The 144179-nt window shown below is 47.2% G+C and overlaps 3 protein-coding genes across 6 annotated transcripts; 1 reads left to right on the top strand and 2 right to left on the bottom strand.

Annotated features, from left to right (window-relative positions):
- Nucleotides 1-31455: 31455 nt before the first annotated feature.
- On the top strand, nt 31456-93407 carry slc2a5 (solute carrier family 2 member 5). 4 transcript variants are annotated; one of them, XM_070860505.1, is made up of 14 exons: nt 31456-31625; nt 36776-37050; nt 42379-42517; nt 52690-52788; nt 59650-59810; nt 61490-61614; nt 66705-66857; nt 68182-68307; nt 69815-70002; nt 71974-72084; nt 72197-72298; nt 76121-76196; nt 91011-91138; nt 91914-93407. In XM_070860505.1, exons 3-14 carry the CDS (start codon nt 42473-42475, stop codon nt 92142-92144), a joined length of 1545 nt encoding a protein of 514 aa, XP_070716606.1. In that variant the 5' UTR covers nt 31456-31625; nt 36776-37050; nt 42379-42472; the 3' UTR covers nt 92145-93407. The 4 variants fall into 4 exon arrangements, with proteins under 4 accessions (XP_070716606.1, XP_070716605.1, XP_070716607.1 ...); XM_070860504.1 differs by lacking the exon at nt 36776-37050; XM_070860506.1 differs by lacking the exon at nt 42379-42517.
- Nucleotides 93408-102729: 9322 nt separating this feature from the next.
- LOC139229083 (C-reactive protein-like) lies at nt 102730-109038 on the bottom strand. Its single transcript, XM_070860739.1, has 2 exons — nt 109035-109038; nt 102730-103346 (listed from the first exon to the last, which is right to left on the bottom strand). The coding sequence occupies exons 1-2, from the start codon at nt 109036-109038 to the stop codon at nt 102730-102732; spliced, it is 621 nt and encodes a 206-aa protein (XP_070716840.1).
- A 180-nt stretch (nt 109039-109218) lies between these two features.
- On the bottom strand, nt 109219-143965 carry LOC139229082 (carbonic anhydrase 6-like). Its single transcript, XM_070860738.1, has 9 exons — nt 143869-143965; nt 142924-143106; nt 138113-138261; nt 127960-128055; nt 121543-121609; nt 120036-120193; nt 116031-116154; nt 115836-115928; nt 109219-109229 (listed from the first exon to the last, which is right to left on the bottom strand). The coding sequence occupies exons 1-9, from the start codon at nt 143963-143965 to the stop codon at nt 109219-109221; spliced, it is 978 nt and encodes a 325-aa protein (XP_070716839.1).
- Nucleotides 143966-144179: the final 214 nt, after the last annotated feature.

Raw genomic sequence — 144179 nt, 5'->3', positions numbered from 1 at the left:
CTGCTTAACTAGTCTTAACTATCCCTGCCTGGTCTGGGTCTATTAAGCCGAGCTATTACATTGGGTCTCATCACCATAGGCGGTCTCTCGAACGAGAATGACTTGCTTCCACGAGAGTTCACAGATGTTTCAATGAAGGACCTGATATTCCAGTCCTGAACTCCAGTTGAGGGGGTGGAAGATGCCTGTACGTGGATTTTTTTAACGTGTGGTGACCGTTGCACACCAGCCACTACACGGGCTTGACAGAGCTCGGCCTTTATCCAGTGGCAAGGATTAACAAGGACGACTGGAGACCAGCTCTGCTGCACGGACCTAGTGCGCACACATATCGCAGTGTGGGCTGACCCGTGCTGCCCCTGGGCCCTCGGCTCTTCTGGGCCCCGTACCCTCATTCACCGCACCTCCGGCACGATGTTCCAGGGCCCTGCGCTCCAGTTCTATTTGTAGCCCCGACCTGCGGTGGTATTCTCAAACAGGTCGGGGCGGCCCACAATGTTGGGTCTGCAGCACGGAAACAGGCCATTCAGCCCAACATGAGCTTCCTCTCACCCCTCTTCATCTAACCCTATCTACATACACTTCTATTCCCTTCTCCCCCATGTGCTTATCAAGCTTTCCCCTATGTTGTTTGTCTCCACTACTCCCTGTGGTAGCACGTTCCACATTCTCACCACTCTTTGGGTAAAGAAGTTTTTCCTGAATTCCCTATTGGATTTATTAGTGACTATCTTCTATTTATGGCCTCTGGTTTTAGTCTCCCCCACATTTGCTCCACATCTATCAAACACTTTCATTAACTTAAAAATCTCCAACAGGTCAGCCCTCAGCCTTCTCTGTTCCAGAGAAAAGAGACCCAGCCTTTTCTTGATACTTATAACCTCTTAGTTCTGATAACATCCTTGTGAATCTTTTTTGCACCTTCTCCATTGCCTCTATATTCTTTTTATAATAGAGACCAGAATGGTGTACAGAGCTCCGAGTGTGGTCTAACCAAGGTTCTATACAAGTTTAACATGACTTCCCAGCTTTTCAATTCTACCCCCCGAGAAATGAACCCCAGTGTTTTGTTTGTTTTTTATGGGCTCTGTGTTGGTGTCTAGTGTTGATGGTTCTTTGCGTTGGTGTGCCAGTGCAGTGTGCTGCATTTTTAAGCTATCTTTCAGACTTATGTTTTCAAACATTCATATTAAGGTTCTGCCAGCGGCAACATTAATGTAAATGCCACTGGGTTGGAGGATGTAGAATCCCCGCTTGGCTCCCAATCATTTTCTGGGTGGCTCTGTACCTCCCAAGCGTCCAGAGGGCACCAACAGGAAAGTGAAGGATGTATTGTCCCAGGTTATTTACCTTTTCAAAATCTTATATATCAGGGACCTTGTCCAACAGCTCTGTGACCTTAACAGGCACATACTCGGGTTCCTCTGGGCAGCTGTATGGCCACAAATACATCTCATCTGACGAGAACCCCCTATGATTACGAAAGCCATGTTTCGAAATGGGTAACGTGTGTGAAGTTTTCCAAAAGCAAAATACTGCGGATGCTGGAGTCTGAAATAAAAACAAAAAATGCTGGAAATCTCAGCAGGTCAGACAGCATCTGTGGAGAGAGAAACAGAGTTAACGTTTCAGGTCGATGACCCTTCGTCAGAACTGGCAAAAGTTTGAGATGTAACAGATTCTTAAGGAAATGCAGGGGCACTGAAAGGGGGAGGGGAGGAAAGAACAAAAGGGAAGGTCTGTAATAGGGTGGAAGGCAGGAGAGATTAGAGAGACAAAAGGGATGATGAGAGGGGAGCGACCTATAAAAGGCCCAGCGGGAGATCGAGAGCCAGCGGCAGTTGGTGAGAGGGGAGCGGCCTATAAAAGGCCCAGCGGGAGATCGAGAGCCAGCGGCAGTGGGTGAGAGGTGGGAGCAGTGTCGGAGCGGCCTATAAAAGGCGTACCGGTGCAGCTACAGCGGGAGAGAAAGCAAAATAGAAGTAGAAAGGAATCAAAAAGTGACGTCACAGCCAATGGGGTAAGTGATTGGCTGGTGATTGGTGAGTAGCTTTTCTTTTTATTTTTTATATCAGTAAGTGAACTTTAGCATTGTTACTACCAATTTAAGGGTATCTAAGGGTTAAGACATGGCAGGAGAGCTCGGTCACGTGATATGCTCCTCCTGTACCATGTGGGAACTCGGGGACACTTCCGGTGTCCCTGGGCGCTACGTGTGTGGGAAATGTATCCGCCTCGAGCTCTTGATGGTCCACGTTGCGGAATTGGAGCTGAGGGTGGATTCACTCTGGAGCATCCACGATGCTGAGAATGACGTGAGTATCACGTGTAGTGAGTTGGTCTTACCGCAGGAGAAGGGTCCACAGCCAGATAGGGAATGGAAGACCAGCAGGAAGAACAGTGCAAGAAAGATAGTGCAGGGGTACCCTGTGGTCGTCCCCCTGCAGGGCGGATGCGCTGCTTTGGGTACTGTTCGGGGGATGACTCATCGGGGGAGGGCAGCAGCAGCCAAGTTCATGGCACTGTGGCTGGCTCTGCTGCACAGGAGGGCAGGGAAAAGAGTGGGAGCGCGGTAGTGATAGGGGATTCGATGGTGAGGGGAATAGATAGGCGTTTCTGCGGCCGCAACCGAGACTCCAGGATGGTATGTTGCCTCCCTGGTGCAAGGGTCAAGGATGTCTCGGAGCGGGTGCAGGACATTCTGAAATGGGAGGGGGAACAGCCAGTTGTCGTGGTGCATGTTGGTGCCAACGACGTGGGTGAAGAAAGGGATGAGGTCCTGCGAAAAGAATTTGGGGAGCTGGGAGCTGGATTGGAGGGTAGGACCTCGAGGGTAGTGGTCTCGGGATTGCTGCCGGTGCCACGTGCTGGTCAGAGTGGGAATCGCAGGATAGCACAGATGAATAAGTGGCTTGAGCAGTGGTGCGGCAGGGAGGGATTCAAATTCCTGGGGCATTGGAACCGGTTCTGGGGGAAGTGGGACCAGTACAAACCGGACGGTCTGCACCTGGGCAGGACCGGAGCCAATGTCCTAGGGGGAGTGTTTGCTGGTGTTGTTCGGGAGGAGTTGGGCTGGTGTTGCGGGGGGATGGGAGCCTGTGCAGGGAGACAGAGGGAGACAGGGATGAGGCAGGAGCAAAAGACAGAAAGGAGATGAGGAAAGGTGGAGGGCAGAGAAACCCAAGGCAAAGAACAAAAGGGGCCACTGTACAGCAAAATTCTAAAAGGACAAAGGGTGTTGAAAGAGCAGGCCTGAAGGCTTTGTGTCTTAATGCAAGGAGTATCCGCAATGGGGTGGATGAATTAACTGTGCAAATAGATGTTAACAAATATGGTGTGATTGGAATTGCGGAGACGTGGCTCCAGGGTGATCAGGGCTGGGAACTCAACATCCAGGGGTATTCAACATTCAGGAAGGATGGAATAAAGGGAGGGGGGCAGGAGGGGTAGCATTGCTGGTTAAAGAGGAGATTAATGCAATAGTTAGGAAAGACATTAGCTTGGATGATGTGGAATCTATATGGGTAGAGCTGCGGAACACTAAAGGGCAGGGGGCGTTGGTGGGAGTTGTGTACGGACCTCCAGGCAGTGGTGGTGATGTTGGGGAGGGCATCAAACAGGAAATTAGGAGTGCATGCAATAAAGGTGCAGCAGTTATAATGGGTGACTTTAATATGCACATAGATTGGGCTGGCCAAACTGGAGGCAATGCTGTGGAGGAGGATTTCCTGGAGTGCATAAGGGATGGTTTTCTAGACCAATATGTCGAGGAACCAATTAGGGGGGAGGCCATCTTAGACTGGGTGTTGTGTAATGAGAGAGGATTAATTAACAATCTCATTGTGCGAGGCCCCTTGGGGAAGAGTGACCATAGTGTGGTGAAATTCTGCATTAGGATGGAGAATGTAACAGTTAGTTCAGAGACCATGGTCCGGAACTTAGGGAAGGGTAGCTTTGGGGGTGTGAGGCGTGGATTGGCTGGGATGGATTGGCGAATGGTACTTGGGGGGTTGGCTGTGGATGGGCAATGGCAGACATTTAGGGACCGCATGGATGAATTACAGCAGTTGTACATTCCTGTCTGGCGTAAAAATAAAAAAGGGAAGGTGGCTCAACCGTGGCTATCTAGGGAAATCAGGGATAGTATTAAAGCCAAGGAAGTGGCATACAAATTGGCCAGAAATAGCAACGAACCTGGGGACTGGGAGAAATTTGGAACTCAGCAGAGGAGGACAAAGGGTTTGATTAGGGCAGGGAAGGTGGAGTGCGGGAGGAAGCTTGCAGGGAACGTTGAGGCGGATTGCAGGGGTTTCTATGGATATGTGGGGAGAGGAAGGTTGGTGGGGACAGACGTGGGTCCCCTGCAGTCAGAGTCAGGGGAAGTCGTGGCGGGGAGCGGGGAAATGGCAGACCAGTTGAACGGGTACTTTGGTTCGGTATTCACTGGGGAGGACACAAACAACCTTCCGGATATAAAAGGGGTCAGAGGGTCTGGTAGGGAGGAGGAGCTGAGGGAAATCCTTATTGGTCGGGAAGTTGTGTTGGGGAAATTGATGGGGTTGGGGGCCGGTGAATCCCCAGGGCCTGATGGACTGCATCCCAGAGTGCTTGGGGAGGTGGCCTTGAAAATAGCGGATGCATTGACAGTCATTTTCCAACATTCCATTGACTCTGGATCAGTTCCTATCGAGTGGAGGGTAGCCAATGTAACCCCACTTTTAAAAAAAGGAGGGGGAGAGAAAGCAGGGAATTATAGACCGGTCAGCCTGACCTCGGTAGTGGGTAAAATGATGGAATCAATTGTTAAGGATGTCATAGCAGCGCATTTGGAAAATGGTGACATGATGGGTCCAGGTCAGCATGGATTTGTGAGGGGGAGATCATGCTTGACAGGTCTTCTGGAATTTTTTGAGGATGTTTCCACTAGGGTGGACAGGGGGGAACCAGTTGATGTGGTGTATTTGGACTTTCAGAAGGCTTTCGACAAGGTCCCACACAGGAGATTAATGTGCAAAGTTAAAGCACATGGGATTGGGGGTGGTGTGCTGACGTGGATTGAGAACTGGTTGTCAGACAGGAAGCGAAGAGTGGGAGTAAATTGGTACTTTTCGGAGTGGCGGGCAGTGACTAGTGGGGTGCCGCGGGGTTCTGTGCTGGGGCCCCAGCTGTTTACATTGTACATTAATGATTTAGACGAGGGGATTGAATGTGGTATCTCCAGGTTTGCGGATGACACTGGGTTGGGTGGCGGTGTGAGCTGTGGGGAGGATGCTGTGAGGCTGCGGGGTGACTTGGATAGGTTGGGTGGGTGGGCAAATGCGTGGCAGATGAAGTGTAATGTGGATGGATGTGAGGTTGTCCACTTTGGTGGTGGAAACAGAGAGACAGACTATTGTCTGAATGGTGACAGATTGGGAGGGGGAAGGGTGCGGCGAGACCTGGGTGTCATGGTGCATCGGTCATTGAAGGTTGGCATGCAGGTGCAGCAGGCGGTTGGGAGGGCGGGTGGCATGTTGGCCTTCATGGCGGGGGGATTTGGGTGCGGGGGCAGGGAGGTGTTGCTGTAGTTGTGCAGGGCCTTGGTGAGGCCATACCTGGAGTATTGTGTACAGTTTTGGTCTCCTGGCTTGAGGAGGGACGTTCTTGCTGTTGAGGGAGTGCAGCGAAGATTCACCGGACTCATTCCCGGGATGGTGGGACTGACCTATCAAGAAAGACTGGATCGACTGGGTTTGTATTCACTGGAGTTCGGAGGAGTGAGAGGGGACCTCATAGAAACGTTTAGGGTTCTGACGGGTTTGGACAGGTTGGATGCAGGAAGAATGTTCCCAATGTTGGGGAGGTCCAGAACCAGGGGTCACAGTCTAAGGATAAGGGGTAAGCCATTTAGGACCGAGATGAGGAGAAACTTCTTCACCCAGAGAATGGTGAACCTGTGGAATTCTCTACCACAGAAAGTAGTTGAGGCCAATTCACTAAATATATTCAAAAGGGAGTTAGATGAAGTCCTTACTACTCGGGGGATCAAGGGGTATGGCGAGAAAGCAGGAAGGGGGTACTGAAGTTTCATGTTCAGTCATGAACTCATTGAATGGCGGTGCAGGCTAGAAGGGCTGAATGGCCTGCTCCTGCACCTATTTTCTATGTTTCTAAGTTTCTATGAGGCAAATCATAGTATCATAGAATCATAGAAATTTACAGCTCAGAAGGAGACCATCTCGGCCCAGCTATCCAGCCTAATCCCACTTTCCAGCTCTTGGTCCGTAGCTCTGTAGGTTACAACACTTTAAGTGCGCATCCAAGTACTTTTTAAATGTGGTGAGGCTTTCTGCCTCTACCATTCTTTCAGGCAGTGAGTTCCAGACCCTCACCACCCTCTGGGTGAAGAAATTTCCCCTCAAATCTCCTCCAAACCTCCTCCCAGTTACTTTAAGCCAATGTCCCCTGGTTGTTGACCCCTCTGCCAAGGGAAACAGGTCCTTCCTATCCACTCTATCCAGGCCCCTCATAATGTTATACATCTCAATCAGGTCTCCCCTCAGTCTCCTCTGTTCCAAAGAAAACAGACCCAGCATCTCCAATCTTTTCTCATAGCCAAAATCCTCCAGTCCAGGCAACATTCTTGTAAATCTCCTCTGTACCCTTTCCAGTGCAATCACATCTTTCCTGTAATGTGGTGACCAGAACTGCACGCAGTACTCTAGCTGCGGCCTAACCAGTGTTTTATACAGTTCAAGCATGACCTCCTTGCTCTTGTATTCCATGCCTCGACTAATAAAGGCAAGTATTCCATATGCCTTCTGAACCACCTTATCTACTTGGCTTGCTACCTTCAGGGATCTGTGGACCTGCACTACAAGGTCCCTTTGTTCCTCTACACTTTTCAGTGTCGTACCATTTGATGTACGATGGTAATGGCACAAGTTAGGAAACAAAAGATGTGTCTAGATAGGGTGTGAATGGTAGAATAATTACCAGCTGCCATTGGAAACGGAAAAAAATAAAAATAAAAATAGAAAAGTTTTCCAGATGCTTTTGAAATCAAGCTCAATAACAAAATGGAAGAGACCAATCATGCTGCTCTCCCTTTTGTTTAATATTAAAACAATACCTACAGTCAACTAAAGATAAATATGTACAATGACACTGTTATATACTCTTGTTAATATACTGTTAAATGTCACTTGCAGAGGGGTTTGTATTTTGGGATTTGTTATTCCAATATAAATCGTAAAGAACAGCTCCGCAGGTCGGGTTATATAAGAGCTGGAGCATACCACTACAACTTCCAGCGTGAGCTGCTCCAAGTTTGAGGCGGGCGACTGGGTAATCATCAAAACCCAGGTCGCCGTTTGACGTGGGCAGGAACATCGGCGGGGCCCAGGTACAGCGGAGGAGTGGGAAGGTCGGGGCGGATGAGCGGCAAGAGATCGTGGCGGAGGAGCGGTGTGAGATCGCAGCGGAGGTGAGGCGAATATTTGTGGCGGAGGAGCGGCGAGAGATCGTGGCAGAGGTGCGGCAAATGAAGGTACGGGGCCCAGAAGAGGCGAGGGCCCAGGGACAGCACAGGCCAGCCCACACTGCGATATGTGTGCGCACTAGGTCCATGCAGCCGAGCAGGTCTCCAGTCGTCTTGGTTTACCCTTGCCACTGGATAAAGGCCTAGCTTTGCCAAGCCGGTGTGGTGGCTGGTGTGCAACGGTCATCACAAGTTAAAAAATCCACACACAGGCATCTTCCACCCTTTCAATTGGAGTTCAGGACTAGAATATCGGGTCCTTCATTGAAACATCTGTGAACTCATGTGGAAGCAAGTCATCCTCGTTCGAGGGACCACCTATGATGATGATACTCTTCTGTGCATACCATGTTAAAAATATACATCGCTGCTTCACCCATATCCACTGTTTTTCTCCTTTTTAAGAAATTACTTGTATCTTGACTATTAAACGTGTTTGGATTTGTAGTTTGTTTATTCGTATAATGATTGGCCTCTTGAAATAAAGTCAACTCTATGAGAGGAGCCGTGCATGTGTTGCTGGGATGACTTGGTTGCTTCTCCTGATGGAGCCACTAGAGGGAGTATCCCACCATTGCAGCTACTGCAATCACCCTGCAGCAACATCCCACCAGCAGAGACAGTGTCAGGGTGACTGAGCTTCTCCCTGGAAACATCAGTCGTCGCTGAAGGAGAGGGGGGAGGCCAGCTGACCCGGTCGCTGTTGAGGTGGAGGTCGCCTGTCGCCGAGGAAGCCCAGACTCAAAGCCTCCCTGATAAAGTGCAACATCCCCACCGATACCTGGGAGTCCCTGGCCAAAGCGCGCTAAGTGGAGGAGGGCGCTGAGCACCTCGAGTCTCGTCGCCGAGAGCATGCAGAAAGCAAGCGTGCGGCAAACCAGCCCCACCCACCCTTTCCTCAATGTCTGTCTGTCCCACCTGTGACTGAGACTGTGGTTCTCGTATTGGACTGTACAGCCACCTAAAACCTCATGTTAAGAGTGGATGCAAGTCTTCCTCGATTCTGAGGGACTGCCTATGATGATGATGATGGGAAACAGCAAGCTGTCACAAACTTAGGAAGAAAAACTGAGCTAATGGTGCCCGCTCAGGAATTTAGAGGTGGAAATAGCCCTGCATCTGAGCCCACACAGGGTGCAATGTTGGACAACCCCGTGCAACTGTTTTATATCGACAATAAAAGAAAGAAAGACTTGCATTTATATAGCGCCTTTCATGACCACCGGACATCTCAAAGCGCTTTACAGTTAATGAAGTACTTTTGGAGTGTAGTCACTGTTGTAATGTGGGAAAGGCAGCATTAAAGGCAACAGGGCCCAATAAGTTCACAACCCCAAGTCATCATCATCATCATTGGCAGTCCCTCGAAATCGAGGAAGACTTGCTTCCACTCTAAAAATAAGTTCTCAGGTGAGTGAACAGTCCAATACGGGAATTACAGTCTCAGTCACAGGTGGGACAGACAGTGGTTGAAGGAAAGGGTGGGTGGACTGGTTGCCGCACGCTCCTTCCGCTGCCTGCGCTTGGTTCCTGCACGCTCTCAGCGACGAGACTCGAGGTGCTCAGCGCCCTCCCGGATGCTCTTCCTCCACTTAGGGCGGTCTTGGGCCAGGGATTCCCAGGTGTCAGTGGGGATGTTGCACTTTATCAGGAAGGCTTTGAGGGTGTCCTTGAAACGTTTCCTCTGCCCACCTGGGGCTCGCCTGCCATGTAGGAGTTCCGAGTAGAGTGCTTGCTTTGGGAGTCTTGTGTCGGGCCTTTCACAGACTGACGCCAAATAGTGAACAGCGGGCAAATGATAGATCTTTGCCTTGTGACATCGCACAAGGAATTCACAGTAAACAGTTGCGTAGAAAAGAATGCGAGTTTGCACAACCTGTTCTACTTGTTGAAGCTCTGTAAGTTGACTGGGTCGTAATGTAAATGAGGTTGTTATTTCAGCACAAATTTTTTTTAAATGCTTTGAAAACAACAAATAATGAGATGCAGGTGAAATCACAACAGCAAGAACTTTGCCTTTATGAAGCATTTAGACATGCAGTTGTGAATAATAATACCTGTGGGAACATTAAACTCTACAAAGGAAATCCTCTTTCAAACACTAATATGTTTGTCATCACCTATCTTGAACATTAGTATTTATTCCTCGATAATGAGGCATTCATGTTGTAGCAGCGCATGCATTAGGCAGAGGAATAGGCAGGTCTGTGTGTCTTGGTGCTGTCACAGACTTTATCGGGCAGGAAGTGGAGTTGGAGAAGACTGAGATCAAAGGAGACAAGGTTCTTCACCCAAAGCTTGCCTGTGATCTTATTTTTGAAGTTGTTGAACTTTTGTTTTTCTTTGTACCTCCCCTGTCCCTCATCAGCAAAACCTGGTGCGATAGTCTCAATTTGTACACATCCTCACTTTACTGGCTATAAAGGGTTGTATTCCCTGGAATTAAGGGGCGATTTGATCAAAGTTTTCAGGATATTAAGGGGAATATAAAGGGTAGATAGAGAGAAACTATTCCCGCTGGTTGGGGAGTCTCGGACTAGGGGGCATAGTCTAAAAATTAGAGCAAGACCTTTCAGAAGTGAAATTAGGAAACACTTCTACACACAAAGGGTGGTAGAAGTTTAGAACTCTCTTCCGCAAACAGCAAATGATACTCGATCAATTGTTAATTTTCAATCTGGGATTGGTAGATTTTTGTTAGCCAAAGGTACTCAGGGATATATGGAGTGGGTATATGGAGTTAGGTCGCAGATCAGCCAAGGTCTCATTGAATGGCAGAACAGGCTGAGAGGCTCAATGGTCTACTCCTGTTCCTATATAACTTGCGTTTACACAGGACTTTATCAGCCATAAATAATGAATAAGCCTGCTGTTTAGAGTAACTTACAAAGGTGCAGAGGAAGGCAACCCAGCGGGTGGGTCTATTCTCTTCTTGCCCCTAGACCCTGGGTATGACTCCGCGCTCAGGATTAGATGAAAACTCTTGTCGGTACAGATTCTGAGTGAAATCTGTTTGAGCCTTAAAAAAAGATCCAACGAACACAGGTTCACTGCTCAAGATAGCTCGTAATTAGGGATCAATATACAATGTCGTTCAGTGAGGTCTCAAGGGCCGCTGGTGGTGGAAATGGAAGAAAATATCACACTGCCCCTGTTAGACCACATCTGGAGTAATGTGAGCAGTTCTGGGAGAAAGAAAGGGAAGGGAAGGAAGGAAGGAAGGAAGGGAGGAAGGAAGGAATTGGATTTATATAGCGTCTTTCACGACTACCGGAAGTCTCAAAGTGTTTTACAGCCAATGAAGTATTTTTGGAAGTGTAGTCACTGTTGTAATGCAGCAGCCAGTTTGCACACAGCAAGCTCTCACAAATATCAATGTGATCATGACCAGATAATCTGTTTTTTTGTTATGTCGATTGAGGGAAAATATTGGCCAGGACACCGGGGATAACTCCCCTGCTCTTCTCTGATATAGTGCAATGGGATCATTTACAGCCACTTGAGAGGGCAGATGGGATCTCAGTTTAACGTGTCATCTAAAAGACGCCACCTCCGACAGTGCAGCGCTCCCTCAGCACTGCACTGGGAGTGTCAGCCTAACCAAAGGCGTTAAGGGATATGGGGCAAAGGCGTTAAGGGATATGGAGTTAGATCACAGATCAGCCATGATCTCATTGAATGGCGGAACAGGCTGAGAGGCTAAATGGCCTACTCCCACTCCTATGTTCCACTGGTGCAGTAAGAAGTGGAGAGAAGGGAGCCTGACTTTGTATCTGCCAATGTTAGGCCTGACCTTCGACCCTTGTTTCATTGTCATATACTTACTAATCACTGGCTGGAGAGCACCATGTTGGACCTGGACTTTACCTAGCAATTTGAAGTTTGTGCATAAACCACCCCTATCTGTTCTGGGGCAGCACAGTCACCTCTCGGTCAGGTACAGTGGGTAGGGGAGGTCTAAAAGAGTAGGAAGATAACTTTTAAAAAATTAAATGGATCCCATCACAAGACCGAGTTGACTGCCCAATGTTTGGGCTGTGCCATTTGTGGAGGGCAGTCTTGTCTCCTGCTTTATATGCTGCTCTCCTCCAGGGAGAGGTGGGATTGGGTGGAAGCTTGAGACCACAGTTAGATTTATCGAGGGAGTGGGGAGGGGGAAGCGGTGGCGGGTGAGCACAAGCCAACTCTACCCTTGAGGAAAGGAGGGGTATCAGAGTGGAACTTAACCAGACTTGTTCTTCTTTATCTGCTACTTCAGCAGAGCTCTTGGACACAAGGTGAGGCGTGAGGGAGGAGCAACCAGGACCCCCTCAACAACAACAATAATGTGTATTTATATAGCGCCTTTAACATAGTGAAACGTCCCAAGGCGCTTCACAGGAGTGCTATGAGATTAAAAAATTGACATCGAGTCGCATAAGTAGTGCAGGAGTTTTCTGATCATCGACATCCACTACATTTCCGCCCCGCCCCTTCCCCACCTCCTGCATGAAAATCTTGTAGGAGGGAGTAATGTATGCACACTGTGAGGATGCTCACAGATTGGCCAAAGACATATGTTTTAAGGACCGTCCTGAAGTAGGAAAGAGAGGTAGAACGGCGGAGAGGTTTAGGCAAGGAGTTCCAGAGCTTGGGGCCCAGGCAACAGAAAGCACGGCCAACGATGGTTGAGTGATTATAATCAGGGATGCTCAGGAGGGCAGAATTAGAGGAGCGCAGACATCTCGGGGGGTTGTGGGGCTGGCAAAGATTACAGAGATAGGGAGGGGGCGAGGCCATGGAGGGGTTTGAAAATAAGGATGAGAATTTTGAAATTGAGGCATCGATCGAGTGAGATCTGAGCGGAGGCAAAGGATTTACAAAATGGTGAGAGAGGGAGAAAGGCAGGCAGGCAATGGTTTTCAGGAAATGTGATAAATATTTCAGAGTCAACGTTAAATAGATATATTGCACTAATGATGCAAACAATCCAGGCACTGTAACTAATTTTGATTTAACTTACAATTCATCCATTGTCGGAGATTAGCAATTGCATCATGTCAGCAACCTAAGCAGTACAGAAACCAAGTCAATGAATACATAAACAAAAGTTTATGGGGCAGTATGCTTTAATTTGTCATTGAGGGTTCAGAGTCATAAACAACAACAAAAACAACTTGCATTCATATAATGCCTTTAAAGTAGTAAAAATCCCAAGGCGCTTCACAGGAGTGTTATAAAACAAAATTTGACACCAAGCCACACAAGGAGAAATTACGGCAGATGATCAAAAAGCTTGGTCAAACAGAGAGGTTTTAAGGAGCGTCTTAAAGGAGGGTAGAGAGGTAGCGAGGCGGAGAGGTTTAGGGAGGGAATTCCAGAGCTTAGGGCCCAGGCAACAGAAGGTACGGCCACCAATGGTTGAGCGATTATAATCAGGGATGCTCACGAGAGAAGAATTAGAGGAGCACAGACATCTAGGGGGGTTGTAGAGCTGGAGGAGATTATAGAGATAGGGAGGGGCGAGGCCATGGAGGGATTTGAAAACAAAACTGAAAATGTTTAAATCAAGGCATTGCTTAACCAGGAGCCAATGTAGGTCAGTGAGCACAGGGGTGATGGGTGAGCGGGACTTGGTGTGAGTTAGGATACAGGATGCCGAGTTTTGGATGACCTCAAGTTTACGTAGGATGGAATATGCAAGGCCAGCCAGGACTGTGTTGGCATAGTCAAGTCTAGAGGTAACAAAAGCATGGATCAGGGTTTTAGCAGCAGATGAGCTGAGGCAGGGGCGGAGACGGGCGATGTTATGGAGGTGGAAATAGCCGGTTTTAGTGATGGTGCAGATATGTGGTCGGAAGCTAATTTCAGGGTCAAATATGACACCAAGGTTGCGAACAGTCTGGTTCAGCCTCAGATAGTAGCTAGGGAGAGGGATGGTATTGTTTCCTAATAATGAACTGAAGATGCGAACTTGTTAAACTTGGAGTTATATCAATTAACAGACTGGAGTTTTCTGATCATCGACGTCCACTACATTTCCGCCCTGCCCCCTCCCCACCTCCTGCATGAAAATCTTGTAGGAGGGAGTAATGTATGCACACTGTGAGGATGCTCACAGGTTGTAGAGCTTTTGATGGAGGGGAGCGGGCAGGTCGGAGGGCCTCCTCATAGGACTGCTCCTGGGCATGGCCAAGGTGGCCATCAACCGGTCCAGGCAGCGAGCGGTCGAGGGGGTCGTTCAGCCCGACTGCCTGTCTCTCTTCTGTGGTTACATCCAAGCCAAGGTGTCCCTGGAGATGGAGCACGTGGTGTCCACCGGTACGCTTGCGTCCTTCTGCGAGAGGTGGGCGCCGGAGGGACTGGAGTGCATCATTTCAACAGGGAACAGAATTTTAATCTTATTTGATTTGAAAAAGGTTCCCTTTAATTTTTTATTAATTTGTGGTTTTTGGTGCCCTTGATTGAACTATACTTTAAAATAGTTGTAGAGCTTTTGAGTTGGGAGTGACTTAGCCAGTGACGTGATGCTCACAAGACTCAATAAAACCCCAGCCAGTTGGGTTCGGGGATCTATGATGAGGCAGGTGGTTGTGAGCCTGGTGGATGAACTGGTAATGTGCAGTGTGATTGTTAAACCTTCTGCTAATAAACCAACTAGTTCTTAATAGCAATGTGTTGCTATGAATTCTTAAGCAAAGAACCCATGAAGCAAATACATTACAGATAAAAAGAAAAATAACACAAATACTGGAAATAGGCAGCCGATTCTTCAGGATCTGAACAGAGAAAAGACGGATTAACAATTTGGGATACCCACCACCAAAAGGGAGTCCATCCAGACTGTGATCTACAAAGATAGGTTTTCAGGCCTCAATGGGGGAGGGCCCTTTCTCTCCATCGGAAGACATGGAGGGTCTTTCAGCGCTGCTACCCCAAGCCTACCATCACCTGCCATCAGGTGGTCCTGGGCTTCGGCGATAACTGGGGCAGACTGGAGGCAAATAAGCCAGGAGGCCTCACCCCCAAACACCCCCACCCACCCCATTGCCAGGAGGCAGTCCTGTGGGGGCAGGGAGAGAGAAATCCGGGTCAGGGTGAGGCCTCACCACCTCACATTTCCCACCATTTCTATCGCGATTGAAAATCCAGTTCCCTCGGTCAGAACTGTTGAAGAAAAATGAACGGAGATATTCTTTACAAACTTGCTGCGTATTACCAACACTCGGGGTTCTTCTGGCTATATAAACCTTGAGAGCGAGGCTTTCACGGTTCCTGTCACTTGAGTTCTTCTCCGAGACTAATGTTTTGTAATCCCATCTCTCGATATAATTAAATTAACATCTGAAATATAGCAGAACTGCTGAGTCATGATCGCGGCTGTACTCTTGGCTGAGAAAACAGGCACTGTGCTTTCTTGCAGTCTGCCTTCATTCTCCAGACAATGTGCAATACAAGGACATGCACGAGAGGCTTGCTGTTATGTCTGTCACTGCGTATGACCAGACGCTGGAGGGGAGGGAGGCAGGACGGGCTGGTTTTGGGGCACTGTTAAGAGAAATAAAGCAGGATCACCAAGGTTAAGGGTGCAGGGATCCGGGGAGGAACAGAAGGGAAAATGGGAGACAAGTCACTCTGGACCATTGACACTTGTCTTAACGGCACGATTATAGGGCCCGGTATTGATGGCCTTATCGCCCACTGCCGCCGAGTTTTGCCTCCCTTGTTTCCTCTGTCTCCCAGTTACCGCTTGGGCTGGAGCGGGTGGGAGGGGAGTACTGCTGGGAACCACCCGCTGACGTCCTCTGGCGGCCAAGTAGTGCAAGTGGCCTCCCGCCCGCCAAGATGCTAGATTGGTTCTGGACCGCCGCGTGGAGGCTGTTCTCACCTCGAGGGTAGGTATGAAGAACAGGAAACAAAAGGTTAGTGAACATAATTTTTAAAACATTTTCACAGCGACTTATCTGGATGGGGACACTTGAAGGTGTTCCGTTGTTTTTTTTGTTCTTTTGTAATGCCTTTTATTTCCAGCTCTTCCACCCTCCGTGGGCCCGACTCCATCTTCAGCGGCACTTGGGTGGCAAGAGCCTTTGCCACCGAGATTGAGAGCTCCCGCCCACTGCTGCCCAGATTGACGGCGTCAGCCGTTATTTTGCCGCCGGTCGGTACCGCCACCTGTTTTAGAGGAATCTTCCTGGCAAAGTACCGCCCGGTCTCTCGGCAGCCATCGGCACTTGGGCGAGCCTTGGCTTTCATCAATTTTGGGCCCTTGGAGTGCTACTGACAGTCCTGAAAGACAGTCACCATCAAGGCTAGAGGATGCTCTGCAGAGTCTGCAGTTCAAAGTACCTATCAGCTAAAGGTTCAGAAAGTTAATACAATTCCTATTAGTTCTCCCACTGGGTCAACTGGTTAAGCCAGTGAGCTGTTGCTGTTTGCGTACCTTCACACCCTTCCCTCGGAGAACAGTGTGAAGTAGTGGAAGGTTTCACGGGCTAATTCACAGTCTGACAGGCTGCGATGTGAATGTTCCTTCCATGGCCATAACCATCTTCAAACCAGCCGATAAGTTAGCCTGATACAGCAGGCGGCTTTTTTAGGCTCCTACAACCCATACAATGAGGGCGGCAGGTGGGGTGGTTGAGGCGGCAGTGAAGGCGGGCACAGCGGTACGCACATCCACTGGATGCAAGTATTCTGCTGGATGTCAACCCAGAATTCAGAGACAGAACTTCGGTCTCCACTCACACAAGAAGGTGAGAAATAGGAGCAGGAGTAGGCCATTCGGCCCTTCGACCCTGTTCCGCCATTCAATAAGATCATGGCTGATCTTCTACCTCAACTCCACTTTCTCGCCCAATCCCCATATCTCTTCATACCCCTAGAGCCAAAAAATCTATCGCTCTCAGCCTATCGTCTCCTAAATCCGTGGCCATCTTTCCCGGAACTCCATGTTTGAATCTCTTCAATTCGGTTCCGCCCCTGCCACAGAACAGAAAAGGCTCTCATCAAAGTCACAAGTGACATCCTTTATGACTATGACAAAGGTCAACTATCCCTCCTTGTCCTTCTCGACATGTCTGCAGCCTTTGACATGGTTGGCCACTCCATCCTCCTCCAACGCCTCTCCACCACCGTCCAGCTGAGTGGGATTGGGTCTGTGATGGATCCGTTGGTAAGGATCACGTCCTGCATGTCGTCGTGGAGCAGGCGAAGGATGTTGACAAACTTTTGGGGGCATCCGAAACGGAGCATCCGGACCACGTCCAGACCGGGTTCAAACAGGGCTGCGTCATCGCTCCAACCCTCTTCTCAATCTTCCTCGCTGTCATGCTCCACCTATCAGTCAACAAGCTCCCCGCTGGAGTGGAACTAAATTACAGAACCAGTGGGAAGCTGTTTAACCTACGCCACCTCCAGGCCAGGTCCGAGATCACCCTAACCTCTGTCGTTGAGCTACAGTACGTGGACGACGCCTGCGTCTGCGCACATTCTGAGGCTGAACTCCAAGATATAGTCGACCTATTTACTGAGGCATACGAAAGCATGGGCCTTACGCTAAACATCAGTAAGACAAAGGTCCTCCACCAGCCCGTCCTCGCCGCACAGCACTGCCCCCAGTTATCAAGATCCACGGCACGGCCCTCGACAACATGGACCATTTTCCATACCTCGGGAGCCTCTTATCAACAAAAGTAGACATTGATGAGGAGATTCAACACCGCCCCTAGTGCGCCAGTGCAGCCTTCAGCCACCTGAGGAAAAGAGTGTTCGAAGACCATGTCCTCAACTCTACCACCAAAGTCATGGTCTACAGGGCTGTAGTAATACCCGCCCTCCTGTATGGCTTAGAGGCATGGACCATGTACAGTAGACACCTTAAGTCGCTGGAGATATATCACCACCGATGTCTCCACAAGATCTTACAAATCCCCTGGGAGGACAGGTGCACCAACATCAGTGTCCTCGCCCAGGCCAACATCCCCAGCATTGAAGCTCTGACCACACTCGATCAGCTCCGCTGGGCAGGCCACATAGTTTGCATGCCAGACATGAGACTCCCAAAGCAAGTGCTTAATGCGGAGCTCCTTCATGGCAAACGAGCCAAAGGTGGGCAGCGGAAACGTTACAAGGACACCCTCAAAACCTCACTGATAAAGTGCGACATCCCCACTGACACCTGGGAGTCCCTGGCCACAGACCGCTTTAAGTGGAGGAAGTGCATCCAGAAGGGCGCTGAGCACTTCGAGTCTCAACGTCGAGAGCATGCAGAAATCAAGCGCAGGCAGCGGAAAGAGCGTGCGGCAAACCAGTCCCACCCAGCCCTTCCATCAACGACTATCTGTCCCACCTGTGACAGAGTCTGTGGCTCTCGTATTGGACTGTTCAGCCACCAAAGAACTCACTTCAGGAGTGGAAGCAAGTCTTTCTCGATTCCAAGGGACTGCCTATGATGCTGGGTGGGACTGCACTCGCCTGGTTCCATTCTTATCTATCTAATCGTAGCCAGACAATCACCTGCAACGGCTTCTCTTCCCACCTCTGCATCGTTACCTCTGGTGTCCCCCAAGGATCTATCCTTGGCCCCCTCCTATTTCTCATCTACATGTTGCCCCTTGGTGACATTTCCCGAAAACATGTTTCCACATGTATGCTGATGAAACCCAGCTCCACCTCACCAACACTTCTCTCGACCCCTCCACAGTCTCTAAATTATCCAACTGCTTGTCTGACATCCAGTGCTGGATGAGCAGAAATTTTCTCCAATTAAATATTGGGAAGACTGAAGCCATTGATTTTGGTACCCGCCACAAACTCCGTACCCTAACATCCCTCTCCCGAGCATTTGTCTGAGGCTGAACCAGACTGTTCGTAACCTAGGTGTTATATTTGACCCTGAAATGAGCTTCCGGCCACATATCCACGACATAACTAAAACCGCCTGTTTCCACCTCCATAACATCGCTCGTCTCCGCCCTTGCCTCATCTCATCTGCTGCTGAAACCCTCATTCATGCCTTTGTTACCTCTAGTCGTGACTACTCCAACGAATTCCTGGCTGGACTTGCACATGCTACCCTACCTAAACTTGAGGTCATCCAAAACTCGGCAGCCCATGTCCTAACTCGCATTAAGTCCCGTTCACCCATCACCCCTGTGCTCGCTCACCTACATTGGCTCCCGGTTAAGCAACGCCTCGATTTCAAAATTCTCATCCTTGTTTACAAATCCCTCCATGGCCTCGCCCCTCCCTCTCTCTGTAATCTCCTTCAGCCCCACAACCCCCCGAGATGTCTGCGTTCCTCTAATTCTGCACTTTTGAGCATCCTTGATTATAATCGCTCAACCATTGGTGGCCGTGCCTTCAGCTGCCTGGGCCCCAAGCTCTGGAATTCCTTCCCTAAATCTCTACGCCTCTCTTTCCTCTTTAAGATGCTCCTTTAAACCTACCTCTTTGACCAAGCTGGGAAATGCGGCAGCCAATTCACACACAGCAAGCTCCCACAAACAGCAATGTGATAATGACCAGATAGTCTGTTATTGTTACGTTGATTGAGGGATAAATATTGGCCAGGACACTGGGGATAACTCCCCTGCTCTTCTTCGAAATAGTGCCATGGGATCTATTATGTCCACCTGAGAGGGCAGACGGGGCCTCGGTTTATCGTCTCATCCGAAAGACGACACATCCGACAGTGCAGCACTCCCTCAGCAATGCACTGGGAGTGTCAGCCTAGATTTATGTGCTCGATTTCCTGGTTGTAGCCCTAAGCAAGTCAGGCACCCAGCATCTTATTTTTCTACATTATTCATTTTCATCCATTGGTGACCGTGCCTTCAGTTGCCTGGGCCCCAAGCTCTGGAATTCCCTCATCGTGGCAAGGCCGGCATTTATTGCCCATCCCTTACTTGCCCTGAGAATGCAGTGGTGGGCCTTGTTCTTGAACTGCTGCAGGTAGTGGTTTGCTAGGCCATCTCAGAAGGCAGTTAAGCTTCAACTGCGTTGGAGTGGGCTAAGAGTCAGATATAGACCAGGCCGAGTAAGGACAGCAGGTTTCCTTTCCTGAAGGTCATTAGTGAACAACCTTAAGTTCACTTTTATTGATACAGGTTGAACCTCCTTTATCCGGCACCCTCAGGACCTGGCCAATGCCGAATAAGGGATTTTGCCGGATGAGGGGAGGTCACATGTTTGCAACCCACTCCCTGCCTCACGCCACTTCATGGCCCACGGGCCTGCTGACACCTCTGTGCTCACACACACAGTTCACACTGGGCTCTACTGAGCACAATGGATTAGACAGGGTAAGAGTGAATCTTCCTGATTGATTTGTCCCTGTGCCAGTGCGGGGAGACTCCAGGAACGATTCCGGGAATGGGACCAGCAGCAACTGGAGTTCGTGCTGGAGCAGCGCTCCCTCATCCCCTTCCCCACCGAACCTTACGCCAGCCCTGGGCACAGTGCAGGGGGACAGTGCTGATCGACACCTCACACATCCACTGCTGGCCAAGGAGCCAGCACCATGCAAAAGGAAGGTGAGTCAACGGAGTCGGCGGGTCCAAGGTGTCAGCGGGCCCCGAGGTGTCAGCTCCGAAGTTGGGTAAATTTATTGTGGATCTGTTGAGATTGAAATGTGCCGTGCAAGTGTAAATGGGCAAGTTTTTTTTTACATTGATATTTTTCGAGGATTTTCACCGGCCACGTTGTGCGCATGCGCCACCCGGTGGCCGGGAATGGTGCCGGACGAGGGGTGGTTCCAGATAAGGGACGTTCAACCTGTAACAGCTTTTTATTTGCAGATTGATTTTTAACTGAATTTAAATTGCCATGGCGAGACTTGAATTTATGTTCTCTGGATTATTCATCCAGCAACGTAACCATGACACCGCCGTGCCCGGGTTTTTCCATCCCGACATGTGGCTTGCAATGCTCCACGGTGTGCACCAAAGCAGCTTGCAAAGGCACATAGTGTGTCAGCAGTGGCTCAGTGAGTAGCACTCTTGATCTGTAGTCAGAAGGTTGAGGGTTCAAGTCCCACTCCAAGGACCGAAATTCAAAAATCTAGGCTGACACTCCAGTGCAGTGCTGCACTGTTGGAGGTGTCGTCTTTCGGAAGAGATGTTCAACCAATCTTCTCCCTCGGGTGGATGCAAAAGATCCTATGGCACTATTTCGATAGAAGAGCAGGGGAGTTATCCCTGGTGTCCTGGACAATATTTAGCCCTCAATCAACATCATTAAAAAAGATGATCTGGTCATTATCACATTGCTGTTTGGGGGAGCTTGCTGTGCGCAAATTGGCTGCCGCGTTTCCCATGTTACAACAATGACTACACTTCAAAAAAGTACTTCAGTGGCTGTACAGCTCTATGGGAAGTCTGGTGGTTGTGAAAGGCGCTATATAAATGCAAGTCTTTCTTTTACTCCGAATAAAGTTGGAATAGACAATGCAGACAGATGTCTTCCTGAAAATACTATATTGTGAATGTGGGAGTCATGCAATATGCAGCTTACAGTCTTCAGTCCTATTTTTTAATCTCTAAATCACTGGTCCTGTCGTGTATCTTGCATTTGAGAATGCTTCGACCGCACTGTCTGGTGCCAGTGCTGAAGGAAAGAACCGATTTATGGAAAATACTTCAAAGCAATTAGACTGACTGGTGCAGAATTGAATCCTTTGCCCCCTAATAGAAAAGAAAAGCACAGGCTCCCATCAGAGTGAAAGTCTTTGTGGTGAGACAAAGTCTCTGTGTGAGGACCAAGGAATAAAGTTTTTATGTGTATGAATAAATGATGCTGATCGCTAATGCAACAAAATAATGATGTCAATAAATTATTTGTGGGTAGTTGCGTTTCTAGTACGTGCTGGGAATCAGTAAATCAGCTGGCATTTTGTTGAAGAGAGTTCGAGTGCCCGTCTCTGGTCCTTTCTGTGTTTCAAACAGTTGCTTCGCACAATATTGTCCAATGTGCACACGCAGAGTGCTGCAGGGGCTGAACCTGGACCTGGCCGGGACACATAGCAGGAGGAATCGCTTTGGCCACCCATTATACAACACGTTCTATCGAAGTCAATTGAACGGAAGGACTGGCGGGGCGTATAAAGGGCGACCGATGCGATAACGACTGTAATGCGTACGCACCCTTGTCCAGTTTCAGCCCCAAAGTTTTGGAGGCTAGCGCTTCCAAATGGCGACATTCACGTGCGGCTCCTGATTGCACTCACAATACATTCCCATGTGTGTTATTTTTTAACACAGGCGCACCATCTTGCCCTCCGGAGGAGGCGGGGGCATACGGAATGCTTGCCTTTATTGGCCGAGGCACAGAATATAAGAGCAGGGAGGTTATGCTTAAATTATATAATACTTTGGTTAGGCCACAGCAGGAGTACTGCGTGCAGTTCTGGTCGCTGTATTATAGAAGAACGTGATTGCACTAGAGAGGGTGCAGAGATTTACTAAGATGCTGCCTGGAATGGAGAATCTTAGTTATGAGGACAGATTGGATAGGCTGGGTTTGTTCTCATTGGAACAAAGAAGGTTGAGAGGAGACCTCATTGAGGTGTGCAAAATATTGAGGGGCCTGTACATAGTGGATAGTAAGGGTCTATTTCCATTGGTGGACGGGTCTATTACGAGGGGGCATAGTTTTAAGATGGTTGGTGGAAGGTCTAGAGGGGATTTGAGGGGGGGCTTCTTTACGCAGAGGGTTGTGGGGATCTGGAACGCGCTGCCTGGAAGAGTGGTGGATGCAGAAACCTTCACTGCTTTTAAGAGATGGTTGGATGGGCACTTAAAGTGCAGTAACCTGCAGGGTTACGGACCTAGAGCTGATAATTGGGATTAGACTGGATGACCTTTTGTTGGACGGTGCAGATATAATGGTAAGTACTGTAGGGAATAGAATACGGCCAGGGTGATCTCCTGGACTGGTTTCGATCGCCTGAATGGGTCGGAGAGGAATTTTCCCAGATTTTTTCTCCCAAAATTGGCCTGGGTTTTTATCTGGTTCTTGCCTCACCCAGGAGATCACATCGCTCCGGTTGGGGTGGAGTGTAGAATGTTTCAGTATGAGGGGTGTCGCAGTTGTGTGAGGGGGACTGGTTGGGCTGGGTGCTCTTTCCCTTTATGTCATTGTTCATTGTGTTATATATGTGGACTTGTATTTACTCTGTACAGCCACCAGAGGGCTCATCCCCTGGAGTCCCAAGGAATCCCATAATCCCTTGGGGGCACAGGTATTTAAGGAGGCTTCACAGGTTGGAGAGGCACTCTGGAGACCTGCAATAAAAGACTAAGGTCACACTTTACTTTGAGCTCACAGTGTTTAGTCTGACTCTTTCTCCATACACAACAACTGGCGACGAGATACAGATAGCCAAAGATGCAGAGAACAGTGGGCATCCTAGAGAAATTTTCGGAGGGAAATGATTGGGAAACTTTTGTGGAGCGACTCAACCAATACTTCGTGGCCAACGAGCTAGATGAGGAAGAGAGTGCTGCCAAATGAAGGGCGATACTCCTCACCGTCTGTGGGGCACCAAGGTATGGTCTCATGAAGAATCTGCTCACTCCAGCGAAACCCACGGAGAAATCATACGACGATTTGTGCACACTGGTCTGAGAGCATTTGAACTCGAAGGAAAGCATTCTGATGGCGAGGTATCGGTTCTACACCTACAAAAGGTCTGAAGGCCAGGGAGTGGCGAGTTATGTCGCTGAGCTAAGATGCCTTGCAGGACATTGCGAATTTGAAGGACATTTGGAGCACATGCTCAGAGACTTTTTCGTACTTGGCATTGGCCACAAAACCATACTTCGCAAACTTTTGACTGTAGAGACCCCAACCTTGAGTAAGGCCAAAGCGATAGCCCAGGTGTTCATTGTCACCAGTAACAATACGAAGCAAATCTCTCAGCACACAAGTGCTGCTACAACTACTGTGAACAAAGTGATGTTGTTTTCAAATCGTAATGTACAGGACAGGTCATACATACCTGCAGCTGCCTACTAAGAGCATTAACGCAGTTTTCTGTGCCTGGCCTGTGGCGGCTGGCGTAGTTTTATGTAGACAACGTGAGCGGCCATCTCTGGATGTGGGCCGATGCGTTGGTATTTATCCCTTTACTCTTGGAAAACATGGATATAAGTGGCTTATGGTCAGTTTCCAATTCAAACAGGTATTGATGCATTTTCTTTACCCCATAGACACACGCTAACGCTTCTTTTTCAATCATGCTGTAGGCTCTCTCAGCCTTAGACAGACTCCTGGATGCATAAGCAACCGGTTGCTTGTGTCCTGCGTGTGTCCTGTGTTCTTTCTTCGGCTCCCGGCCAGCCATTGACGCCGCTGCTATCTCATGGCCGAATGGCCTCAAGTCCGTCCGGGTGCTGCATCTTCGCGGGGAATGAAGGCCTGTCTCAAGCACCGCAGCTCAGCTCGAAGGCTGCTTCCCACCTACCGCTGCCGTCGAGACACTGACGCCACACCCCTGCCTGTCTCCAACATGAAAGGCCTGCCTGAAGCACAGCAGCTCAAATGCTGCTGCTGTTTCACACAGGTTGGAAGATGGTTTATTTAATATTTTCTTTGCTTATATATTTTTATTCAGGTTTGATTTATTTGTATAATATTTGTATAAGTATAACTAAGGATTGATTGTAGAATTTAATGACTTCCCTTCCCTCCCCTCCCCCCCCACCTTGTTCCCAATGCCTAATTTGTAACCTACGCCTGATTTTCTAAAGTGTCGACAAGGTTTTTTCAAGCGTACAAAAATCTTCACTTACTCCATTCTAAGTTAGTTTGGAGTAAGTTTTCACTGACGAAACTTTGAAAACAGTCCTGTGCAATAAGTTTTTAAGTCGGTTCACGGACTCCCAGGCCACCTGCATTTTCTGCGGCCTGGCGGAGTCCATGTTCCATGTGTCTGTACAGTGTGTGAGGTTGCAGCCTCTCTGCCACTATTTGAAGGGGCTGCCCCCTGATTTCTGTCTTCAGTCCCTCGCTCCTGATCTTTGGGTGCCTGGTGCGGGGGGTGGGGGAGCAGACAGATCGGAGGGCCTTCTCGAGGGACTGTTCCTGGGCCTGGCCACGGTGGACATTAACCGGTCCAGGAAGTGGGCGGTCGAGGAGGTCGTTCAGCCCGACTGCCTGCCTCTCTTCCGCGGCTATGTTCGTGCCAGGGTGTCCGTGGAGTTGGAAAATGTGGATTGGAGTGCATCATCATCTCCGGGAACAGAATTTTAATTTGATTTATCAAGGTTCCTTTAAAAGTTCTTTGTTCATTCACAGGTTTTAATGGTGGTGCCCCTTTAACAAGAGGGCACATGGTTGAAATCAATTGGCTAATCGCCGGTATTTAACAGAGTTGTGAGTTAGAAGCTGATTAAGCAGTTGTAGATTGCTTGAGTCTGCAAAGATATATCGGCAAACAGTGAGGAATTTTTTGTTTGTGGAGGAGGAGGAAGAGGAGGAGGAGGAGGAGGAATGATAAAGGTGGAATGATAAAAGTGGAATGATAAAGGTGGAATGATAAAGGTAGCACAAGTGTCAGTGAGTGAGGTAAGTGATGTCAGCGCATAAGTTTATTTCTGTTAAGTTATTTTAAAAGAAGTTAGTTAATGGTCAAATAAATTTAGGCATGTCAGGGCAGCTCAGTCCAGCAGAATGCACATCCTGTGGGAACTTCAGGATGTTTCCCGTGTCCTGGACAACCACGCTTGCAGGAAGTGTCGTTGGCTGGAGGAGCTCGAGCACCGGGTTTCAGGGTTTGTGCAGCAGCTGGCGTCACTACGGGTGCATCCACGAGGTGGAAAGCGACATGTATTGCACGTTTCAGGAGTTGGTCACCCTGCAGCTCAGGAGTGCGCAGGCAGAGAGGGAATGGGTGACTGTCAGGCAGGAGGACCAGGCAGGTAGAGCAGGAGTCCCCTGAGTGCATCATGCTCTCCAACCAGTATTTGATTCTGACTACTGGTGAGGGTGATGGTCCTCTGGGGAGTACAGCCAGAGTCAAGTCTGTGCAAAGTGCTGCAGTACAGAGAGACCTGGGGGTTCTTGTGCATGAAACACAAAAAGTTAGTATGCAGGTACAGCAAGTAATCAGGAAGGCAAATGGAATGTTGGCCTTTATTGCAAGGAGGATAGAGTATAAAAGCAGAGAAGTCCTGCTACAACTGAACAGGGTATTGGTGAAGCCATAGCTGGGGTACTGCGTACAGTTTTGGTCTCCATATTTAAGGAAGGATATACTTGCATTGGAGGCTGTTCAGAGAAGGTTCACTAGGTTAATTCCGGAGATGAGGGGGTTGACTTATGAGGATAGGTTGGGCCTATACACATTGGAGTTCAGAAGAATGAGAGGTGATCTTATTGAAACATATAAGATAATGAGGGGGCTTGACAAGGTAGATGCAGGGAGGATGTTTTCACATAGGGGAAACTAAAATGAGGGGACATAGTCTTAGAATAAGGAGCCGCTCATTTAAAACTGAGATGAGGAGGAATTTCCTCTGAGGGTTGTAAATCTATGGAATTCTCTGCCCCAGATGGCTTACTCCTGCTCCTATTTCTTATGTTCTTCTGTTCTTATGTTCATAACACCACGGGTGTCTCAGCTGTATGGGGAAGGGAAGGGAGGAAGAAGAGTGGAAAAGCAATAGTGGTAGATGATTCAATAGTTAGGAGAACAGACAGGCTGTTCTGTGGTGCAGACGAGACTCCAGGATGGTATGTTGCCTCCCTGGTGCCAGGGTTAAGGATCACTGAGCGGCTGCAGAACATTCTGAGGGGGGAGTGTGTACAGCCATAGGTCGTGGTCCACATTGGTACCAACCACATAGGTAGAAAGAGGGAAAAGGGCCTGCAGGCAGATTTTAGGGAGCGAGGAAAGAGGTTTAAAAAGCAGGACCTCAAGCATGCTAAAAAGCAGAAGCAGCATGCTATAGACAAGGCTATGCAATCCTCCAACCAACGGATTAGATCAAAGCTCTGTAGTCCTGCCAGGTCCAGTCATGAATGGTGGTGGACCATTGAACAACTAATGGGGGGAGGAGGATGAATATCCCCATGAATATCCCCATCCTCAATGATGGTGGAGACCAACATGTGAGTGCAAAACACAAGGCTGAAGCCATCTTCAGCCAAAAGTGCCGAGTGGATGATCCATATTGCCCTCCTCCTGATGTCCCCACCATCTCAGAAGCCAGTCTTCAGCCAATTCGACACTCCACGTGATATCAAGAAATGGCTGAGCGCACTGGATACAACAAAGGCTCCCTGCTCCTATACTCAAATCCCCTAGCTATGAAGGCCAACATGCCATTTGCCGCCTTCACCACCTGCTGTACCTGTATGTCAACTTTCAATGACTAATGTACCATGACACCCAGGTCTCGTAGCACCTCCCCTTTTCCTAATCTGCCGCCACTCAGATAATATTCTGCCTTCCTGTTTTTGCCACCAAAGTGGATAACCTCACATTTATCCACATTGTACTGCATCTGCTATGCATTTGCCCACTCACCTAAACCTAACCTGTCCAAGTCACCCAGCAGCCTCTTAGCATCCTCCTCACAGCTCACATCGCCACCCAGCTTAGTGTCATCTGCAAACTTGGAGATATTACACTCCATTCCTTCATCTAAATCATTGATGTATAGTGTAACTAGCTGGGGACCAAGCACTGAGCCCTGCGGCACCCCACTAGTCACTGCCTGCCATTCTGAAAAGGATCCGTTGATCCCGACTCTCTGCTTCCTGTCTATCCACGTCAATACATTACCCCCAGTACCATGTGCTTTAATTTTGCACACTAATCTCTTGTGTGGGACCTTGTCAAAAGCCTTTTGAAAGACCAAATACACCACATCCACTGGTTCTCCCCTGTCCACTCTACTAGTTACATCCTCAAAAAATTCTAGAAGATTTGACAAGCATGATTTCCCTTTCATAAATCCATGCTGACTTAGACCGATCCTGTCACTGCTTTCCAAATGCGCTGTTATTTCATCTTTAATAATTGATTCCAACATTTTCCCCACCACTGATGTCAGGCTAACCGGTCTATAATTCCCTGTTTTCTCTCTCCCTCCTTTCTTAAAAAGTGGTGTTACTTTAGCTACCCTCCAGTCCATAGGAACTGATTCAGAGTCGAAAGACTGCTGGAAAATGATCACCAATGCATCCACTATTTCTAGGGCCACTTACTTAAGTACTCTGGGATGCAGACTATCAGGCCCTGGAGATTTCAATCCCATCAATTTCCCTAACACAATTTCCTGACTAATATGGATTTCCTTCAGTTCCTCCTTCCCCCTAGACCCTCGGTCTCCTAGTATTTCCGGAAGGTGTCTTCCTTCGTGAACACAGAACCAAAATATTTGTTCAATCGGTCTGCCATTTCTTTGTTCCCCATTATAAATTCACCTGATTCTGACTGCAAGGGACCTACGTTTGTCTTCATTAAGCTTTTTCTCTTCACATATCTATAGAAGCTTTTGCAGTCAGTTTTTTATGTTCCCAGCAAGCTTCCCCTCATTCTCTATTTTCCCCTTCTTAATTAAACTCTTTGTCCTCCTCTGTGGAATTCTAAATTTCTCCCAGTCCTCAGGTTTGCTGCTTTAGCTGGCCAATTTATATGCCTCTTCATTGGATTTAACACTATCGTTATTTTCCCTTGTTAGCCACGGTTGAGCCACCTTCCCCGTTTTATTTTTACTCCAGACCGGGATGTGCAATTGTTGAAGTTCATCCATGTGATCTTTAAATGTTTGCTATTGCTTATCCACTGTCAGCCCTTTTATGTATCGTCGCCAGTCTATTCTAGCCAATTTACATCTCATACCATCGAAGTTACCTTTCCCTAAGTTCAGGACCCTAGTCTCTGAATTAACTGTGTCACTCTCCAGCTTAATAAAGAATTCTACCATATTATGGTCACTCTTCCACAAGGGGCCTCGTACAACAAGATTGCTAATTAGTCCTTTCTCATTACACATCACCCAGTCTAGGATGGCCAGCCCTCTAGTTGGTTCCTCAACATATAGGTCTAGAAAATCATCCCTAATACACTCCAGGAAATCCTTCTCCACCCAATCTATATGTAGTTTAAAGTCGCCCATTATAACTGCTGTACCCTTATTGCATGCATCCCTAATTTCTTGTTTGATGCTGTCCCCAACCTACTGTTTGGTGGTCTGTATACAACTCCCACTAGTGTTTTCTGCCCTTTGGTATTCCGCAGCTCTACCCATACAGATTCCACATCATCTAAGCTAATGTCCTTCTTTACTATTGCGTTAATTTCCTCTTTAATCAGCAACGCTACCCCACCTCCTTTTCCTGTCTATCCTTCCTGAATATTGAATACCCCTGGATGTTGAGTTCCCAGCCTTGGTCACCCTGGAGCCATGTCTCCGTAATGTCAATTATATCATATTCGTTAATAGCTGCCTGCGCAATTAATTCGTCCACCTTATTACGAATACTCCTCGCATTGAGGCACAGAGCCTTCAGCCTTGTCTTTTTAATACACTTTGCCCCTTTAGAATTTTGCTGTAATGTGGCCCTTTTTTTGATTTTTGCCTTGGGTTTCTCTGCCCTCCACTTTTACTTTTCTTCTTTCTATCTTTTGCTTCTGCCCCCATTCTACTTCCCTCTGTCTCCCTGCATAGGTTCCCATTCCCCTGTCATATTAGTTTAACCCCTCCCCAACAGCACTAGCAAATACTCCCCCGAGGACATTGGTTCTGGTCCTGCCCAGGTGCAGACCGTCCGGTTTGTACTGGTCCCACCTCCCCCAGAACCGGCTCCAATGTCCCAAGAATTTGAATCCCTCCCTCTTGCACCATTCCTCAATCCTGAGATTACTACCTTTGAGGTCCTACTTTTTAATTTAACTCCCTAAATTCAGCTTCTAGGACCTCATCCCGCTTTTTACCTATATCGTGCCAGGCAATGACCATCTCCAACAAGCAAGAGGCTAACCACCGCAACTTGACATTCAACGGCATTACCATCACCGAATCCCTCACCATCAACATCCTGAGGTTCACCATTGACCAGAAACTTAACTGGACCAGCCATATAAATACTGTGGTTGTAAGAGCAGAGGCTGGGTATTCTGCAGCGAGTGTCTCATCTCCTGACTCCCCAAAGTCTTTCCACCATCTACAAGGTACAAGTCAACATAGGTGGTCCCTCGAACGAGGATGACTTGCTTCCACACCAAAAGGGATGAGTTCATAGATGTTTCAATGGAGGACCCAATATTCCAGTCCTGAATTCCAGGGGTGGAAGATACCTGTGCGTGAATTTTTTTACTGTGTGTTGGCCGTTGCACATCAGCCACCACATGGGCTTGACAGAGCTGGGTCTTTATCCAGTGGCAAGGGTAAACCAGGATGACTGGAGACCTGCTCTGCTGCACGGACTGAGTGCGCACACATATCGCAGTGTGGGCTGGCCCGTGCTGTCCTTAGGCTCTCGGCTCATCTCGGCCCCACAACCTCATTTGCTGCACCTCCGCTACGATCATTCGCCGCTCCTCCGCCATGTATTCGTGTACCGAGAGCCTGCCGCAGCTCCTAGACAGGATGAATGCATCATGCAAACTTTCAGCAAATCCTGCATTAATATGGAGGATTCTTCGCATGTTGTCACACAATCTGGACAATTAAAGAGTGGTTGCCCTTTCTGTTCAAGAAGTTGAGTGGGTTAACCATAGGAATTCACAAAGCAATATGGATGGCTCCTACTGCTTGCTGCACTTTGGGAGACTAAGTGATGCAATAAAACTGGATGGCCCTATCTTACTGCTACCTTTTTGTGATGCCAAATTGGATGAATTTCCCAGCTCTCTGGGAGGGGAGAGTGTCAATTACAAATACACGCCTTGATGGCACCGTGGCTGATATTACACTGGACCCCCTGGCTGCCTGAAATGCGACAGTGGCAGAAACTTTGAATGCAGTTGTGACCTTCCTCCTTCATGCAGTAGCTGGCACAGTTCCCCTATTACCTCTATGGTGATGCGCATTTTCTAATTGACCTCCCCACTAAGGTCTTCATAGGATCTGTGTGACCTGTAAATCCCTTGGGGAGGGTAATATCTTGAAGAGTGCATCCTCCTCATTCTGCCTCCCCTTCTTTCCCCCACTGTCTCCTACTGTTTCACTTCCTCCACTACAATGACAAAGGGTATTGGGAATCCTATACATGGTCCTCAGAACCCCTCACTGTGGGCGAGGGAAAAAATATCCGAGGGGTTTCATAGTCCCACATTCAGTCAAAGGCCAGTCCAGCACTATCGAGATCAAATGCCAGTAATTCATAGTCAAAGTTTCTGCACTCTTTAGGCTCAAACGTTCCTGACTTCCAGCAGACTCAGTTGACCCTGATCACAGGTACACCTTGTATACCCTGTTCTAATTTACCCCTGGTGCATTGTGAGCTTACTTTGTGGCATTTCAATAGACCAATGCCAGTGCCCCTTATTTACAAACATTTAAAATAGCTCTGTGGGGACTTGGTAGGCCGGTGCTTTCCCTCTCATTTCCCACCGTTTCCCTCACATGTCCCTCTGTTTTCCCTCTCATTAACCAGTGTTTTCCTTCACATTTCCTGGTATTTCCCCACATTTCCCCTTCACGTTTCTCGGTCACTTCCCTCACATTTCCTGGTATTTCCCCACATTTCCCCATCACATTTCTCGGTCACTTCCCTCACGTTTCCTGGTATTTCCCCACATTTCCCCATCACATTTCTCGGTCACTTCCCTCACGTTTCCCGGTGTTTTCCCACATTTCCCGGTTTTGTTTCACTCGTATTCCCGCTGCCGCCGTGGACCGTTATTTTGGCCCCTCCCCCCCTCCCCCGCATGTCAATCATCCCCGCCCCATGTGACCGACCTGGACCAATCCCCTTGCCAGGACTTGGCGGGAGATCGGGAGCGCTGCGGCTTTGCGTCAGCTTCCAATGCAGTCCGCTGCCCCCGAAACATCCCTCGGCCCCGGTTAGCCCGGCTCTGGGCTGACATTTCCGGGAGCCCGGAGTCACCCGGTGCAAAATCCCTGCGGTTACAGGACGGACACACTCCGGCTCCCGGCATCTTCACAGTTGGGTGAGTGCGAGAGCGGGCGCTGTATAAACAGAGACAGGACTCAGGTGTGGGGGATAACACATCGTGTATATTCATTATACACACACAAAATCACCAACAGCGTGGCTGTGCTGCAGGGCAAAGTTGCAGCACAAGAAATCATTAAAGGCACAAGTCAGGAGTCTGTTGGCATGCGCTCTACTTGACTGGATGAGTTGCAGCTCCAACAACACTCGAAGCTTGACACTATCCAGGACAAAGCAGCCCTCCATCTACCACTTCAAACCCTCCACCACCGTGGCTGCAGTGTCTACCACTGACAAAATGCACCGCGGCAACTCGCCAAGGCTTCTTCGACTGCACCTCCCAAACCAGCAACCTCTATGGTTGTGTCTGTAAGCACTCTAGTAATGACGCCACGAGGTAAGGTATTGCACTTGAACTGTTGTGACCTTAGTCCATTTATTGCAGCTCCTGAGTGAGGATACAGTAAGGTGGGCTCCCTTTTATACTTGGTTACCTGCAGTGTGCGGGTGACCCCTAGGTCTCTACCAGTTGCACCCTCTGGTGGTACAGGCATAGTGTATACAGTGTGAAGATGCATTCAGTGGTCTTATGTAACTGTACATTGAGTGTACAGGGTATATACATACACAACATCACCGAGCAGGACAAGGACAGCAGATGCATGGAAACACCATCATCTGCAAGTTCTCTAAATCACACACCATTCTGACGAAACCTACAACTCCCTCCCTAACAGCACTGTGGGAGCACCTTCACCACAGGGACTGCAGCGGTTCAAGAAAGCGGCTCACCACCACCTTCTCGAGGGTAATTAGGGACGGGCAATAAATGCTGGCCTTGCCAGAGACGCCCACATCCCAGCAACAACTAATAAAAAATTTTAATCCCTACCTGTGAGAAGAAATTTTAATTTACTTTAATTCTTCTTGGTGTTTATTTTAAATTTGTGCCCTCTTGTTACTGTCTCACTGACAATGTCTCGCTTTTTAACCCTTTCTAATCTTGACCTCCATCAGCTCACCCCTTAACTTCCTCAGCTCTAGTGAGAGAAATGTATTGTGTAGGGAGGAGCAGGAGGGCTTGGTAGATGTTTGACTGGAGTGTTAAGCGTTAAAAGAATAAATAAATCCGTAGTTCTCTCAGCTACAGATCTATGCAGGTAAATGATTTACCAAGGAGAATTTAATCAGCAGATTAGAACAAGATTGCAATGCAAGCATTTTTCTCCCAGTATTATGAGGCTTGGCATTGAACTGATTAAAGCTGTATTGCTGTACAATGGTCACGCATGTCTGACTGCTCCTTAACCCTCCATGCAGTGTCGGTATTTGATCTAGTTGATGGTGGATCCATACTGGAGAAGGTGAGCTTTAAGGACCACATACAGGGACGGATTATTCCTACTCAGAACTCCTATATGGCAAGCGAGCCCGAGGTGGGCAGAGGAAACGTTTCAAGGACACCCTCAAAGCCTCCTTCATGAAGTGCAACATCCCCACCGACACCTGGGAGTCCCTGGCCCAAGACCTCTCTAAGTGAAGGAAGAGCATCTGGAAGGGCGCTGAGCACCTCGGGTCTCGTCGCTGAGAGCATGCAGAAAACAAGCGCAGGCAGTGGAAGGAGCGTGCGGCAAACCAGACTCCCCACCCACCCTTTCCTTCAACGACTGTCTGTCCCACCTGTGACAGAGATTGTAATTCCCATATTGGACTGTTCAGTCACCTGAGAACTCACTTTTGGAGTGGAACCAAATCTTCCTCGATTTCGAGGGACTGCCTGTGAATGAAAAAGGGGGAGGGGGCAGATGAGTCAGTCGCCCGTGGCCTAAGCCTAGAGTGGGGCCCATGTAGGGTCGGTTTAAGGGTAAGGGTAAACAGCATTGACATAAGTGACGTAGCAAGAGCGGAGCTAAGCCGCGAGGGCTCAGGCGCATGTTGTTCTCCACGATGTAAACAGACTCTGGTACACTCATAATAAAGGATGAAACTGAGTACTGTATACAATGAGCAAGTGTGACCTTAGCTCCTTTAATAAGACTCCAGAGCACAGGTACCTCGTGGGTGGCCTGCTTATATACTGTGCTCCCAAGAGATGCTGGGATCCCGAGGAACTCCAACAGGTAGGCCCTCTGGTGGTAGTGTAATACAGATTACAAGGGGTTAAATACATAACAGACTCTAGATGCCCTTTTTCTTGAGATGCATTCTACACACACATCGGGGGTGTACAAAAGGAAAGAACACCAGCTTCGCGAGTAGCAAAGGAGACGAGCAGTAGCTAAACTGCTTAAAATAGATACATTTTTCCAACTAAAAATCAGATCATGTAGACGAAGGCCAAGACAACGCTGTGCAGTCAACTTTAACAACAAAACCACCAGTGGCCGAGTTGGAGCTCCAAGTCCAAAAGTTGAAGATGATCCAAATCAACTGGTGCATACTGAGCTGAAAGAGACGCCACTTACGAGTGACATTGGGCTGTGGGGAGACAATATCTCAGAACACATGCAAAGCCATTGGATTGCAAAAGGTAATGAGGACTGCCGAAACTGTAACCCATTGCACATTGCTAACGCCCAAAATAAAAAAAGTGGAAACTAACGGGTTTTAAAATGGACGATATTCCAGTGATCACGGAAAAAATGATATAATCGCTAACGCTGGAAATACCGTCCATTTTGGTGTGATCTGAATACCAATACACAAACTTCCAAAACTCTGGCGTGATTCATGCCAAGGAAGGATGTCGCTCACACTGCTCGAAGTCCTTCACACATGTGCACCCACTAACAGCAGAACATGTGGAGCGAACGTGTTATTCACCTTCAAACGTTAGAGTATACTGCTTTGCTTGCAAGGCCACAGCATGAACATGGCCGGGACCCGAGGCATCCTAAATCTGTCCTTGACCACACAGACGGAGGAATGGGTCCACATTGCCACCGCTGCAACGTATAGCTCAGAGGACCCCTTTGTGAGCACGCCTCACAGTTTTACGTCAATCAGTAAATGATGTAGCTGTTCAATGATCCAATAAAAATTATATTAGTGACCAGTTTCCCTCCCCACACAACAACAGCTTGTGCCTTTAACATAGTGAAATGTCTCGAACACCCGCACCTCTGAGTCAGAAGATTGTGGGTTCAAGTCCCACTCCAGATCTTGAGAACAAAAACTTAATGCAATACTGAGGGAGCGCTACACTGTCGGACGTGCCGTCTTTCAGATGCGACGTTAAAACCGACTTCATAGAATCATAATGTTATGTATGCATATTAATGTTGTACTGTAACATTAGACCTGAATGTACCTTCACTCTGTATATACCATACCTGTACACCAGAGGGTGCTGCTGCTGGAGACCTAAGGGTCACCTGCACAGTGCAGGTTACCAAGTATAAAAGGGAGTTCACCTCTTGGTGTACTCACTCTAGGAGCTGCAATAAAAGACAAAGGTCACTACATACCCCTGCCTCGTGGCGTCATTTAGAGAGTGCTTGTATACACAATAGGTTAAACCACAAAGAGGCCGTTCGGTCCGTCAAACCCATGCTGGCTCTCTGCAAGAGCACTTCAGCTAGTCCCACTGCCACTGCCCTCTCTCCGACTTGAACAAATGCTGCTGATTCCGGATTGATAACAGGTGCAATGTCACCGAGCTGGGAACAAACTCTTCTGCTTGCTCTCAGGTTACAGCTAAAAATACAACTGTGCTTCCACTAACAGCTCTGGGTTCATTGCGCCAAGGTGAAAGTGAAACTGCACTTTCCTTTGTTGGACAAAGTTTGTTCCTTCATATGTTTGCATGGTTGAATCCATTTCACAAGGAGGTTAGTTGAGCACCGAGCCCTTGTGGCAAGATCAATAAACGTAAGCACACCCAGCAGCGCTGGCAGGGACCATGTGTCAGGAGATCGGGAGTGCACAGCCCGTAGTTTAATATCCATTAAAATTACATTCAAATGAATGGATGAAAGAAACATTCATGATTTCTTGCCGCGCGCTTCCTGTCGGCACTGCTTTCTGTTGAGAGTGTGGGAATAAGAAATAGGAGCAGGAGTAGGCCATACGGCCCCTCGAGCCTGCTCCGCCATTTAATACGATCATGGCTGATCCGATCATGGACTCAGGTCCACTTCCCTGTCCACTCCCCCTAAACCATTATTCCCTTATCGGTTAAGAAACTGTATCTCTGTCTTAAATTTATTCAATGACCCAGCTTCCACAGCTCTCTGAGGCTGCGAATTCCACAGATTTACAACCTTCAGAGAAGAAATTCCTCCTCATCTCTGTTTTAAATGGGTGGCCCCTTATTCTAAGATTATGCAGGATTATCTGTTTAATGCATTCCATTGCTTGACATACACCGGTCAATACCTCCCATTGTAGGAGAGGAATATCATGTGACGATGCCCTCCTCAGATGCCGACCCGGGACTCGGGATGGATGTGTCCTTGGGCAAGGGTGCACAGAGGTTCACAGAACCTCCACGGGCGGAGCAGGACCCCAGGAATTTCCATAATGACACATAAGAATTAGGAGCAGGAGTAGGCCATTCGGCCCCTCGAGCCTGCTCCACCATTCAATGAGATCATGGCTGATCTTCAACCTCAACTCCACTTTCCTGCCCGATCCCCATAATCCCTTAATTTCCCTGGAGTCCAAAAATCTATCGATGTCAGCCTTGAATATACTCAATGACTGAGCATCCACAGCCCTCTGGGGCAGAGAATTCCAAAGATTCACCACCCTCTGAGTGAAGAAGTTTCTCCTCATCTCAGTCCTAAATGGCCGCCCCCTTATCCCGAGACTGTGACCCCTAGTTCTAGACTCTCCAGACCGTGGAAACTACCAGCGCACAGTTATTATTTGAGAACCCGTTTTGTACCCCTCAGATGGAATACCAGACAGTCCATGCCCACAATTTTCAGAGATACGCTCACTGCGAGGAAATAGGGTTGGCTTCCGGCAAGGGAGCGAGACGTATGTCACAGGCAAAATGGGCCTCCTTCAGAACTGACATTTCTGTTGCTCGCCAATTAAATCTTTTTGGGATGCAGGAGTTGATTTTTTTTTTTAAAACAAGACAAAAGAACATTTATTTCAGCGGTTTGTTTCACTCGGAATATTTGCACTACTTCACAGATCGAAATCAAAAGCCCTTCTGATTCCCATCAACCGACACCAGTGCTTGCTGGGGCGCAATCGAAGAAATTAAAAAAGAAACTAGTTCAGAAAAGGCTAACTTTTTCAAGCCGAAGCTCATCCCAAACATCAACATCTGAAGTTAAATTAAACATTAAGAACATCGCCTCATCCAGTGGTTGAACAAGTTTGTTCAAAAGTTAAAGTATGATGTTACACCATAGGATCATTTGTACACTGGTAGATGAATAACCTGAACACAGTTGGTAAACAGGGTACGTCAGCCAATGAGTTGCTCAGTCACCGCGGAATTACAAAGCCACTTTAACCAGGTCAACCCTATACATGAAAGTGCGGATAACCACGAATGCCCTTGTACGTGGTTCAGGCACAGTGTAAGGAGGGGAAGGGCATTCTGTAATCATATGAAAGTTATGGGTCTTAAATATATTTTTTAAGTCACAAAATACTATTTAAGTGTTCGCTTGGCTCAGTGGTAGTATTCTTGTTGAGAACATTGTGGGTTCCAGCCAAAATTGCAAAGTGCCGGAGTACAGCGGGACCTGGGGGTCCTGGTGCATGAAACACAAAAGGTTAGTATGCGGGTACAGCAAGTGATCAGGAAGGACAATGGAATTTTAGAACATAAGAATTAGGAACAGGAGTAGGACATCTAGCCCCTCGCCATTCAACAAGATCATGGCTGAACCGGCCGTGGACTCAGCTCCACTTACCCGCCCGCTCCCCGTAACCCTTAATTCGCTTATTGGTTAAAAATCTTATCTATCTGTGATTTGAATACATTCAATGAGCTAGCCTCAACTGCTTCCTTGGGCAGAGAATTCCACAGATTCACAACCCTCTGGGAGAAGAAATTCCTTCTCAACTCGGTTTTAAATTGGCTCCCCCTATTTTGAGGCTGTGCCCCCTAGTTCTAGTCTCCCCGACCAGTGGAAACAACCTCTCTGCCTCTATCTTGTCTGTCCCTTTCATTATTTTAAATGTTTCTACAAGATCACCCCTCATCCTTCTGAACTCCAACGAGTAAAGACCCAGTCTACTCAATCTATCATCATAAGGTAACCCGCTCATCTCCGGAATCAGCCTAGTGAATCGTCTCTGTAACCCCTCCAAAGCTAGTATATCCTTCCTTAAGTAAGGTGACCAAAACTGCACGCAGTACTCCAGGTGCGGCCTCACTAATACCCTATACAGTTGCAGCAGGACCTCCCTGCTTTTGTACTCCATCCCTATCGCAATGAAGGCCAACATTCCATTCGCCTTCCTGATTAGCTGCTGCACCTGCAAACTAACTTTTTGGGATTCATGCACAAGGACCCCCAGGTCCCTCTGCACCTCAGCATGTTGTAATTTCTCCCCATTCAAATAATATTCCCTTTTACTGTTTTTTTTTCCCAAGGTGGATGACCTCACATTTTCCGACATTGTATTCCATCTGCCAAACCTTAGCCCATTCGTTTAACCTATCTAAATCTCTTTGCAGCCTCTCTGTGTCCTCTACACAACCCGCTTTCCCACTAATCTTTGTGTCATCTGCAAATTTTGTTACACTACACTCTGTCCCCTCTTCCAGGTCATCTATGTATATTGTAAACAGTTGTGGCCCCAGCACCGATCCCTGTGGCACACCACTAACCACCGATTTCCAACCTGAAAAGGACCCATTTATCCCGACTCTCTGCTTTCTGTTAGCCAGCCAATTCTCTATCCATGCTAATACATTTCCTCTGACTCCGCGTATCTTTATCTTCTGCAGTAACCTTTTGTGTGGCATCTTATCGAATGCCTTTTGGAAATCTAAATACACCACATCCATCGGTACACCTCTATCCACCATGCTCGTTATATCCTCAAAGAATTCCAGTAAATTAGTTAAACATGATTTCCCTTCATGAATCCATGTTGCGTCTGCTTGATTGCACTATTCCTATCTAGATGTCCCGCTATTTCTTCCTTAATGATAGCTTCAAGCATTTTCCCCACTACAGATGTTAAACTAACCTATAGTTACCTGCCTTTTGTCTGCCCCCTTTTTTAAACAGAGGCGTTACATTAGTTGTTTTCCAATCCGCTGGTACCTCCCCAGAGTCCAGAGAATTTTGATAGATTATAACGAATGCATCTGCTATAACTTCCGCCATCTCTTTTAGTACCCTGGGATGCATTTCATCGGGACCAGGGGACCTATCTAACTTGAGTCCCATTAGCCTGTCCAGCACTACTCCCCTAGTGATAGTGATTATCTCAAGGTCCTCCCTTCCCACATTCCCGTGACCAGCAATTTTTGGCATGGTTTTTGTGTCTTCCACTGTGAAGACCAAAGCAAAATAATTGTTTAAGGTCTCAGCCATTTCCACATTTCCCATTATTAAAGTCCCCTTCTCATCTTTTAAGGGACCAACATTTACTTTAGTCACTCTTTTCCGTTTTATATATCGGTAAAAGCTTTTACTATCTGTTTTTATGTTTTGCGCAAGTTTACTTTCATAATCTATCTTTCCTTTCTTTATTGCTTTCTTAGTCATTATTTGCTGTCCAAAATTTTCCCAATCTTCTAGTTTCCCACTAACCTTGGCCACCTTATACGCATTGGTTTTTAATTTGATACTCTCCCTTATTTCCTTGGTTATCCACGGCTGGTTATCCCTTCTCTTACCGCCCTTCTTTTTCACTGGAATATATTTTTGTTGAGCACTATGAAAGAGCTCCTTCAAAGTCCTCCACTGTTCCTCAATTGTGCCACCGTTTACTCTGTGTTTCCAGTCTACTTTAGCCAACTCTGCCCTCATCCCACTGTAGTCCCCTTTGTTTAAGCATAGTACGCTCGTTTGAGACACTACTTCCTCACCCTCAATCTGTATTACAAATTCAACCATACTGTGATTGCTCATTCCGAGAGGATCTTTTACTAGGAGATCGTTTATTATTCCTGTCTCATTACACAGGACCAGATCTAAGATAGCTTGCTCCCTTGTAGGTTCTGTAACATACTGTTCTAAGAAACAATCCCGTATGCATTCTATGAATTCCTCCTCAAGGCTACCCCGTGCGATTTGATTTGACCAATCGATATGTAGGTTAAAATCCCCCATGATTACTGCCGTTCCTTTTTCACATGTCTCCATTATTCCCTTGATTATTGCCCGCCTCACCATGAAGTTATTATTTGGGGGCCTATAAACTACGCCCACCAGTGACTTTTTCCCCTTACTATCTCTAATCTCCACCCACAATGATTCAACATTTTGTTCATTAGAGCCAATATCGTCTCTCACAACTGCCCTGATATCATCCTTTATTAACAGAGCTACCCCACCTCCTTTTCCTTCTTGTCTATCTTTCCGAATTGTCAGATACCCCTGTATGTTTAAATCCCAGTCTTGGTGCCCCTGCAACCACGTTTCTGTAATGGCCACCAAATCATACCCATTTGTAATGATTTGTGCCGTCAACTCATTTACTTTATTTCGAATGCTGCGTGCGTTTAGGTAGAGTGTTTTACTACTAGTTTTTAAACCATGATTTTTAGTTTTGACCCCTCCTGCAGCCCCTTTATATTCATACATATTGTCCCTTCCTGTCACCTTGTGGTTTACACTTACCCCAGTGCTACTCTGCTCTGTTGCCTCCTGTCTTTTGCATTCTTTCTTGGGGTCCTGTTCATCTGAGTTCTCACCCACTCTAACTAGCTCAGAGCCCTCTCCTGGGTTCCGAATATTCCTTGCATTGAGGCACTGAGCTTTCATGCTTGCCTTTTTATTACACTTTGACCCTTTAGAATTTTGCTGTACAGTGGCCCTTTTGGTTTTTTGCCTTGGGTTTCTCTGCCCTCCACTTTTACTTAACTCCTTTCTGTCTTTTGCTTTTGTCTCCATTTTGTTTCCCTCTGTCTCCCTGCATTGGTTCCCATCCCCTTGCCATATTAGTTTAACTCCTCCCTAATAGCACTAGCAAACACTCCCCCGAGGATATTGGTTCCGGTCCTGCCCAGGTGCAGACCGTCCGGTTTGTACTGGTCCCATCTCCCCCAGAACCGGTTCCAATGCCCCAGGAATTTGAATCCCTCCCTGCTGCACCACTGCTCAAGCCATGTATTCATCTGAGCTATCCTGCGATTCCTACTCTGACTAGCTCGTGGCACTGGTAGCAATCCTGAGATTACTACTTTTGAGGTCCTATGTTTTAATTTAGCTCCTAGCTCCTTAAATTCGTCTCGTAGGGCCTCATCCCTTTTTTTTTTACCTATATCGTTGGTACCAATGTGCACCACGACAACTGGCTGTTCACCCTCCCTTTTCAGTATGTCCTGCACCCGCTCCGAGACATCCTTGACCCTTGCACCAGGGAGGCAACATACCATCCTGGAGTCTCGGTTGCGGCCGCAGAAACGCCTATCTATTCCCCTTACGATTGAATCCCCTATTACTATTGCTCTCCCACTCTTTTGCCTTTATTGCAAAGGGGATAGAGTATAAAAGTAAGGAAGTCTTGCTACAGTTGTACAGGGTATTGGTGAGGCCACACCTGGAATACTGCGTGCAGTTTTGGTTTCCATATTTAAGAAAGAATATATTTGCATTGGAGGCAGTTCAGAGAAGGTTCACTAGATTGGCTCCGGAGATGAGGGGGTTGACTTATGAGGAAATGTTGAGTAGGTTGGGCCTCTACTCATTGGAATTCAGAAGAATGAGAGGTGATCTTATCGACACGTATAAGATTATGAGGGGGCTTGACAAGGTGGTTGCAGAGAGGATGTTTCCACTGATAGGGGAGACTATAACTAGAGGGCATGATCTTAGAATAAGAGGCTACCGATTTAAAATGGAGATGAGGAGAAATTTCTTCTCTCAGGGTTGTAAATCTGTGGAATTCACTGCCTCAGAGAGCTGTGGAAGCTGGGACATTGAATAAATTTAAGACAGAAATAGACAGTTTCTTAAACGATAAGGGAATAAGAGGTTATGGGGAGCGGGCAGGGAAGTGGACCTGAGTCCATGATCGGATCAGCCATGATCGTATTAAATGGCGGAGCAGGCTCGAGGGGCCAAATGACTTATTTCTGCCCCATCTCCTATTTCTTATGTTCTTGTGAGACGAGAAACAAGGTCCCATCTGCCTGTTCACGTGGAATTAAAAGATCCCACGGCACAATGGAGAAGAGTAGGGAGTTCTCCAGGTGTCCAGGGCAACATTTAGCCCTCAGTCAACACCACCAACAGCAGATTAACTGCTCATTTATATCATTTACTTGCGTTTCAAAAATTGGCGGTTACATTTGCTTGCATAACAGTGACTGCACTTCAAAAGTAATTGACTGACTGAAGCGTTTAAGATGCCTCAAGGACAGGGAAAGTGCTGTAAAAATGTTCTTTATTTCTTATAAAGCGTTCTTGTATCATCAATTATTTACTAGTTCTGTAGTATTGTGAATGTTTCAAAGTTCAGGATGTTCATTTATCTTTGTGCAAAAAAGTGTAAATTTTGGTCCAAGAAGGAGGAGCTTATACCCTGTGTTTGTTGTTAAATCTGGTGTCCACCAAATGACTGGAATGGAACCAATTATTCATATCAATTGGTAATAGTGCCGTCTTCCTGATAACACGACCAAAGTGCAAGGTATCAACACACAAGGCATTTCAGATCAGGATTTCTGTCCTACTACATAATCAAGGAATCATGGAAGATCAACTGGCCTCAGAACAGTCTAGCAAAAGAAAAGGGGTGAGTTTCAGTTTTCCTTGGTCATTTTCTATGGGCTCAATTTTCCCGGGTCATTTGTGCCATTTTTTTCTGGTGTGTTTATTTTTTTTCAAAGTTTCCCCCTGCGATCTCCACCAGTGTAACTGAATTAGTTACGATTTTTCGAGATGAGTTTTTTTTTTGAAGTAATAGGGGGCTGTTCCCTCATGTCTGCGCTGTTTTTCATAATTTTTCGCAGTTTGGCCAAAAATGTTTCCTCCTTGGTTGGCATATCTGGCCACTCCCGAAAAACCTTCTGGTGAGTTAGCAGAAAGCAGCGCACATTGACAAATCGGTGCTGAAAGACGCCATTGTTTTTAATCGAAGATTTTGGAGTGAGTCAAGGACACTCTAAAAATCAGTAATAAAGTTCAACTTTTTTTTACCTATCAATGTAGTAAATGGAAGTTTTTTTGATTTCAGAAGTTTTCATTTTTTTTTACTCACATGCCACCACACTTTGGCCGGCAGAATCGACCCCGCACCTGGACACAGGCGCTTGGGGCACGGCTGGAAAACAAGCCCAGGGGGGAGAGAGGGTGGTGCCGACCGATCGGAAGGCTTATGCACCGAGCCCGGGGAGTGAGGTGCCGATCGGAAGGCTTCTGAAGACTGCAATGAGTTTGGGGGGGAGGAGGGGGGTGGGGAGAGAAGGAGGTGCCGATCGGAAGGCTTATGCACACTGAGCCCAGGGAGGGAGGTTCTGATTGGAAGCCTTCTGCACTGAGCCCAGGGAGCGAGGTGCCGATTGGAAGGTTTCTGAAGACTACAATGAGTTTGAGGGAGGAGGGTGGGGGGGGGGGGAGAGAGAAGGGGAGAAGTCACAAGACTGCAATTAGTTGGTGGGAGAGAGGAGAAGTTTTAATAATCGAAGAAATAATGGAAATGATTCAGTTTTAATGTACAATATATTTTATTCAAAAGTTTAACAGTTTGTACTTAAGTTAATTTTCATAAAAATTCTTCTTGTATCAAACTTTAAAGTTTTCAGTTATGATCACTTACAAACTTTAAGATTAAGATAACTTAAAAACTTTAAGATCATTTACTAATAAATGTGTAAATTTACATAACTTACAAAGAACTTTTAATTTGAGAACAACAGTTACAACAGTGACAATAACAACAACAACAGCAGCAGCAAAGAAAGGCTGCACCCATCTCTCCTCCACCTTATTCTAAGACCGCCCGCTGCGCTTGTTCTTGGTGGCGCAGTGTTTCTGGGGTTGGTACCAAGCTTATTCTTTCTAAGATCTCGGGTACTGCGCACCTGTTGAGGAGGGGGCGACAGCATCAGGCGGCAATGTGGAGGGCCCAGGTGGCAATGTGGAGGGCCCGGCTTGGGGCTCTTCAGAGGCTGGTGTGGGAGTGGCAGTTGATTCTGTCAAGGGCGCAGGGTCTGGGCGTGTTCCCTTATTGCAGCAGCTAACTCCAACATGCCGTCCCTCGTGCGCCCAGACAGTGTCTCGATGACCTGCAACATTCCCTCCCTCATGTTGAGCAAAATTGTCTCAACGACCTGTGACATTCCCTCCCTGATGTTCCCTGACAGCACATCACCTACCTGTGACATTCCCTCCCTCATGGTCACTGACATCGTTCCCATTGCTCGTGAGATTGCTGTTGTGTGTCTGTAAAGCATGCACTCCCATGTTCCGCCACCAGGGAGTGCATCCCCTGAAGTCCCAAGGGATCCCAGCATCTCTTGGGAACATTGTATATAAGCCGGCCCCTAAGGCCTGCTCCTCACCCTGGAGTGTCTTAATAAAGACTGAGGTCACTGATACTTTAACCTCCCTGCGTGCAGTCTCATCTGTGTCAGGAACACAATAACTGGCGACGAGTATACGAATCCAACGCAAAGATGCAGCAAACTGTGGGCATCCTGGAGAAGTTCGCAAAGGGTGAGGACTGGGAAGCCTATGTCGAACGGCTGGACCAGTACTTTGTAGCCAATGAGCTGGACGGAGAAGGAAGCGCTGCAAAAAGGAGAGCGGTCCTCCTCACGGTCTGCGGGGCACCGACCTACAGCCTCATGAAGAATCTTCTGGCTCCAGTGAAACCCACAGATAAGTCATATGAGGAGCTGTGTACACTGGTTCAGGAGCATCTTAACCCGAGGGAGAGTGTGCTGATGGCGAGGTATCGGTTCTACACGTGCCAGCGATCTGAAGGTCTGGAAGTGGCAAGCTATGTCGCCGAGCTAAGGCGAATTTACAGGACAATGTGAGTTTGATGGCTACCTGGAGCAAATGCTCAGAGACTTTTTTGTACTGGGCATTGGCCACGAGACCATCCTGCCAGCACTCAAACCATTACACTGGAATGTCCCAACAGCACTCAAACCATTAGTCACGGAAGGGGCTGTCACCGCAATGAGCGGCACCTCCTCCAAAGTCAGTAAAACAGTGGGAGCTTCATCCAGCTCCATCCCCCCCCCTCCCCCTCACCCCCATTCTCTTGGCCTGGAGGGTGGGATTGGTAGATGTTCTTCTCTTCAGGCTGGTCCTCATCTGAATTTTCTTCTGCATCATCAGGGTCAGCCTCAAGTTCTGCAAAATATAACAGAACACAGACAAATGGTTAGCAGCAGAGGAGGGGCAGGGTGGGTGGCATGAGTAGGCTCACACAGCACAGGCAGCAGGCTGACTTGAAGGACCACGATGAATGATAGCACATTGTATCAACCAAAACGTAGCTGACAGAGACATCCCCAGGAACCGAAGCATAGCTAGCCCGTGCAGTACATAACATTTAGCAAAGCCAGATTGTGGAATTTGCAGGACTCACCCTCTGCCTCGCGTGTGGGCCCTGCTTGTGCAGTGGTGGTTGCTTTTCTCCAGGCAGGACCCATCAAAGCAGCGACCCTCTCTTCCAAGTGAGTCAGTGGCTGCAGATTTGAGTTCGAGTTCTTCTCCTGTTCGAGTTCTTTCCCTTTTGTTGTGTGCCACTTTTCTCTGCAAAGATGAAAACATAACTTTTTAGATAGGATGCCTTTCTGCTGGGTGTGACATATACACTGGTCACATTTACAATTGCAAATGTATTGAATAAATGAAAATATTACTTAGATTAACTACTTGACCACTGCACTCAATTGAAGTCAGAGGCTTCCTTCGTACGAACGCCTCTGTCCCGAAAAAAATCTAGCGCACAGGGACCTGTCCTCGAGGTACGTAAGTCCAAGCTGGAGACAAGTGGGCCTGGACAACCAATCACAATGCAGTATTCTCATTGATAATAATGGGAACTCCGTTTCTTCGAGTTCCCATTACTATCAATGAGAAAAGCTCCTTAAACACCCAAACACAACATATTAAATAAATAAAACACCTCACATATTTAAAATTAATTAAAATTAAAGTTAATTAAATGTTTTTAAAAATATATTTTTTTTTGAATTTTTTTTAATGTGGTTTAAAGTAAACTTACCTTAATGGACAGGGTTTTAATGTAAAAATGTGTTTCAAAGTTTAATTTTTATATGTTTTAAAACTCTTACGCTGGTAAAAGTAAGCTTTGCACCTGCTTTTACCAGGTGTAAGAGTTTGATGGACATTTGCTGGGCAGGAGTTGGACAGATCGCCCAATCTCTCCCGCGCGGATGTCCTTCCTGCGGGGATGCGTTCGATGTGTCAAAACAAATCTTAACCGATCGGAAAAGCTGGTTTTTGGTACATGCACATCGTGCCCCAAAAACCGGTGCTTGCGAGGCCCTGCCTGGTCCGTGCGCACTCCGTACGCACCCAGTGAGGCCAGGATTTTAGCCCCAATATCTTGACTGTAGGGGTTTGAATATAAGAACATTGTATTTAAACCAGTTCAGGAATAGGAAAGAGACTGACAAAATGGATCCAGGCAAGTTGTTCGATCAGCCTTTTTATGAATGGTGTTATTAATCCTGGTTAAGCAACACCTTGATTATAAAACTCTACTCCTTGTTTTCAAATCCCTCCATTGCCTCGTCCCTCCCTATCTCTGTAACCTCCTCCAGCCCTACAACCCACCTAGATGTCTGTGCTCCTCTAATTTTGGTCTCTTGAGCATCCCTGATTATAATCGCTCAACCATTGGTGGCTATGCCTTCAGCTGCGTAAGCTCTAAGCTCTGGAATTCCCTCCTAAACCTCTCCGCCTCTCTTTCCTCCTTCAGGACACTTCTTAAAACCTACCTCTTAGCTGCCCTAATTTCTCCTTTGTGCTTGGTGTCATAATACTCTCCACTTCTCTACCTCTCGTTCCTCCTTCAAAACACTCCTTCAAAACATAGGGTGTCATGTATGTAACCATCATATAACTGTAACCTTCATGTAACTGTAACCTTCATGTAACCACTGCACACTATATATATTCTAGAAATGCACATCTTGACCACAAGGAGTGAACTTGTGGGAGACACCCCTCACCTGGGCATTCAGGTATTTAAAGGGAGGTCCCATACAGGGTCAGCATTTCTTGGTCCTGGGAATAAAGGTTAAGGTCAGGTAGTGACTGTGTTTGCAGTACATGTCTCGTGTTATTTTGTAGCAAGGTGCAGGGACACCACATTTGGCGACGAGAAACGGGAATCACCGAACCACGAGGATGGCCACCAGTAGCACAGAGGAACGTTACTGTGTGGGTGAGGACTGGGATGATTTCGTGGAGAGACTCCAGCAGAGCTTTGTCACGAAGGACTGGCTGGGAGCGGTAGCGGCCGACAAGCGGATGGCGCATCTACTGACTAGCTGCGGACCAAAGACATATGCGCTGATGAAAGACCTGCTCCCACCCCAGAAGCCGGTGGACAAGTCCTTTGAAGAGCTCAGCCAGCTGATAAGTGAGCATCTCAAACCAGCGAGTAGCGTACACATGGCCCGTCACCGGTTCTATACACACCGGCGTCGGGAGGGACAAAACATCTCGGACTTCGTTGCGGACCTGCGGCACTTGGCCAGCCTCTGTAAGTTCACAGACGCCTGCATTGGGGAGATGTTAAGGGATTTCTTCATTGAGGGCATTAGTCATGCTGGGATTTTCAGGAAACTCATAGAGACCAAGGACTTGACTTTAAAAAGGGCAGCGTTGATAGCTCAGACCTTCATGGCAGGGGAAGAGGAGACCAAGCTAATTTACGCGCGCAGCCCTGGTTCCAACGTGGTGATGGACCAGGGAGTTAACATTGTGAATGCGGCTCAGGACCCCGCAGGCAGGCAAGGGCATTTCAAAACCGCGCAGGCAGCAACAGACTCTAGGGTGGGCCCGCAACAGGGACAATGGAAAGGGGATCGGCAATTCACACCATCACGAGGAACAATGCGTCCCATGATGGGACCATTGACACCCACCATCAGAATGCTTAGAAACAACCAAAGGGACAATCAGAGAGGAATGTCTGGTAACAGTCCTTTTGTTAACAACAATCTCAGCTCATGCTGGAGGTGCGGGGGTAGACATACTAAAAAAGCTGCAGGTTCCAGCAATTTATCTGTAGAAATTGTAATGTCAGTGGACATTTGGTCAGAATGTGCAGAAAGGCTGTAGCGAGGCTAATCTACGAGACAGAGGAACCAGTCGAGGGGTCTGCAATGCAGGATGATGCTTGGGGCAAAACCATGGATGCTGAGGTTCAGCGGGTTCATGTGGCTGACGTCCACAGCTCATACACTAAAACGCCACCCATGATGATGATAGATTGAGTAGACTGGGTCTTTACTCGTTGGAGTTCAGAAGGATAAGGGGTGATCTTATAGAAACATTTAAAATAATAAAAGGGATAGACAAGATAGAGGCGGAGAGGTTGTTTCCACTGGTCGGGGAGACTAGAACTAGGGGGCACAGCCTCAAAATACGGGGGAGCCAATTGAAAACAGAGTTGAGAAGGAATTTCTTCTCCCAGAGAGTTGTGAATCTGTGGAATTCTCTGCCCAAGGAAGCAGTTAAGGCTAGCTCATTGAATGTATTCAAGTCACAAATAGATTTTTAACCAATAAGGGAATTAAGGGTTACGGGGAGCAGGCGGGTTAGTGGAGCTGAGTCCACGGCCAGATCAGCCATGATCTTATTGAATGGCGGAGCAGGCTCGAGGGGCTAGATGGCCTACTCCTGTTCCTAATTCTTATGTTCTTATGTTCTTATGATGAAAGTTTTATTGAATGGCATGGAGCTGGACACAGGAGTCAGCCAGTCACTTATGAGCGCCCAACAATTTGAGAGACTATGGCCACACAAGAGCTAGCAGGCTCAAACTGGAACGCATTGACACGCAGCTGCGGACGTACACCAAAGAGATCATCCCAGTGCTAGGCAGTGCAAACTTGGTGGTAACACATAATGGATCACAGAACCGGCTGCCACTCTGGATTGTCCCGGGAAATGGCCCCGCACTTTTGGGGAGGAACTGGCTAGCTGAGATGAACTGGAAATGGGGGGATGTGCACGCCATTTCATCTGTGGAGCGAAGTTCATGCTCACAGGCCCTACAAAAATTCAGGCCACTGTTTCAACGCGGTGTCGGAACTTTCAAGGGCACCAAAGTAGTGATAGGCATCACCCCAGACGCCAGACCACAATGCACCACAAAGCCAGAGCAGTGCTGTATGTGATGCGTGAGAAAATTGAAAGTGAATTGGACAGGCTGCTCAGAGAGGGCATAATTTCGCCCGTGGAATTCAGTGACTGGGTAAGCTCCATCGTTCCTGTCCTTAAAGCGGATGGCTCGGTCAGGATTTGTGGCGACTACAAGGCCACCATCAACCGAGTGTCACCGCAGGACCAATACCCGCTCCCGAGAGCGATGGACCTTTTTGCCACGCTGGCAGGTGGCAAGCTGTTCACTAAATTGGACCTCACTTCGGCCTACATGACTCAGGAACTAGCTGAAGAATCCAAGCTTCTGACCACCATCACGACGCACAAGGGGGTTATTTATCTACAACAGGTGTCCGTTTGGCATTCGTTCGACGGCTGCTATCTTTCAGAGGAACATGGAAAGCTTGCTCAAATCCATTCCTGGAACAATCGTATTCCAAGATGACATCCTAATAACGGGTTGAGACACCGAGGAACACCTCCGCAACCTGGAGGAGGTGCTACGCCGACTGGACCAGGTAGGCTTGCGGCTGAAAAAGGCCAAGTGTGTGTTTTTGGCCCCAGAGGTCAAGTTTTTGGGCAGGAGGGTTGCCACAGACGGGATCCGGCCCACCGAATCTAAAACGGAGGTGATCCGTCGTGCGCCCAGGCCCGGCAACACATCGGAGTTGCAATCATGCCTGGGACTTTTGAACTATTTCGGGAACTTTCTGCCGAACTTAAGCACATTGTTGGAGCCGTTACACGTGCTCCTGCGCAAAGGTTGTGAATGGTTTTGGGGGGACTGTCAAGAACGGGCTTTCAATAGGGCGAGGAACCTGCTTTGTTCTAATAAGCTGTTGACCTTGTACGACCCCTGTAAAAAACTGGTTTTAATGTGTGATGCATCATCCTACGGGGTTGGGTGCGTGTTGCAGCAGGGCAATGATGAAGGCCAATTCCAACCGGTGGCTTATGCCTCCAGGTCGCTCTTCCAGGCAGAGCGTGGATACGACATGGTCAAAAAGGAAGCACTCGCTTGTGTTTATGGGGTGAGAAAGATGCACCAGTACCTTTTCGGTAGACGGTTCGAGTTAGAAACGGACCACAAGCCATTAACATCCCTGTTGTCCGACAGCAAGGCTGTCAATGCCAATACGTCAGCTCGCATACAGCGATGGTCTCTCACGCTGGCTGCGTATGACTACACCATACAGCACCGGCCAGTCACCGAAAATTGCGCTGATGTGCTCAGCAGGCTCCCACTGGCCACCACGGGGGGGGGGCGTTGGAGCAAAGCACTGAGATGGTCATGGCCGTTGAGGCTTTTGACACCGCAGGCTCCCCTATCACAGCCTGCCAGATCAAAATCTGGACCAACAGAGACCCCCTTCTGTCTATGCTAAAGAAATGTGTTCTGACTGGGGATTGGGCGCCTGCACACGGGGCGTGCCCCGAGGAGGTCAGACCGTTACACAGATGGATGGATGAGCTCTCCATCCAAGCCGACTGCCTGCTATGGGGCAGCCAGGTAGTCATGCCCCAGAAAGGAAGGGAAGCATTCATCAGGGAACTCCACAGCGAGTACCCTGGCATCGTGCTAATGAAGGCCATTGCCCGGTCACATGTATGGTGACCGGGAATTGACTCAGACCTGGAACACTGGGTTCACAGGTGCACGACGTGCGCCCATCTGGGCAATGCCCCCAGGGAGGCCCCACTCAGCCCGTGACCTTGGCCCACCAAGCCATGGTCACGTATTCACGTAGCCTACGCGGGCCCGTTCATGGGAAAAATGTTCCTGATTGTTGTCGATGCATACTCAAAATGGATCGAGTGCATCATATTAAACTCGTGCACGACATCCATCACCGTGGAGAGTCTGCGTACAGTTTTCGCAACCCACCGCTTGCCAGACATTCTGGTCAGCGACAATGGCCCATGCTTCATCAGCCATGAATTCCAGGAGTTTATGTCGGGTAATGGTATCAAACACGTCGGGATAGCGCCGTTCAAGCCGGCTTCCAATGGCCAGGCGGAACGTGCGGTCCAAGTCATAAAACAAGGCATGCGCCGTATCCAAGGACCCTCCCTTCAGTACCGCCTATCGTGCCTCCTGCTGGCCTATAGGTCCCGCCCGCACTCGCTCACGGGAGTCCCGCCAGCTGAACTCCTCATGAAACGCACGCTTAAAATGCGACTATCCCTCATTCATCCAGCCCTGGCAGACATTGTTGAGGGAAAGCGCCAGTCCCAAACCGAGTGCCATGATCGAAACTCAAGGGGAAGGTGTATAGAAATGGATGACCTGGTATTTGTTCTTAACCATGCTTTGGGACCCAAGTGGCTTGACGGCACCATAATTGGCAAAGAGGAGAATAGGGTCATAGTGGTCAGACTCAACAATGGGCAGATTTGCCGCAAACATTTGGACCAAGTAAAGAAAAGGTTCAGCATAGACACTGAGGAACCTGAGGAAGAGCATGAGATGTCACCCACACCACTGCCAGTGGACGAGCAACAAGGGACATTTACCAGCATGCACAGTCCCTGCGGCCAGCCCGGACAGGCCGGAACCACCTCAGGTGACAGAGACGCATGCCTAGGCTCAGCAACCAGAGCCCCAACTGCGGCACTCCACGAGAGCGTATCGACCACCTGAAAGACTTGACCTTTGACACAAAAAGACGTAAGGGGGGAGGTGATGTCATGTATGTAACCATCATACAACTATAACCTTCATGTAACTGTTACTTTCATGTAACCACTGCACACTGTACATATATCCTAGAAATGCACACCTTGACCACAGGAGGTGAACTTGTGGGAGAAACTCCTCACCTGGGCATTCAGGTATTTAAAGGGAGGTCCCATGCAGGGTCAGCACTTCTTGGTCCTGGGAATAAAGGTTAAGGTCACATAGTGACTGTGTCTGCAGTACATGCCTCGTATGATTTTGTAGCAAGGTGCAGGGACACCACACAGGGCTCCCAAAACAAGTGCTTTACTCGGAACTCCTTCACAGCAAATGAGCCAAAGGTGAGCAGAGGAAACGTTACAGGGACACCCTCAAAGCCTCCCTGATAAAGTGCAACATCCCCACTGACACCTGGGAGTCCCTGGCCAAAGACCGCCCTAAGTGGAGGAAGTGCATCCGGGAGAGCGCTGAGCACCTCGAGTCTCATCGCCGAGAGCATGCAGAAACCCAGCGCAGGCAGCGGAAAGAGCGTGCGGCAAACCTGTCCCACCCACCCTTTCCCTCAACGACTATCTGCCCCACCTGTGACAGGGACTGTGGTTCTCATATTGGACTGTCCAGCCACCTAAGGACTCATTTTAAGAGTGGAAGCAAGTCTTCCTCAATTCCGAGGGACTGCCTATGATGATGAAAACATACCTTTTTGACCAAGCTTTTGGTCACCTGCCCTAATTTCTCCTTATGCGGCTCGGTGTCAAATTGGGTTTGATAATGCTCAAGTGAAGCACCTTGGGATGGTTTACGATATTAACGGAGCTATATAAATACAAGTTGTTGTTGTTGTTGTACTATTCTGTCGCAAAATTCGGCCTTTAAAGAGTTGATGTGGTGATCTTATTTTTCCCTAGCGTTTGACCGGCACCCTGGCCTTCGCTACTCTGGTATCTGCCTTCGGGTCGTCCTTCCAATACGGCTACAATGTTGCTGTTATCAACTCTCCGGCTGTGGTAGGTTATTAAAATATTTATATTTTTCATTATTCCTTCCGAGACTGCGCAAATGGACTTCAGTGAGCAAGAAAATTAGAGATAAAACCTGTCACCAGTGAGTGTTCAGACAGCTCACAGAGCTGGCAATTTGTGCAGTGAAGCAAACAACCTGTGTGTAAACAATAGGAGAGTTAAAGAAATATCCCTGGGATTTAAAAAAAATCTAATTCAATCGATTTAGTTGGTTATATTCAAGGCTGATGTTCAATTGAATATTGGTAAGACCAAAGCTGAACTACAACATTGTATATCCCTCTGTGGCATAAGAATAAAAAGGAGCTTGCTGTGCGCACATTGGCTGCCGCGTTTCCACGAGTGATCATGGAGCGACGTGATCGGGGTCCAGGAGAGGCGTGAGTTCGAGTCCCAGAAGAGGTGAGGGCCCAGGGGCAGCACGGACCAGCCCACACTGCGATGTGTGTGCACATTAGGTCCGTGCAGCAGAGCTGGTCTCCAGTTGTCTTGGTCAATCCTTGCCACTGGACCAAGACCTAGCTCTGTCAAGCGCGTGTGGTGGCTGGTGTGCAACGGAAACCACACGTTAAAAAAAATCCACGCACATGCATCTTCCACCCTTCAACATGTAGTTCGGGACCTGGAATATTAGGTCCTTCATTGAAACACATGTGAATTCATCCCTTTTTGGCGTGGAATCAAGTCATCCTCGATATGAGGGACCACCTATGATGATGAAGAATAAAAAAGGGAAGGTGGCTCAACCGTGGCTAACGAGGGAAATTAAGGAAAGTGCTAAATCCAAGGAAGAGGCATATAAATTGGCCAGAAAAAGCAGCAAACCTGAGGATTGGGAGAAATTTAGAATTCAGCAGAGGAGGACTAAGGGTTTAATTAGGAGGGGGAAAATAGAGTATGAGAGTAAGCTTGCAGGGAACACTGACTGCAAAAGCTTCTATAGATATGTGAAGAGAAAAAGATTAATGAAGACTAATGTAGGTCCCTTGCAGTCAGAATCAGATGAATTCATAATGGTGAACAAGGAAATGGCAGACAAATTGAACAAATACTTTAAGGAAGACACGGATAACCTCCCGAAAATACTAGGGGACCGAGGGTCTAGCGAGAAGGGAGAACTGAGGGAAATCCTTATCAGTCAGGAAATGGTGTTAGGGAAATTGAAGGGACTGATGGCCGATAAATCCCCAGGGCCTGATAGTCTGCACCCCAGAGTACTTGAGGAAGTGGCCCTAGAAATAGTAGATGCATTGGTGGTCATTTTCCAACATTCCATGGACTCTGAATCAGTTCCTATGGATTGGAGGGAAGCTAATGTAACCCCACTTTTTAAAAAAGGAAGGAGAGAGAAAACAGGGAATTATAGATCGGTTAGCCTGACATCAGTGGTGGGGAAAATGCTGGAATCAATTATTAAAGATGTAATAGCAACGCATCTGGAAAGCAGTGACAAGATCTATCCAAGTCAGCATGGATTTATGAAAGGGAAATCATGCTTGACAAATCTTCTAGAGTTTTTTGAGGATGTAACTAGTAGAGTAGATTAGGGAGAACCAGTGGATGTGGTGTATTTGGACTTTCAAAAGGCTTTTGACAAGGTCCCACACAAGAGATTAGTGTGCAAAATTAAGGCACATGGTATTGGGGGTAATGTATTGACGTGGATAGAGAACTGGTTGGCAGACAGGAAGCAAAGAGTAGGAATAAACAGGTCCTTTCAGAATGGCAGACTGTGACCAGTGGGGTGTCGCAGGGTTCAGTGCTGGGACCCCAGCTATTTACAATATACATTAATGATTTAGATGAAGGAATTGAATGTAATATCTCCAAGTTTGCAGATGATGCTAAGCTGGGTGGCAGTGCAAGCTGCGAGGAGGATGCTAAGAGGCAGTAGGGGGACTTGGACAGGTTAGGTGAATGGGCAAATGCATGGCAGATGCAGTATAATGTCGATAAATGTGAGGTAATCCACTTTGGTGGCAAAAACAGGAAGGCAGATTATTATCTGAATGGTGACAGACTAGGAAAAGGGGAAGTGCAAAGAGACCTGGGTGTCATGGTACATCAGTCATTAAAGATAGGCATGCAGGTACAGCAGGCAGTAAAGAAAGCAAATGGCATGCTGGCCTTCATAGCAAGGGGATTTGAGTATAGGAGCAGGAAGGTCTTACTGCAGTTGTACACGGCCTTGATGAGACCACACCTTGAGTATTGTGTGCAGTTTTGGTCTCCTACTGAGGAAGATCGTGCTTGCTACTGAGGGAGTGCAGCGAAGGTTCACCAGACTGATTCCCGGGATGGCAGGACTGACATGAGGAAAGTCTGGATCGGCTAGGCTTATACTGACTGGAATTTAGAAGAATGAGAGGGGATTTCATAGAAACTTATAAAATTCTGACGGGACTGGACAGGTTAGATGCAGGTAGAATGTTCCCGATGTTGGGGAAGTCCAGAACCAGGGGTCACAATCTAAAGATAAGGGGTAAGCCATATAGGACCGAGATGAGGAGAAACTTTTTCACCCAGAGAGTTGTGAACCTGTGGAATTCTCTGCCACAGAAAGTTGTTGAGTCCAGTTCGTTGGACATATTCAAAAGGGAGTTAGATGTGGCCCTTACGGCTAAAGGGATCAGCGGGTATGGAGAGAAGGCAGAGGTGGGGTACTGAGGTTGCATGATCAGCCATAATCATATTGAATGGCGGTGCAGACTCGAAGGGCTGAATGGCCTGCTCCTGCACCTATTTTCTATGTTTCTAATCCATTGCCTTTGGTCTCTGCCACAAACTCCGTTCCCTAGCCACCGACTCCATCCCTCTCCCGAGCATCAGTCTGAGGCTGAACCAGACTGTGTGCAGACTTGGCGCCTTATTTGACCCTGAGCTGAGCTTCCAAATACATATCCGCGGCATAACTAAAACCGCCTATTTCCACCTCCGTAACATCGCCCGTCTCCGCCCCTGCCTCAGCTCATCTGCTGCTGAAGCCCTCATCCATGTCTCTGTTACCTCTAGACTTGACTATTCCAATGCACTCCTTGCTGGCCTCCCATATGCTACCTGCCTGTGTCCTAACTCGTACCAAGTCCCGCTCACCCATCAGCTCTGTACTCGCTAACCTACATTGGCTCCCAGTTAAGCAACGCAAAACGGTGATAATTTTCATTGTGGAATTCAGCTAGACATCAACAGATTTGACAGGCAGACTTTATAGCCATGCCAAACCTGTGAAGGCCAGGGACACAGATTAAAACCCACCATAAGTTTCCACTTGCAGGATGCTCCAATTCTGATCATTTTTGCTTTGAATAAGGCCAAATCTTGCTTGGACGACTGCACCATTTTCTATCAAGCCTTTAGTGCTTTCCTTTCTAATAAATGCACCATTTTATAGTGCACCCCGTCTCAATTTTTTGCTGTTTTGAGGAAGGCCAAAATTTATTCGACAAACACATTGTTATTAATGGGGCTATAAAGTCACACGGATCAATCTCCCAAATGGATGCATTCATTTAATTACAAACTGGGGGAGTTGGAGAGTAGATGGAAGCCAAAAGACCTTGCCTGACCCAGTTCAGTAGTGTCAGCCATGGTTCAGTGGGCAGCACTCTCGCCTCTGAGTCAGAAGGTCGTGGGTTCAAGTCCCACTCCAGGAACTTGAGCACAAAAATCCAGGCTGACGCTCCAGTGCAGTGCTGAGGAGGTGCCGTCTTTCGGATGAGACATTAAACCGAGGCCCCGTCTGACCTCTCAGGTGGATGTAAAAGATCCCATGGCACTATTTCGAAGGAGAACAGGGGAGTTATCCCCGGTGCCCTGGCCAATATTTATCCCTCAATCAACATAACAAAAAATGGATGATCATTATCACATTACTGTTTGTGGGAGCTTGCTGTGCACAAGTTAGCTGCCGTGTTTCCTACATTACAACAGTGACTACACTCCAAAAAGTGCTTCATTAGCTGTAAAACGCTTTGGGATGGCCGGTGGTTGTGAAAGGCGCTATATAAATGCAAGTCTTTTTTTCCTTCAGCTGGTATCTGCTGCTTCTGTCTAACAACAACACGTAGATCAAATGTTTGCCTCAGCATAATCCAGTGTGAAATATTCAATTCACTCAAGAATAGGTAAAATAACTGAACTGCAAAATACTATTCATCACTCAACCATACATTTTCTAAGCAGCCCACTTCTCAATTCACAGTACAGGCTGTGTTAATGCAAACAATATCATAAAAATCACTGAACTACATAATGAGACTTCCAGGCAGTAAAACAACCTCTTGCTAAGGTCATCTATTTCAGTTCCGACACACCTTCTACGATATTTCGGTAACGCTACATCATTATAACAAGGGGTAATGACAACAAACATTTTATACGTGTATTAAATATCGAGTGCTGATGTTCAGCTTTCAAGATGAATTACGTATAGAGGAGGTGTTGAAACAGAGAAATGTTCAATTATAAAATATGATTCCCTTTTAATGATGGGGAAGTCCAGAACCAGGGGTCACAGTCTAAGGATAAGGGGTAAGCCATTTAGGACCGAGATGAGGAGAAACTTCTTTACCCAGAGAGTGGTGAACCTGTGGAATTCTCTACCACAGAAAGTTGTTGAGGCCAATTCACTAAATATATTCAAAAAGGAGTTAGATGAAGTCCTTACTACTAGGGGGATCAAGGGGTATGGCGAGAAAGCAGGAATGGGGTACTGAAGTTGCATGTTCAGCCATGAACTCATTGAATGGCGGTGTAGGCTAGAAGGGCCGAATGGCCTACTCCTGCACCTATTTTCTATGTTTCTATGTTTCTATGAGGGCCCTAAGCAGAATGACACCCTGTAAATAGTATCGGGACTAGTCTGTGATACATTCTTACGACGTCACTAAGAAACACACACTCCAACACAGAAAACCTGTCATCGTGTGACCTTGTCACGTGATCCTTTTCTCACTTACACCAGTAGTTGCATTACCACATTGGTCCATGAGGGGGGAGCTCGATTACACAGTCTTGCTTGTGAGTTTGCAGGTTGTGGATTTAAAGCTCACTCCAGGATTTGAGCATATAATCTGCACCAACATCTCTGTGCAGTACTGGGGGAATGCTCGATTATTGGATGTGCCACTTTTTCGATGAGACAGTGAAACCATGGCCCTATCTAGCTGTTCAGGTAGATGTAAAAAAAAATGCCATGGCACTATTTGTAGAGAGCAGGGAGTTTTCCCAATATCCTGGTTGTAATGTATTTGTTTCATGGGTTCTTTGTTTAAGAATTTATGGCTACACATTTATTAGCAAAGGTTTAACAATCAAACTGAACATGACCGGTTCACCCACCAGGCTCACAACTGCATGCCTCATCGTGGAGAAGCTGAGTTCAATTAACCAGGGTTTTACTGAGTCTTGTGAACATCACGTGACTGGCTAAGTCCATCAGCGCAACAGCTCCACAACTCTTTTGTGGGGGGTGGGGGGGGGAACAAAATAAACATGAGATCAAGTGCCCCCTGATCTGGACCAATTGGAGTAGCAGTGAGTGGCCCGGTGTCACCTGACAGAAATCAGCCCCACAACTCTTTGGGGCAAACATAAACATTAAATCACGTGCCCCCCACCCCGATCTGGGGGACACTCCAAACATTTCCAACATTTTTGTTTTTGTTTTTTTGGGGGGGTTTTTTTGTATTTTTGTAGGTTTTTTTTGGTTTTTTTGGGGACATTAAAACCATATATTTTACAAGTGCCCCCTATAAAAGGGGAGGGAGACACTAAAAATCCGGCAATTAAAGCAAATTAAACTTTAAAACATATAAAATCAAATTAAAATTTGGTTGCCGGGGGTAACGATGCACTCCAGTCCCTCCGGCGCCCACCTCTCGCGGAAGGCCGCAAGCGTACCGGTGGACACTGCATGCTCCATCTCCAGGGATACCCTGGCGCGGATGTACGCGCGGAAGAGAAGCAGGCAGTCGGGCTGAACGACCCCCTCGACCACCCGCTGCCTGGACCGGCTGATGGCACCCTTGGCCGTGCCCAGGAGCAGTTCTACGAGGAGGCCCTCGGACCTACCCGCTCCCCTCCGCACAGGGTGCCCAAAGATCAGGAGTGTGGGACTGAAGTGCAACCAGAAATTGAGGAGCAGCCCCTTTAAATAATGAAACGGGCTGCAACCTCGCACACTCCATAAAAACATGGAACACGGACTCTTCCAGACCGCAGAAATTGCAGGCAGCCTGGGAGCCCATGAACCGGCTTAAAAATTTGTTGCACGGGACTGCTCCGTGCACCACCCTCCAGGCCAAGTCCCCGATGAATAGTGGGAGGACTCCCGTGTAGAGTGCACTCCATCGGGGACCCCCGCCTCCTCCGGACGGCACGATGCAACAGCTCCACAAGCCTGTGAGCATGCTCATAGGTGCATACATTACACCGGCTAGTAGTCATCCCTCAACTATCACCCCCAAAAAAACGATTACGCAGTTATTTCATTGACTACTCTTTGTGGAACTTTGCTGTGCGCAAATTGGCTGCTGCAGTTCCTTGTATAACAACACTTCAAAAGTAATTCATTGGCTGCAAAGAGTTTTGAGACTTCCTAAAGGAACTAAATAAATGCAAATTCTTTCTTTCCTGAGCATGATGTAAAGTGCAACAGGCGCTTATCGTTATTGTCAAAATGTCACGATGATAAAGCCGATGCCTCCAGTTCCTCTTTACGCCAAAAGAAAATCTATTCCTCAATTGAAATCCAATGTAACCAACGTTGGCAACTCAGTCCTGCGATGATGACGCTGAATGCTCTGAACATTGTTGGTGTTTTGACGATTCTTTTATGTCTTCCAGTACATGCGGCAGTTCTACAACCAGTCGTATTTTGATCGATATGAGAGCTACATGAACAATAGCTTCCAGACTTTGCTGTGGTCTCTCACCGTCTCCATGTATCCACTCGGAGGATTTTTGGGGTCGCTGATGGTCGCCCCATTGGTAAATAAACTGGGCAGGTGAGCATAAGAAATAGTAGCAGGTCATACGGCCCCTTGTGCCTGCTCCGCCATTTAATACGATCGTGGCTGATTCGATCATGGATTCAGGTCCACTTCCCTTCCCGCTCCCCATAACCCCTTATTCCCTTATTGGTTAAGAAACTGTCGATCTCTGTCTTGAATTTATTCAATGACCCAGCATCCACAGCTCTCTCGGGCAACAGCAGATCAGACGACCAAACATGGAATACAGGCTGCCTCACAGTGTTTACAAGGCAGTCATCTGACTGAAGGTTTCAGGTGACAGCATAACCACACTGAGTGTAGCCTCAGCAGTCGCTCACTGTCATGTGTGCCCTGAATGATATTAGAGCCCTGAAGTCACTTCACGTTGCTATTATATTTTTAGTGTTGGAGCCCTACCTCCAACACATGCTCTGTCCAAGAGCTGCTCCTTGTTTGGAGCATGGGATCGGTGAATTTAACTCCAGGCATGAACTTCGTTGAATAGTCTTTCATTCAGCGACAACTCATCATCTTTGGCAGTCCCTCGAAATCGACGAAGAGTTGCTTCCACTCTAAAAATGAGTCCCTAGGTGACTGAACAGTCCAATACAAGAACCAGTCTCTGTCACAGCTGGGACAAACAGTCGTTGAGGGAAAGGGAGGGTGGGACTGGTTTGCTGCACGCTCTTTCCGCTGCGTGCGCTTGGTTTCTGCATGCTCTCGTCAATGAGTGATAACTAACGCTCCTGTGTCACTGATATGCGAGGACTTCAACACTGACATTTTAACGGTGAGGAAATGATCACAACAGATTTTGAAGAGATAATGAGCAGCCAATCATCAGGGAATAATAATGATTTGGGACCAAGATGCACCATTCAGTGCAATACTGAGCCACACAGATAAGAAGGCCGCAGTGTCAGTCTCCAGATCTGAGTCAAGACTGAAGGTGACCTCCTCCAATTGGCCTCTGCGTCATGGGACTAAGACGGGGAATGATCAGTCCGGGTTCCTTCCCATTCTTGATTACTGCCCCGTGGCACCCGCGCCTCGCTTGGCTGTGATGCACCCCATAATCAAACTGTGGCTAGACCCACACATGAAGAAAGATCACTTGATCAAAGTATTGAGGGCCACCAGCACCCATTGCACCCTAGCTCAGAAAGAATCAGGGGGCGAAATTCCCCTGCTGTGCGCCTCTCGTTGACGCCTCCAGAGGGCGCAGACGGGATACAAAAGTGTTTCTGCCAGGCAGGAGGGGTGGGGCGGGGGGGGGGAAACGCTACCGGCTCCCGTGAAATTGTGCAGGAGTGAGCGGAGGCGCGAAACCAGTAGCGCCCCAGTGATTATGTCTTCGTCGTGCATGGCGACCCGTTTTCGCCCCGCGGCAGAAATTGGGCAGCGCCCCGTGAGGCTGCCGGGGACATGCCTCGCAAAGGTCACCACCCCCAAACGGGGCACTCCAGAATTTTGCCCCTTCGGTGTCTTCAGAAGAGAGGAGAAAATTCGGAAATAAGTTATTCTAAACTTTGTGTTTTTTTAATAAAGTGCATGTGGCTTTAGAAATGCGTGTTACATGGAAAGCAATATTATGCCAAGTTGCGGCATCCTTTGGACTTTGCACTATTAAGGTAGTTTACATAACACCTCTTCATATCTTAACACAATTTATTTTCCCTAATTTTTTTCAGGAAGGGCACTCTGTTGTTTAATAATATATTTTCCATCGTGCCAGCGATACTGATGGGAACAAGTCAAGCATCAAAATCATTCGAAATAATAATTGTTGGGAGAATCATTATTGGAATTTGTGCAGGTAAGTAAGGCTACCCAGAGCGAATTAAGCCCCGTGCGGTAACTCCCACACCACCTTGAGGCAGCTTGTATTTAATTAGTCCACAATAAGCTGATATATTTCATACGAACAATAACGGACAGGTAAAGACTCTCTGGTCCACCCAGCCTGTCCCACGCAGTTGCGATACCTTGTGTATCACAATATATACACTCCATCCCACCCGGCACCGTGTGATCTCCTGGGAGAGGCAACAAAGCTCGATAAATCCCCAGGCTAATTTGGGGAAAATTAAGTTGGGGAATGCGTCTTGGACCCATCGACGTGATCGAAACTAGTCCAGGAGATCACTCTGGCCCTGAGTTCCCTGCAGTACCTACTTTCTGTAAGAGGCGATCTCCGCCCCAGCCAGAAACAGGTCCGGCTCTCGTTTAAAGGAATTCAGCGAATCAGCGTTCACTGCACGAGATGTTCCAGAGGCCCGCTGTTCTCTGGGAAAAGAACCATCTCCTGACATCTAACCCAGATCTGGCCTTACACAGCTTACATTTGTGATCCCTGGTACTCCCTAGCATGTTTAATTGAAACAAACTGTTAACTGTCAAATTGCTTAAGAACAACTAGTCTTCAATATGCCAAGACATGGCTGTGATTCTGTGATATTAATTCCTCAGTACGTGACCTGTGCCAGTACAGATATGAATATTAATGGAGTTCAGTTTTATCTGGTGATGTATTGTTTAACACTGGGTGACTTAGTGTCTCCCCACACTGGGTGAATGTGTCTCCCCCCACACTGGGTAAATATCTGGTTCCCCCCACACTGGGTGAATATCTGCCCCCCCCCCCCCCACACTGTGAATATCTGTCTCCCCCCACCCCCACACTGGGTGAATATCTATCTCCCCCCCAACACTCTGAATATCTGTCTCCCCCCTCCCCCCCACACTGGGTGAATATCTGTCTTCCCCCCCCCCCCCCCACACTGTGAATATCTGTCTCCCCCCACACTGGGTGAATATCTCCCTCCTCCCCCCCCCCCACACTGTGAATATCTGTCTTCCCCCCACAATGGGTGAATATCTGTCTCCCCCCACACTGGGTAAATATCTGTCGTCCCCCCACACTGGGTGAATATCTGTCTCCCCCCACACTGAGTGAATATCTGTGTCTCCCCCCACACTGGGTGAATGTGTCTCCCCCCCACATTAGGTGAATATCTGTCTCCTGCACAAAGGGAATTTGGTTTTCGACACCAGTACAGCAGCCTGCCCACAAACATCAGCTTTATTGAATTCAATTTCACAGCATTTAAACTCACAAGTGCTGGGTAATTACTTGCTCCATAACCACGACACAACACTGCCCAGAGCTAATGGGAACAGTATGGCTCTTGTTGGCTCCAATGTTTCCCCAGTGTCGAGTGCCCGTTAGTAGGGACCTATTGGGGTTTGGCACACAGGGCATGTTTTACAGAACTACCAACCCATCAATCGATTTCTCCTTTCTAAAGCAGTGCTTGTAGACATTGAGGATAAAACAAGGCGGTGGCTGCTTTTGTCCAAAGCACAGCATTGTTTATCAGGGTCTTGCTCACATCGGACAGACAGGATTCCTGCACTCCAACCTTGCTCCGCAGTATTTGGTGAAGCCAGCAACTCAATGGCCCAGAATTTGCGGTCCTGATGAAGGTGTGGGGGGAGACAGATATTCTCCCAGTGTGGGGGGCAGGCACAGATATTCACCCAGTGTGATGGGAGACAGATATTCACCCAGTGTGGGGGGCAGGCACAGATATTCACCCAGTGTGAGGGGAGACAGATATTCACCCAATGTTGGGGGGAGACACAGATATTCACCCAGTGTGGGGGGAGACAGATATTCACAGTGTGGGGGGGGGCGGACAGATATTCAGTGTCATTTCGCCTCTGAAACTGACCGCAACTTCAGCATTTAGCGCCTGCACAGCCTAACACGGAAATCCTGAAGTTACGGTCTGTCATTCACTGCTCCTGCACAGGCTTTGCTGTGCCTTCCCCTCCTCCGTCACCCCCCCTCCTCCGTCACCACCCCCCCCCCCACCTCCTCCGTCACCATCCCCCTCCTCCGTCACCACCGCTCCCCCGTCACCACCGCTCCCCCGTTACCATCCCCCTCCCCCGTCATTCCCCCCCGCCGTCACCACCCCCCCATCACCGCCGTCTCCCCCTCCCCCATCATCACCCCACCCTCCCCCTCCTCCGTCCCCACCCCACCCTCCCCCTCCCCCGTCACCACCACACAGCCCCCCTCCCCGTCACCATCCCACCACCCCCCCTCCCCCATCAACCTCACCCCCTCCCCCGTAACCATCCTACCCTCCTCCTCCCCCGTCACCCCCATCACCACCCGATCACCACTGTCACCACACCCCTCCCCCGTCACCACCCTCCCCCATCTCCACCGTCTCCCTCTCCCCCTCCCCCATCACCGCAACCCCCCCCCCCCACCCCAACAGAAATCTCTCAAATCAGGCAAACTGACAAAAAGTTCGGCTCTTCCGCAGTAAGTACGCTGTTCAATTCCCCACTAAAAGTTGGACCCTGTTGGTTTAGGTGCAACTGGGGATTTAGCAGCGTATTGATTGCTTAACAAAGGTTAAGGCCTTGAAAAACTTATTTTAATTTTCTGCAGTGTCAAATTTATCCACTTTAACAAAAATTAAAATTTTTAGGGTATTTAAAAAATATTTATTAAAAAAAAAAGTTTGTCCATCGTTATTTTATCCATGTGAGAGCCCCAATCTTTGTTTTGCTCTCTCTCTTAACAGTTTTCAAAAGTTAGAATTTTAAGAGCTTACCCACTTCCTGGTTTGCTGCATGGCAAGCGAGCCTCAGGTGGGCAGAGGAAACTGTTTTATATATGCAAACCTGTAAATACCTTAGTTAACCACCAGAGGGCTCATCCCCTGGAGTCCCAAAGGATCCCACAATCCCTTGGGAGCACCTGTACTTAAGGAGGCCTCACAGGCTGGAGAGGCACTCTGGAGAACTGCAATAAAAGACTACGGTCGCACTTTACTTTGAGCTCTCAGTATCTGGTCAGACTCTTTATTCATACACTACAGAAACGTTTCAAGGACACCCTCAAAGCCTCCTTGATAAAGTGCAACATCCCCACCGACACCTGGGAGTCCCTGGCCAAAGATCGCCCTAAGTGGAGGAAGAGCATCCGGGAGAGCGCCGAGCACCTCGAGTCTCGTCGCCGAGAGCATGCAGAAAACAAGCGCAGGCAGCGGAAGGAGCGTGCGGCAAACCAGACTCCCCACCCACCCTTTCCTTCAACCGCTGTCTGTCCCACCTGTGACAGAGACTGTTATTCCCATATTGGACTGTTCAGTCACCTGAGAACTCACTTTTGGAGTGGAAGCAAGTCTTCCTCGATTTTAGGGACTGCCTCTGATGGTGGTTCACTGTCTGTGAGAATTCTGCGTTTTGATTGGCCGCTGAGACAGCTTGTTGTCGCCACGGCAGCTTGCGCTCAGGGATTCCCCCACTGTACTCTGCATATTTGAACCACGCGTTGGAAAACTCCGAACTTCTCGACACAGATCACGAGATCTTTGTGGGCAGCTCGCTCCAGGGCCAGCAACGACTGGCTTTGCTTCACCGCTGACCGCAGACTGCGGGCCAATGTAAATGGCCTTCATTTCCTTCAACAAACTTACTGTTGTCCACACTCCTCTTGCGACATCGAAGAACAATGGCTGGCAGGGCCTGATGGGCCTCGGGCAAACTGACCCAAATGGGCCGATAGTTATGTGTTGGGCTGGGTATGACTGTGATAGCTGGTCTGACTTGAAACAAATAAAACAAATTACTACAGTGGACTTATACCATAATATATTGTATATTATATATCAACATATATTTTATATATTAAATACATAATAATAACTTTTATTTATAAAGCGCCTTTAACGTAGCCCCAAGACGCTTCACAGCAGTGTTACAGACAAACAGATAAATTTGACACCGAGCCACAGAAGAAATTAAGGCAGATGATCAAAAGCTTGTTGAAAGAGGTAGGTTTTAACGAGCATCTTAAAGGAGGAAGGAGAGGTAGAGAAGTTTCGGGAGGGAGTTCCAGAGCTTAGGGCCCAAACAGCTGAAGGCACGGCCACCAATGGTTGAGCAGTTATAATGAGGGATGTTCAAGAGGCCAGAATTTGAGGAGCACAGACATCTTGTGGGATCGTGGGGCTGAAAAAGATTACAGAGATAGGGAGGGGCGAGGTCATGGAGGGATATGCAAACAAGGATGCGAATTTTGAAATCGAGGCGCTGTATAACTGGGAGCCAATCAAATGTAGGTCAGAAAGCACAGGGGTGATGGGTGAGCGGGACTTGGTGCTAGTTAGTACACAGACTGCTGCGTTTTGGATGACTTCAATTATATAATAACACAGTTAAATAATACAGATAAATAGTAAAGACAAAAGCAAAATACTGCAGATGCTGCAATCTGAAATAAAAACAGAAAATGCTGGAAATCTCAGTGGGTCAGGCAGCATCTGTGGAGAAGAAGCAGAGTTAATGTTTCAGTTCAAATCCGACCAAAAACATCCACAGATGCTGCCTGACTTGCTGAGATTTCCAGAATTTTCTGTAAATAGTAAAGATCTTGTCTCTGCAAAAATAGGTATGTGCACATTAGGCCAATAAACAATATTTTCCTCGGCCTTGTTTTTCCCCTCTTATTGTCTATTCTATTTAGCCTATTTGGGAGGCCTTATATTTTTTTCCCTACATTTATTCGGTGGGCCTGTGTTCTATGGTGGGCCTGGGGCTGCAGCCACTGCACCCCCCCCCCACCCCTACATCTGCCTCTTCTGCAAAACTGCCTAAAACCAGTCGGTGGGTACTTGCACATTTAAATTTGGCTTTTACTGCAGCAAAAGGAGATTTTTTTAAAATCCTGCAGTGGGGGAATTTGCGACTAGTATTACCCACTCCCGCCCAGCACCAGGAAATCCAGGACACTGTTGCCAAACTCAGGTCATTCATTCATTTAAAAAAAATAGGAACTGTGCTTAATTACAAATCGATGACTGTTCCTGCTCTTCCATCTAGGCCTCTCATCCAACGTGGTCCCCATGTACCTGGGCGAACTTTCACCTAAGAACCTCCGAGGTGCCATCGGTGTGATGCCTCAGCTATTCATTACAATCGGAATCCTGATTGCCCAGATATTTGGAATAAGAAGCATTCTTGCCAATGAAAGAGGTACTCATCTCCTGGTTATATTCGTCTCGGGCACAATGGGGTAAATGCAAACAAAAAAAAAGTGTCTGCTGTTGTTATTGTTCTTGTTGAGGTCATGAAAGGCACTATAAAGATAGAAAGACTTGCATTTATATAGCGCCTTTATCTAACACTGGACGTCCCAAAGTGCTTTACAGCCAATGAAATACTTTTGAAGTGTAGTCACTGTTGTAATGTGGGAAACGCGGCAGCCAATTTGTGCACAGCAAGTTCCCACAAACAGCCATGTGATTATGGGCAGATAATCTGTTTATTTTTAGTGATGTTGATTTGAGGGATAAATAATGGCTCAGGACACCGGGAATAACTCCCCTGCTCTTCTTCAAAATAGGGATCTTTTACGTCCACCTGAGAGGGCAGACGGGGCCTCGGTTTAACGTCTCATCCAAAAGATGGCACCTCCGACAATGCAGCACTCCCTCAGCACTGCATTGGGAGTGTCAGCCTATGTTTTTGTGCTCAAGCACCTGGAATGGGACTTGAACCCACAACCCACTGACTCCAGAGAGAGTGCAACCAACTTAAACAGGCAAAGGTCCTTGGGACCGAAATTCACCACCGCTGGAAACGGGTCGCACCTACCGTTTTTCCTGTGTTTTCACCGCTGCGGTGGCCTCTTGCGCAAAATTCAGCTTTGTCTTTTCCGAGCTGGGCGGAAGTCAGTCATAATGGGGGCGGAGTCTCCACCGCTGTCCGTCATCAGCCTGGCGCTGATGACATCATGATGGGTGTGCATCACCACGTCGCTCTCCTTCATTTAAAGGGGAGAGCCACTGCGAGCTCTGCCATTATTTTAGTTAGGTGCTCTGGGCCACCAGGGAGGGTCTCGGATGGGCCAGCGGCCTGGCACCCAAGAGAGGGGGTGCCAGCTTGCCTGTTGGCGGCCCGGCCAAGCCCGGGAGCATAATTGCCGGGCCGACCTGGCAGTCGGCTGACAAAAAAAATAAGATGGCGTCCGCAGCAGTGCGCCCTCACCTTAAATGGCGGCTACACCGCTATTTTGCACACAGTGCACCGACAGAAGAAACGGTTAGGTGAATTTTGCTTGCGGGGCGGGAAATCTGCGGTGCCCACTTTGATGACGCACTTAGGAGGGGTCGGCAGCAACAGGGCGGAACTGGGGATCGCCGGAAAAAGCACCATGAGAATTTCGCGAGCAGCGGTCATTCGACTAAAATTTGGCGGCCATTCGACTCCCCTGCGTGGGCGCTGCTTTCCGGCGGTAACGGGACTTGTCGGGAGGCTGGATTTCGGCCCTTATCTTCTCTTTTTTTGTTCTTTTTAGGTTGGCCGTTACTTTTGGGACTGACTGGAATCCCTGCCATTGTGGAGCTAATTCTGTTACCCTTTTCCCCTGAAAGTCCCAGATACATGCTGATCCAAAAAGGCAATGAAGTGGGAGCAAGAGCAGGTAACTGCGTAAAATAAGGCCAAACGGCACTGATTTTGGTTCAAGGCTGCCGTCATACTGCCACTTGCTGTGAGAGATCATGGCTGAGATGTGACAAGAGTTGGGCAGCGAGAGATCGTGACGGAGGTGCGGCAAATAAGGGTGCGGGGCCCAGCAGAGCCGAGGGCCCAGGGACAGCACGGGCCAGCCCACACTGCGATATGTGTGCGCACCAGTTCTGTGCAGCCGAGCAGGTCTCCAGTCGTCCTGGTTAACCCTTGCCACTGGATAAAGGCCGACCTCTGTCAAGCCCGTGTGGTGGCTGATGTGCAACGGTCACCACACGTTAAAAAAATCCACGCACAGGCATCTTCCACCCCTTCAATTGGAGGAGTTCTGGACTGGAACATCGGGTCCTTCATTGAAACATCCATGAACTCAACCTTTTTGGTGTGGAAGCAAGTCATCCTCGTTCGAGGGCTCACCTATGATGATGATGACTTACATGTTGATGTGAGATGGATTTGCTCGGTCGCTGATGTGGAAGTGGCTGCACAACTCCGGCATTACAAGTCTGATCTGACTTCACATGCACTAAAGCCAAGCAGTGTCCGACCTCCTGCAATGGGCTTCTTCCGACCCAATTGGGCTTGACACTGTGGGCAGGGTAGCTCCTGTGTAGTGTGAAGCCAGCTTTAAATGGTACCCAACAGGGGGCTAATGATCTCCTGCTCACTCCATAAACTCGCTGCAACATCTTTCCAATATTGCTGAAAGTCAAATGATCCCATTCACACTCCGACATTAAGAAATAGATGAAGGGGAGCAGAGCCCTGATTGTGTAAGCATGCAGGCACAGAGCTGTTCCCTGATTGGCAGAGTGCGACTCGCATCCTGCACTATAACTCACATGACAGTTGTGTTTGTCACTCAACAGCAACAACCTGTATTTATATAGCGCCTTTAACGTAGTAAAATGTTCCAAGGCACTTCATAAACTAGAGGTGATCCAAAACTCGGCAGCCATGATGTCTTGCGCATCCACAATACGTCCACTCCGCTACCAACGTTCCCCTGAAGCTGTGGGCCACACAGCCACGCAGCGGTCTGGAGGTCCCACGCAGGCTGGCCACCGGCTTCTGTGTGGAAAAAACGCGCATGCGTGGAAATTTGAATGGGCCACGCACCAAAAATAATGAGAGGGAATATTACTCCCCGCCCCACCCGAAATCCATGTCATCTCAGAGCGAGAGAGAGGCAAAAAAAAAACATATATAAGCCCAGGACAATTAGCGGCAAAGAAATCTGGAAAATACCTCTCTGACTCTTGCCCCCCGATCCCTACCCTAGGCATTCGAAACTAGTCCAGGAGACCACTCTGAGCCCGATTAATGTCCTCCTGTATGGGGTGCTATCCGCCCCAGACTGAAACAAGTCCATCCTCGCTTGAAGGAAACCTCGAAATATAATAGAAAGTAACTAAAACGCGATGTTATAAATAGTGGAGCTCAAATGTATTGTGTTCAAGCTTTAAGGCGGCTCAGAGGCTGGGACGACGTGGATGACGAAATAGAGGAGATGCGTTTGGAAGACCAATCCGAGAAAGCAGAAGGTCGTCAGTCTGTGCGCAATCTCTGCTCATTCAGATCGCTGCGCTGGCAGCTCATATCCATCGTTGTTCTGAATATGGGACAGCAGCTATCTGGAGTCAATGCAGTAAGTAATGAAACCAAAGTACTTATCAACACATGTAGTGGATAAAGAAAAGAACTAGCATTTATATAACAACATCTTGGATTTACGTAGCGCCTTTAACGTCTAAGGCTGCCCACTTGAGCTTCCCTGATTATAATTGCTCAACCATTGGTGGCCGTGCCTTCTGTTGCCAAGGCCCAAACTCTGGAACTCCCGCCCTAAACCTCTCTACCTCTCTTTCGTCCTTTAAGACACTCCTTAAAACATACCTCTTTGACCAAGCTTTTGGTCACCTACTCTACTCGGAACTCCTTCATGGCAAACGAGCCAAGGGTGGGCAGAGGAAACTTTACAAGTACACCCTCAAAGCCTCCCTGATAAAATCCCCACCGATACCTGGGAGTCCCTGACCAAAGACCGCTCTAAGTGGAGGAAGTGCATCCGGGAGGGCGCTGAGCGCCTCGAGTCTCATCGCCGAGTGCATGCAGAAAACAAGCGCAGGCAAACCTGTCCCACCCTCCCTTACCCTCAACGACTATCTGTCCCACCTGTAACAGAGACTGTGGTTCTCGTATTGGACTGTTCAGCCACCTAAGGACTCATTCTAAGAGTAGAAGCAAGTCTTCCTCGATTCCAATGACTCTAATTTCTACTTATGCGGCTCGGTGTCAAATTTTTTATCTCATAATACTCCTGTGAGGCGCCTTGGGACATTTCACGACGTTAAAAGCGCTATATAAATACAAGTCCTTGTTGTTGTCATAGTAAAACCTCCCATGGTGCTTCATGGGAGCGTTATCAAACAAAATTTGACTCCGAGCCACATGAGGAGATACTCGCACAGATGAGCAAAAGCTTGGTCAAAGAGGTTGGTTTTAAGGAGCGTCTTAAAGGAGGAGAGAGAGGTAGAGAGGTGGAGAGGTTCAGGGAGGAAGTTCCAGAGCTGAAAGCAAGGCCACTGATGGTTGAACGATTAAAATCAGGGATGCGCTAGATTTTCCAATTGAGGTTATTTTGACGCTGGTGTTAAATCGTGCATTTTAAACAGGTTGCTGGTGGTGGTACAATAATGCCGATTAGAGAGGTTAGGTCTGGGTGAAAGGTAGGTGGTCCTCTTGCCTCCGGTATCTCACTCATGTGGTCTTTCTTCATGTTTGAGCCTAGAAAGTGAGTGTCAGCAGGTATTTCATTTGTGAGATGCATCACAGTGGACCCCAATCCTGTGTTGAACCGACGTCAACACACACACATTTCCTTCAGGGGTTAGGGGTAGGGTCACCCATAACAATCAGGTACAGGAACCCTGACTGGTTCCCCCTCTGTGTCAGTGTCAGCCGTGGCTCAGTAGGTAGCACACTCGCCTTTGAGTCAGAAGGTTATGGGTTCAAGTCCCACTCCAGGGATTTGTGCACATAAATCTAGGCTGACACCCGAGTGCATTGCTGAGGGAGTGCTGCACTGTTGGAGGTGCTGTCGTTTGGATAAGACATTAAACCAAAGCTCCATCTGCTCTCTCGGGTGGACGTCAAAGATCCCATGGCACTATTTCGAAGAAGAGCAGAGGAGTTATCCCTGGTGTCCTGGGCCAATACTTATCCCTCAATCAACATCACTAAATCAGATTATAAGTCATTATCACATTGCTGTTTGTGGAAGCTTGCTGTGTGCAAATTGGTTGCCGTGGTTCCCACATTATAATAGTGACTACACTCCAAAAGTACTTCATTGGTTGTGAAGTGCTTTTGTGGTCGTGAAAGGCACTATATAAATGCAAGTCTTTCTTTCTTCTTTCTCTATCCAGCAGAGGAATGCAAAGCTTTTGTAAATGAGATTAAAATGTGCATTGCTATCTGAGATTACATGAAGATCTTGAATATAAATTCTGCATTAGTAACTTGTAAAGGAAAATTGGCAACAGTTGATAGCCTAATAACACTGTAAAATCTGCATTAGTAATCGCTCTTTTTCCACTATCAATATTTCCATTTACAGATATATTATTATGCAGACAGCATCTATCGAACAGCAGGGGTAAAGGAAAATGACATTCAGTATGTCACTGTTGGCACGGGAGCAGTCAATGTCTTCATGACCATAGCAGCAGTAAGTCCGAATAAGGCTCTCATATAATCACTCTTTGCCAGACGTTATTAGAGTTGGATATGACTGCAGTACATTCACCAGACTAAGCTCCGACTGTCTTTGTGTTCCGCAGGTTTCTATAGTGGAATCCACAGGGCGCAGGATACTTCTCCTGGTGGGATTTGCGATTTGCTGCACTGCCTGTGCGGTCCTAACAATGTGCCTGAACCTACAGGTTTGTTGAAAGGCTCATCCTCTGTGGATGCCGACAGGGTTTAAAAATATATACCATGTCGCAAATAAAAGAAAAAGACTTGCATTTATGTAGCGCCTTTTCATGACCACCAGTCGCCCCAAAGTGCTTTACAGCCAATGAAGTAATTTTTGAAGTGCAGTCGCTGTTGTAATGTGGGAAATGCCAATTTTGCGCACAGCAAGCTCCCACAAACAGCAATGTGACAATGTCCAGATCATCTAGTTTCGTTACGTCAATTGAAGGACAAATATTGGCCAGCACACTGGGGAGAACTCCCCTGCTCTTCTTCGAAATAGTGCCATGGGATCTTTTACATCCATCTGAGAGAGCATATGGGGGCCTCGGTTTAACGTCTCATCTGAAAGATAGCACCTTCGACAGTGCAGCAGTCCTTCAGTACTACACTGGAGTGTCAGCCTAGATTTTAGTACTCAAGTCTCTGGAATGGGACTTGAACCCACAACCTTCAGAGACGAGAGTGCTACTGACTGAGCCACTGGCTGTTAACGTTCAGAATGAGGGGTCGCTGTTGACGTGCCACAAGGGAGCCATTGACTTCGAACTTAAGCTGTGCAATATAAGCAGACCAGTGCATTATGCAGGTAAAATTCTTTTAACAGAGGCATCGATCAATTTATTTAAACGGCAACACTGATGCTGAAATAGTGAACAAAGTAATTTCATACACAGGTGATAAGTGTTCATTCCCTGATATCACACCATAATTCAAAAACCTTTGTGAATTTCTGTCTCCGTTTGTGTCCTCATTTTATTTTTTTTAAGTGTTATAGCTTGTCATGGTTATAGTTGTGAAGGTGAGTTTATTTCCCATTGAAAGTAATGGGACCTTAAGCACATGTGCCTGATGTCTTCCTCAATCATTCTCAAAGTGCTAATGTCCCAGCTGTAATTGGCTCCCACTGTTTGCTCAACAACAACAACTTGCTTTTATATAGCACCTTCAACGTAGTAAAACGTCCCAATACACTTCACAGTAGTGTTATCAAACAAAATTTGACACCAAAGCCACGTATGGAGATATTAGGACAGGTGAAGTAGGTTTTAAGGAGCGTCTTAAAGGAGGAAAGAGGTAGAGAGGTGGAGAGGTTTAGGGAGGGAGTTCCAGAGCTTGGGGCCTTGGCAAAAGAAGGTACGGCCGCCGATGGTTGAGCAATTGAAATCGAGGATGCTCAAGATGGCAGAATTAGAAGAGCGCAGACATCTCGGGGGGGGTTGTGGGTCTGGAGGAGATTACAGAGATGGGGAGGGGTGGAGGAGGCCAGAGAGGGATTTGAAAACTAGGATGAGAATTTTAAATCGAGGCATTGCTTAATGTAGGTCAGCGAGCACAGGGGTGATGGGTGATCGAGATTGTGTGCCAGTTAGGAGACGGGCAGCAGGGTTTTGGATGACCTCAAGTTTACGGCCACAAGCACTGGGATAAAGCACAATCGGGTTATTCATAATGCATCTTATACTATGAGAGTGATCATTTATTCATATCGTCTGAACATATCCCACTCATTTATTTATAACATGAGTTTGATATTAACTTACTTGATTTCTTGTTGCATTGCTCATTGATGCTTTTTAAAAAAAAAAAATCAAGTACATCAATAATCCTCGCACCCATCGCAGTTACATCAATCAATCAATCAACCCTCTGCCTTACTCAAGTGGCCATTCTTCATGTTTGAACCGATGGTGAGTTTTGTTTTAACCACAAATCAATCGAAGAAGCAGAACTCCACCCCTCTCAGACTGATCTCCATTCCATCCCACTCTGCCCACCCCCCCCAGGGTCGCGCCCCACTCCCCTGCCAGCAAGCGCGATCCCACCAGTGAGAGAGAGCCTCTCAGCAGTCCATGCCACAGGGATGCTGCTGAAGTACTCGAATAGGTGTTGAAGGGGCAGGACATCGGGCCAAGGCTTCCACTGAAGGATTAGACCCAGGCCTACAGCACGTAAATGCCTGGGGCTGACTAAAGACAGAGGAAGCTACCTCGGGGCCCTCTTAGTCCACGGGGAAGGGAGAGAAAGCCTCAAAACCTTTACTGATGCATTTTGGGGCCTACTGCCACCTTCCGCACGGCGACCCCAGGCAGCAACGGTAAACGGGCGATAACAGCTACAGCTTCAGGGGACGCATACCCGGCGGGCCGCTACCGGGGAGAAACTTAGAGGGGAGATGGCCAGCTGCTGCCGAAAAAAAACCTCCCGCTTCGCTTCCTGCTCCGGTGCCACTTTGGTCGGTGGTCCAGGACGCCGGGTACCTTGTATACAGAGTATGCAGCTTGGGCCCTGCCCTTTAATTCAGCGAAGAGCCTCTCGTATGTGGCAGTGACACACGGCCCACTGCGTAGCGCTGCTGGGCCATGCGCCCCCCGCTCTCGCGGTAACCCTAATTTATCGCGAGGGGCAAGAATTTTGAGACCCGAGCTTTACTGATTCCTGGCTTTACAAAGAATGGTCAGATCTGAGCAATCGATTAATTTTGTTCCGTTAAGTTCATCAATTTACCTGAGCTGTCAAAGGTTATAGTAAAATTGAGTTGAAGTGGATCTCTGGTAAGTATATCTGAGTCTTCACGCATAAAGAAAGATTTGCATTTATATAGCGCCTTTCACGACCGCAGGACGCCTAAAGCGCTTTACAGCCAATGAAGTTTTTCTTTTAAGTGTATTGTAGGAACTGAAACTGAATATTTTTTACCCACATATCTTTATGAATCATATCACCTGTCAGCAGCTCGAATACTGCCACTGCTGGCATTTGACACTTGTGGTCCATCTCGTGCAGCGTATCCACAATTCCACACCAGTCAGCCTCTGGCCAGGATATCGGGGACGAATGGCACAGCACAGAGCAGATAGTCCAAGATATATGGGGTGGAAAGAGGAGAGGAATTGCGCGCGGATAGATGGAGTTAAAATACAGATCAGCCATGATCTCATTGAATAGCGGCATAGTTTCTGTTTCCTTTTTGATATTTTTGCTTTTCTTTTTTACGATATCACTACACGTAGCAACCTGGGCAATTGTTCCCTCAGAGTAGGTCACATGGGAGAAAATAGACGAAGCCTGACAAAGTAAAGGAAGAAACCGTTAACTTTAGCTTTGGAGTGGAGTTTTGAAAGGTAACGATTCTACCACCGGTAACTGGACTGACGTGTTGTCTGAAGGGGTCTCCCATTTCCCCTTACGCCCTTCCCCTACCCTCTACTTCCTCCAATCAGCTGCTTCTTTCCTGATTAAGTTGGGCAAACCTGCCTCAGAGTGTGAATGGTATAGGGCCTGGGATTAGCATTTGGATCTCCTCATTGGTGATCCGACCCTCCAAGCAATATAGCTATCAGCACACCCAACGTTTTTCATCTTAGACTCATAGAATGATACAGCACAGAAGGAGGCCATTCGGTCCATCGTGCCTGTGCCTCTTTGGTAGAGCTATCCAATGAATCCATCGCCCTTGCTCTTTCCCCATTGCCCTATATTTTTTTTCCTTGAAGTAATTATCCAATTCTCTTTCGAATGTTACCACCACCCTTTTAGGCAGCGCGTTCCAGATCACAAAAAATTTCCTCATGTCTCCTCTGGTTCTTTCGCCTTAAATCTGTGACCTCTGATTACTGACCCCTCTGCCAGTGGAAACAGTTTTTCCGTAGTGACCTTATCAAAATCATTCATGATATTTTGTTCGATGAATCTGTTTGGAAGCAAGGATGCAATTAGAATGCATAAAAATGAAGAAAGATGTAAAGACCCATTAAAAGGAATAAATATATGTTCTCTCCTCTCAGGATAACATTGACTGGATGCCTTATCTAAGCATAACCTGCATAATCGTTTATGTTATCGGCCATGCAATAGGACCCAGTAAGTACAACCCTCCATTTATTTACTCCGTTTGGTTTTACACATTTCATAAAGGAATGATACAGTTACAACCATTTTAAATAGAACTTAAAGCCGAGTGCCCCCTTATCAAAGGGAACCTAGAACAGCCAAATTAACAAATAAAACTTTACAGTGAACTTAAACCAATCAAATTAAAATTTGGCTGCCGGGGGTGATCACTCCAGTCCCTCCAGCGCCCACTTCTCGTGGAAGGCCGTAAGTGTACCGGTGGAGACCATGTGCACCATCTCCAGGGATAAGAGTCTTTAATACTCTTATGAATGACTCCACGAGGTCTAGTATAGTACTTGAGCTGTTGTGACCTTAGTCCCATTTATTGTAACTCCAGAGTGAGGCACAAGCACAGTGGGCAGCCTTTTATACTGGGCCCTGCACACCTATGCAGGTGACCCTCAGGTCACCCACCGCAGCGCCCTCTGGTGGCACACCTTATGTGACGATACAGTTAGTATACATGGTCTACATACATGACACCTGGTGCAAATGTAGCCGCGGAATAGAGACAGGCAGTCGGGCTGAACGACCCCCTCGACCGCCTGCTGGCCTGGACCGGCTGATGGCCACCTTGGCCAGGCCCAGGAACAGTCCTACGAGGAGGCCCTCTGACCTGCCCGCTCCTCTCCGCACCGGGTGCCCAAAGATCAGGAGCATGAGATTGAAGTGCAACCAAAAATCAAGGAGCAGCCCCTTCAAATAATGGAATGATACAGTTACAGAATGTGAAAATCACTGCAACCTCGGTACAATCTGTATTCTGGTGAGTTCATCCTGCATCAATGTGTTTTATTTGCTGTCACATTGACTTTGATGTGATATGGTTGCATTTTAAAGTGGATTTTATATGTAACTTACACTGAATTGCTATACCAGAGTTTATGGACTAACACTGACCCTGTGATTGATTACCAAGCTTCACAGAAAAATACACGACAGCAATGCCATGAAAAAGCAAAAACTTGCATTTACATAGTGCCGTCTCACATCGCATGTCCTCAGGATATCCCCATGTACTTGCAACCAATCAATTAATTCAAATAAAATACAGTCACTGTTGCTAAGTAGCAGCCAATCGGAAACTGCTACAAACAGCAAATGGATGATCTGTTAACCTGTTTTGGGGAGCAGAAGGAATGTTGACCATAAGAACATAAGAACTAGGAGCAGGAGTCGGCCATTGGGCCCCTCGAGCCTGCTCCGCCATTCAATACGATCATGGCTGATCTGATCATGGACTCAGCTCCACTTCCCTGTCCGTTCCCCATAACCCTTGACTCCCTTATCGTTCAAAAATTTGTCTAGCTCTACCTTAAATATATTCAATGACCCAGCCTCCACAGCTCTCTGGGGTAGAGAATTCCACAGATTCCCGACCCTCTGAGAGAAGAAATTCTTCTCATCTCCGTTTTAAATGGGTGACTCCTTATTCTGAAACTATGGCCCCTAGTTCTAGACTCCCCCATGAGGGGAAACATCCTCTCTGCATCTACCCTGTCCAGCCCCCTCAGAATCTTATAGAATTGCACCGTCTGAACAGGCAGCGTCACAGTTTAAAGCCACATGCTAAAGCCAGTGATCCTACATTTCTTCAGTTCTGTCGCCCAACTGATGCCTTATTCGGGTTGGTGGGGGCGGAAATAAGGCTTGGACCCGGCCTGGGTCACTCTCCCCCTTTTAACATGCTGTAGTTTTTTGGGAGGGGTGGCGGGTAGAATTGCCACCAGTTCTATCCCCTGCCCCCACCGCCGACCCCCCCCCCCCCCCCCCCCCCACCCCCAGCATACCGTATCTCTGCATGCAACAGAAGTACAACACTGCCTGGGGGCAGAAGTTCAACACAGATAATTGTGAGGTGTTACATTTGGTAGAAAGAATATGAAGGTCACTTATTACTTTGAGGATGCGAGTCTCGGTGGGGTAGAGGAACAAAGGGACCTCTCTGTACAAAAAACGCAAATCGCTAAACATTGCGACACAGGTTAGCAAGGCTATTAAAAAAAGCAAACCAAGCACTAGTGTTTATTTCCAGAGGAATAGAATTTAAAAGTAGTGAAATTATGCTAAACCTGTATCGAACCTTGGTTCGACCGAGGAGGCTCGAGTGGAGCATAAACGCCGGCATGGACGGGTTGGGCCAAATGGCTTGTTTCTGTGCCGTATCATCCAATGTAATCCTATGTAAGTGGAACCCACTAAGTTTGGAATGGCCATTTTCCTGACAGTAACCAGTCGCATAGTGATCAGCTGCCCTGGGCTTTTCTGGAATAAGGGAGAAGATTGTGAAGAGCAGATCCCTCTTCCTTCAGATCTTCTGGCTCTCTCCCATAGTGGCCTCCCTTTGATGACTATTTCCTACCCTGCTGCACCCACCCACCGCGAGCCCCAGCTCTGCTGTTCATGGCACGGCTGTCTGCCCACTTTATGAAAATACCTCGAATCCTTGGAATTTCAATGAGGAACCTGGGACAGTGGACGCAAGTCCCACCTACCACGGTAATGACAGGATCGTAGATTTTCAGCACTAGCATCTCCAACAAGTGGCACTCCCTCAGCACCACACTGATTGTGTGCTTAATGGCATGCTTTGTGACTGTGACAAAGGTAAACTATCCCTCCTCTCCTTCTCGACCTGTCTGCATCTTTTGACACGGGTTGCCCACTCCATCCTCCTCCAATGCCTCTCCACCATCGTCCAGCTGGGTGGGACAGCACGCGCCTGGTTCCATTCTTATCTACCTAATCGTAGCCAGAAAATCACCTGTAATGGCTTCTCTTCCCACTCCCGCATCATTACTTCTGGTGTTCCCCAAGGATCTATCTTTGACCCCCTCCTATTTCTCATCTACATGCTGCCCCTTGGTGACATCATCCGAAAACACTGCGTCAGTTTTCATATGTACGTTGATGACACCCAGCTCTACCTCACCACCACTTCTCTCGACCCCTCCATGGTCTCATAATTGTCAAAACGGCGCAGAAATTTTCTCCAATTAAATATTGGGAAGACTGAAACCAGTGTCTTTGATCCCCACCACAAACTGCGTTCTCTAGCCACCGACTCTATTCCTCTCCCGAGCATCTGTCTGAGGCTGAACCAGACTGTTTGCAACCTTAGTGTCATATTTGACCCTGAAATGAGCTTCCAGCCACATATCCGCGGCATAACTAAAACAGCCTATTTCAGCCTCCATAACATTTCCTGTCTCCGCCCCTGCCTCAGCTCATCTGCTGCTGAAACCCTCATCCATGCCTTTGTCACCTGTAGACTTGACTATTCTAACGCACTCCTGGCTTGCCTCCCACATTCAACCCGATGTAAACTTGAGGTCATCCAAAACTCAGCGGTCCGTGTTCTAACTCACACCAAGACCCGCTCACCCATCACCCCCTGTGCTCACTGACCTACATTGGTTCCTGGTTACGCTTCACCTCGATTTCAAAATTCTGATCCTTGTTTACAAATCCCTCCATGGCCTCGCCCCTCCCTATCTCTGTAATCTCCTCCAGCCTCGCAAACCTCTGAGATATCTGCGCTCCTCAAATTCTGCCCTCTTGAGCATCCCTGATTATAATCGCTCAACCATTGGTTGCCGTGCCTTCAGCTGCCTGGAACTCCCTCCCTAAATCTCCCCACCTCTCTACCTCTTTTTCCTCCTTTATGATGCTCCTTAAAACCTACCTCTTTGACCAAGCTTTTGGTCACCTGCCCTAATTTCTTCTTATGTGGCTCAGTATCAAAAGTATTTGTTTTGTCTTATAATGCTCCTGTGAAGCGCCTTGGGGCGTTTTACTACGTTAAAGGTGCTATATAAATACAATTTGTTGTTGTTAAATCCTGGTTTAGGGCTTGAATCAATGACCTTCTGTGCAGAGTTAAGAGTGCTGGCACCATATTGTGGAATTGTGTTGGACAACTGTTAAATTGGGTTCCACATTAAAGCTTAAAATAAAAATGTATTTGGCGAACTAGCCTTTTACATAATGAAAGTATTGATATTATTTCACAATTTCCCTCTGTAAATAACAATCCCAAGGCTGAACAGCTTTTAGAACTCACGGGCCTGACTGGACATGTGCTTGTCACTTGTGTGTTTTGTGGTTTACTCATTGTCTAAATACGGCATGACATTGTTAGCATGTGAAATACCCTTTCTAACGTATAAAAGGGACATTGGAATCTGTGGTGGGAAATCCGAGCCGCAGCCAGATATTAAATCATAGAAATAAAAATAGTAAATGCCGGAGAACATGCAACAGATCAGGCAGCATCTGTGGAGAGCGAAACAGAGTTAGTGTTTCAGGTGGATGAACTTTCAGCAGCACTGGAGAATGTTCCAGAGGAACAGTTTTTAAGCAAGCGCGGAACCAGGGAAGAGGAGACCGGGTAAAGAACAAAAGGGAAAGGTCTGTGATAGGGTGGAGGGCAGGGCATTAAATGACAAAAAGAATGATGGTGCAAGGCAAAAGGAAATGGTGTTGGGGCAAATACAGAGACAAAAGATGGTTCCAGAGGAGGTGTATATAGTTACATGGTCCATGTCTCTGAACCATACAGGAGGGCGGGTATTACTACAGCCCTGTAGATCATGAGCTTAGTGGCAGTTTTGAGGGCCTGGTCTTCAAACACTCTTCTTCAGGCGGCCGAAGGCTGCACTGGCACACAGGAGGCGGTGTTGAATCTCGTCGTCAATGTCTGCTCTTGCTGATAAGAGGCTCCCGAGATATGGGAAATGGTCCATGTTGGCCAGGGCCATGCCGTGGATCTTGATGACTGGGGGGCAGTGCTGTGTGGCGAGGACAGACTGGTGGAGGACTTTGTCTTACGGATGTTTAGCGTAAGTCGCTGGAGAAATACCACCAACGATGCCTCCGCAAGATCCTACAAATCCTCTGGGAGGACAGACGCACCAACATTAGCGTCCTCAACCAAGCTAACATCTCCAGCATTGAAACACTGATCACACTTGATCAGCTCCGCTGGGCAGGTCACATCGTTGGCATGCCAGACACAAGACTCCCAAAGCAAGCGCTCTACTCGGAACTCCTTCACGGCAAACAAGCCAAAGGTGGGCAGAGGAAACGTTACAAGGACACCCTCAAAGCCTCCCTGATAAAGTGCAACATCCCCACTGACACCTGGGAGTCCCTGGCCAAAGACTGCCCTAAATGGAGGAAGTGCATCCGGGAGGGCGCTGAGCACCTCGAGTCTCATCGCCGAGAGCATGCAGAAATCAAGTGCAGGCAGCAGAAAGAACGTGTGGCAAACCTGTCCCACCCACCCTTTCCCTCAATGACGATCTGTCCCACCTGTGACAGGGACTGTGGTTCTCGTATTGGACTGTTCAGCCATATAAGGGCTCATTCTAAGAGTGGAAGCAAGTCTTCCTCGATTCCGAGGGACTGCCTATGATGATACAGTTACAGAATATCCAAGAGAAAGTGGAAACAGTGATTAAAAATCTAAAGTTGTTGAACTCGATGTGAAGGCCAGAAGGCTGTAAAGTGCCTAGTGGAAAGACGAGGTGTTGCTCATCGAGCTTGTGTCGAGTGCAAGGTCATTGTAACAGTGTCGGAGGCCGAGGGCAGAGTCGGATGGAGAATTAAAGTGGCAAGTGAAGGGACGCTCGAGGTCACACTTACAGACTGAACGGATGTGTTCAGCGAAGCAATCACCCAATCTGCGTGTGGTCTCCCCAATGTAGAGGAGACCGCATCGTGAGCCGTGAATATATTGTAGTAAATTGGAAGAAGTACAAGTAGAATCATAAAATGTCACAGCACAGGAACAGGGCATTTGGCTCACCAAGTCTGTGCCAGTTTTTTCTTCAATGTGAGCCATCTAGTCTAATATTCCCCTGCTTGCACCCCATATCTTTAATAGTCCTCCTTTTCAAGTCGCTATCCCCTCTGAGTCCGAAAGTCGTGGGTTCAAGCCTCACTTCAGGACTTGACAACATACCTGAGCTAATGGTTCCGGACTCGGATGTTGGAGGAACTGCCTTTCAGATGAAACATTAAACCGATGCCACATCTGTCTTTCCAGGTGAACATAAAAGATCAAGGGGTCGGGGGTCGAAATTCGGTTTCTTACGCTGCCCGTTACCACCGGTGAGGGGCGGCTAACGGGCGGCTAAGTCCTTACCGTCAGTGGCGACCGGGTTCCTGTTTAGTTGGGCGCTGGGGGCGGCGCCGAGACGTACTGCTGCACGCTCGGCCGCCACCCACGTGGTGACGTCATCGAATGTGCAACGCCCCCTTGCCGCCGCCGCGGCTGGGAAATGAGGGGAGTACGGTGGGCCTACCAGCAGGCGACCGGACAGCCTGGGAAAGGTAGCGGAACCTTGAGGATCTCGGGGTGGGAGTGTCCCGGGATCAAAATAAATATTGTGTTCCTAACACAGATGAGACTGCACACAGGGAGGTTAAAGTAACAGTGACCGCAGTCTTTATTAAGACACTCCAGAGTCCGTAACAGGCCTTAGGGGCCGGCTTATATACAGTGCTCCCAAGGGATGCTGGGATTTCAGCGGATGCGCCCCTGGTGGCGGAACATGGGAGTGCATGCTTTACAGATACACAACATCACGCCCCCCGCAAAGTCAAAGTGAAAACTATTTACAAGGTGAGGCAGTCAGGAGCCTATCTTTCAATACAGTACAAATGTCTGTTCTGGTGTGTTGGCTGTGCCCTCGCTGGGCTGACGTGTTGTTGACCCTGCAGGGCTGCTGGGTGAGCCTGGCTTTGCTGGGCTGTTGGGCGTGATGGGTTTGATTTCCTGGTCTGGGGTGGTGTCGTTAATCCTTTGAGTGTGTGTTGTGGGCTCGAACAAGGTGGTGTCTGCTGTGGGTTGTTCAGGGCAGTCTGTAAACCGCAGCCTCGTTTCGTCCAGGTGCTTTCTGCAAATTTGTCCATTGTCTAGTTTGACGACAAACACACTACTCCCTTCTTTAGCTATCACCATGCCCACGATCCACTTGGGACATACACAGGGTCATCCAGATCAATTTCCCGTGACACAGTGGAGCGACCATCGTTTACATTTTGTTGCTGCCGCCTGCTCTCTACCTGATCATGCAGGTTGGGGTGAATCAGCGAGTGTCTGGTTTTAAGTGTCCTTTTCATGATTAGCTCAGCCAGGGGCACCCTGTGAGCGAGTGGGGTCTCGTGCGGTAGCTGAGCAGTACTTGGGACAGGCGGGTTTGGAGTGAGCCTTCTGTGACTCGTTTGAGGCTCTGTTTGATTGTTTGTACTGCCCGGTCTGCCTACCCATTGGAGGTTGGTTTAAACGGGGCCGAGGTGACATGTTTGATCCCATTGCGGGTCATGAATTCTTTAAATTCGGCACTGGTGAAACATGGCCCGTTGTCACTGACCAGTATGTCAGGCAGGCCGTGGGTGGCAAACATGGACCTCAGGCTTTCAATGGTGGCGGTGGCGGTGCTTCCCGACATTATTTCACATTCAATCCATTTTGAAAAAGCATCCACCACCACCTGGAACATTTTATCGAGAAACGGGCCTGCATAGTCGACATGGATCCTTGACCATGGTCTGCAGGGCCAGGACCACAAACTTAGTGGAGCTATTCTGGGCACGTTGCTCAACTGAGCACATACGCTGCATTGCCGTACACAGGATTCTAAATTAGAGTCGATACCGGGCCACCACACGTGGGATCTGGCTATCGCTTTCATCATTACTATATCCGGGTGTGTGCTGTAGAGATCCGAGATGAACGTCTCCCTGCCCTTTTTGGGTAGCACCATGCGGTTACCCCACAACAGGCAGTCTGCCTGAATGGACAGTTCGTCCTTTCGCCGCTGGAACGGCTTGATTGGCTCTTGCATTTCAACGGGGTTGCTGGCCCAGTTCCCATGTAGTACACAGTTTTTTACTGGGGACAACAGGATCTTGGCTGGTCCAAGTCCTAATCTGGCAGGCCGTGACAGGTGATTTATCATTTTCAAATGTTTCCATGACCATCAACAAGTCTGCGGGCTGCGCCACCATCAACAAGTTTGCAGGCTGCGCCATTTCCACCCCCGTGGTGGGCAATGGTAGCCGACAGAGCATCCGCACAGTTCTTGGTGCCTGGCCTGTGGTGGATGGTATAGTTATACACTGATAGCACAAGTGCTCACCTTTGTATGCGGGCTGAGGCATTAGTATTTATCCCCTTGTTTTCAGCGAACAGGGATATGAGGGGCTTGTGATCGGTTTCCAGCTCAAATTTGAGGCCAAACGGGTACTGATGCATTTTCTTTACCCTGAACACACACCCTAATGCCTCTTTCTCAATCATGCTGTAGGCCCTCTCGGCCTTAGACAAGCACCTGGAGGCATAGGCGACAGGTTGGAACTTCCTCGCAACGTTAGCTTGTAATACACACCCGACTCCGTATGACGACGCCTCACATGCTAGCACAAGTCTTTTACACGGGCTATACAATACAAGCAGCTTGTTGGAGCATAAAATGTTTCTGGCTTTCTCAAAAGCAATTACTTGTTTTTTTTCCCATACCCAGTTCTCACCTTCACACAATAACACATAAGAGGGTGCTTAACCCCGGTAGGAAGTTACCGAAATAGTTGAGGAGTCCCAGGAACGACCGCAGCTCCTTGACGTTCTGTGGACTGGGCGCATTCCTGATAGCCTCTGTCTTGGCGTCTGTGGGCTGAATGCCGTCCGCCGCGACCTTTTTCCCCCAAAACTCCACTTCTGTTGCCATAAAGACACATTTTGACCTCTTCAGCCGCAGCCTTACGCGATCCAGTCGCTGGAGGACCTCCTCCAGGTTTTGTAGGTGCTCGACGATGTCCCGACCCATGACAAATATGTCGTCCTGAAAGACCACCGTGTGTGGTACCGACTTGAATAGGCCCTCCATGTTTCTCTAGAAGATCGCTGCAGCCAACCGAATTCCAATTGGGCATCTGTTGTCGATGAACAGTCCCTTGTGCGTGTTGATGCAGGTGAGGCCCTTCGAAGACTTCTCCAGCTCCTGTGTCATGTAGGCCGAAGTCAGGTCGAGCTCGGTGAACGTCTTGCCTCCTGCCAGCGTTGCAAATAGGTCATCTGCCTTAGATAGTGGGTATTGGTCCAGTAGCGAGAAATGATTAATAGTTACTTTATAATCGCCGCAAATCCTGACCGTGCCATCACTTTTGAGTACTGGAACAATCGGGCTGGCCCACTCGCTGAATTCCACTGGGGAGATGATGCCCTCGCATTGCAGCCTGTCCAGCTCGATTTCCACTCTCTCCCTCATCATGTGAGGTACTGCTCGCGCCTTGTGGTGAATGGGTCGTGCCTCTGGGACCAAATGGATCCGCACCTTCGCCCCGGAAAAGTTTCCAATGCCTGGCTCAAGAAGGGAAGGAAATTTGTTAAGAACCTGGGTATATGAGGCCTCATCGACATGTGATCGCGCTCGGATGTCATCCCAGTTCCAGCGGATTTTGCCCATCCAGCTCCTTCCAAGCAGTGTGGGGCCATCGCCCGGGACAATCCAGAGTGGCAGTTCGTGCACCGTGCCCTCATAGGTGACCTTGACCATGGCGCTGCCCAGGACAGTGATGAGCTCTTTGGTGTATGTTCTCAGTTTCGTGTGGATGGGGCTCAGGGCTGATCTGAGTGCCTTGTTGCACCACAGTCTCTCAAACATCTTTTTACTCATGATGGATTGGCTAGCGCCAGTGTCCAGTTCCATGGCTACAGGTAAGCCATTCAATTTTGCGTTTAGCATTATAGGTGGACATTTCGTCGAAAATGTGTGCATCCCGTGTACTTCAGCATCTGCCTTCTCTCTCTGAGGCTCGAAATTGCTTTGGTCCACCATGGACCGATCTTCCTCTGCCACGTGGTGGTTAGCAGGTTTTGCAGAGCTTGCAGCTCGTCTGCAAGCTCGTTGGAGGTGCCCCATTGTTCCACAGCTCTTGCAAACATAACCTTTGAAGCGGCATGAATAGGCTGAATGTAAGCCTCCACAACGCTAACAAGGTATGAATTGCCTTGCATTCATCCTTTGTTGGGGACTCTGAGTCATCTGGGTCACCTGAGGCCTGCTGGCAGTTGCAGACTCGTGGTTTCTGCCCTGTACATTTCTGCTCGCAAACACAGTTCCAGTTAATTTATGAACATTGCTAGCACTTGTGTGCTGAGAGATTTGTTTGGTGGACATAAATGCTTGTGTTATTGCAATGGCCTTACTGAGGGTCGGTGTCTCTACAGTCAAAAGTTTTCGTAGGATGGTCTCGTGGCCAATGCCCAGTACAAAAAAGTCTCTAAGCATTTGCTCCAGGTAGCCATCAAACTCACATCGTCCTGCAAGTCACCTTAGCTCGGCAATGTAGCTCGCCACTTCCTGACCTTCAGATCGCTGGTACGTATAGAACCGATACCTCGCCATCAGCACGCTCTCCCTCGGGTTAAGATGCTCCCGAACCAGTATACACAGCTCCTCATACGACTTATCTTTGGGTTTCACCAGAGCCAGAAGATTCTTCATGAGGCTGTAGGTCGATGCCCCGCAGACCGTGAGGAGGACCGCTCTCCTTTTTGCAGCGCTTCCTTCTCCGTCCAGCTCGTTGGCTACAAAGTACTGGTCAAACCGTTCGACATAGGCTTCGCAGTCCTCACCCGCCGAGAACTTCTCCAGGATGCCCACAGTTTGCTGCATCTTTGTGTTGGATTCGTGTACTTGTCGCCAGTTGTTGTGTTCCTAACACAGATGAGACTACACACAGGGAGGTTAAAGTAACAGTGACCTCAGTCTTTATTAAGACACACCAGAGTGAGTAACAGGCCTTAGGGGCCGGCTTATGTACAGGATGCTGGGATCCCTTGGGACTTCAGGAGATGCGCTCCCTGGTGACGGAACATGGGACTGCATGCTTTACAGATACACAACAGAGAGAACTTTTGCCTTGGGTAGGGAAGGCAAAAACCCTGGGATTATTTAATGAACAGTTGGATGCCACAGTGGGTGAACTGGAGGGCCATTTTGGACGGATGCAGTAAAGCGGGACGCAAGGACATCTGCATTACATTTATCTAGTGCACCTCAATCTGTGTGCAAAATCCCATTTACTATTTGATTGCAAAGTACTTCAAAGTATTGCAAAAGCTGCTGCTGTGACTGGAGCTAAAAATTGTACTGATGTCTCAATGATGCCGTGCGGCTGTGTTGAAGGCATCCGTCACAAGGGCCCGCACAGCACGTCGAACCACTGGAGAGAGAGGAGTCAGGTGATCGGAACAAACCTGCTGAGCAGCTCCAACTGCAGACTGAAAGGAATTCGACTCCGGAGAATCACTCACTGACGCGGCCAAAGCATTTCTCATTAATCATCGAAGGATTCACTTCTGGAAGCAATGGACATTTCATTCCCAGCCAGAACTTCCTTTATGGCTTTGCGTTGCGTGTCTCAGAGTGTAATAGCTGTAGTTATTTATTTTGTTTCCGTACGCACTCCAGCTGTTTCCTGCTCGCCTCCCCCCACCCACCCCGCACCACCCAATTCAGCAATGTGGGACAATCTGAGGACAATGTTGGCGCTTTAGCTTGCTTTGCCATTAAGTGAAAGGCTGGAGGAACAGTAATTGAGTGACATTGGTGGGGGTCCTGGAAACGGTCAAGCGACTGGCTCGGGGCACTGTGCAACTTGGGAAGATGCACAGGGGAAATTATAGAAACATAGTGTTGTGTATCTGTAAAAGCATGCACTCCCATATTCCGCCACCAGGGAGTGCATCCCCTGAAGTCCGAAGGGAATCCAGCATCCCTTGGGAGCACTGTATATAAGCCGGCCCCTAAGGCCTGTTCCTCACTCTGGAGTGTCTTAATAAAGACTGAGGTCACTGTTACTTTAACCTCCCTGTGTGCAGTCTCACTTGTGTTAGGGACACAACACATAGAAACATGGAAAATAGGTGCAGGAGTAGGCCATTCGGCCCTTCGAGCCTGCACCACCATTCAATATGATCATGGCTGATCATCACCTCAGTACCCCTTTCCTGCTTTCTCTCCATACCCCTTGATCCCTTCAGCCGTAAGGGCCATATCTAACTCCCTTTTGAATATATCTAACGAACTGGCCTCAACAACTTTCTGCGGTCGAGAATTCCACAGGTTAGCAACTCTCTGAGTGAAGAAGTTTCTCCTCATCTCGGACCTAACTGGCTTATCCCTTATCCTTAGATTTTGACCCCTGGTTCTGGACTTCCCCAGCATCGGGAACATTCTTCCTGCCTCTAACCTGTCCAATCCTGACAGAATCTTATGTTTCTATGAGATCCCCTCTCATTTTTCTAAACTCCAGTGAATACAGGCCCAGTCGATCCAGTCTCTCCTTATCTTCTCACCTTCTTCAAATAAAAGGGGAACCGGTCTCCATCGACACAACAATGGAAGCAAAAGCGTATGACGGGTTCCCTTCCCGGCAATTAACCTTCATTCAACATCAACAACAACAGCAAAAACTTGCATTTATACAGCGCCTTTAACGTACTAAAACGTCCCAAGGCACTTCACAGCAGCAAAATTTGACACTGAGCCATATTTTTAAAAAATTATTCATTCATGGGATGTGGGCATCGCCGGCAAGGCCGGCATTTATTGCCTATCCCTAAATTGCGCTCGAGCAGGTGGTGAGTCGTCATTTCAGAGGGCAATTAAGAGTCAACCACATCAGGAGATATTAGAACGAATGACCAAAAAGTTGGTCAAAGAGGTAGGTTTGAAGGAGTGTCTTAAAGGAGGAGAGAACGGTAGAGAGGCGCAGAGGTTTAGGGAGGGAGTTCCAGAGTTTAGGACTTAATTCGCAAGGCAACATAACTGATATTAGCAGAAGCAAAAATGTCAATACCAATCAAAGCATAGATTTGTAGTTAGGACCTAGTCAAGAGTCGAGTGCAGTAATATTTCGCTTATTGAGCTGCTTCTAAATCCATAACTCGGGAGCCTACTATCAGCAAGGGCAGACATCGACGACGAGGTTCAACACCGCCTCCAGTGCGCCAGCGCAGCCTTTGGCCGCCTGAGGAAGAGAGTGTTCGAAGATCGGGCCCTCAAATCTGGCACCAAGCACATGGTCTACAGGGCTGCAGTGATACCCGCCCTCCTGTATGGCTCAGAGACATGGACCATATACAGCAGACACCTCAAATCGCTGTGAGAAATACCACCAGCGATGCCTCCGCAAGATCCTGCAAATCCCCTGGGAGGACAGACGCACCAACGTCAGTGTTCTCAATCAGGCCAACATCCCAAGCATCGAAGCACTGACCACACTCGACCATCTCTGCTGGGTGGGCCACATTGTCCGCATGCCTGACACAAGACCCCCAAAGCAAGCGCCCTTCTCTGAACTCCGACACGGCAAGCGAGCTCCAGGTGGGCAGAGGAAGCATTTTAATGACACCCTCAAAACCTCCTTCATAAAATGCAACATCCCCACCGACACCTGGGAATCCCTGGCCAAAGACCGCCCTAAGTGGAGGAAGTGAATCCGGGAGGGCGCTGAGCACCTCGAGTCTCGTCGAGAGCGGCGAGAGCATGCAGGCAGCGGAAGGAACGTGCGGCAAACCAGTCCCACCCACCCTTTCCTTCAATGACAGTCTGTCCCACCTATGACAGAGACTATAATTCCCATATTGGACTGTTCAGTCAACAGAGTACTCACTTTTGGAGTGGAAGCAAGTCTTCCTCGATTTCGAGGGACTGCCTTTGATAGGCCTCAAAAATACTTCATTGGCTGTGAAGGACTTCGAAACATCCTGAGGTCGTGATAAACTGTCGAAAATAAATGCAAGTTTTTTCTTCATGTCACACGTACAACATATGACAACGGCAGACAGGAAAAGACCCATTGGTGCATCCTGTCCATCCCACACAACTGCGAAGCCTTGTGCATCATGATATGCACACTCCCCGCCCCACTCAAACCATATACTGTCAACCTGGGAACACTGCGGTGGACTTTCCTCTGTTTGATAATGCTAATGAATGGAGGGAAATATGCCCCATTTGCTGAATGGCAGCTTGGTGATGTGTGTCACACAGCATCAAGAACGGAGGTGCACATCCGTGATTCTGCACAGCGTGAATTCTAGATAGATGCTTGGCCAGGTGACCGGGCCACAAAGCAAACGCGCTATGTTTTCCCACAAGCGGAACGGTAGAAGGCGAGGAAACCCTCTCTGCCTCTTGCTAGCTCATAGACACACAGCCAGCTGTAGAACACAGCATTAGCACACGCAGGCTCCACCAGCCAGGAACATAAGAATTAGGAGCAGGAGTAGGCCATTCGTCCCCTCAAGTCTGTTCCGCCATTCAATAAGATCATGGTTGATTTTCTACCTCAACTCCATTTTCCTGCACTATCCCCATATCCCTTGATTCCCTTAATATCCAAAAATCTATCGATCTCTGTCTTGAATATACTCAATGACTGAGCCTCCACAGCCCTCTGAGTGAAGAAGTTCCTCCTCATCTCAGTCCTAAAAGGCCGACCCCTTATTCTGAGACCGTGACCCCTGGTTCTGGACTCTACAGTCAGAGGAAACATCCTCCCTGCAGCTACTCTGTCAAGCCCAGTAAGAACTTTTAAATAGAAATAGGGTGTTGTGCGTGTGGAGAGAGGGTTGGAAAAGAGGGAAGACATTCAAATGAGGCTCTTTCTCCTGCGTTAGATGATTAGATTCATTTTGAAAGGGCTTTATTGAATACGAGATATTGTTACTCATTGCTCTCTTTCTGTTTTTCCCAATACAAGGCCCGATTCCATATGTGATAACAACAGAAATGTTTCGTCAGTCTGCCAGGCCGGCTGCCTTCATGGTGGCAGGATCAGTACACTGGATATCCAACTTCATCGTGGGTCTCATGTTCCCATTTCTAGAGGTAGATGTAATTTATGCTTCATTTATTTAAATTGTGAAAATTAAACCCAATCATGTACAGTCTGTGCTGTGAATTTGGGTAGTCTCAACCAGACTTTGTGTGTTTGTGAATAACATTTATGAGGGGCCTAGACAGAGTGGATAGGAAGGACCTTCACCAGAGTTTAGAAGAATGAGAAGGGATCTCATTGAAACGTATAAAATTCTGACTGGGTTGGATAGACTGGATGTGGAGAGGATGTTTCCCCTGGCTGGGAAGTCTAGAACAAGGGGTCACAGTCTCAGGATACAGGGTAGGAAATTTAGGAGCGAGATGAGGAGGAATTTTTTCACTCAGGTGAACTTGTGGAATTCTCTACCACAGAAGGCTGTGGAGGCCAAGTCACTGAATATATTTAAGAGGGAGATAGATAGATTTCTAGAAACAAAAGGCATCAAGGGGTATGAGGAAAAAGCAGGAATATGGTGTTGAGATAGAGGACCAGCCATGATCATATTGAATGGCGGTGCAGGCTCAAAGGGCCGAATGGCCTACTACTGCTCCTATTTTCTATGTCTTATTTCCTCTAGCAGAGCACACCCTCAGCACTGCACTGGGAGCGTCAGCCTAGATTTATGTACTCAAGTTTCTGGAGTGGGACTTGAACTCACAACCTCCTGACTGAGAGGCGTGGGTGCTGCCCACTGAGCCACAGCTGACACTCTACATTGGGATCCAAGACACACGTTCACCATCCTCACATGCTTGATTTATTAAAAACAAATTCTCCTTTCAGAAAGGACTCGGTGAATATAGTTTCATCATTTTTGGAGTCATCTGCCTCGCTACCTTTGTTTACATCTTCATCGTCATTCCTGAGACAAAAAGCAAAACGTTTCTGGAGATCAGTCAGATTCTGGCAAAGAGGAACAAAGTTGAAGTCAAGGTAGAAGCAGAGCACCTGGAACTGAGTCAGCGGGAAACGGAGAAAGGGAAATGGGAGAAAGTGAAGATCACAAATCTCTAACCCCCACCGTGGCACTCTCTGGGCAGAAACTGTGTGGTGCAGTATTAGTAACAAGCATCTTAGCATATTTGTATGACGTTTCTCTTTCCACGATTGTAGATATATGACCCATAAATAGATTTGTTATTATAATGGGCAGCGGAATTGGTGAACTTTCTCTCCTAAACCTCTCCGCCTCTCTCTCATCCAGAAATATGTTCCTTAAACCCTACCTCTATGACCAAGCCTGTCCTAATGTCTCCTTCTTTGGCTCAGTGTCAATTATTGTCCGATAACGCTCCTGGGAGGCACTTTGGGATATTCCCTCAGTACTGCACTAGAGTGTCAGCCGAGATTTTTCTGCTCGAGTCTGTTGAACCCACAACCTTCTAATTCAGAGGCGAGGGTGCTTCCAACTGAGCCATGGCTGACACATGGACAAGTTGGCTGAAAGGTGATCAGATGGCAAGGTCCTACGTCCACCTTGTGACTTAAGCATCTTAACAACTAACTGACAAGTAGCTAAGCTTAATATCATTATTTAGTAAGTTTAATCCTGCTGTTTAAATTAAACCACCAACATTTTCACCCATTTTATTATTCAAAGCACTTTGTCTCCCCTGTAAAATATCAGGATCGCTTTTGAATTTGATTTAAAATCACGTAACCCAATAATATCACAGAGCTGGTAAAATGCGTCATGCTAGTTCCATGTGATATCACAAAGAAAGAAAAGAAAGACTTGCATTTCTATAGCGCTTTTCATGACCACAGGACATCTCAAAGCACTTTACAGCCAATGAAGTACTTTTGGAGTGTAATCATTGTTGTGATGTGGGAAACGCTGCAGACATCTTGCGCACAGCAAGCTCCCACAAACAGCAATATGATAATGACCAGATGATCTGTTTTTGTGATGTTGATTGAGGGATAAGTATTGGCCCCAGCACACCAAGGATAACTCACCTGCTCTTCTTCAAAATAGTGTCATGAGATCATTTACGTCCATCTGAGAGGGCAGACAGGGCATCGGTTTAATGTCTCATCTGAAAGACGGCACCTCCGACAGTGCAGCACTCCCTCAACACTGCACTGGAGTGTCAGCCTAGATTTATGGGCTCAAGTTCCTCATGATAATTCATTCATCATGATGCTGAATATGAAGTATCTCTTTATTATTAGCCTCACTTCAGTTTCTTCCCACTGGATTGTTTTCCGGTACAAGTCACAATTGTCTCAATTATTGTTCTGTTTTATTACTTGTTATACTGAATAAAACTTCAAATAAATTATCAGCTAACAACCAATGTTCCCTCTAGTATTTTTTCGTCTTGCGCGGGCCCTTTAAGTGGCTGCGCGGCCCGTCCAAATTTCCGCGTGTGCGCGGTTTCTCCCAGTTACATGTCGGTGAACGGCCTGTGCGGGACCTCCAGACCGTCATGAGGTCGCGCAGCTTCACTGGAACATTGGTGATAACATACGCTGATCATTATCTCTTCTCAATCCGTGCGGGGCAGGAAATGCACACACATCCCCGGCCAGAACTGCACCGCCCTCCATATTGGGGATGGACAAATATATGCGTCGTTCAAGGCCGAGGCCTGACACAGGCGTTCGGCCCTTGGCCTGTGCAAATAAGAGGCCCAGTCCTTGTTTGGAGGCCACACACCCCCCCCGCCCACCCCTCCCATCACTGCATGATTGGTATGCCCTGATGCAGACGTTGCCGGATAGTCCTTGGGACCTTTGGACACAAAGGGCTAAGTTCTTAAATCGACTAAAACTGAATGTGGAGCTGAGAGGAGCAGGAGTTTAAAGACTGTGGGCTGTCTCGCCCCCATCCCCCCACCCCGGCCTCCAATTTTCTCCCTTCCCCGGTCCTCACTTACCCGAGGGCTGCTACGACGCTGGCTGCAGCCCGATCTTCGTTGACCTTTGCCATGCTGGCTTGGTGGAAATGAGCCCTGAGGCCCAATGTTGGGGGTGTCATGTGCTTCATTCAGGCGCGGGACCCCTCGCCTAGCCTGTTCCTCTGGAACAGAGGAGGCTGAGGGGAGACCTTATTGAGGTGTATAAAATTATGAGGGGCTTGGATAGAGTGGATAGGAAGAATCTTTAGAAGGGGGGGTCAACAACCAGGGGGCATAGATTTAAAGTAATTGGTAGGGGGTTTAGAGGAGGTATGAGGGGATATTTCTACACCCAGAGGATGGTGGGGATCTCGAACTCACTGCCTGAAAGGGTGGTAGAGGCAGAAAGCCTCACCATATAAAAAAATTACTTGGATGTGCACTTGAAGTGCCGTAACCTACAGGACTACGGACCAAGAGCTGGAAAGTGGGATTAGGCTGGGTGGCTCTTTGTCGGCCGGCGCAGACACGATGGGCCGAAATGACCCCTTTCCGTGCTGCAAATTTCTATGATTCTATGATTTATTCACCACCCACACCCCTCCTCCCCGCCGCCCCCCGTGTACCCATCGATGGCCATGCCTGAATTTCTACCCCAAAGTTTGTTGTGAAGATGTAATGTAAGTAATCTCATCATCATCATAGGCAGTCCCTCGGAATCGAGGAAGACTTGCTTCCACTCTTAAAGTGAGTCCTTAGGTGGTTGAACAGTCCAATACGAGAACCAGACCCTGTCACAGGTGGGACAGATAGTCGCTGAGGGTAAGGGAGGGTGGGACTGGTGTGCCGCACGCTCTTTCTGCTGCCTACGATTGTTTTCTGCATGCTCTCGGCGATGAGACTCGAGGTGCTCAGCGCCCTCCCGGATGCACTTCCTCCACTTAGGGCGGTCTTTGGCCAGGGAATCCCAGGAGTCGGTGGGGATGTTGCACTTTATCAGGGAGGCTTTGAGGGTGTCCCTGTAACGTTTCCTCTGCCCACCTTTGGCTCGTTTGCCATGAAGGAGTTCCAAGTAGAGCGCTTGCTTTGGGAATCTTGTGTCTGGCATGTGAACAATGTGGCCCGCCCAGCAGAGCTGATCAAGTGTGGTCAGTGCTTCATTGCTGGGGATGTTGGCCTGGTCAAGGGCACTAATGTTGGTGCATCTGTCCTCCCAGGGGATTTGTAGGATCTTGCAGAGACATTGTTGGTGGTATTTCTCCAGCGACATGTGGTGTCTACTGTACACGGTCCATGTCTCTGAGCCTTCAGAGCTTTTAGATCAATAAACTCGGGCATAATTCTCTTACATGAAGATGCAGAAATGTAAACGCCTGCATTCAATCAACTGTATTGATTGACACCAGGCATGTGAAGTTTATTGGTTGGGTTTGGCGCCTTGTTACTATGGCGATTTGATAGAGCCGCGGAATACGTGGACTTCTCCACCTGAGCATTTTGATGAAACAACCGGCAGAGTCGCTGCACCCCATGGAAGTGGATCAGCAGTTGGCCAATCACAGAATCTACGCAGGACACCCCGTGAGGGGACTGTACCCAAAACTGCCCCGTACTCCTCGCAGAAGAAGACACCAAGGCTGAAGGTAAAGAAACATTTTTCCCCATGTTTTCTTTCAGTGATTTATTTACATATACGCAATGATCTAATACATGAGGTGGCGTGCCCACATAACCCCAGACCATCATTGCCCATTCACCAGCTAAGCCGACTTGTTATTGGAACATTTTCGGGTAGACTTGTTTGGCTCCAGATAACACTCCAAGCCGCTGACCGAGTGGGTAGGGTGATCCCAGTTGGACAAAGAGTGGGTAGTTACCAGCACCTTGTACTGGTCAGCTATGCAAATGTTGATGGGGGAGAGGGAAGGCTTCTTTTCCTTTGAGTGGGCCCACTGATATAGAGGGTTGACGCTCGCCCCAGCCCACAAAGCAATTCTCGAAGTTAGCAGACAGAGACGGATGGCAAAGTATAACGATCTTTATTACGAACGTCCGGGAACATCCCTCATCACAGCCGCCTGCGAGTGGAGATGCTCTCTGAACAGCACAATCATACAACTTTTGTACATTTCAAAACCCCTCTGTTCCCAGACAAGACCTCCCTAGATTTCTAATTGAACTACCTTATCAGTGCTACTTCTCTAATTGGACTACCTTATTAGTGCTACTTTGGATTGACAGGCCAAGACCCTCGTGACCACTTTAGGCCGTGACTAAAATGACTTCATTCGGTCAGAATTTGTTGATTCTCCTTGGTGCCCGTGAGTCCGCCTCGAGCCTCTTCGCAAGGTCTTATCAATGTCTGTTTAGGTTCTCTCAATATCCTGTCAGAATATTATTGAATTGATAACTTCTGGAGCCTTGGTACAAGGCCGAAGAGAGGCCTTTTACCTCCTTTTGGGCCAGTGCAGGAACCAGCACTTTAACCCTTGTCCCGCTGGTACCCCTAATGCCAAATTTTCCTCTTACAATTCCCCCCTTTTGGCCCTTGGCTATACGCCAAGCTGGCCATATTTCCCGATAACTATCTCCCTGTAGGCGAGTTCCAGAGAGGTTCGTTCACCTGGGTGGCCATCTCCCAAGCTTCGGGACCTCCTGAAACCTTCCCACAGAGTTATATAAGGTAAGTCCTTCCTGTAGGACTGCTTAAAGTTTCATCCCTTATGACCTTAATCATAGTGCGTTCCCTGACTTATCGTTTGGCCTGTTTAATTCGTGCACGTTAATCCCATCATGACCATCAGAACCAGGCCCTGTATTACTACAAGTACATGTGATATAATTCTTATGGGTGGATCTCAATATTAAGTCCAATGTCCCACAGCTTTGAGTACCAGGGCTGATCAGCCAGCATTGCCTTAGTGTCTCTCTGTAAGTTGTCTATTTCTTCCATCAGCCGGACATACTATCGTCTTTGATTCTGGATTCCTTGCACCAAACATAATTGTTCCTCATTTAGTTCCGGTTTCTGTTTGCCTTGCGGTTCCAATACCGCCTCTTCGTACCCTTCTCGGAGGGTATCCATGATTGTTCCGTGGATGATTTCCGTTGTCTCGGGATGTATGTGGTATCCATTTATGTCTATTTTTCCCATGGGCCTGAAACAGAAGTTAGGGTTGGTGATGACACAGGGGCTGACTCCTCCCCTGGTCTTAATCGTCGGGTTGGCTGCTCCTGTGCTCATGCACCAAATCTCCATTCCCTTGTGGAGCAGCGATTGTTTCGGAATCGTGTTTGAGAGGAGTGCTACTCAGCATGCATCCGTTTGTTTGGTGGAATCTGCAATCATCATTCGTCATTCATGGCGTACCTCGACATAAAACCACTTGGTTAATTTTATAGCAATCAATTATGTCAATGCCTTTCGTACTAATTTAATTTTAATCATCTGTCTGGCAGGCTGATAGTAACGCCACCGAGTTTGGTTTCTTACTTCACCGATATTATCGATCTGGTATAAGGGGTCTCCCTTTGTTACATCATACTGTGGTAGGGACAACATAAATCCGATCATATTCACCCGCCCAGTAATACATCTGAATTTTGGCACCCATGTGTGACTATTCCTTCGTATCTCGCACGTGTTATTCATTTTTTTATCTAGAGTCCAATTGTTAAGTAGAGTCCAATCTGGTATGTCTCCATTCTGGAGTTGCTCCAAATTATGTTGTACCTCACTTAATATCCAGGCCCCATACCCGGAGCAAACTATCTCAGCCTGTAATCGTTTACTTATATCGTTCCCCATTGCGTGGATCAAATTTATTGTCTTGGCATGTTTCTGCAATTATGGGCCACCTGTAACAGTTTCCCTTCCGCGCTATCTTCCAATCATACTTGTAGGTCTTGGTTATCCAAGTCCCTCCCCACTAACTCAAGCCTACGCCATTAAGTTGTTAACCCGGTCGTATATTGCATACAGGCCTATGGAATTCATCGTCGTAACCCCTCCCACATAACCCGTGCCTAGTGTTTCCAGTATTCCCCTTTTTGTTCGACCTTGCCCTGTTCCCTTTCTGAGGGTAGTGGGTTCCGGGCCTTCAAGGATCCGTTGTGTCAGGTTCTGGTATAGACTTATAGTTTCATTCCCACAGAAGCTAGGAAAAATTATATCCATTAGGTTTAGGTTAAGTAGTCGCTGACGCACCCCAAATTATATCCTTTCTTTAGATTCTTTTATTACTAGCCCCCCTTTGGCTCCAGTCTTTATGGACGGGCTTATGGGGGGACTTGCGTGGTTGTGCTGGGAAGAGTTGTTGTCCTCGGGGTGGTTGTTTGGGCAGTGGTAGGGCTTCCCAGGGTCCCTTTGGGCGTGTTTGGTGTCCCAGCCGGACCTTTATTGTCATCTTTCCTCCACACTCCATCCGCCCCCCGCTTTTTAGGTTGTATTCCTTCTTGTTTGCGCTGCGCATGATCAATACCGGCTTCTCCGTGTTGTTACCGTGTCATGCTTCGGGACATACACCTTATATTCCAGAGACCTCCCTTGGTCTTCATCTTTCCCACTGGCCAGTTTTCCTAAACATCCTGGGGTCCCACCCCCCTTTTGCTCCGTTCTGTTCCCACTCTTCTGTTTCTTGCGGGGTGGATTTGGCTGCTTGATTTGCAGCTTCGTCCGCCCAGGCATGAGCTTCTAGAACTGAAATTCCATCCAGTTGGATTTCTGCACCCTTCCCCTTTTGGTCCTATGAACTTGCTCCTGTCCTCGGAATCTACTGGCGCCCATGGCATCGGCAGCCTGCTGCATTACAACCTTACTTAATACACTATACATAACCATGCGTTAAAATAAGTTCTGTCCTTGCTCCAGTCTTTGGCTGCTGGGATGCATATTTCGGCAGTTAAATTAAACAAAGCTAGTTCATGTAGTTGTGTCTTTCCTGCGTGTGCTATATCTCTCGTAGTCCATCTGTATTATCCAGTGCCTGCGTGGGCCTCATGGTTCCCAGTATCCTGAGTCTCCAGAGTCGAAGCAGCCGCTGTGGTCCCATCTCGTTGAGTGTTTTATCTGCAAAGTATAACCAGATAGCCTGGTCGTCACCAGGTGTTAGGTTCTGGTCTACTCCTCTTTTATCCGTGCATGTTGCGGTCACTCTGTGAAATCGGAGGTAAGGGTTAGGTTTGTAGACTACACTTACCCACCATGGGGTACATTGGCTCTATTGCCGTAGGTGATGGTGCTATGGCTGCGCACTACACTATCTGTCTGGCCCCGTTTTTAAAAAAATCTCTTCCAGCGTATTTATCTGAGCTTTTAACTCTTGAATTTGTTTTGTTTGAGTATCTTCCTTTTAATTTGTATCAGGGGAGTATTATTACATAGGCTAGTTCTGTTTTATTTTTATTCTGACTATCCCACCATTTCCTCTATCTGTCAGGTGAGTCTTTTTTTATTCTATTTAGAAATCCAAATTAATAATGTCCAGTATAAAACAGCTGTCAATGGAAAGGGTTAACTCCTCTACAGGTTTGTAAGAAAGCCTGATGTCATTACGTGACATTGCGTAATCATCCGAAAAATTATTTTTTAAGTCTTTGTGCCTTCAAAACTTGCTTAGAAATTAGGAATCCGTTAAAACAGCAGAAATCATTCGTAAAGCCATCATAATAAAAGTCTTCTCATCAGGAAAGACGGCATTTTAGATTAAAACTCCAATTTTTCTTAACTTCTAATTCAAGTACTTGCCAAAGATTTTTTTTAAAAATGAGACCACACATTTTTAATAGCTATTTTGTTTACTGAAATCCAATTTTCACACACGCTGTATACATTCCAACATTTGGTTTTATTTTACGGTCCCGTTCACTGGGCAAATCTTGTGTTTTATTTCTCTCTCAGCACAAAATCTAAACATCCGTGCCAGTTCCATTTTCTATTAGAATTTAAAAATTCAGTAAGATTCTCTAATTTCCAGTTTTTTCTTTCTGTGCTGAGTTTGCATAGCTTAGATCTTTTCTCCTCATTATTTTCAAAACCCTCCTGCTTGTTTAGACTGTTCGGGACTTTTCTTGATAAACAACGTCCATTTTTGAAATCTTTCGAACTGCAGTGAAACTTTCTCGTAATTTAAAATCATTATCAATGGAGAGTGTCTTTTACCTCTTCAAATTCTTTTTTTCCCAATTAAACCAATATCTTTTTCACAGCCGATATCAAATAGTATTTCGTAAGTTATGTCTTTTTCCATCACAAACACCCCTTTTTTTTCCCAGCACCTAATTAGTGCGTTATGTCTTTTTTTCAGATCACCTTTCTTCAAATTAGGTTTTGTATTTACACGGTGGACTCGTGACTCCGTAAATTTGTTCATTTAAAATCATCAGACAATCAAAGACACTTTTTTTTTCAAATTCATTCAATTTGTTTACTTTCAAAGTGGCGTCTTTATCTTTTTGTTTTCTCCATAACTAGAACGGAGTCTAGCACGTAGGCTTTGAGTCCTGCTTTTCGTTATCTCAAATTCCAGTTTCAAGGTCGTTACAATGTTTTTTCTAAACAGCTAAAGCTTGCTGTTTTAACATTTTTCAAAAGTCCCTTTTACACCTTCGCAGATAGTTCACCACCAACTTTTTATGGCATTACGTAGTTACGCAAGTTACAATTAATGATTGGTTTTATTCGCCTTTTTAATAGCCGTGTTACCCATCTTCTTCGGGGCTATGAGGGTCTTGGGTACTCCCTTAAATTCGTGTTAGGTAAGCAGGACGCTATCTATATGTCATCCTTTGGCGCCGTACACGTGTACCACTGCACGCTTTGGGCCAATATATCCCGTCACTGCCGGGACGTTGTCTCTATTTTCCCTCTCTCTCTCGTCCCTGCACCGTGCGCTCGTACCGCTTCGGGTCAATAGACCTCTCTCTATATCTTCCCTTGCGTCATACCCTCGCACTACCGTGCTACCTCCACTTGCGCGTTTTAGGATGCACCTTTTGACCCCCTTTCACCCCTAGATCGTCCTTGTCCTCCGTCTCCATCCCTCCGGGACTCACTACAGATGGTTCTTTTGTACGGATGTCCTTCCCTTGCGGTTTACAATGCCACAGCTCTAACTTGAAGGTGGTAAATTAAAACATACTCACCCCAACAGCTGGGTCATTGTTCCGTTCGGGAAGTCCGTACCCTGCTCGCAGCGCCAAATGTTGATGGGGGAGAGGGAAGGCTTCTTTTCCCACGAGCGGGCCCACTGATATAGAGGGTTGACACTCGCCCCAGCCCACGTAGCAATTCTCGAAGTTAGCAGACAGATGGATGGCAAAGTATAACGATCTTTATTACGAACGTCCGGGAACATCCGCCGCCTGCGAGTGGAGATGCTCTCTGAACAGCACAATCATACAACTTTTATACATTTCAAAACCCCTCTGTTCCCGGACAAGACCTCCCTAGATTTCTAATTGAACTACCTTATCAGTGCTACTTCTCTAATTGGACTACCTTATTAGTGCTACTTTGGATTGACAGGCCAAGACCCTCGTGACCACTTTAGGCCGTGACTAGAATGACTTCATTAGGTCAGAATTTGTTGATTCTCCTTGGTGCCCGTGAGTCCGCCTCGAGCCTCTTCGCAAGGTCTTATCAATATCTGTTTAGGTTCTCACAATATCCTGTCGGAATATTATTGAATTGATAACTTCTGGAGCCTTGGTACAAGGCCGAAGAGAGGCCTTTTACCCCCTTTTGGGCCAGTGCAGGAACCAGCACTTTAACCCTTGTTCCGCTGGTACCCCAATGCCAAATTTTACTCTTACACAGTCTTAACTGGTTAAATTTCAGCTACATCCCTGTGCACACTTGGGGATCCGAAGCCATGGTTCTTGCCAGCCTGTACCTTGGATCTCTGGACTTGGGTAGCTGTACCCCGACAAGGCTAAATCGAAACTTTACCTGCTTCGATTTCTCAACAGTTTGGTTTGGAAGTTCTTGAACAGGGTCCTGAGTTTCTGCATATCTCACATACCTAGATTTTATTTTTATTCATTCACGGGCTGTGGGCATTGCTAGCAAAGCCAGCATTTATTGCCCATTCCTAATTGGTGCTGGTGAGCCGCCTTATACAACTGAGTGTATCGCTGGGCCATTTTCAAAGGGCAGTTAAGAGTCAACCACATTGCTGTGGGGTTAGAGTTACATATAGGCCAGCCTGGGTAAGGACGGCAAATTTCCTTTCCTAAGTGAACCAGATGGGTTTTTATGACAATCCAATAGTTTCATGGTCACCATCGCTAATGCTAGCTTTTTATTCCAAATTTATTTAACTGAATTTAAGTTCCCCAGCTGCCGTGGTGGGATTTGAACTCATGTCTTCAGATCATGAGTCCAGGCCTCTGGATTACGAGTCCGTACCTGATAGCAATGAGAATCAGTAGACTATTCTGTCTTTTTCCATTTAATGACTTCATTACTCATTCTACAACACAAAAGCTCCCCAACAAGGCTCCAATAACTCAATTTAAATTCCAGGCCCACCTCTTCTGATGGATGTCATTACGACCCATATTCCCAATTCTTAGCTTTTTTGTGACTGCTAATATATGTTTACTAGTGATTCTCAACAGCTGTCTGTAAAAATAAAGCTTTATCTGTTTTCTCGAACCCAATGCTCTCGGACTGAAAATGTATTGGTTAACATTTCCCTGACCTCCCCCAGCTAGTGCACAGCACAGCCATGGGTCTCCCGTCCACCTGAAATAAATTACCCGAAGCAACTGTTATCCTCTTTAAGTTTCACCCCACCAAACAGTGCCACAGAACTCTTCCCCCATCCTACAACATTGCCCCTTTTCTCTCTGTGTCTGCATTCCATTAAGTTTCGAATTTCTGAGGGACTGAGAACATAATCCCACATGTTAATATTTGTTATGTCACCAACGAAAGCATCAGAGAGCATGCCCTCAATACCATCTTGATCCTTCCCCAGCAGTAGGGTTCCACCTGTTCTAATAACATACCCTTTCTTAATATACTTTGCCCTTTCTGACAGCCCATTATTCCACATTTCGACAGCTCCCGATTGAGATTTCCAAGTCAAGCAGCAGTGCACCCACTCATTTGCCCTGAAATGTAAAGGGATGTTCACAAAATGACCTCCAATCCATAGCCCCCAATCAAGACCCACAGAGATAACTAGTTCATTGTCACTATTCTTTGTGGCATAGGATAGAAGAATCCTTGGCTGGAAATCCCTTGTTCTGATCCACATGCAGATGGTAAAGGAACTCAGGTCCATGTTGCGTAGAGGTTGGATCTCAATATAACTCGAAAGGCTTTCCTCAGAGAAGTGGAAGACCGGGTGCGAAGACAACTCGCTGCCTTTGAAATCAATTGAAAAAATTTGTCAGTGGCCATTTTTATTCACTTCAACTTCTAAAGTGTCCCCCAGCCCCCTATGATAATTTTCACTTCTCTTGATGAGGAATACCAATAATTTTACAGACTGTACCAACTCAAATCAATTAAATACAGTGCAGAATTCTCTAAACTGTGCCCCAAATGGAACATTAACCTCAACCTCAGAAAAACACTCCCAACTGTACCATAGAATCATAGAAATTTACAACATGGAAGGAGGCCATTCGGCCCATCGTGTCCGCATCGGCCGACAAAGAGCTATCCAACCGAATCCCACTTTCCAGCTCTTAGTCCGTAGCCCTGCAGGTTACGGCACTTCAAGTGCACATCCAAGCACTTTTTAAATGTGGTGAGGGTTTCTGCCTCTACCACCCTTTCAGGCAGTGAGTTCCAGACCCCCACCACCACCCTCAGGGTGAAGACATTTTTCCTCACATCTCCTCTAAACCTCCGACCAATTACTTTAAATCTATGCTCCCTGGTTGTTGACCCCTCTGCTAAGGGAAGTAGGTCCTTCCTATCCACTCTATCTAGGTGCCTCATAATTTTATACACCTCAATAAGGTCTTCCCTTAGCCTCCTCTGTTCCAAAGAAAACAAACCCAGCCTATCCAATATTTACCAATTTGACTTCTGGTTTCTCTGTGAGAATAAATTTACCAGTTTATAATCAATTAATGGTGAATTATGAGCCATCTTTGTGCCTTTTCAGCTCCGCCCTCAAAGTAGTCCATCCCTCAAAGATAATTTCAATTCCACTAAGTCTAATCAACAGTTACATCACCTACCTTTGAGAGCTGCACCTTTAGCCTTTATCTACCAAAACCTTTGGCCTCACTATCTTCTCGAACTTCAAATAGAAATTCCACAACTCCATTGCATAAGATCTCGCTGTATTTGCTTCACGAGTTCTTTGATTAAGAATTCATAGCAACACATTGCTATTAAGAACTAGTTAGTTTAACAATTACACTACACATTACCGGTTCAACCACCTGCCTCATCGCAGACCTCCTGACCCCAACTGGCTGGGGTTTTATTGAGTCTTGCGAACATCATGTGACTGGCTAAGTCACTCCCTACTCAACAGCTCTACCAACCTGTGATCATACTCACAGGTGCATACATTACACTCGCCAAGCTCAGTTTCCTCCTTTATATCAAGCACACCTTTCTCCCAAGGCCCAAGACCATCCAAGCATTGAGCACTGCACCCACTGCTCTTCTAATATATCTGACACACTGACAGGATATTAAAAAACAAGCTTATCAAATGATGGGCAGTCTCTCACCCAACTCCAGCCTTCAACCTGTTTTTCTCCATCCCTTTATGACACTACAATGGTTAGTGCACCCACCCTAATTATTCCTCTATCGCCCCCCCAAACCTCAAATACACAGGGGTAGATTTTCATCGCCATCCCCCGGGTGTTACTCTGGTGGTTGTACGCCCGACATAGAACCAGCCTGATTTTCATTCCATTCATTTCCAAGGATAGGAAGGATCTATTTCATTTAGCAGAGAGGTCAATAACCAGGGGGCTTCGATTTAAAGTAATTGATAGAAGGATCAGAAGAGAAACTTTTTTCACCCAGAGGGTGGTGGGGGTCTGGAACTCACTGCCGGAAAGGTGATAGAGGCAGGAACCTTCACTGCATTTAAAAAGTACTTGGATATTCACTTGAAGTGTCGCAACCTCCAGGGTTACGGACCAAGAGCTGGAAAGTACAAGGAGGCCGGATAGCTCTTTATTGGCTGGCACGGACACGATGGGCTGAATGGCCTCCTTCTGTACTTTAAATTTCTATGATTCTATGAAAATCAGCCGGCTTCTACAAAGTACATGTGATTCACCTCGTCAGACTATCACCCAGGCAGTGAAGATGAAAATCCACCCCACTGACCTACATTCCCATCCTCCCCTTTGCATTCTATGTTGAAATCAAGACTCAGCAAGGCCTCTATTGACTTTGGGTGATCATGTCAAATGGGCAGTATCAAATTAGTCGCCCATCATACATCTCTCCCAATTTTCAAATCCACTGAAATGAATAGAAATGACAATCAGGGGAGATGTATAACTCCCCTGTTATTCAGGTGGCTGAATCAATATCGCCCGACTTACACTATCGCCCAAAGTCAAAATGAACCCCATCTACTTTAACTTATTTTCCGACAATCCCTTTACTTTCCTCAGTCTTTGCTTTATCCTTTCAATCATTGGGCATTTAAAAACCAACCTTGGCAATCATTACTTCTTGAGTTCTTTTAATTTATCCAAGTCTGGTCAATTTTGACAGTGTCCAGCACTATCCATTACCACCTCCGAAACATCGCCCGTCTCCACCCTTGCCTCAGCTCATCCACTGCTGAAGCCCTCATCCATGCCTTTGTTACTTCTAGACTTGACTATTCCAACGCACTCCTGGCTGGCTTCCCATGTTCTACCCTACGTAAACTAGAGGTGATCCAAAACTCAGCTGCCCGTGTCCAAACTCGCACCAAGTCCTGTTCATCCATCACCCCTGTGCTCGCTGACCTACATTGGCTCCCGGTTAAGCACTGCTTCGCTTTCAAAATTCTCATCCTTGTTTACAAATTCCTCCATGGCCCTCGCCCCTCCCTGTCTCTGTAATCTCCTCCAGCCCCACAACTCCCCGAGATGTCTGCGCTCCTCTAATTCTGCCCTCTTGAGCATCCCTGATTATAATCCCTCAACCATCGATGGCCGTGCCTTCAGCTGCCTGGGCCCCAAGCTCTGGGACTCCCTGCCTAAACCTCTCCGCCCCTCTACCTCTCTTTCCTCCTTTAAGACACACCTTAAAACCTACCTTTTTGACCAAGCTTTTGGTCGCCTGCCCTAATTTCTCCTTCTGTGGCTCGGTATCAAATTTTTTGTCTCATAATACTCCTGTGAAGCGACTTGAGACGTTCCACTACGTTAAAGGAGCTATATAAATACAAGTTGTTGTTATGAGTCTTGGTCCATCACCTATATCTCAACTATAATTTGATTTTGAAGAGTTTGTGCAGTAACCTTTATTACAACTACTAAATTCTCTGCATTAAATTTAAACTCTAAAATGTATTGCGCTAATATCTAGTGACAGATTATTGGTACTGCAATTCTTGAGATCCTATGCTTCTGTAAGCTCTGAAATCAGGATAGAACAGCACTGCAGATCAGTCCACATTTGAAAGGGAAACACACGTTCACGTTTTGTAAAATGTTAAACCATTTTAATCTTACAGATGCTAACAGATCTGCTGTGTAACAAATCTGCCTAAGCTCTCTGCCTCTCTTTCCTCCTTTAAGACGCTCCTTAAAATCTACTTCTTTGACCCAGCTTTTGGACATCTGTTGTTCAGTAACATAGGAATGGGAGTATACCATTCAGCCCCTCAGGCCTGTTCTGCCATTCAATAAGATCATGGCTGATCTGCAACCTAACTCCATATACCCGCTTTTGGCCCATATCCTTTAGTACCTTTGGTTAACAAAAAAGATATCTCCTTATAAAGAAAGGAAGACTTGCATTTCTTTAGCACCTTTCACGACTACTGGACGTATCAAAGCGCTTTACAGCCAATGAAGTACTTTTGGAGTGCAGTCACATAGAAACATAGAAAATAGGTGCAGGAGTAGGCCATTCGGCCCTTCTAGCCTGCACCGCCATTCAATGAGTTCATGGCTGAACATGCAAATTCAGTACCCCATTCCTGCTTTCTCGCCATACCCCTTGATCCCCCTAGTAATAAGGACCTCATCTAACTCCCTTTTGAATATATTTAGTGAATTGGCCTCAACTACTTTCTGTGGTAGAGAATTCCACAGGTTCACCACTCTCTGGGTGAAGAAGTTTCTCCTCATCTCGGTCCTAAATGGCTTACCCCTTATCCTTAGACTGTGACCCCTGGTTCTGGACTTCCCCAACATTGGGAACATTCTTCCTGCATCCAACCTGTCTAAACCCGTCAGAATTTTAAACGTTTCTATGAGGTCCTCTCTCATTCTTCTGAACTCCAGTGAATACAAGCCCAGTTGATCCAGTCTTTCTTGATGTGTCAGTCCCGCCATCCCGGGAATCAGTCTGGTGAACCTTCGCTGCACTCCCTCAATAGCAAGAATGTCCTTCCTCAAGTTAGGAGACCCAAAACTGTACACAATACTCCAGGTGTGGCCTCACCAAGGCCCTGTACAACTGTAGTAACACCTCCCTGCCCCTGTACTCAAATCCCCTCGCTATGAAGGCCAACATGCCATTTGCTTTCTTAACCGCCTGCTGTACCTGCATGCCAGCCTTCAATGACTGATGTACCATGACACCCAGGTCTCGTTGCACCTCCCCTTTTCCTAATCTGTCACCATTCAGATAATAGTCTGTCTCTCATTTTACCACCAAAGTGGATAACCTCACATTTATCCACATTATACTTCATCTGCCATGCATTTGCCCACTCACCTAACCTATCCAAGTCACTCTGCAGCCTCATAGCATCCTCCTCGCAGCTCACACTGCCACCCAACTTAGTGAGATACTACATTTAATCCCCTCGTCTAAATCATTAATGTACAGTGTAAACAGCTGAGGCCCCAGCACTGTTGTAATGTGAGAAACGCGGCAGCAAATTTCTGCACAGCAAGCTCCCACAAACAGCAATGTGATAATGACCAGATAATCTGTTTATTTGGTATTGATTGAGGGATAAATATTGGCTAGTACACCGGGAATAACTCCCCTGCTCTTCTTCAAAATAGTGCCATAGAATCTTTTACATCTACCTGAGTGGGCAGACAGGGCCTCGGTTTAAAATCTCATCTGAAAGACAGCACCTCTGACAGTGCAGCACTCCCTCAGCATTGCCCTGGTGTGTCAGCCTAGATTTATGTGCTCAAGTTTCTGGAGTGGGACTTGAATTCTGACTCAGAGGCGAAAGTGCTGCCCACTGAGCCACGGCTGACACTGTGGCTAGTTGTCACATTTTGTTTTATAATACTCCTGTAAAGCACCTTGGGACATTTTACGACATTAAAGGTGCTATATAAATGCAAGTTGTTGTGGTGGTGAGTCCAGAATATTTCTTTTTTTCCCAAATTCTACCATTTGCAGCCTGACTCTCTCTTCCCTTTCCCATTTGAGGAAGGGAATGTTGAGTTCTAAAGTGAGCAGTTCAGCAGCATAAATTATAACTGGCACAGAACCGGTGTAATTTCAAATTCTGCCCTCTTGAGCGTCCCTGATTATAATCGCTCAACCATTGGTGGCCATGCCCCTTTCAAAATAAGGGGTCGCCCATTTAAGACGGAAACGAGGAGCAATTTCTTCTCTCAGAGGGTCGTGAATCTTTGGAATTCTCTCAGCTGTGAAGGCTGCATCACTGAATATATTGAATATCATTTTTGAATGATAAGGGAGTCAAGGGTTATGGGGAGCGGGCAGGAAAGTGGAGCTCAGGCCAAGATCAGATCAGCCATAATCTTATTGACTGGCTCAAGGGGCCGAATGGCCTACTCCTGCTCTTATTTCTAATGTTCTTATAGCCTCAATTTTCCCCAAGGAAAATAAAGGCGTACACTGACCTGTACGCTCGTTTTGTTGTGGAACGTCTGCGCTTGGGGAAACAAGTGCAGCTTTCTGCAAACGTACGCATCCTGTCGCGCCGGCACTACCCGAGTCGATCTCAGGGGGCGGTGCTTAGAATGCGTGCCTAAAACGTACAGCGCATGCGCTCAAAAAAAAAACGACCAATTCATTGCGCATGGGTAACGCACATGCGCAGAAGGAGAAAAAAAGCACTGCGCGTTGCACGTGCGCACATCAACAAAAATAATTAATTTAAATCTGCACATACGCAGTAAAACAAGATTAAAAAATCAGCACGTGTGGGGACAGTGCCGGATGGAGCCAACAAAAATATATCCCAATGAGAAAGAAACACATTGAGAAGGGATAACCATCCGTGACTAACTAAGGAAATAAGGGATGGTATCAAATTGAAAACAAGGGCACACAAAGTGGCCAAGAATAATGGGAGGCCAGAGGATTGGGAAGCTTTTAAAAGCCAGCAAAGAACGACTAAAAAAATAATAGAGAGGGAAAATAGATTATGAAAGTAAACTAGCACGAAATATAAAAACAGATAACAAGAGTTTCTACAAGTACATAAAAAGGAAAATAGTGGCTAAAATAAATGTTGGTTCCCCAGAGGATGAGACTGGAGAATTAATAATGGGGAACAGAGAAATGGCAGAGACTTGAACAAATATTTTGTATCGGTCTGGACAGTAGAAGACACTAAAAATATCCCAATAGGGGATAATCAAGGGGCTATAGGGAGGGCGGAACTTAATACAATCACTATCACTAAAGAAGTAGTACTCGGTAAAATAATGGAATTAAAAGCGGACAAGTTCCCTGGACCTGATGGCTTGTATCTTAGGGTCCTTTAAAGAAGTGGCTGCAGAGATAGTGGATGCATTGGTTGTAATCTACCAAAATTCCCTGGATTCTGGGGAGGTCCCAGCAAATTGGAAAACTGCAAATGTAATGCCCCTTTTTAAAAAAGGAGGCAGACAGAAAGCAGGAAGCTATAGACCGGCTAGCCTAACATCTGTGGTTGGGAAAAAGCTGGAGTCCATTATTAAGGAAGCAGTAACAGGACATTTGGAAAAGCATAATTCAATCAAGCAGAGTCAGCAGGGTTTTATGAAAGGTTTGACAAATTTGCTGGAGTTCTTCGAGGATGTAATGAGCAGGGTGGATAAGGGGGAACCAGTGGATGTGGTGTGTTTGGATTTCCAGAAGTCATTCGATAAGGTGCCACATAAAAGGTTACTGCACAAGATAAAAGTTCACGGGGTTGAGGGTAATATATTAGCATGGTTTGAGGATTGGCTAACTAACAGAAAACAGAGAGTAGGGATAAATGGGTCATTTTCCGGTTGGCAAACAGTGACTAGTGGGGTGCCGCTGGGATCTGTGCTGGGGCCCCAACTATTTACAGTCTATATTAATGACTTGGATGAAGGGACCGAGTGTAATGTAGCCAAGTTTGCTGAAGATACAAAGATGGGTGGGAAAGCAAATTTTGAGGAGGTCACAAAAAATCTGCAACGGGATATAGACAGGCTAAGTGAGTGGGCAAAAATTTGGCAGATGGAGTATAATGTGGGAAAATGTAAGGTTTTCTACTTTGGCAGAAATAATAGAAAAGCAGATTATAAATTTAAATGGAGAAAAATTGCAAAGTGCTTCAGTACAAAGGGACTTGGACGTCTTTGTGCATGAAACGCAAAAAGTTAGCATTCAGATACAGCAAGTAAACAGGAAGGCAAATGGAATGTTGGCCTTTATTACAAGAGGTATAGAGTATACAAGCAGAGTAGTCCTCCTACAACTGTACAGGGTATTGGTGAGGCGACACCTAGAGTACTGCGTACTGTTTTGGTCTCCGTATTTAAGAAAGGATATACTTGCATTGGAGGCAGCTCAGAGAAGGTTCACGAGGTTGATTCCGGAGATGAGGGGGTTGACTTATGAGGATAGGTTGAGTGGGTTGGGTCTATACTAACTGGAGTTCAGAAGAATGAGAGGTGATCTTATCGAAACATATAAGAAAATGAGAGGACTGGACAAGATGGATGCAGAGTGTATATTTCCACTCATGGGGGAAACTAAAACTAGGGGGCATAGTCTCAGAATAATGGGCCGCCTATTTAAAACTGAGATGAGGAGGAATTTCTTCTTTGAGGGTTGTCAATCTATGGAATTCTCTGCCCCAGAGAGCTGTGGGGGCTGGGTCTTTGAATATATTTAAGGCGGAGATAGACAGATTTTTGAGCGATAAGGGAATAAAGGGTTATGGGGAGCGGGCGGGGAAGTGGAGCTGAGTCCATGATCAGATCAGCCATGATCTTATTAAATGGTGGAGCAGGCTTGAGGAGCCAAATGACCTACTCCTATTTCTTGTGTTCTTATGAGTTGGTTGTGAGGAGGATTGGGAGAAGAAGACTTCCCAGGACTTCAGGAACATCTTTAAAAATGTTGGGCCATCTGAGACATCGATCGAAAAGGTGGTGAAGATTTATTTTTCTTTGAATGCTTGCAGTTCTATCATCGAAAGGAGCAGCAGCAATCCTAAGTTTTCTTTTATCTGTTTTACTTTTAAAGTTCACAAAGTTGATGTTTTATTTTTAAAGTTCCATAAAGTTTATCTAAAATAGCCAGGGTGTTCCTTCGGCCGAGGATAGGAACGAGCCAGCGTGGATTTCTTTAACTGCAGGTAAGGCTTTTTCCTACGGTATTTTTAGTGTCTGTGTGCCAATTAAAAAAAATATCGCTAATGAGGAAACTTGGCCTCGTGTACTTTTCAACGTACACCAATGCCAGAATGTATGCCGCCAAACAGTCTGGCTCTGGTAGTCGACGCCAATGCCCCAACAATGTGGAATATTTAAACTAACCTTCAGCGCCAGAAAAATCGCTGGGTGCCGAAAAAACAGCGCCCACTGCTGGGCAAAATTGGGGCCTATGTGCCTTCAGCTGATGGGGCCCCAAGCTCTGGAACTCCCTCCCTGAACCTCTCTGCCTCTCTACCTCTCTTTCCTTCTTTAAGACGCTCGTTAAAACCTACCTCTTTGACCAATGCTGTAATTCCTTCTATTGTGGCTCGGTGTCAAGTTTATTTGTTTTGTCTTAAAACACTCCTGTGAAGCGCCTTGGGGACGTTTTACTACGTTAAAGGTACTATATAAATACAAGTTACTGTTGTTGAGAATTCCTCCAACCAGGCAGGTTATTTACACTGTTATATAATTGGTGAGTACTTTATATTAACATTTTATGTTGCCTTGAGCTGTTGGTTTCCTGAGCTTATATTCAGCTCCCCGGCTCTCAACGCCAATTTCTGCACAAAGGTCATGCTCCCCGCCTAGTCGCCAACACTCCGTGATGCCCCGGTATTAACTCTGGGCAGGAATCAGGCGGTTGGGGGTCAGTGCGAGCGTTAAACTGTCCTGACCGCAGCAACGTTGAGGCCCCCGGCCATTTTAACTCCCAATTTTAATGCCCGGGCTTCCCTCGTCTGCAAACCAATCCGTCTTCCTCACTTAGTCCACTGGCTAAAATAGCAGTCAGGCCCCGATGAGATCATCGGAGCTCTATTTGCATATTTAAAGAACGAACCCACTGCTGAGGAAAATACCCCCTTTGTCCTCTCTCGTGATGTGCTCTCTCGTTACTGATTCACTGACAACTGGAACCATTCATAATTTTGAACAGGCCCATCAGATCTAATCTTAACCTCCTCTGCTCAAACAAAGCGAGCTCCAGTGTCTATGCACTTGCCCCACCAGTAAAACCCTTTCATCCTTGCCATCATCTTAGCGGGATTAAAAGGGTTAAATTATGAGGACAGGTTGTATAGACGAGGCTGGACTGGAGTGCATCATCACCCCCGGCAACCAAATTTTAATTTGATCCATTTAATGCCAAAAGTTTAATTTGTTTAATTTGTTGGTTTTAGTGCCCCTTTAATAAGGGGGCACTTGATTTATTGTTTTACTGAAATAGTTGTATAGACGAGGCTTGTGTTCCCATGATTATAGAAGATTAAGGGGCGATCTAATTGAGGTGTTTAAGATGATTAAAGGAGTTGATCGGATGGATATGAAACGATTTCCTCTGGTGGGGGGAGTCCAGAACAAGGGGGCATAACCTTAAAGTTAGAGCTAAGGGATGATGTCAGGAAACACTTCTTCACACAAAGGAGAGTGGGAATCTGGAACTTTCTTCCCCCAAAAAGCAGTTGAGGCCAGGGTGTCAATTGGAAATTTCAAAACTGAGATTGATATTTTGTACGGCAAAGGTATTAAGGGTTATGGGACAAGATGGAGTTAGGATACAGATCAGCCACAACCTCGTTGAATGGCGGGACAGGACCGAAGGGCTGAGTGGCCTCCTCCTGTTCCTATATTGCTCTCGGTTCTTGATCTTGTCCTTGTTGTGGAGGCTAGCCGCTTCCTGCAGGGAAAGCGAGCCGAGCAGGAAATGTTCCCTTTAAACTGTGCAGCCGCACTGCCATCTGCAGGTCCCACGCAGTCGGTTCAACGGCGCTCCAGTGGCAGAAAACGCGCATGCGTACCACAGAAAGTAGTTGAGGCCAATTCACTAAATATATTCAAAAGGGAGTTAGATGAAGTCCTTACTACTCGGGGGATCAAGGGATATGGCGAGAAAGCAGGAATGGGGTACTGAAGTTGCATGTTCAGCCATGAACTCATTGAATGGCGGTGCAGGCTAGAAAGGCTGAATGGCCTACTCCTGCACCTATTTTCTATGTTTCTATGTAACTTGAAAGAGGCCCGCGCACCCAAACAAGGAATTAGCGGGATCGTTGCCGCCCAGGCAATACTCCAAGCCTCCTCATGACCAGTTGTATGATCATCATAGGCAGTCCCTCGAAATCGAGGAAGACTTGCTTCCACTCTAAAAGTGAGTTCTCAGGTGACTGAACAGTCCAATACAGGAATTACAGTCTCTGTCACAGGTGGGACAGACAGTGGTTGAAGGAAACGATGGGTGGGGAGTCTGGTTTGCCGCACGCTCCTTCCGCTGCCTGCGCTTGGTTTCTGCATGCTCTCGGCGATGAGACTCGAGGTGCTCAGTGCCCTTCCGGATGCACTTCCTCCACTTAGGGCGGTCTTTGGCCAGGGACTCCCATGTGTCAGTGGGATCAGGGAGGCTTTGAGGGTGTCCTTGTAACGTTTCCTCTGCCTACCTTTGGCTCGTTTGCCGTGAAGGAGTTCTGAGTAGAGCGCTTGCTTTAGAAATCTCGTGTCTGGCATGCGAACAATGTGGCCCGCCCAGCGGAGCTGATCAATTGTGATCAGTGCTTCAATGCTGGGGATGTTGGCCTGGTCGAGGACGCTAACCACCAGTTGTATCATGCCACTGGCAGAAACCCATCAGCAAGTGCGTGCCCTCTCCGCGGGGAAACAGCTTGGCACGGGGAGACTTCGAGAAGGAAAATGGGACAAACAGCAGATAGAATAAATGTATGACCCTGTGAGTGTGTTACACTGAAGTAATATGAAGAGGAAGGGTGGTTGATGCTTGGCTGCCACCTTCAGGATTAAATGAAGAATTTCTTCATTGTTAACTTAGCAGTTTCAGAATTCAGCCCCACACCGTCGAAAAGTTTACTTAACAACAGCAATAACAACTTGCATTTGTATTGCGCCTTTAACAAAATAAATCTCCCAAGACGCTTCGCAGGAGTGTTCCAAAACAACATTTCACACCGAGCCACAAAGAAGTTACAGGTTGAACCTCCCTTATCCGGAACCCTCGGGACCTGGCCTGTTCTGGATAAGGGATTTTTCCGGACGAGGAGTGGTCACGTTAAATTGGATGGTACAGGTACTGAGCAAGTGGATATCGAGGCTGGCTGGCTTGGGGCTGGGAGTGCGGCAGAGAGATCATGCGGTGGGGGTGGGGGGGGGGGGTCGGGGGGCGGTGGATCGCGGGGTCAGGTCAGCGACTGCGGGAGTCAGCAGCGAGGTAAGACTTCAATTTGTTCATGTCGGAGTTTTGCACATGCGCCACCCGGTGGCCGGGAATGGTTCTGGATGAGGGGTGGTTCTGGATAAGGGAGTTCTGGATAAGGGAGGTTCAACCTGTATTGGGCAGCTGATTGGTCAAAGAGGTAGGTTTTAAGGCGCGTCTTGAAGGAGGAAAGAGAGGTAGAGAGGCAGAGAGGTTTAGGCAGGGAGTTCCAGAGCTGAGGGCCTAGGCAACAGAAGGCACGGCCACCAGTGGTGGAGCGAAGAAAATCGGGGATGCTCAAGAGGCCAGAACTCACTGCCTGAAAGGGTGGTAGAGGCAGAAACCCTCACCACATTTAAAAAATACTTGGATGTGCACTTGAAGTGCTGTAACCTACAGGGCTACTGACCAAGAACGAGAAAGTGGGATTAGGCTGGATAGCTCTTGGCCGGCCGGTGCGGACACGATGGGCCAAAATGGCCTCCTTCCATGCTGTAAATTTATATGATTCTATGATTTTAATTGGCCAAATACATTTAATATACTTTCTTTTTACGATGACATAATTCAAAATGGAGTAAGGGTATTTATTTTAGGACGTGACTGCTGTCAACGAACCAGAAATGCTCTGCGCATGCACGCTTCAGGTTCGTTACGGGAGCGAGTTCATTAAAAAAAATGTTAAATGCCTGCAGGGAGCAGGATCCTCGATTTTAAAAAAAACAGAAGCTTCCGGTTCCAGATGAATGCGCAGTATGCTTCTGCAGCTTCTGGTCGTTGGCAGCAGTCACTGCGTTTATTTTAAGCAGACCTATCTTGAAACATGTCTTGCAGCATTTCCTTATCTGTCTGCAATTTATCCCGAACTCTGACAGGAATAACAAATTACACGCTGTCCCTTACCTGTCTGCCTCGACTCCAAATTCGCTCCGAAAGTGTTCAAAATTCCTTCAATTTTGTCCAGCTTTTCCTGAATTGCTTCAAGGTGGCAAGAACCTAGCAAAAATATTCAATATGACAATGGGGCCGTTTAGTTTATTCAAAAGGTACAGTTGAAAAATGAATGTTTTAAGTTTAAAAAAAAATAGGTGATTGTACTTTTCTCCAGAACAGGTTGAAAAGAGGCTTCCACAACTCTGTCATTGATAGGCTGTGCGCGCCGATAATCATTCTTCAAGGTTTTGTTCTCCCAGTCCAGCACAGAATTTTCCAATAACCGGATCTGCAGAAAGGTATCAAGAAATAGAGCATGACTCTTCCAGGGTTGTATTACATCATAAAATCATAGAATCATAGAATGGAGGCCATTCGGCCCATCGAGTCTGCGCAGGCTCTTTCGAAGAGCAACCCAGTTAGTCCCACTCCCCGGCTCTCTCCCCATATCCCTGGAATTTTTTCTCCTTCAAGTTTTTATCCAATTTCCTTTTGAAGGTTACTATTGAATCTATCTCCATCACCCGATCAGGCAGCACATTCCAAATCCTAACCACTCGTTGCGAAAAAAGTTTTTCCTCATGTCGCCTCTGGTTCTTCTGCCAATCACCTTAAATTTGAGCTCTCTGATTATCGACCCTTCAGCCATTGGAAACAATTTCTCTTTATTTACTCTATCCAAACCCTTCACGAACTTAAGCACCTCTATCAAATCTCCTCTGAGCTTTCTCTGCTCTAAGGAGAACAATCCCAGCTTCTCTAATCGATCCACATAACTATATTCCCTCATCCGTGGAACCATTCTAGAAAATCTCTTCTGTACCGTCTCTAAGGCCTTCACATCCTTCCTAAAGTGCGATCCCTCGCAGGTCTGCGAGAGACCACCGGCGGCAGGTCGGGGCCATAAAAGGAGCAGCGAGCAGCGGCCATGAGTGTGCCCTACAAGGCACAGTGTGAGCTGGTGCAGGAGGGCAACGGTAGCGAAGAGTGACGTCAGCAAGGTCGACATCGGTGGTTGGAGCGTGGGCAGGTACAGCAGGAGCGGCGAGGTCGGGGCAAAGGAGCGGCAAGAGATTGTAGAGGGATGTGATCGGATCCCAGGGGAGGCGTGAGTTCGGGGCCAGGGGCCCAGGGCCAGCCCACACTGCGAAATGTGCGCGCACTAGGTCCGTGCAGCAGAGCTGGTCTCCAGTCGTCTTGGGTAATCCTTGCCACTGGACCAAGACCTAGCTCTGTCAAGCCCGTGTGGTGGCTGGTGTGCAACGGCCACCCCACGTTAAAAAAATCCACGCACAGGCATCTTCCACCCTTCAGGATGTTGTTCGGGTTCTTCTTTCAAAACACCTGTGAACTCATCCTTTTTTTGGCATGGAAGCAAGTCCCCCTCATTTCGAGGGTTAGGGTGATGATGATGATGATGATGATGAAAGTGCGGTGCCTGCTCCATGACCTTCCTAAAGTATGATCTCCCGACCTAATGGCACTTTGGGAGCACCTTCACCACACGGGCTGCAGCGGTTCAGGAAGGTTTAGGATCTGAAATGCGCTGCCTGAAAGGGTGGTGGAGGCAGACTCAATCTTGTCTTTCAAAAGGAAAGGAAATTGCAGGGCTATGGGGAAAGGGTGGGGAGTGGGATGAGCTGAGAGCCGGCATGGGCTCAACGGGCCGAATGGCCTTTTCCATGCTGTAACCATTCCATGATTCTGTGATTCTAAGGTGGCTCAGCACCATCTTCTCGAGGGCAGCTAAGGATGGACAATAAATGCTGGCCTTGCCAGCGATGCCCGTATCCCGAGCATGAATGAATTAAAATACAGCAGAACCCAAAATGTAGATCTGGCTTAATGTGGGATCAAGCACATAACTGATGGGGGAGATTCGAACCAGAGGGCATAATCTTAGAATAAAGGGCCGCCCATTTAGAACTGAGATGAGGAGGAATTTCTTCTCTCAGAGGGTTGTAGATCTGTGGAATTCGCAGCCTCAGAGAGCTGTGGAAGCTGGGATATTTAATGGATTTAAGACAGAGATGGACAGTTTCTTAACTGATAAGGGAATAAGGGGTTATGGAGAGTGGGCAGTGAAGTAGACCTGAGTCCATGGTCGGATCAGCCATGATCGTATTGAATGGCGGAGCAGGCTTGAGAGACCGTATGGCCTACTCCTGCTCCTATTTCTTATGTTCTTATAACCATTTAAACTCACTAGCCTCTCATTTGCAGTGTGACTGGTACCAGCACTGTTGGAATTAATCAGACTGCCAGTGGAGGTGTAGCCAATTACGGAGGCGGAGCTTAAAACGTATTAAGTGCACCAGCTATTTAGTGTGGCTCAGTACTTTCCGAGTTAAAAGTTCCGCTCACTGCAGGCAAAGTCGGGTGTTCGAGCAGTTTCAATTAGCTGTTTGCACTGTTAACGGCTACGGGAGTTATTTCGTTACGACAAGCTATAATGGTTTTACCGTCCACCGTGTATAGCGGGAAAATCGCATTAGCACAGGCGCGCCTCGGAACTATTCAACAAATGAGCTCTCGGTGGCGCTGCAGTTTAGAATTCTAGTAGCTCAGCAGCACCACTGGCAGGAATATAGTGGCACTGCATGTATTTGTAACAATTTTTTTTTAAACTGCTATGCCCTAATAAAAATTGACATTCTGTCTTGTCCTCATTCTGCTCGAAGTTGTTGCGTCTCAATTTCTGAAAATTACATTTGAGCTTATTTTCTCCCACATCTCTGTTGAAAGCACTGTTTCCAGGCTGGGACACAATTCCAGCTCCTCAGTGCCTGCATCAAGCGACCATCACAGAACCAGAGAATGGTTACAGCACAGCAGGAGGCTATTTGACCCGTCGAGCCCGTGCCGGCTCTCTGCAAGAGCACCTCAGCTAGTCCCACTCCCCCGCCCTTTCCCCGTAGCCCAGCATTTTTTTTTTCCTTCGGGTACTTATCCAACTCCCTTTTGAAAGCCACGATTGAGTCTGCCTCCACCACCCTCTCAGGCAGCGCATTCCAGATCCTAACCACTCGCTGCGTAAAAAAAGTTTTTCCTCATGTCGCCTTTGGTTCTTCCAACAATCCAGTCATTTTATGGTCACCATTAGTGATGCTAGCTTTTTATTCCAGATTTATTTAATTAACTGAATTTAAATTCCCCAGCTGCCATGGTGGGATCTGAATGCTTGTCTCCAGATCATGGAGTTGGGTTTTCATCTGGTGTTGGCCTCTCCCAGTTGGGGTGGAGTGCAGAATGTTTCAGTGTAAGGAGTGTCGCAGTTGTGTGGGCAGACTGGTTGGGCCGGGTGCTCTTTACCTTTCATTGTTCATTGTTCATAGGTTCCGGGTTGCTGACCAAGGTCCGTGTGGCTCTTTGTTGACCGGCGCGGACACGATGAGCCGAAATGGCCTCCTTCTGCGTTGTAAATTTCTATGTTTCTATCATTAGTCCAGGCTGCTGGATTACTAGTCCTATAACATTACCATTATGCTCATCATAGGCAGTCCCTCGAAATCGAGGAAGACTTGCTTCCACTCTAAGAGTCAGTCCAATATGGAAATTACAGTCTCTGTCACAGGTGGGACAGACAGTCGTTGAAGGAAAGGGTGGGTGGGGAATCTGGTTTGCCACAAGCTCCTTCTGCTGCCTGCGCTTGCTTTCTGCATGCTCTCGGCGATGAAACTCGAGGTGCTCAGCGCCCTCCTAGATGCTCTTCCTCCACTTAGAGCGGTCTTTGGCCAGGGACTCCCAGTGTCGGTGGGGATGTTGCACTTTATCAAAGAGCCTTTGAGGGTGTCCTTGAAACGTTTCTTCAGCCCACCTGGGACTCGCTTGCCATGTAGGAGTTCTTGGGAGTCTTGTGTCAGGCATGTGGACAATGTGGCCCGCCCAACGGAGCTGGTCGAGTGTGGTCAGTGCTTCAATGCTGGGGATGTTGGCCTGATCGAGGACACTAACGTTGGTTCTGTCCTCCAAGGGGATTTGCAGGATCTTGCAGTTCCGTTACCTTAAATGACACTGTGGGTTGATTACACCATGGTTAGTGGTGAACAGTTTGTTCCTCTCTCCACTTTCGAGCCCAGTAGAGATGCACAGTGCTTCTAGTTTCATATATAGGATATTCGACCAATCTAAAAGGAATCTTTATGTATGAATGAGTGGAATCATCTTTACCTGATTGGACGAGAGTACAATAGGTGTGTCAAAGATTGTCCAAGTTATCGTCTCAAAACAAGGTGGAGTTGTCAGAGATCCCCTGTACCGGTAGAAGTTTGAGAGATTATTGGGCAGCATGGTGCTGATATCAATCGGTTGTATTTCAGTAAATTGTCCTGAAATGAAAAGGCGAAATAAGAACATAGGAACATAAGAATTAAGAGCAGGAGTAGACCCCTCGAGCCTACTCCACCATTCAATGAGATCATGGCTGATCATCTACCTCAACTCCACTTTCCTGCACTATCCCCATTTTCCTTGATTTTCTTAATATCCTTAAAATCTAGTGATTTCTATCTTGAATATACTCAAAGACTGAGCCTCCACAGCCCTCTGAGGTAGAGAATTCCAGAGATTCACCACCCTCTGAGTGAAGAAATTTCTCCTCATCTCAGTCCTAAATGGCCGACCCCTTATTCTGAGACTGACCCCTGGTTCTACACTCCCCAGCCAGAGGAAACATCCCCCATGCATCCACCCTGTCAAGCCCTGTAAGAATTGTGTATGTTTCAATGAGATCACCTCTCATTCTTCTAAACTCAAGAAAGTATAGGCCTAGTCTACTCAATCTCTCCTCATAGGACAATCCCCCCTATCCCAGGAATCAGTCTGGTGAATCTTTGTTGCACTCCCTCAATGGCAAGTATATCCCTCCTTAGGTAAGGAGACTAAAACTGTACACAATACTGCAGGTGTGATCTCACCAGGGCCCTATATAATTGCAGTAAGGCGTTAAGCTGAATTCTACTCTGAGAATTATCACTGGTGCGCTTTTATCGACACCAACACCTTGGCTGCCTGTGCTTGCAAACATCGCACCCCCGTACCTACGCTGCGAATACACCGTCTCCAGAGAATACAATCGCTACACTAGCAAAGACATGCCGATCTAGGCCGACAACCTACCACCAACCCCTCTCAAATCTTGGAGGCCATTTTGGACCGTCGCCGAAGCCCTTCAGCGATCTCCCCTCAGCCTTAATGACCGATGGCAAAATGCTTGGAAGAACTGCGACATCCGGGATGTATTCCACATAGAGGACCCCCCTGTACAACCTGAAGGATCAAACCTTCCTCGCAAACAGTGGACAATCATCAATCGCCTCAGAACCGGTCATGGTCGACGCTGCCACCTTCTCCATAGGTGGAAGATTAAAGCATCCCCATCATGCGACTGTGGAGCTCCTAATCAGACTGGAGCTTTGGCCTTGATATCCAACTTGGATATTGACGTTTGGTTTGCTGCTACCGTATGAAAGAAGACCTTGTCCTGTACAAATTGACTGCTGTGTAACCATGAAAACAATAACACCACTTCAAAAGTATCTCATTGGCTGTAAAGCGCTTTGGGGCGTCCTGAATTCCTGAAAGGCATTATAGAACTGCAAGTTCTTTCTGAAATAAGAACTGTGCACGCCGGATGTGCAGACAAAGGTTGAACAGAGTCGAAGAAAAGATCATGTACCTGCAGATCTGATTTTGCTCAGGCTGGATATAAAGTCACTGTAGTATGTGTTTTCAAAATGCCCATCCTACAAAATGACCAAAAAAAAACAAAAATCAATCAGAAATTCATGTCAGGTGTCTACATCAGGACTAATTCATTGCTGCAATTTAACAACAACAACTTGCATTGCTATAGTACACATTACATGCTGACATCTCGAAGAGCTTTACAAGTGATGGGTAGCAAATGGACACTGAGCAGGAAGGAGCAGGGGGTGGGGTGGAGGAAGGTTGAGGATGGGGAAGCATGGAAGAGAAAGAGTTGGAAGGGTCTCTGGAGGTATCCTCAATATTACATCACTACTTTTGTCTTGTTCACAGTGTAATATAGTTCCACCTCGTGGACTACTGCTCCAGCTAGTGGACTACTGTGGTAATGCAGCCATTGCTGTTTACAAGAATAAAAAGGAGTGGAGCCATCTTGTTCTCTGAGTGTGTTGTGATGTCGAAGAGAATAGACCATATTGGCGACGAGGATGGGATTTCTCGATACCCTAACTGAAATTTTTGTTGGTGAGTGATTCAGCCAACTGACAGAGAGACTTATTCATTTGAACGGGTTCTTCATTAATTGTGCAATCTGCTTTCTTCTTCTTGAAGATTCATTTCATATCATGTGATTCCAGAATGTATTGACACTGGAACCTTGATTATCTGCCCTTCGTTGGCCGAACTCTTGGCTATCCGTTACCAGGTTACCAGTGGGAGAAACTCTTTCTTTCTTTAAAGAGTGAAGCATTTATTTAGTGTCTTTAATGTAGTAAAACGTCTCAAGGCACTTCACGGAAGCATTATCAAACAATATTTGACACCGAGATACACACAGAAATATTAGGACAGGTGACCAAAAGCTTGCTCAAAGGGATAGGTCTTAAAGGAAGAGAGGTTTTGAAAGGGAATTCCAGAACTTAGGGCCTCGGCAGCTGAAGGCACGGCCGTCAATGGTGGGGCAAAGCAAATCGAGGATGCGCAAGAGGCCAGAATTGGAGCAACGCAGTGTTCGAGGAGTATTGGAGGAGATTACAGAGATTGGGATAGCAAGGCTATGAAATGACTTGAACACAAGGAGGAGAATTTTAAAATCGAGGTATTGCTTAACCGGGAACCAATGCAGGTCAGCTTGAGACGGCTGGTGGTCGTGAAAGGTGCTATATGAATGCAAGTCTTTCTTTCTTTTTCAGCGAGCACAGGGGTCATGGGTGATGGGGGCGATGGTTGAACGGGGAGATGAGTGAACGGGGGCAATGGGCGAGCGGGGGAGATGGGCGAGCGGGGGCGATGGGCGAGCGGGGGCAATGGGCGAGCGGGGGCGATGGGCAAGCGGGGTGATGGGTGAGAGGGACTCGGTGCGAGTTAGGACACGGACAGCAGAGTTTTGAACAAAACTCTTTTCTTTTTGGAAGAAATTTGTTTACAATTCCTGCCAAAAGAAGATTTGAGCACTCTTGATTATCTGCCAGTTTTTATTATCCATCCGGTGGGAGGTGCCCTTTGGATAATGAATGTTGCATTATAATTGATACAGGCAGATTGCAAGTCTCTTTAAATGAGAAACAGTGAACACGTGTGTCTCATTGACAACTCGAGCTGTGGCAGTGGGACAATAATAACTTCCTTTCCATATTTTTTGGCAACAATTAGCTTTTATTGTACTATGATCATGTTCCAATGATTATAAAACTCACCAACCATGTGCTGCCTGATTCACTCGGATGCTGTCTTAAGTTAAAAAGAAAAAAAATCCCAATTTACAGCTGATTTAGATCAAGGTGCACTTAATTAACGAGCTGCTCTCACTAATTCAGAATATAAACGCAACTCAGTGGGGCCCACTTCTCTCCAAGTTGACTCCAATATGAGCCACGCCAGCCCCATGTAGAATCTTGATCGAAATTCAGCGTAAGAGCCCATTCAATGAATCTTCTAAATTGCACACATGCAGCCTCTGGCACTTAACGTTGTGAAATGCAGGAACACACACATCACTGCGGGATTCAGTTTGTGAGAAACCGGTCAGCTTGCGTTCCAAACCAAATTCATTCCTAGGATGAGGGGGATTGTCCTATGAGGAGAGATTGAGTAGACCAGGCCTATATTCTCTAGAGTTTAGAAGAATGAGAGATGATCTCATTGAAACATACAACATTCTTACAGGACTTGACAGGGTAAATGCAGGGAGGATGTTTCCCCTGGCTGGGGAGTCTAGAACCAGGGGTCACAGTCTCAGAATAAGGGCTCGGCCATTTAGGACTGAGATGAGGGGAAACTTCTTCACTCAGAGGGTGGTGAATCTTTGGAATTCTCTATCTCAGAGAGCTGTGGAGGCTCAGACGTTGAGTATATTCAATACAGAGATCGATAGATTTTTGGATAGTAAGGAAATCAAGGGATATGGGGACAGTGCAGGAAAGTGGAGCTGAGGTAGAAGATCAGCCATGAGATCTCATTGAATGGTGGAGTAGACGCGAGAGGCCAAATGGTCTACTCCTACTCCTAATTCTTATGTTCTTAAGTTATGTTAAACTCATTCCAGTATGGTTGTGTATCTGTGTATCATTGTGCCCCTCACACACTCGGTAATGCATGTCTCCTCCTCCCCCTTGCTTTGGATCTACCCGTTTGTGGTCCATTCTCTGAGTGGCGAGCAAGTAACCCATTCTTTGAATCAGCCAATGTTGCCCCACCCCTGATTTTCGTTTCCCGCTGTGGAACCCCTGCAGAGCACCTTCATCTGCTTGGACTGGTGAGAATGGAAACTCACTCCAGTTCTGATATAGGATCCCACCTGAAACATTCCACCTGTCCATCCCTGTTCAGATCCTGATGGATGTGTTGAGTAGTGTCAGCTGTGGCTCTGTGGGTAGCACACTCACCTCTGAGTCAGAAGATTGTGGGTTCAAGTTCCACTCCAGAGACTTGAGCACAAAAATCTAGGCTGACACTCCAGTGCAGTGCTGAGGGAGTGTTGCACTGTCAGAGGTGCCGTCTTTCGGATACGATCTTAAACTGAGGCCCCGTCTGCTTTCTCAATCGGATGTAAAAGAGCCCACCGCACTATTTTGAAGAAGAGCAGGGAAGTTAAACCCGGTGCCCAAACCAATATTTATCCCTCAATTAACATCATTAAAAACAGGTTATCTGGTCATTTCAACATTGCTGTTTGTGGGAGCTTGCTGTGCGCAAATTGGCTGCTGCATTTCCCACATTACAACAGTGACTACACTCCAAAAATACTTAATTGGCTGTCAAGCGCTTTGGGACATCCAGTGGCTGTGAAAGGCGTTATATAAATCCAAGTCTTTTCGAGCCAGGCTGCCAGTATTTTCTGTTTTTATTACTGGTGAGATATTGGTATGTGCCCAAGTCCCATTGCTCTGTGTCAGTCGGGTGAGTGTGGCTTGCAATCAGAATTGGTCCGTTACATTCTGTGCAGACCCGATCATCCCACACTTAATTGTGATGAGCAGTAATGCATGTGCCATTTCTGCATCCTACACCATGAAGCCCCTTAGGCTGTCTTTGCAGTGTACAAGATGTGTTAAATGTGACAACAATCCCCTTGTGTAATTAATTACAGCTCTTTCTAATGTACTAGATCCACTTGAAGAACATGTCTCTGATACTAAGTTTATATGACTCTTATTGTTGTATACAACATGTACTGTGTAACAAGCTTAGCTTTTTATGCTCGCGTTCCAGCACCCATAGTTATTTGTTTTTTTTAAGCTGTTTCTCTTTTAGGAACAGCCATGCGAATTCTTTAATACACAGCTGGGCTTGATTCAACTCAGTTAGAATATAAGAAATAGGAGCAGGAGTAGGCCATTTGGTCCCTCGGGCCTGTTCAATAAGATCATGGCTGATCTGATCTTGGCCTCAACTCCATTTCCCCGCCCGCTCCCCGTAAGGTTCAAAAATCTGTCTATCGCCACCTAAAATATATTCAATGACCCAGCCACCACAGCTCTCTGGGGTAGCAAATTCCAAAGAGTCACGACCCTCTGAGAGAAGAAATTCCTCCTCATCTCTGTTATAAATGTGCAACCCCTTATTCTGAAACTATGCCCCCTAGTTCTAGATTCCCCATGAGGGGAAACATCCTCTCTGCATCTACCCTGTCAAGCCCCCTCAGAATCTTATACGTTTCAATAAGGTAAGTTCTCCTTAAGGAGTTCTTCTCATTCCACATGAAGGGCGACTTTCCTCTGCTTATCATCATAACAGTCCCTCGAAATCGAGGAAGACTTGCTTCCACTCTAAAAGTGAGTTCTCAGGTGACTGAACAGTCCAATACGGGAATTACAATCTCTGTCACAGGTGGGACAGACAGTGGTTGGAGGAAAGGGCGGGTGGGGAGTCTGGTTGGCCGCACGCTCCTTCCGCTGCCTGCGCCTGCTTTCTGCATGCTCTCGGCGATGAGACTCGAGGTGCTCAGCGCCCTCCCGGATGCTCTTCCTTCACTTAGGGTGGTCTTTGGCTTGCCCACTGAGAGAAGCGACTCGCTGTCGAGGGTATCGGGAGGAGCGTACATCTTTCTATCCACGGACATATTACATTGATGAGCCACACCATCATGGAGTGATTACGCATTCCTCCCTCAAATAATACCACCCAAAATCAGCGCAGCTAGACATTCCTCGTGGCGGTTTTGGGGATGTTGCTGGTGGAGTCATCATTATCATAAGCGGTCCCTCGAACGAGGATGACTTGCTTCCATAAGACTTCACAGATGTTTCAAAGAAGGACCCGATGTTCTAGCCCTGAACACCAACTGAAGGAGCGGAGGATGCCTGTGCGTGGATTTTTTTAACGTGTGGTGACCATTGCACATCAGCCACCACACGGGCTCGACAGAGCTCGGCCTTTATCCAGTGGCAAAGATTAACCAGGACGATTGGAAACCTGCTCTGCTGCACGGACCTAGTGGGTACATATATCGCAGTGTGGGCTGGCCCGTGCTGCCCCTGGGCCCTCGGATCTTCTGGGCCCCATAACCTCATACACACAAACAATGCAGCAAATGAAAGGCGTTTGCTCCAGCGGGAACATATGTTAAATCAGATATGCATCTGTAGTTGAAATATTTAATTTGGGGAAACATTATTATTGGTACTCGGTTTGCACAGTGTCTTTATGTTGGTTATGGTACAGAGCAAATCATTGCATTAGCAAAGGATACTTACCGGTGAAGCACGTCAAGACATTTCAATGCAATAAGGTGCTATATAATTCCCAGCAATGTTCCCGTTAAGCTGCGCGGCCACGCTGCGCTCTGGTGCTCCCAAGCAGACAACTCACCCGTTTTTTAAATGGAAAAAAAAGCGCATGTGCGGAGTTTTGAATGAGCTGCGCAGCCCATTAACGGGACCATGTGGTCCCCCAAAAACACAGAGGTAACATCGATTCCAAGTATTATATTATAATCAGATTATATCTCTCTTTGTAACGTGTTTGCTTCTTGGGTTCTTTGCTTAAGAATTTATAGCAACACATTGCTATTAAGGACTAGTTGATTTATTCGCAAAAGGTTTAACAATCACACTACACATTGCCCGTTCATCCACTAGGCTCACAACCACCTGCCTCATCGTGGATCCCCTGAACCCAAGTGTCTGGGGTTTCATTGAGTCTGTTATGTATGCAGACTATAGATATACTCTCTGTGCAGTCACTGTATAGTTGCATAAGATGAAAAATCAGTAAGATTTACACTGTGTATATACTATGTTGGTCCACTAGAGGGTGCAACTGGTGGAGACTGGGGTTTCCTGCCCTTGTGACAGAGGCTGTCCACCAGAGGGCACTGCGGTGGGAGACCTGAGGGTCACCTGCATAGGTGTGTGGGGCCCAGTATAAAAGGCTGCTCACCATGCTTGTTCCTCATTCTGGAGTTACGAATAAAGGACCAAGGTCACTACAGTTTGAGTACAACACATTGCCTCGTGGAGTCATTCATAAGTGCATTACAGACATAATAGTCTTGTGAACATCACATGACTGGCTAAGCCGCTCCCAATTCAACAGCTCTACCAACCTGTGAGCACACTCACAAGTGCATACATTACACCCTGCAAACCTTCCTTTCCTATTAACCAGTCGCGAACAATGGCTTTCTGCTGGTCAGTGCCATTGAATGGTGGGCCTGCAGCGATAAAAGATGATTGTAAATGTACCAGTTGCTGTACACACCTGTTCATTCCCATTTACCAAAACACGCCTTCAGTCTGGATATCCTGGGGACTTAAACTTGTGATCATCTGGTTAAGAGGCTTGTGTTCCACTGCGGGCTCAAAGCTCACGGCCCACCCTTCATTATCTTACCAGTGTAAGTTTTGTGTTAGTGCAAGGTCACTTCCAGAGGAGCCTTGAGCCATACCTCACAGAAAAATGCCAGCACAGCCAATCCATCTGCTTTATCTGACGCTTCAGAGAAACTACTATACTTGTCGGAATTATAATGAACAATGTGCAGCTGGAAAACAAAATGTGAACAATTGTGTCAGTCTAGCATTGTACAAACTCCCTGTAAATTCCCTCTCTCTCTCCCCTCCCTCTCTCCTCCCGTCTCACCTCCTATTTACAAAATATACATGAGGGATTCATATGCAAAACTACAGGAGTGAAATAAAAAGTCTTAAATATTTATCAGTTTCTATTATGTCAAAAAATCAGCAGTACATTGGCTGACAGAATGATTGCACGTTTGAACTTTAATATATAGCAATTAGAAGTGGCGTAACATCGGGGGGTAAAAAATTGTACGTCTGATTCAAATTTATCGTCATACTTGCCTTAAAGGGGCTGCAGCTAAGGTTCAGTAAATTAATTCCTGGGATGAGAGGACTGCCCCATGAGGAGAGATTGAGTAGAATAGTCCTATATTCTCAGGGGTTTAGAAGAATGAGAGGTAGTAACTTAAAAAATTCTTATTGGGCTTGACAGGGTAGATGCTGAGGCTGGTTCCCCGGGCTAGAGATTCTAGTAGTAAGGGTCACAGTCTCAGGTTAAGGGGTCAGCCATTTAGGACTGAGATATGGAGAACATTCTTCAGTTAGGGTTGTGAATCTTTGGAATGTTCTATCCCAGAGGGCTGTGGATGCTGAGTCGTTGAGTATATTCAAGGCTGAGATCAATAGATTTGTGGAATCGAAGGGAATCAAGGGATGTGGGGATCGGGCGGGAAAATGGAGTTGCGGTGAAGATCGCCCATAATATTATTGAATGGGCTCAAAGGGCTGTATGGCCTAATCCTGTTCCTATTTCTCATGTTCTTGTGCACCACATGAAGTCTGGTACTGAGTCATACAGACCAGGAACATCTCGGCTTCAATCCAGACGTCTACTGACTTACGTGATCTGGGACAGTTGAGGCACTATGATGTCCCTGGACTAGGAAGGAATGTGAACATTTGGGTGAGGACAGAATTAGGCCCAGCTCTGGTACGGTTAAGTCGACTGCCGACACTCATTCGTGAAGAATTGTCAACAGGATGAGATTTTTTTTTCTTATTAATTCACGGGATGTGGGCGCCTCTGGCAAGGCCGGCATTTATTGCCCATCCCTAATTGCCCTCAAGAAGGTGGTGGTGAGCCGCCATCTTGAACCGCTGCAGTCCGTGTGGTGAAGGTGCGCCCACAGTGCTGTTAGGGAGGGAGTTCCAGGATTTAGACCCAGCGACGATGAAGGAACGGCCAATATATTTCCAAGTCAGGATAGTGTGTGATTTGGAGGGGATTTAGTTGGACACCGGGAGGGGGGGGGCATCATCAGTGGAACTGTACCTCAGCATGTCTCGCTGGTTTCAGGAAATGAGCGGAGCGAATTGAAGTCTGAAAAAAAAAAGATGTTGACCCGGTAACGGCTGAAATTTTGGGAAGTGGAATTTTTATCTTTTGTGTCTGAGCATAGAACTTATTCCAGTCATCATTACCCAATTCAGTTTGAAGATCATCAATCTAAAATAGTGTGTAAATAAACTGAAGAGTTCCACTTAAAAGGGGACTGAGGCAGCAACCAACTCCTGATTAAATTATGATGCCACAGGCCAACATTATGGGCCTAAGTTTCCACAAGAAAAAAAACGGGCGCCCCTCCGAGCTGGGCGCCCGTTTTTCGCGCCACAAAGTGCGCCTAAAAAAAATCCTCGGTATTCTCCACCTACCTGCAGGTCCTCTGGTCCTCGGCGCAGCCAGCACGAGCTGTAGGGGGGGTGGAGCCAGGTCCCTGCGCTGAAAACAGTGCCGGGACCTCTGCACATGCGCGCTACAGTGGGCACGCAAGTGCAGTAGCTCCAGGCGCCGAACTGTGTGGGAGGGGCCCGAAGCACGCAGCCCCTAGCCCTGGCCCAATGGCCTCACTGGGGCTGCGTGAATAAGGCTCCTCCCACGGCCAGCTCCTGCTCCCCCCCCTGACCAGACCCGACACTCGCTCCCCCCGCCCCCCCCTGCCTCCGGACCAGACCAGACCCTACACCAGCTCCCCCCTGCCTCCGGACCATACCCAACACCCGCTCCCCGCCCCCCCCTGCCTCCGGACCAGACCCGACACCCGCGCCCCTCCCCCCCCCCTCCCCCAACTGACCCGACCGACCCGCGCTCCTGTTCCCGCTCCCCGCCCCCCGACTGGACCCAACCCGACCCGCGCTCCCGCCCCCTGACCCGACCCCCCCCCCCCACACTGGACCCGACCCAACTCCCGCTCCCGGACTGGATCCGACCTGACCTCTCCCCCTCTCTCTCTCTCCGTTCCCCCCTCTCTCTCTCTCTCTCCCCCCCTCTCTCTCTCTCCCTCCCCCCCTCTCTCTCTTCCTCCCCCCCTCTCTCTCTCTCTCTCTCTCTCTCCCTCTCCCCCCCCCACCCCCACCCCGACCCGAACCGAACCCAACCTCCCCGACCCGACCCAACCCAACGCCACCTACCTGTAAATCTGGTGCTGGGGACGGGCCCTGCCTGAAGTCTCGGGCCGGCCCGTTCAGCCTTCGGTCCCGAAAGGCCTGCCTGAAGCACTTTCACACAGGTAGGAAGATGGTTTATTTAATCTTTTCTTGGCTTATAAATGTTTATTCAGGTTGGATTTATTTGTATAATATTTATAGAAGTATAAATAAGGATTTATTATAGAATTTAATGACTTCCCTTCCCCCCCCCCTCCCCCACCTCGTTCTGGACGCCTAATTTGTAACCTGTGCCTGATTTTTTAATGTGTAGAACAGGTTTTTTCAGTTCTACAAAAATCTTCACTTGCTCCATTCTACTTTAGTTTGGAGTACGTTTTCACTGTGGAAACTTTCAAATCAGGCGTCAGTGGCCGGACACGCCCCCTTTTGAAGAAAAAATTCTGTTCCAAAGTAGAACTGTTCTACCTGACTAGAACTGCAGAAAAAAAAATGTGGAGAATTGCGATTTCGACAATAGTCCGTTCTCCACCAGTTGCTCCTAAAAATCAGGCGCAAATCATGTGGAAACTTGGGCCCAATAAATTAGATCATTTATTGGCAAGGTGCTGCTACTAAGTGCAAGATTATGTCTATTTTATTACATTGGTGGTGTTATAATTTCATTCCTCAATAATCACTTTCAGTGATGCTAAGATTACCTTGGACCACTCCCAGTGGCTCACTGGGTAAAGGTCAGTACGCTCGTACAGAGCCAAATAGATCACCAAGATCCCAGGTTCAGTCCCTGCATGGACTGAGTGAACTGATTTCAGCTGAGGCAGACTTATAGAATCATAGAAATTCACGGCACAGAAGGAGGCCATTCGACCCATCGTGTCTGTCCTGGCCGAAAAAAAGCTATCCAGCCTCATCCCACTTTCCAGCTCTTGGTCCGTAGCCCTGTAGGTTACGGCACATCCAAGTACTTTTTATATGCAATTAGGGTTTCTGCCTCGACTATCCTTTCAGGCAGTGAGTTCTAGATCCCCACCACCCTTTGGGTGAAAGAAGTTCTCCTCAACTCCCCTCTAATCCTTCTACTAATTACTTTAACTCTAACCCCCCCACTTGAGGAAATAGGTCCTTCCTATTCACTCTATCCAGGCCCCTCATAATTTTAGACACCTCAATAAAGTCTCCCCCTCAGCCTCCTCTGTTCCAAAGAAAACAACCCCAGTCTATCCAATCTTTCCTCATAGCTAAAATTCTCCAGTCCAGGCAACATCCTCATAAATCTCCTCTGTACCCGCTCTAGTGCAATCACATCTTTCCTGTAACGTGGTGACCAGAACTGCACGCAGTACTCTAGCTGTGCCCTAACTAGTGTTTTGTACAGTTCAAGCATAACCCCCCCTGCTCTTGTATTCTATGCCTTGGCATCAGTGACTGTCCCAATTGGCCCCAGTGTTGCCGGGCTAAAGAGGTGAAATATTAGTTCGTCTCCTTTCTCCTCTTGATTGCTGTCTGGTCACCTGGATCGTAGGTATGTGTGGATACTGGGTGAAAGCAGATAATGCATCAGCATTCACTGTCTAGGCTAGTGTCAGCCGTGGCTCAGTGGGTAACACTCTCGCTGCTGAGTCAGAAGGTTGTGGATTCAAGTCCCACTCCAGGGATTTGAGCAGATAAATCTAGGCTGACATTCCAGTGCAGTGCTGAGGGAGTGCTGCACTGTCAGAGGTGCCGTCTTTCGGATGTCATTGCCTGGCACTTGTGTGGCGTGAATGTGTGTAACCTGATTTCAAATCACTGAAAGTGACATTAAAAAAACTATACAGATCCATTCACTAGTTTCATTGGTGCACAGTAGTCAATTTCTTATTAAATTAAATATTTCTTAATATTTAAAAGCTTTTAAGAAGAGCCTATTAGTGTTGTTGCATCTGTTAAAAAACAAGCTTAATTTTAAGAGTCCCATCGAAGGTACTCTTAACGGCTGCAATTAGAGGAAATCGCCACGGTGAGTGATCCAATCTGGCGACCTGGCCAGTTTTGTGGATAATTTTTAAACTGGTGCAAAAGATCGCGGAAATTTGACTTGCGCCTGATTGTAATTTGCGCCTGAAATTCCATGATCTTTTGCGTTGGTTTGGCCGATTTTCAGGTGAATTGTGCTGGAAATCCCAGAGTGCAGACATAAGGGAGGTAGAGTTTCGGCTCGGTTGCTTTTATGCACATGTTAACATAAGAACATAAGAAATAGGAGCAGGAGTAGGCCATACAGCCCCTCGAGCCTGCTCCGTCATTCAATGCGATCATGGCTGATCCGATCATGGACTCAGGTCCACTTCCCTGCCCGCTTTCCATAACCCCTTATTCCCTTATTATTTAAGAAACTGTCTATTTCTGTCTTAAATTTATTCAATGTGCAAGCTTCCACAGCTGTCTGAGGCAACGAATTCCACAGATTGACAACCCTCTTAGAGAAGAAATTTCTCCTCATCTCAGTTTTAAATGGGCGGCCCCTTATTCTTAGATTATGCCCTCTAGTTCTAGTCTCCCCCATCACTGGAAACATCCTCTCTGCATCCACCTTGTCAAGCCCCCTCATAATCTTATACTTTTCGATAAGATCACCTCTCATTCTTCTGAATTTCAATTAATAGAAGCCCAACCTACTCAACATTTCCTCATAAGTCAACCCCCTCATCTCCGGAGTTAACCGAGTGAACCTTCTCTGAACTGCCTCCAAAGCAAGTATATCCTTTCGTAAATATGGAAACGAAAACTGCACGCAGTATTCCAGGTGTGGCCTCACCAATACCCTGTATAACTATAGCAAGACTTCCTTGCTTTTATACTCCATCCCCTTTGCAATAGGCCAAAATTCCATTGGCCTTCCTGATCACTTGCTGTACTAACCTTTTGTGTTTCATGCACAAGTACTCCCAGGTCCCGCTGCACTGCAGCACTTTGCAGTCTTAGAAACATAGAAACATAGAAAATAGGTGCAGAAGTAGGCCATTCGGCCTTTCAAGCCTGCACCGCCATTCAATAAGATCATGGCTGATCATTCCCTCAGTACCCTTTTCCTGCTTTCTCTCCATACCCCTTGATCCCCTTAGCCGTAAGGGCCATATCTAACTCCCTCTTGAATATATCCAATAAACTGGCATCAACAACTCTCTGCGGCAGGGAATTCCATAGGTTAACAACTCTCTGAGTGAAGAAGTTTCTCTGCATCTCAGTCCTAAATGGCCTACCCCTTATCCTAAGACTACGTCCCCTGGTTCTGGACTTCCCCAACATCGGGAACATTGTTCCCGCATCTAACCTGTCCAGTCCCGTCAGAATCTTATACGTTTCTATGAGATCCCCTCTCATCCTTCTAAACTCCAGTGAATAAAGGCCCAGTTGATCCAGTCTCCCCTCATATGCCATCCCCGCCATCCCTGAAATCAGTCTGGTGAACCTTCGCTGCACTCCCTCAATAGCAAGAACGTCCTTCCTCAGATTAGGAAACCAAAACTGAACACAATATTCCAGATGAGGCCTCACGAAGGCCCTGTACAACTGCAGTAAGACCTCCCTGCTCCTATACTCAAATCCCCTAGCTATGAAGGCCAACATACCTTTTGCCTTCTTCACCACCTGTTATACCTGCAAACCCAATTTCAGTGAGTGATGAACCATGACACCCAAGTCTCGTTGCATCTCCCCTTTTCCTAATCTGCCGCCATCCAGATAATATTCTGCCTTTGTGTTTTTGCCCCCAAAATGGATAACCTCACATTTATCCATATTAGACTGCATCTGCCTCGCATTTGCCCACTCACCTAACCTGTCCAAGTCACCCTGCAGCCTCTTAGCGTCCTCCTCACAGCTCACACTGCCACCTAGCTTAGTGTCATCCGCAAACTTGGAGATATTACACTCAATTCCTTCATCTAAATCGTAAATGTATATTGTAAAGAGCTGAGGTCCCAGCACTGCGCCCTGCGGCACTTAAATAATAACTTGCTCTTTGATCTTTTCTGCCAAAGTGCTGACCTCACACTTTCCAATATTATACTCCATCTGCCAAATTTTTGCCCACTCACTGAGCCTGCCTATGTCCTTTTGCAGATTTCTTGTGTCCTCCTCACACATTGCTTTTCCTCCCATCTTTGTATCGTCAGAAAATTTGGCTACGTTACACTCAATCCCTTCTTCCAGGTCGTTAATATAGATTGTAAATAGTTGCGGTCCCAGCACTGATCCCTGCGGCACCCCACTGGTTACTGATTGCCAACCCAAGAATGAACCATTTATCCTGACTCTCTGTTCTCTGTTCATTGTGCTCAATCTTGTTTTATATTCTCATATAAGATTATGACCATAATTATCACCAATTTGTTTTCATTCAAGCATTCACTTGACACACCACCCATTTGTAATCAACAACAGACTTTGAGGAAGTTTAACATTTATCTTATAGGTGCCATAGAATCATAGATTCATAGAATGGTTACAGTATGGAAGAAGGCTATTCAGTCCATCGAGCACGAGGGCGGCAAGTTTATCCCAACTGTGAAAGCAAAGTGCACAAGGTTGCTGGTTACAAAGGTGCGTCTCCCTTATATATATGTGTGTGTGTGTGCGTATATATATATAATATATATATGTGTGTGTGTGTATATATATATATATATATTATATATATGTGTGTGTGTGTGTGTGTATATATATATATATGTATCATATAGCAGTACACAATTTCACAATCCAGAACCATATTCCCATATAATACTTTTAGCTATATAAAAAAGAATCACATTTATATACAGGTAGCATCTTTCACAACAACCATACATCTCAAAAAGACCGCACACACTTATTGACTACGAAATTTTAATCACTGTTTTCATGTTTTGTATCAACTTTTAAATTCCTTTGTAAACTTGAGGTCATCCAACATTTGGCTGCTCCGTGTCCTAACTTGCACCAAGTCCCACTCACCCATCACCCCTGTGCTCACTGCCCGTGTCCTAACTCGCACCAAGTCCCACTCACCCATCACCGCCTGTGCTCGCTGCCCGTGTCCTAACTCGCACCAAGTCCCACTCACCCATCACCCCTGTGCTCGCTGCCCGTGTCCTAACTCGCACCAAGTCCCACTCACCCATCACCGCCTGTGCTCACTGCCCGTGTCCTAATTCGCACCAAGTCCCACTCACCCATCACCGCCTGTGCTCGCTGACCTACATTGATTCCCGGTTAAGCAATGCCTCGATTTCAAAATTCTCATCCCTGTTTCCAAATCCTTCCATGGCCGCGCCCCCTCCCTCTGTAATCTCCCTCAGCCTCACAACCCGCTAACCTCTAATTCTGCCCTCTTGAGCATCCCTGATTATAATCGCTCAACCATTGGTGGCCGTGCCTTCTGTTGCCTAGGCCCCAAGCTCTGGAACTCCCTGCCTAAAGCTCTCTGCCTCTCTACCTCTTTCCTCCTTTAAGACGCTCCTTAAAACCTACCTCTGCTTTTTAATCTCTTATGTGGCTCGGTGTCAAATTTATTTGTTTTGTCTTATAACACTCCTGTGAAGCGCCTTGGGACGTTTTACGACATTAGAGGGGCTATATAAATACAAATTATTGTTATTATGTGACTCGGTGTCAAATTTTGTTTTATAATCGCTGCTGTGAAGTGCCTTGGGACATTTTACTACGTTAAAGACGCTATGTAAATAAATGGTGTTGTTGTTGTTGTCCACATTAATATTGCAAACTGTTTTTGTAAACTTGTCACTCTGTGATTACACCCTCCTGCCAATGGTGGGGCTATTGTGCTTCAGGTGTGTTTCTCCCAGCTGCTCAGCGTATAACTGCAGAGAAACCCTTGTGTTCCAACCAACTATCCTTCTCTCTTTCCCAAATTGTTATCAATAGTTTAACTATAAATAATATCAAATCAAAATATTATATAAAAATAAGGGAAAAATGTATGATTTTAAAATTAATTACCACTGTGTACCCTGGATATTTATTCCCTGCCCTCTTACCCCCTTCATCCCTAATCGACCACCTGTGCACAGTGCCACAGGAGACTGACGAGTACTTATTATATTCTAAAATTAAAGATGATGTTCAAAATCATGAGGGGTCTGGACAGAGTAGATAGAGAGACACTGTTCTCATTGGCGGAAGGGTCGAGAACCAGAGGACACAGATTTAAGGTGACTGGCAAAAGAACCAAAGGTGACGTAGGAAAAAAACTTTTTTATGCAGCGAGTGGTTAGGATCTGGAATGCGCGGCCTGAAAGGGCAATGGAGGGAGACTCAATTTTATCTTTCAAAGGGGAATTGGATAAGTATCTGAAGGGAAAACGTTTTCAGGGCTGCGGAGAAAGGGCGAGGGGAGAGTGGGACTAGCTGAGAGCCGGCACGGGCTTGACGGGCCAAATGGCCTCCTTCCGTGCTGTAACCATTCTATGATTCTATGGCACCTATAAGATAAATGTTAAACTTCCTCAAAGTCTGTTGTTGATTAATAATGGAAGGTGTATCAAGTGAATACTTGAATGAAAACAATTTGGTGATAATTATGGTCATAATCTTATATGAGAATATAAAACAAAATTGAGCACAATGATTGGTTAACGTGTGCATAAAAGCAAGGATTAACTTCAATCTGATAGAATCATGTGATGCAATAATGTGCTGGTCAATGTCAAGGCTGAGGAATTTAATCAAAGTGCACAAGTCATTAATGACACTTCCTTTATAGCGAAGTTACAGTGCTGACATTATACGCCCTGATAGCCGAGTGTAGCATTATGTCATTCAGGCCGAGGTGGTCCCAGGTGTGTGCTGAGCAAAGTCATCAGAGTCAGGATGGCAATCGGGGTGCAACAATTGGCGTTGTGCCCTGGGGGAGGAAGGGGAAACTTTGATCAGGGTTCCCACTCCTGATCACTCTCGTGTGGCTCCTACAGGAAAGAGCAAACGTGTAGACAGTGTCCTGCTAACCATTTTGCTAAAATCGGCAACAGGAGGAATTTCACCCTCAAAGTCCATTAACGCAACTTCGTAAGAGTTCCCACTATGGAACCAATGTGACATTTTTTCCAGGTCTCATAATAGCCATCTTCACCAAGCGAGGTCGCTAGTCAAATACCTGTTTGTGGATAGTTCTATACTTTGATCCCACGCCCACAAAGAATTAGGTAGGAAAGGGACTGGTCAAACTATCACTTAGAACTCTTACAGTGGGAGAGAAAGAATTTCATCCTAAAGTATGGTTTGGATTCAAACCTAGGTGTCACTGTTGAAAGGACAACGTGGTAGCTCACTGAACCACCTCATCCACTTGATAATTTTTGCAAAAATTATAGTCAGAAGGAATTTCATCCATTTTGTGAGACAAACAATACAGGTTTCATTTGCTAAATTTAAAATCAATCAATATCTGCATTATTCATCACCGTTTAAATATGAACTGGTTTGTGTTTTACTATTATATAATAATCAGATTGTACTGTCAATGCTACAGTGTGATTGGCTAACAGGAAGGGTACTTGCAAAAATGCAAGGTGGCTGTTCCAATTGTCATTCGATCCCACCGATTCCCATTCACTGCATCTTCCCAACGTGAATTAAAGGCATTTACTATACCTCTGCCACATATCGTATCCCATCTATTGTGTGTTCTGAGCCGCTGCTCTCCAGATCAAGGCCGCCCCAATGAAAATGCATCTGAACGGCCGTGTAACAATTCAACAGCCCTTTGCTGATAAACATGGAGGACGGTAAGTTTATCGCAACTGTGAAAGCAAAGTGCACAAGGTTGCTGGTTACAAAGCTGTGTCTCCCTTATATATATGTATATGCATTATATAGTAGTGCACAATTTCACAATCCAGAACCATATTCCCTTGTAATATTTTTAGCTATATAAAAAAGAATTACATTTAAAAAGTGCCTTCCACAACAGACATCTCAAAGCGCTTGACGGCCAATTAAGTACTTTTGAAGTGTAGGCACTGCTGTGATGTGGGAAATGCGGCAGCCAATTTGCACACAGCAAGTTCCCACAAACAGCAATGTGATAATGACCAGATATTCTGGTTTTTTTTTTGTTATGTTGCTTGAGGGATAACTATTGGCCAGGACACCGGGGATAACTCCCCTGCTTTTCTTCAAAATAGTGCCATGGGATCTTTTACGTCCACCTGAGAGTGCAGACGGGGCCTTAGTTTAACATCTCATGCAAAAGACAGCACCTCTGACAGTGCAGCACTCCTTCAGCACTGCACTGGAGTGTCAGCCTAGATTTATGTGTTCAAGTCCCTGGAATGGGACTTGAACCCACAACCTTCTGACTCAGAAGTGAGTATGCTGCCCACGGAGCCACAGCTGACACACGTGTCTTTTATAGCAAATATAAAGCACATAATACTATAAATGTATTGAACTCAGTCGCTGGCAATTATTATCTTCATGAATTTGTTGAGTGAATCTTATGTGCCTCATTGTAACCATCAGATATACTTCCGCAGACAATATGGATTTCGCAACAGCAACTTGTATTTACATGGTGCCTTTTATGTAGAAAATGTCCCATGGCTCCACACGAAGGAGAAACAGATGTCAAGCAGTAGTGGAAGAGTTAGGGGAACAAGATCAAGAGCTGATTGAAAAGGCAGGGAGAGAAGCAGCAAGTTAGTCTGCAGGTACAGCAAGTAATCAGGAAGGCAAATGGAATGTTAGCCTTTATTGCAAGGTGGATAGAGTATAAAAGCAGAGAAGTCCTGCTACAACTGTACAGGGTATTGGTGAGACCACACCTGGAGTACTACATACAGTTTTGTTCTTTTTATTTTAGGAGGGATATACTTGCATTGGAGGCAGGTGAGAGAAGGTTCACGAGGTTGATTCCTGAGATGAAGGGGTTGTCTTATGAAGAAAGGTTGAGCAGGTTGGGCCTATACTCATTAGCGTTTTGAGAGGTGACCTTATTGAAACATATAAGATTATGAGGGGGCTCAACAGGGTAGAATTAGAGAGGATGTTTCCCCTCGTGGGGGAATCTAGAACTAGGGGTCACTCATTTAAAATGGAGATGAGGAGGAATTTCTTCTCCAGAGGATCGTGAATCTGTGGAAATATCTATCCCAGAGAGGCTGGGTCATTGAATATATTTGAGGTGGAGATAGACAGATTTTTGAACGATAAGAGGATGAAGGGTTATGGGGAGCGGGAAGTGGAGTTGAGGCCATGATCAGATCAGCCATGATCTTATTGAATGGCGGAGCAGGCTCGAGGGGCCGAAAGGCTGACTCCTGCTCCTTTTTCTTATGTACTTATGTGCAGGGATTCAGGGAGCGAGTTCCACAAAGTAGGACCGAGAGGGCTGAAGGTTCTGCCGCCAATTGGGGAGCAGTGGGGGTAGGTAGCACAGGAGGTCATCCCATGGAGAATCATCACAGCCAAAGCTGATCCTGTCCTCACCTGATGTCGACGTGCATTGGCCAGCAGGGGTTACTGGAGATCACCAGGAACAAGAACCCGAGCTGATTTTTTAACCCATTCCCATGCCCAGGGGCACTGAAGCTAATTGCAGCGCTCCCATCAACACCTCAACTGGGATAAACTGACCCACCAGACACCACGGATTGAATCTTCCTCGTCTGTTTTTTTTATTATTCATTGTCAGGATGCGGACATTTCTAGCAAGGCCGGCATTTATTGATCATCTCCAGTTAGAATCATAGAATCTTACAGTCCGTCGTGCCTGTGCCGGCTCTTCGTCCAATTTAGTCCCACTTAGTTATCCTTGAGAAGGTAGCGATGGGCCGCCTTCTTGCAGTCGATGTGGTGAGTGTGCTCTTATGTAGGGAGTTCCAGGAGTTTGACGCGGTGACGGTGAAGAAGCGGCGATAAATGTCCAAAGTCTGTATGGTGTGTAACTTGAGGGCAACTTGGAGATGCTGCCTCTTGGCGAGTTGCTGCAGTGCATGCTGTGGATGGTACACATTGCAGGCATGGTACGCTGGTATGTTACAAGGACACCCTCAAAAGGACTCCCTGATAAAGTGCAACATCCCCACCGACACCTGGGGAGTCCCTGGCAAAAGACCGCTCTATGTGGAGGAAGTGTATCCGGGAGAGCGCTGAGCACCTCGAGTCTCATCGCCGAGAGCATGCAGAAGTCAAGCGCAGGCAGCGGAAGGAGCGTGTGGCAAACCTCTCCCACCCACCCTTTTCCTCAACGACTATCTGCCCCACCTGTTACCGGGACTGTGGTTCTCGTTCAGCCACCTAAGGACTCATTTTTAGAGTGGAAGCAAGTATTCCTTGATTCCAAGGGACTGCCTATGATGATGATGAGGTACACTGGTGTTGGAAGGAATGGATGTTTAAGCTAGTGGATGAGCAGCCAATCAAGCAAACTGCTTTGCCCTGAATAGTGATGAGTTCCTTGAGTGTTGTTGCGGCTACACGAATCCTGGCAAGTGAAGAGTATTCCCTCACATTCCTGACGTGTCTTGTTGGCTTCGGGGAGTCAGAAGGTGAGCTACTCACCGCACAACATCCAGCCTCTGACCCACTCTCGGGGCCACGGCATTTATGTGGCTGGTCCCGTTGGTTTTCTGGTCAATGGTGATCGCCCAGAAGGTTGATGGTGGGGGACTCAATGATGATAATACCATTGAATGTCAAGGGCAGGTGGTGAGGGTCTCTCTTGTTGACTCGGTCCAACAATAATCGGTGCATTAACAGGAGCTGAACACGTGTGTGTTTCTTTAAAATGATGCTTCACTGTCGACAACAGCAGCCTGTGATCTTGCTTTGCAGTCAGCTGACTATGTGCGCAACAAATATTCACACTACCGTGTACTCCCAAAATTGTATTAACAGGAATATTGGGAAATTGTCGCTTCTCCCTAGTCCTACCAACCTATCAGTCAGTAATGAAACATTGATTTGGCACCATTTTGTGAAGTCCTGTGCTGCCAAGAAAGCTTTGCAGAAATTAACCCCATCTGGTTTTATCATTGGGTCTGGATATCAGACCCTTTGTTATTATTTAAGATAGTATTATTCTTCCAAAGTATTAGTCGTGACTCGGACCAATCCATACTGGACTGTTCACATAGTAATTCCTGAAATGGCAATGGTAATGGATCAATAAAGTCCTCATTTCACCCTTGTGCGGGGCTCAGGGCTCATAAGAACATAAGAAATAGGAGCAGGAGTCGGCCATTTGGCCCCTCGAGCCTGCTCCGCCATTCAATAAGATCATGGCTGATCTGATCATGGACTGAACTCCACTTCCCTGCCCGTTCCCCATAACCCTTTACTCCCTTATCGCTCAAAAATCTGTCTATCTCACCTTAAATATATTCAATGACCCAGCCTCCACAGCTCTCTGGGCCTGAGAATTCCTCAGACTTACAACCCTCTGAGAGAAGAAATTCCTCCTCATCTCAATTTTAAATGGGTGGCCCCTTACTCTAAGACTATGTCCCCTGGTTTTAGTTTCCCCTATGAGTAGAAATATCCTCTCTGCATCCACCTTGTCGAGCCCCCTCATTATTTCATATGTTTCAATAAGATCACCTCTCATTCTTCTGAACTCCAATGTGTATAGGCCCAACTGACACAACCTAAGTCTCTATCACTGCGAAACACGGGGGGCGCAAACGACTTTTCTCCTGGGCGCGGCGCCGCTAACGACTCCCGCTAAATTCCACAGGCGTATGGTGGCGACGGTAACCCGTAACACCCCGCTCCGTGGCCCAATGCGTAGCGCTACTCCGCGCTCCCAATCTCTCAGCCCCGGTACCGCCCCAGAAAGGAAGTGGACTCGTTATTTTGTGCTCCACTTCCTTTCAGGGAGGTAACCCGAATATAGCTCACGGGGGCAGGGCTCCCGCGCCTGGTGCAAAAATGCCCCGCCTCCTGGATGTTAACGCCCCCCAGATGGGACACAACGGAATTTCACAGCCCCCCGATCAGTCTACAATAAAGCAAAGTTCCTGTGTGCTATGCCAATTTAAGCAATCTCAGTCAAGATAACTGCTGGGCATTATTATTGCCCCTGGAGGGGGCAAGATCAGCTCCTTATCACTATCAAGTGAGCTTTCCCCTCCCCACCTGCACACCTCCCTCACCCCCTACCCCATTCTGGGAAATGAGTAAGAGTGCATGTCGGGGAAGGTCAGAACTTAACTATCATGTTGAATAGTCTGCCATGCTCATTGCCCAGACTCATACATAAATAATGGACTACTTGGATGAGGTTCCAAAGGGCCGGCCCATCTGTGGGACTGTACATCATCAAGAGTCAGTATCTCCAGAATAGAAAGGGACAACATTGAGAAAATGATGTAGCACAGACTCAGTTATACAGATACTATTATACAAAATACATTTTCTAGTATCATTTTATTGGTATAACATAAAACAATAGAGTACTAGACCTGAATGTCCATTATTGATCATCAGGAAGGTTCCCTCATGTGGTCCGTTGTACCCTCTTAACTCTAAGTGGGGCAGGGCAGCATTGTACTTCACTTTTTTCCTCTGAATATCAATGGGAGATTGATGATTGCCAGAGCAGGCTGGGTATTTCAAACCCCAGTGAACTTCATTCAAGTCCCCTTCTGGTAAACAGTAAAGAAAAAAAAATAGAAAGACTTGGATTGATATAGCATCTTTCACCACCACTGGATGTCTCAAAGCACTTTACAGCCAATGAAGTACTTTGAAGTTTAGTCACTGTCGTAATGTGGAAAATGCGGCAGCTAATTTGCACACAGCAATCTCCCACACACAGCAATGCGATAATGACCAGGTAATCTGTTTTTTTTTGCGATGTTGTTTGAGGGATAAATATTGGCCCAGGACACTGGGGATTGCTCCCCTGCTCTTGTTCAAAACAGTGTCGTGGGATCTTTTACATCCACTTGAGAGAGCAGACAGGGCCTCAATTTAACATCTCATCCAAAAGACGAAACATCCACCAATGCAGCACTCCCTCATCACTGCATTGGCGTGCCAGCCTGGTTTGTTAATGTGTTCAAGTTCCTAGAGTGGGATCCGAACACACAACCTTTTGACATCAAAGGCAAGAGGGCTACCCACTGAGCCACAGCTGACACCCAGTAACAAGTAACACGTAATGGATGCAGAAATTCAGCAAACACCTTCAAAACCATTCACCGCCAGATTCTTAATTTGCATTCCACATTTTTTTTCACTCACATAAGCTTTTTGCAGTTTTATATTTAAGTATTAAGTTAATTGTCCAGTCACCGCTCCTCCTCACGATGCATTGCGCTCAATTTGCAAGAGAGAAGGGACACTTTTGTCGAGCTAGATTTTGTGTGAGACTAAACCACAGATAAGATGAACATTTTGTTTACCTTGATAGGTCCAATGCTCTTTGTTGGCAAGACCTGACTGCACGCAAAGGAGAGACAAAATTCCCATCGCAAACTTTTTCAAATCGAAATGACCCATGCTAATGGTACAGGTATGATATCGCCTGCCAGTCTATTGAAATCCGACACCAAACTGTGACAGTAAGGAGGTCAGCAGTCCGAGACACAGCACAGTACAATGCTGATGCTCCAGTACAGTATTGATGTACCAAAATGTGCAGGATGGGTGTGGCAAATCATTTGTCCAAATGACAAATTTTAGATCAGTCTGCTTGCAACAAAAAGGGGGTCTT

Source organism: Pristiophorus japonicus, chromosome 18 (genome assembly GCF_044704955.1).
Source record: "Pristiophorus japonicus isolate sPriJap1 chromosome 18, sPriJap1.hap1, whole genome shotgun sequence".
NCBI classification, from domain to species: domain Eukaryota; kingdom Metazoa; phylum Chordata; class Chondrichthyes; family Pristiophoridae; genus Pristiophorus; species Pristiophorus japonicus.
The sequence above is the reverse complement of the archived record's forward strand: the minus strand, read 5'-3'. Positions and strand labels throughout refer to the sequence as shown.

Coding starts and splice junctions, on each gene's coding strand:
- slc2a5 (XM_070860504.1), top strand. CDS start 42,473: ATGGAAGATCAACTGGCCTCAGAACAGTCTAGCAAAAGAAAAGGG. Junction 66,858..68,181: donor CATTCTTGCCAATGAAAGAG/GTACTCATCTCC, acceptor TGTTCTTTTTAG/GTTGGCCGTTACTTTTGGGA. Junction 72,085..72,196: donor TCTTCATGACCATAGCAGCA/GTAAGTCCGAAT, acceptor TGTGTTCCGCAG/GTTTCTATAGTGGAATCCAC.
- LOC139229082 (XM_070860738.1), bottom strand. CDS start 143,965: ATGGGTCATTTCGATTTGAAAAAGTTTGCGATGGGAATTTTGTCTCTC. Junction 143,107..143,868: donor AGAGCATTGGACCTATCAAG/GTAAACAAAATG, acceptor ACTGTTTACCAG/AAGGGGACTTGAATGAAGTT. Junction 115,929..116,030: donor TCAACCTGTTCTGGAGAAAA/GTACAATCACCT, acceptor TATTTTTGCTAG/GTTCTTGCCACCTTGAAGCA.